Source organism: Mixophyes fleayi, chromosome 7 (assembly GCF_038048845.1).
Source record: "Mixophyes fleayi isolate aMixFle1 chromosome 7, aMixFle1.hap1, whole genome shotgun sequence".
Lineage (NCBI taxonomy): Eukaryota > Metazoa > Chordata > Amphibia > Anura > Limnodynastidae > Mixophyes > Mixophyes fleayi.
Genome location: NC_134408.1, coordinates 41943568 through 42087746, shown reverse-complemented (window position 1 = coordinate 42087746; position 144179 = coordinate 41943568). Strand labels below are relative to the sequence as shown.

The window sequence follows — 144179 nt, the reverse complement described above, 5'->3', positions numbered from 1 at the left end:
GCATAAAGGTTAAGTTGCAGATAGGAGAAGATAGAAAACACTTTAGCGAATGGATAACGGTGAAAGCTGTGAAGCTTTGTAACAAAGGTGAGCTTAGGTAGCATAAGATAGCGGTACCTAGTTGCTATAGGCAGTTAAGGTTAAATGCAAGCACTTCAATTCTCCTGTGAGTTTACATTATGTAAGTTAAGAAGAAATTTTATTTACTACTATTATTTGTTTCTAATTTCATTCATGTGATCATATTTTTTCCCTTTATCATCGATTCACTGAGTTTTTTTAATGATATTAGTTCTTCATCCAATTCCCAAATATTTTCCTTTATTAGAATAATACTTTCTGCAGTGAGATTTGATCATGGGGATGGGACAGTACTCACTATATCACAATGAACTGCTGACAAGCATTAAATAATTTTTACAGCCTATTTAAAGGACACATTTAACTAAGTCTGGCTAACGTGCAATCTGCTGCTTATGACGGAGAAACAATCCTATTATGCATCATTCCAGAGCAATCTAGCAGCCTCCGCCTGAAGTAACAAGCTTACAGGTGTTACTGGATGGTGGATCTAAACATAGGAGCATGACCAATAATGTAATTGGAATACTAAAGTGAAACAACTATCATACTGCACTATATTTTGTTATTTTATCTTTAATCTTATATTAGCTTCTAGCTCTTGGATGTATATATTTTGTGAGGGGGGAATAAACACTAGGTGGTAAATGTATTAACCTCCGGATTCTTGAACTCCCGCGAGTTCGGCGTCTTCAGCGCTTAAATTTAAAGAGGCGCTGCCTTGTAAAGGGAAGTTTCCCTTTACAAGGCAGCGCCGCTTTAAATTTAAGCGCTGAAGACGCCGAACTCGGGGGACTTCAAGAAACCGGAGGTTAATACATTTACCCCTAGGGGGGAAATCTATCAAGCTGCGGATTGTGAAAGTCTCTTGTTTTCTGCTATTTTTTCTGGAGCTTTGCAAACCGCAGATATATGAAAGGGCGAACTGATTCAAAACCGCTGGAAACCCGTCCATTTTATAAATTGCTGTACTGAATTTTATCTATTATATGAATACAAATGTAATTTCACTTAAGAGATTTAAAAGAAAATATTATTAAACAGAGAGTAATTTAACTTGTATAGAAATATATGCTGGTCATCTGGTGTTTGGCCTTGGACTGGATGTCTCCCGCTTTGGACTGCACACTGTGACTGGGTGGACCGCAGGGGCAGGCTAGGGGGCAGGGGGGCATCTGCCCCCTGGGCAGGTCCCATAGTGGGTTACTTTGGGCTGCGTCACTGGGCCACCTGCATTTTTTCCCTTTAAAATAGAATGCTGAGTCGAGTCTTACCACCTGGGCTGAAGTTTGCCAGCCCTCCCCTGATGGAGCGGTAGCTGCAGATGTAGCCGGTAAATTCACTAAACTATACTTTTGTCAAATTGCATGTTTTTGGCAATTTTATGTGCAGTTTGAATACTGTGAGATTTACTAAAGGCCGAACTGCACATAAAATAGTGGGGTGGAGTTATCTCATACTCGTGGCCCAGGACAGCAAGCCCTCCCGCCCATGCCCGAGTCCTGAGGCAAGTGTTCACTGACAGCTAAAGGTGCAGAGCCTCATGCTTTGGTACATATGGCCAAGGTATGCAGGGGCCAATCTAACGATGTAATGGGGAAGCCGGCCGGAGGTATGAGGAGCCAATTTCAGCACGGGCTCATGGCATGGTACGGGTGTTGGGTTTCAACCTTGCAGGTATGCTGGTACAACAGAGAGTGAAGGCTATGTTATGGTATGAGGGCTGTGGTTCTGCCTCGGAGGTATGATGAGCCAACTGCAGCAAGGGCTCGTGGTATGGTACGCGTTTTGGGGTTCAACCCTGAAGGTATGATGGTATAACAGAGAGTGAAGGCCATGTTATGGTATGAGGGCTGTGGTTCTGCCTCGGAGGTATGATGAACCAACTGCAGCACGGGCTCGTGGTATGGTACGCGTGTTGGGGTTCAACCCTGAAGGTATGACGGTATAAAAGGGAGTGAAGGCCATGGTATGGTACGAGGGCTGTGGTCCGGCCTCGGAGGTGTGAGGAGCCAATTGCAGCATGGGCTGGTGGTATGGTACAGGTGTTGTGGTTCAACCACGGAGATATTAATGGGCCAATGAAATCGGACAGTGGCATAGTACGGGCTGTGGTCCAGCTCTGGAGGTACTGGGGCTCACATGTGTGATGGCCTTGGCATGGTACAGGCTGTGGTTCGGCTCTGGATGTACCTGGTGCCTGGAGAAGGCCATGGTATGGTACGGGCTGTGGTTCAGCTCTGGATGTACTGGGTACAGCATATTAATGGTCCTTGGTATGGTACGGGTGTTGTGGTTCAAATCCGGAGCTAATACAGAGGTTCGGTCAGAATGAAAATGACATGGTTTGCTGTTCAGCGGCTGGGAAAACTTTAACGTGGCAGGTGAACACTGTACAGGATAAGCAAAGTGGTAAAGCACACATTTAAGTTAGTCAGGCTTTTGGAACTCGTGCCCTTTGAAGAGGCGTCTTAGGTTCAGTGCAAGTACAGCCCATCTGGACTGACTTGCGGTGCATTACGATTAGCCAAGAGGGGTACGGGTCCCCGGAGGGTACGGATGCCTGGGGACGGCTGTCCCCCCATTAAGTTTAACAAACAGTGTGCGCTTATGGGTGGACAAGGTCGAGTACAGTGTTCTCCCACCACCATTGCAGCTTCAGTTTAAGTTAAATAAACAAGAGTTATTTGCCAACAAGTTGGTGTGGTGTCTTTATTATATATTACTTAAGAGTTAAGGTTAAGACTAATGTTTATTGATTATGTTATCAAGCATAAGTATTTTATGAATTAATATGTCGATTTTTTTTTTTTTAAAAACAGACAGTATACAACCCATACGAATTATGAATGTGTGGCTTGCAAAATCACATATCTAACCACCAGATAAAGGCATGTCTTTCAAAGCAGAAGGGAGACAACATGGACTTATTATTTAAGGGGGCAATAATTATTTATTTATTTATGAGGCAAATATAATTTATACTTTTATTAAGAGGTCGATATTATTTTATCATTTCCTTAAGGGGGCAATATTAACATATATTATGGTTCAATAAGATTTGATTTATAACAGAGGCAATAATAATGTATTTATGAAGGTTGCAACATCTAACATTTCATGATGGGGGCACCAGTTATAGTGTACAGTGCCAGCATTCAGGAATTTGTCATGCAAATCTATGACAAATCTAAAATCTCACATTAGTTCAGAATGTACTTTTTTTAAAAACACCTTGGGCTTGATTCATTAAGGAAAGTAAAGCAAAACAAATGAGTAACTTTGCACCTTGCCAAAACCATGTTGTATTGGAGGAGGAGGTAAATTTAAAATGCGATGGCAGATTTATAGTTGGGGTAGGGCCTGTCCTAGATTATCTTTAAATGTCCGTGCACAAATAAAGCTATCAAGTATTTGTGCGCTACATGAAAAAGGAGCCAGTATTTAACTTATGAGCAAAGTAGTAAACTAATTTGCACCCCTTGATTGTAGCATGGTTTTATCCAGGAGCAAACTTACTTGTTTTTTTTCCTTACTTTCCTTAATGAATCAAGCCCCTAGATTTTAACAAGGCTGTAGGTTGGACGTGTCTAAAAATGATAATAAGGACTGGCTTTACTCTATAAACCCATATGAGGATATAACTGCTTTCTGATTTTAGGTCCTCACTTTATTTGGACATACTTAATTGACCTGCCACAGTAATATCCACTTGACCACTTTTGAACTTCATGATATCCTCATATATACTCATTTACCTTTTGGCCACAAACACCATAGTATTGCAGTTATTGTTGTATCTGACAGGTAATGCCCTTTAAAATTTGCAGTAAACTAGGAAGTACATTATAACCTCAATGGTTAGTTACACAATTTAGTGTTATCCGTAAACAGCATCTTGATGCAAAAGTCAGGGTCGGTGTGCAGGAACATTAGTTTTCATTTACCTGCACTGCGGATGTTATTAATTAAATGTGATAGGTCGCTCTATTGTACGATCTGGACTGTTCAAAAATCTCACATCTAGTGAACAGACACCGACTTGTTCCATATCACGAACAAGTAAATATGTAATCATCAGATCATTTCATGGCTGTCTTGCTGCTCATCTCCTCTGTTTTAAATTGGAATGGATTTATTTATTCTCCCTTCTTCCTATGCAAATGTAACATTCTTCAATTTACTACTGAGATGTCTTTTCATTCTCCACAAAATGTAATAAAGAATACCTAGGGGAGAGACTAGATTGAATTTCAAGTCAGAGGATGGATTTCATAAATGCTAGGTAGATTGGAAAAAGAATATGACATTTATTTAACTTTGGGTTTGTTTGCTTGCTTTGTTTTTCTAAATATAAAACAGATACACGCAGCAGACAAAGATACATGAGCTAATATCTGCCTGAGATTATTTACATTGCTTCTCTGTGTGGCACAGAGGGTATTTAAAGTGTATCTGTGACCTGCAGCTATTTTCTGGATTGAGCCAATTTTGCAGCCTATCAGTTCACTAGGATTAAGTGGCGTTACCAGAGAATGAGCCTCAGTGATGTCACTAGATGCCAATGAATTTATAGGCTGAATATTGGTTTAGACCTGAAAATGGCTGCTTCCATTATAGATTCATTTATGAAACTGCAAAAGTGCAGACCCCCAACAAACATACAGCTTTGTGACATAACAGGCTTATTTATGCGCAAATGTACAAATTTTTACAGGGAGGCTCACTGATTTGTGCACAAAGATAGTAATGTCTTCAGTGGTGCAATATCTTACATCTTCTGAAATGCTTGGTGGATTTTACCCCGAGACCAGTGGGTGGAAAAGCCACATTTTTGTGTAGAGAAATGAACTAGAATTTTAGGGGTTCTCAGGAGCTGCGGATAATCAGAATTTATCATATACTTTCAATGGGTCAAACATCCAAACAAAAAGAAGTGACCTATGTAATAAAATCAAGACCAATGGCAGAAAAGCTGAAAAGAAAAGGAAAATGAAGGTGAATGGGGTACAGTGGTAGGAGGATGAACTTCAATGTGAGGTCTTCACTGTTTCCACCCTGCAATCCCAAAAAAGTAGACACAGATTGATTTTCCAGAGGTTATTCTAAAAACCGGGAAGTGGGCATGCAACGATGAGTGTACAAGACAGACTAATAGAAAAAGAAAAGTTCTGCGCACCGTGGACATAGGAAAATATTTTCAGAACAATGAAAATATCTGAGCAAAGAATAGTTAGTTAATTTAACACAATTTACCACTGACAATAAGGTTTTTCTCCCGTTTTCTGCCATCAAGGCAGCGGTCCTGTCTCATTGTCATCCTGCTTTTGGCAGGCACACACTTCCATTAAAAGAGAAGCAGGATGAAAGAAGATCTCTGGTCTTTGCCATCCTTCATTGTACCCTCCACTTCCTGGCAGTCCAGAAGGAGCCCTAACTCCAGCCAGTTCTGTTTTCAATCCTCCAAAATCTTCCAACCAATTCTCTCCCTGGTCTCTAGGAGTTACTTTTTAACCTGGCTCTGGTTTTCGCAGGCATTTTTCCTGGCGATAAGGCTTGCCTTTTTTTATTTCGGCCTAAACATCAAAGGGTTACAGACCCTGTGCCTGGGGAAACCTATTTAACATTATTGCAACAGTACTTGCCAGGCGCGGGCTGGGAGAGAGATGGCCGGGGGGCACACAGACGGCCGCATCGCATGAAACGGGATCCCCTGTCATGTGATGCGGCCGCCTGTGCGCTGACGCAGCCGCATCTGATGTAATCAGAGGCGTCTGCCGGTGAAAATGTGCCATATTGCACCCGGGGGGCGGCCGGCCTACCCCCCAGCCCTAATAGCGGTCTAACCGAGCGGCCCCCCTGCCCCCCGGGCCAGCCACCTCTGGTACTTGCACCACCACAATACCTGTTCTGTTATTGCCATCTCAGGAGGGCGATAGCAGATTAGTTAATTACTTATTAAGCATTTCTAACATTTTTAAAATATAATTTAATCACCAAACTGGGGCAGTATTGTCAGGGTAGCTGCGCATCTCCCAGCCACCTCAGCAATATTGTTTTGTAAAATGTTGGTGATAACTGATTTATAAATAGTTTTTTTTTAAAACATTTATTTTTTTTTATTTAAAAAAAAACAAACACAGCCTTATTGCCACAATTGGTGCTTTCGTTGATAAATATGACCAATAGGGAGGTGGGAAAGTGGAGCTTGAATATATTACTAAACTGTTTTTTTTATTTAAAGGGCTGGTTTTATTAAAATATAAACTATAAAGGTGGTCATATACATCTAGCATGTCACAAAACGCATGCACATTTCCAAAATGATTTAAATCAGCATTATAAAAAACTAAGATTGATCCATTTTGAACAGCAAAGGAACAGGCCCACATGACCCTGCCCCAGCTGCATCATTTTTAGAACATCATTGGGGGTGTCCAACACCAGTGCTAATAGTTTTCACACTGGTTGTTTGAACTGGGTGTTGAAATCCAGTAATATTTGGGGGGGGGGGTGTAAATTGTGTAAACCTGTTCCTTACCTCTTAATTGCTCAAGTGGCTTTGGATACCATTTAAACAGTGAGTGAATAAATAATGAATAATAATAAATGTATTGATAACCAATGATTCATCAAGGTAAGATTTCTATGAAATGCTTAGAGGTTGATAACATAGCTTTAAACCATTAATCTTAACCTTAGCACTTATGCTATGTAATAAAGACACCACACCAACTTGTTACAATTGACTTGTTTATTGAGATAACTGTTCATTGATATGGTGGAGGGAGAACTCTGTACTCAGCCTTGGCTATTCAATGTTAATCCGGAAGTCCCATCACAGGTCCCCCACCCTCGGGACATCAGTATTTATCCACCAGTGCATCTTTGTAGTTTATCTTTAAACTGGGACAATAATCCCTCAGGCATTCCAGATCCCAAACCGTTTTGGGCTAATCTTAACGCACCGCAAGCCAGCCCCCAGGGGCTGTACTTGCACCAAACCTAAGCTGACTCTTCGAGGGGAACAGGTTCCAAAAGCCTCCCTACCATCAATGTGCACTTTACCAACTTTGCTTATTGCCTGTACAGTGTTCTCCTGCCACACTAAAGGCAGCACCAGCCTCTGGACCACAGTCTTGGCATCAAGTCCATGCACCAAGCAACTCCTAATCCCAATGGGGTTATACTAAGCACCCGTACCATATCACGAGCCCACACACCAAGTGGCCCATCATACCTCCGGAACTGCAGCAGCACCCATACCATACCACAATCCCGCACACCAAGTGGCCCATCATACCTCCGGGACTGCAGCAGCACCCATACCATACCACAATCCCGCGCACCAAGTGGCCCATCATACCTCTGGGGCTGTACCAGCACTCGAACCATACCACGAGCCCGTGCACTAAGTGACCTATCATACCACCAGACCTGTACCAGAACCCGTACCCGATATCAGAACTCGTGCAAGACACCAGTCACACAGCCTTGGGCCTGCACCAGAACCCAGGCAAAAACACAGGGAGTACATCCCCTATCTCAGAGCACATCGGCAGGGAGGCAACCACTGCAATCCAGCAGCCGGGCGGGAGGCTGTCCTGGATCCAAGAGAATTGGATGACTCCTCCTTGTGCCTTTATAGCCTGTTCCCTTGATCCTGCCCCCTATGACACTTACATAGGCCTCAACACACCTTCCCTGCTTTGTTAACTCTTAGTGAGGCCAAATAGTTATGTTCACAAACCTCAGAATTTAATCTCCCTCAGGCTTAATTCGTCGCTAAGTTCCACTTTCTATTTTACAAAAAGTGGATTTAGCTTTTAGTCCTTCTACTTATAGCTGTGATAAAATCTAAATAAAATGAAAGGACTGTTCTATTAAAAAATGCAGAAAATAACCACAAAATGGCTTCATGCTCTGCTTGGTAATAAGTGTTATCATTTAGAGCATTTAACCTTGAAGTCTCCTGACATCTGTCTATGATATCTTTAGAAGCAACATATTGAGTAAACACACACCTGCATCAATGTGCAGGGTGGGAGGGGGATACAATCTTTTTTACTTTCTGCTGTCAGGCAATTAATGTAACTCGGAGGAAATGAAGGTTAGGTACAATTGGGATTGCCATTAATAACCTGGGGTAGCTAGCCTGACTTATGTTTCAAAGGACTTGTGGAAATCAATATGGAGAAGAGAGAATGCAAGGGAGAGCTGGGGGCTTTGCTAGCAGTGATATGGCACTGGTATTATTTGTGGAGAAAACAAGATAAACACATTTATTGATTGTGTGTTTGGAGTGGCAGCAATGTGTGAACCTATGGTGACCTGGATGATCAAAGATAATCTATCTCTAATTCCTTTTTCAGATCTTTCTTCTTTTACGTTAACTGTTATATAACAGCCTGTTTAGTGCAAATGGAGCAACATAAATAAGGACTCGGAAGGGAGAGTGAATATATCTTTCCAGAGATTTTGTTTTTAAAGGGAGTCTAACCTGCATCTTTTCTTTTCTTAAGCTTCACACAGCCAGCATTGCTCTCTGTCTTTGGTGCACTTATTTTGAGCCGTGTTCAGCGGCTTGCTGAATGCAGCTAATGATGAATGTAGACTTGAACGAATTGTTCTCTGTGGATACAGTCCCATGGAAAGTTGTAACCACAATAAAATGCAAAGCAGTGAACTTTATTGTAGTCAATACTTGTTACAGCGTTTAATGGGTACATCTTCATAGAAGGCAATTAGGTGATGCAGAAACACACCTTGGATACATGCGAAAAATACAGACGACTTATGTACTTTAGCTTTAGTAGTTCATATTTCCAATAGAGCTGAGAGCGCTCACTGATACGCAGCACAGACTTTTAGGATATTACCCACAGGCTCCATGCAGGAAGATGGACACAAGGGGCCTCATTCATTAAGGATCTTAACTTGAGAAACTTTTTATTTCAGTCTCTTGGACAAAACCATGTTACTATGCAAGGGGTGCAAATTAGTATTCTGTTTTGCACTGACTGTTTTTTCATGTAGCACACAAATACTTGATAGCTTATTTGTACACTGAAAAAACAGTCAGTATTTAACTTATGTGCAAAACAGAATACTAATTTGCACCCCTTGCATTGTAACGTGGTTTTGTCCAAGAGACTGAAATAAGAAGTTTCTTAAGTTAAGATCCTTAATGAATCAGACCCAAGGCCAGGAACAGCAACACAATAGGGTACTGGAACCCATGAAGAACAAAAACATGGTAAAACTTGCTTTAAGTGAGGGAGTCAATTAGCCGCAAGGTGCTGCGATGTGTCTCCGGAACAGTCCGCTGAGACACATCATGAAGGAGTTTTTTCTCCAATCTCTGCTAATTTTCCCTGGTGTCCCATAGAGATAATGAGCAACAATTTTGTACCATACTGGCCTGCACTGTGCGCATCAAGGCAATGTCCTGCTGCATATCACTCCTAACTGAATTCCCCCTAAGCCTGTTCCACAGGAGCAATAGACTGGTACAGGGACCCATAGATTGACATAAACTGGAATTGTCTTGATAAAAAGTAGGGAAACCACTTTAGCACATGTGATCAAATGGTCTAATCTGCTCGAAAGTCAGATTCCAGCAAACTAAATACATTTTATTGTTTTGTAAAAGCTGCTAATTTAGAATGAACACATATTTCATGACTTAATAGATGCTAAGGCAGTAAAGAGATAGGTCTGTAGTTTGAAATAATGCTTCTGTCACATTTTTTTTGTATTGGGTTTAATCTAGTCTTTATCGATGCCTTTGACCAAAAGAGAAAGTATAGTTTAGTAAGTAAGCAATAGGTTTAAAAAAGAGGCACAGGAGCTTGCACTCAATCTAATCATCACATACTGGAGTAAATGTGGATTTTGATTGCATTTTGATGGTGTTGGTGCTTAGAATGCAAAACTAGGGAATCTGAATTCTGGTTACAGCTGGGTCTTGCTAAAAAGGAACAAGCATACTCGACCACATATATATTTATTGAAATGACCGTCAATAATAGTGTTGCCAGACAGCATTGTGTCATTTTTATTTATACTAGTGGGTTACGAATAGCAATAAATTATTAACCTTCCAGAATTGGGCAGGATTTAAAATGTTTTGAGGAAAATTGTTAGAGTGATATTGAGCAGTAAGGAGCACATACTGAGTTGGGCAAATGCCTGTTTTTCAGCATGAAATAAGATATTCTGTACAACACAAGCAAACAAAACAAGTTGCATATACTGATCTACTGATACTGATCTGCTCGCATCTGACACTTGTGCCTCCTTAATACTGGAGCAGAAGAATAGGTTAGGGAAGGGGCGGTCTAACTTAGTCCAACTACAGTGAGGGCGTGTCTGCATAATTGCGAGAAAGGCGGACCCACACAGAGACGCAGACACACCTGTCAGTAGTCGTATCACTTGCGAGTGCCTGAGGACTGGTGCACATACACACTGATAATGATGATGACTGCCAGAACTAGCTAGACGTAACTGATTGGCTGATTGCGGATGCTTTCTTCATTGATCGTGCCTATATTATATGATTTTGTGGTCAAATTTTATAATTCATTTTTTGCAATCTCCATTGGTACACAAGAAGAAATAGTATACCTGCTGTATTATAGAGGAGTCTTTATTTAAATAAAATCTAATAGTAAAATGTTGACATTTTTTTTATGCTTATGACCTGGTTTGTTGAAAATGACTGATGTGTGCCTGGCATAAACCTGGCGGACATGCTAATGGTACAGTCTTAAGATGACTCAAACTATGGCAGTAGAGGTACTGTTTTGACATGTTTTGACATGTGTCTTTTGTTAGCGCTTTCTTTCTGGACCTCTATGCATCTAACTCAGCATCAGCCCCTAAGTTATCAAACCTATTAATCTGAAATTCAGATAATCCTCTAAATAGAAGAAGTTGCCCTCTCTTCTCTTACAGGTACATCATACAGGATTGAAGTAAATAAATCTGATTTTATTATTAAGAATATTTGTATTTTCACATGTGTTAACAATTCACGTTGTATACACTGCATAGAGGAACACATAGATGACATATAGAGCATGTAAAGAAGGTTTATTATTGATTTGCCATTAAAACATCACTATTTCCATGTGCTTCACGTTTTGACAGTGCACCACGCGGGAGACATAAGAGACGATATAATAAATGTAAATATACACGCCCAGAAAGGCGTCGCTGTTGGAGGAACTATCGGCAGATTGTCGGGCAGAAGGTCGTTATTATGTACACACTGCAGAATTGGAACAACATTGTTTCATCGTTTACCAAGATTTTTAGTCCGTTTATAAAATCAAATCAAACGATACAATTGTCGAAGTCGTATAATTGGATGAACGAAAGTATATTGGTTAATATTGTTTTGCCGTGCGATTGCGATCCGTACGCCACGTAACACAGCGCGTGGTGCGATCGCACGGTAAAATACGCACGCACGCACACGCATTCTAACATTTAGTTTCATGTATATAAACAGATTCCATTCCATCGTGATTTATGAGCAGATAGTATTTGGTTTATTATTATTTATATAATATGATTATATGTACACTTCAGTGATATTTAAGGTTCAGGTTATAGGAAAGGTGTCATATCTAGTATCATATTAAACCCCTATTCATCAGCAGCTGTCCGGTTCCATCGCCGAAGAGATCGCATATTGCATACTCTAGTTATTGATGTTAGGGAATAAATAGCCAGATTGATATCAGAATGTGAAATGCTAATGAACTCATTGTAACTGGAGCACATCCCCTGGAGAGATGACCCCCACCTTTGAATTCCTTAGTCTGAACTAGCCTATGACCTGTTTACCCTGGACCCACCCAAAGTCTGGACCTATAGAAGCAAGCCACGTGTTTTCTATTGTTCACTCTGTAACACTAAATGTATATATGATCATAGCTGCGCTCCCAGTATTCAGTCTACTCTGACCACAGTATTCCATAGAGATATACAGTTCACTGGATCCCGTGGAAGCGCAGCGAGTGCATGCGATAGCAGCTGTATGTTTTGTTTTTTTTATATTGGCTGTACTGTACTGTATTATAATATAATCATGTATTGAACTGTTAAACTTTGCATCTGCTAAAATAAATCACTTTGTGCGTTAGAAACACAAAACAATCGCTTGGGCAATGCTTATTTGAAAACGATATAATTACTTTAATAATTTGGGGGTTTGGAGGTTACGTTGCCGGAAGGTATGCAACTCTGACGGAATTCGGTTCCTCAGCAAAGGGTGGATATTGACGGACGCGTCTCATACGGGAAAGAACGCAATGTGTTCAAAACCTGTTGTCCATTTTGTGTTGAGAAGCCGAATGTCCGCAGTTGCGTAATCTGAAGGAGCGCTAACTAGAATCTAGGGACAAGAAAGAAAAATGTTTCTTTTTATTGTCGTTTTGCGTTTTAAAAGGTATTGCATTGCCTAGTGTATGTGTACTTCCTGTTTAGCATGTATGAACTTCCGGTATTGTTACCACGTGTTTAAACAATCATGTGCACAGTCTGTTATATATGTATAGTATAAGCATTTGTTGAAACCTCTGTAAAACTACCATTGTTTGGAAAATCTATTTTATGTACAGAAAACAAAAGGTTGTGTGTGTGTGTGTGTATGCGAATGTTATGCATAAAGACAAAAGTATACTGAAAACGGAATATAGGGTTTTGCACGTGCGCCCAATACTAATCAAGATGTTCACTGATAACTAGTATCTCTAAACAGTGCGGTTGGACCTCATGGCAGGGCCGTGATAGAGTATTGGGAGGGCAGCGTGGAACTATTGAAAATAGATAGCGCTTTGGTTCAGGTGTGTCTGAAGGGGCACGGTAAAAAGGTGACCTGATAACAAAGGTTCTGTTCTAAGTGTGAGCAGGATATAAAGAAACCTTTGTGTGAGTGGTGTTCTGTTCTATCAAAGAACAGGGGAAAAAGAGACACCGCAAAGTATACATGGCAGGTATACTCGAAACGAAAATAACAGGTTTTTGCGGCATTCCCAAATATTAATCGCAAAGCTTATTGATAGTTAGTATCTATAAGCGGTGCGATTGGACCGCATGGTTGATTTAGTGCAGCCGTGATTGCGACTTGGGAGATGTGGGAGGAAATACGTTGCAACCACTGATATTCTTGATTGATATCAGTTGCTAACAGTGGTAAAGTACTCAAACTAGGAAAGGCATTGATATTTTTAAGGGGACGTTCCTGTTGAAATCGTCCAGGGCCAAGAAGTCATGGCTACTTGTGTGCTGCCTAATGAATGGCCGGTTGGTTCGGCAAAGTATGTTATGCAGAATAGATACGGTGCGTATGCAACGGCATACTGCGACAAGTGGGTCAAGATGACCCGGGAGTGTGTGAAACCTTTCCCAAACATAGGTAGTCTTGACTCAGGGGTGTTAAATAATGTTAGAGATAAAGTGCGGTTGATAAAATCAACAAAAAAACGAGAATGGAACATGATGACTGTTTAAAATTGTGGCAACAAGAAGGGTACACGTGGCAAGGGAGCGCTTGCTCAGCGGAAGTAGGCGTGGCGCAAATCGTGCGCATAACTGAAGTAAGCGTTGCAAAGCATGGAGAACTGAGCGCATGCGCGCCCTCGCAGCCAAATGCGATTGAGGTGATAGGTTGAGCCAATACCAAAAATGTTCAAAATGTAATGAGTAAGTTGTATGATGTCTTAAGTAATGTTTTAGAAGAAGATGTACCCACAGTCATTTCAGCCATTGCCCATGCCAGTAACATACACGGACAAGGAAAGGGAACGGTTCCACCAGCAGGGGCAGCGGCTGAAATTGGTGAGAATAATGTAAAGGTTATCAAAGGGGACATTCATTGTACTGCAACAGCGATTCCAGCAACTAGTTCAGAACATAGTGATTTGGTAGGCTTACATCCTGTCCGTAAAACAGCAGTTCCCAATGGGAAAGCAGACAGAGATGGTGTAGTGCCCATGAAACATGTAGCAATGCATTTTCCATGGACTAAGACAGAACTATTTACAATTATGTCTGATTTCCCTGATCCTAGAAAAGATTTGGCCAAGTGTCAGAAATTTATTAGACATTTAGGTAATGCACATGAGCCTACTAATAAAGATTGGCAAGTGGTGTTTAGAGCTTGTCTTCCTCTCGATACTGATATACAAAAGTTCATTAAGGATTGTAGGTTGGAGAAGGATAAACCCTTAACTGAGGATGTCAATCAGGGTAATATTGGACGTATAATCACACAGTTGGCCATATATTTTCCAGTGACAGTGGAATGGAAGAAAATATTCACTATCAAACAAAAAAGTAATGAGATTACAACTGATTATTTTTCTAGGGCTCTAGCGGCCATGATTAAGTACACAGGGATATCAGATATAAGGGAAAATCCACATCATAGGGAAGTAGCTGTTGCAGTACTAATGGAGGGCCTCCGGGAGGACCTAAGGACCTGGATACAAACCTCTTTTCCTAATTGGAGAGGTCGCACGGTAAATGAAATTAGAGAGAATGCTGTAGAACAGGCCTGTCCAACCTGCGGCCCTCCAGATGTTGTGAAACTACAAGTCCCAGCATGCCTTCCAGCTAGTAACAGGTTGCCTACTGGCAATGCATGCTGGGGCTTGTAGTTTCACAACACCTGGAGGGCCGCAGGTTGGACAGGCCTGCTGTAGAACATGATAAAAATATATGTAAAAAGGAAAAAGTGCAGAGTGATAGGTTAATGATGTTGGGTATCCAGGCGTTAGGAAAATTACATTCACAACCTCAGAATTATAAGAACCACTATAAGGGACGAAATAAACAGAAATCTTTGAAGTGTTTTAACTGTCTTAAGAAGGGACATTTGAGGAAAGATTGCAAAGAAAATATTAGAGCAAAAGCTAGGAAATTAGGACCAGGAAAGGCAAATAATAATCAATGGTAAGTATTAATGTGACGATTTAGAAAGAAACTGATTTAAAATTAATACGTTGTTGATTTTTGCTTGTTTGTTTTATGTATCACATGCTTGCTTTCCTAATCGCTGGCCGATGGTAAAAAAAAATGGAAATGTTTGTTTCGTTTGCTGTTTTAAGATAACAATCTTGTTTTTCTTCTCACAGATAAAGGGTACACAAAAGAAATATGGACTTAGTGTTTACAGGGGTGGGATAGAGAAATAGAAAAATCACTCTTGAAAGACTAATTAACAATGGCTCATTAAAATACTCTTTGTTTCAAGCTGCAGTGACTCATGATAATTTGTTTGGCTGAGAATACTTATCCAAAAATGAAGTATGTACATACTTTGCTCCAAAATATCGTTTTATGCATTTCAGAGAAAATATGAGTCACTAAGAGTAAATTTTTCATTCCTCTATCATAAGTTAGGAAAGTCCGCTGCAAAGGTATGTAGTTATGGTGATACCGAATTCTTAATGAACAAATGACGGACGACACTGGATTGCACGGTTGACCATACAGATATGCATCTCTGTGTAGAACATTGGAGTAGGGTTTTTACCACAAGATACGACATAATGTGAAACCCTAGAAAATGTAGAATTTTCGTGTTTTATATTTTTCACTGTTAGACAGACATGTACTGGGTACTGTTATATTTGAAGAAAGTGTTATAGAAATAGACCCCTTTGTCTTTCACACTTAGTCAAGTAGCTGAATGTGAGGTACTGAGAATGGCATGTGAGTTGGCAGAGGGAAAATTGATTTATATACATTGGTCTGAAGCATTTTTCTAGTCTAGGGGGCGATGTTGAGTTGACTGAAAATTCTTTTTATAGCAATACCAGCACATGAGTAGGACACTACATAGAGGACTTTACACAATGACACAGTTACCAACTGAAGTAGCTGCTAGTAAAGTCCACACACACATGCACGACCATACACGGCTGTCACACCAGGGCGAACATAGCTGTCAAATAGACAGCAGGGTTTTATGTGACAGCTGACAAATTTATGTTTTGTTTGTTTTTCGTTGTATTGTTATTGTTTAAAATGTGAACACACACACATAAACATGCACACATACACATATTAGTTAATATATGAAAATTTGGGTTACCTGAAGAATTTCTCCAGGTGAAACAAATCCACGTCATCCAATTGCCACCATGCAGGATCCTCAAGTATACACTGGTGTACCGATAAAATATGTCTAGGTAAAGGTGTATTGAAATGTGTCTAATAATGTATTACTATGTCATACTCAAAGCTTTTGTTATTCAATGGGATAGCCCTAGAGTTATAATAGGTGGTGGGGGTATTCATGATATTGATAATAAATGTATAATGTATGAGTAGTGGTAACAAATTACATACTTTTTGATTAGCCACAAACCAGTGTGAACATAAAGTAACGGTACTAATTAGAACGAATTGAATAGAATGAGAGTTGGAACTTGATTGAGGTGGCTGATAGCTCTGGCCAATAGTCCTTCCCCGCTATCAATGCCACTCCTGAGCTGCTTCTTAACCTGTTGGCTTTTGAAATGTTCTTGACCCCTCTGGGATGAATTTGTAACTGAGAGGCTAGTTTAGACCTTGAGAGAAGGAAAATAGTAAGACAGCAACCGAGAAAGTTTAAAACACTGTTTCCTGAAGGGTTACATTAACTGTCATGATGTTGGACCGAGAGAGTAAGTTGTGGAACAGTAAAGTTCTTAGGCTCAGGTTATTTGACAGACAGGTACCAGGTGTAAGCTACCAGCACCAAAAGTAGCAGAGACACTGGTACCCATTCCACCCACTGCAGAAGAGCCAACACTCAGAGAAGGGTCCAAGGGCACTCATGAATCTGTTCTGGAAGGCCTCAAATGAAGTCAGTAGCACCTGAGCCAAAGGCTAAGACAGTTGTCCAGCATGAAGTTATAGTTTTCCTGTTCAGTGTTTCTCTCATTTCATTCTCTTCTTAGGATGGTCAATTCTTTTAATTGTTGACAGGTGACAGAGGCTGGTTCAGGTAATGATATTGAGGAGTTGGGGATGAAGGAGAAGTTTGTAGCATAATCGGTCCAGCCAATTACTCTATTCAATTCAGGGGTAAAGGAAAATTTGGAAACCCTGAAGCTTGGAGAAAGTGCGAGGGGCTATTGTCTGAGTAGCATTACGTCCATAAGTACGTTGACCCCATAGTTAAAAAAAGAAGTACACCCAGCGATGCCAGTCCAGTAATATTCGGACTTGAGCAGGCATCCTTGAGAATGATTATCATTCTTGGGAGGGTAAGGTTTTAGACCAAACAAAGTGCTGGGCGTGCTCTCACGTGCCCCAGTGATTATATCAAGTAGGATTAATTCTCTTTCCACTAAATATTCTTGAGGTACCCGAATTATGGGTGGGAGGCCACTAGGGGAAAAGTACGACACCTAGATCCCTTAGTCTGGACTCTCCCAATATTTTGCAAGCCGATCACTGTTTCACGTACAAGGAAACCTGAGTATTGGGAGACTGGGAAGAACGAACAGACAATAGCCCGCCCACAAGTGTTAATGAAAAGAACTGATGACATTATTAGAAGTGTGTATATTAACGCAAGCTGAAGGAGATTGTATATGGCATTATTGATAGACATAGGATGATGCTATTGATGAACATGAAGTGTATAAATGTATTCTGAGCTTGAAGACATGCGTTGGACAGATTAACCTGTTAAACTTGAAGAACTGTAGTAGAGTATTCTGTATAACTGATACATGTTCTATTGTACTCTGTACCTTTCCGAATAATGTATTACGTGTTTTACTGCACCCTTGAAGGGCATACAAAATGTTATCTCCAAGCTCCAGAAGTGTACGGTCTATAGTAAAAGAAGAAACCGTTTTGAAGATTAAGATTCCCTCTTATGATAACTTGTTTAGAGCTACAAACAGCGTGGTCATACACCAAGGGGGACTTGCATTACATGGCAATAATACGTGGTACTGAGATCCTGCATATAACATCTTTAAGGTGATAGTTTATTATACTATCAAAGGGTGGAACTGTCGAAGTTGTATAATTGGATGAACGAAAGTATATTGGTTAATATTGTTTTGCCGTGCGATTGTGATCCATACGCCACGTAACACAGCGCGTGGTGCGATCGCACGGTAAAATACGCATGCACGCACACGCATTCTAACATTTAGTTTCATGTATATAAATAGATTCCATTCCATCGTGATTTATGAGCAGATAGTATTTGGTTTATTATTAGTTTATATAATATGATTATATGTACACTTCAGTGATTTTTAAGGTTCAGGTTATAGGAAAGGTGTCATATCTAGTATCATATTAAACCCCTATTCACCAGCAGCTGTTCGGTTCCATCGCCGAAGAGATCGCATATTGCATACTCTAGTTATTGATGTTAGGGAATAAATAGCCAGATTGATATCAGAATGTGAAATGCTAATGAACTCATTGTAACTGGAGCACATCCCCTGGAGAGATGACCCCCACCTTTGGATTCCTTAGTCTGAACTAGCCTATGACCTGTTTACCCTGGACCCACCCAAAGTCTGGACCTATAGAAGCAAGCCACGTGTTTTCTATTGTTCACTCTGTAACACTAAATGTATATATGATCATAGCTGCGCTCCCAGTATTCAGTCTACTCTGACCACAGTATTCCATAGAGATATACTGTCCACAGGGTCCCGTGGAAGCGCAGCGAGTGCATGCGATAGCAGCTGTATGTATTTATCTTTTGGTATTGGCTGTACTGTACTGTATTATAATATAATCATGTATTGAACTGTTAAACTTTGCATCTGCGAAACACAATACAATCGCTTGGGCAATGCTTATTTGAAAACTATATAATTACTTTAATACAATGTACCTTGGAATGATAATCGTTCAACGTTGGAGCGTGGACCCTAACGCGCTATCGGGCCGAACGGTCGTTAGTCGTGTGATTGGGCCGATAGCCAGGTTAAAATCTTGCATTGTGTATCCAACCTTAGTCATCTCTTTTTTTGCAAGAATGTCATGTTTTAGGGCTTAGCCATGTTTCTGTAAGTATTACAACTTTAGACTGATGCAAAAATCTTCAAGCTCGCTTGTGGAATATTGTGTCTTATTCATGAGTAATATTATCTGGTCCTAGTGATTTCATAGGCATAATATTAGTTTATCCCCCTCCCCCCCCACAAATAATTGGTACACTTTACAGCAGCCCTTGTTGGATTGCAATTTTAATACATTTGTTTGTATTATATCCGCCTTTTCATTTTCTGATTTTATGGTTTCTGAGAATTTTATTGAATTCTGTCTGTTGCCTGACAAACCGCCAGCTTAGAAGCTACAAAAATTTACAATCTTCCATTTTCCTGGTAATAGTTTTTGACTCACTAATGATAAAGAATCTTTTTTTTATCTCTCCTTTAATTCCTCTCATTATTAGAGAAATTAGTCACTCTGCCAAACAACTTGTCAATGGAGTTATCACTTCATGTACCTTTGGCAACAGTTCAACAGGCCTGTTGTCTGGGAAATACTAAGTGTCATCTTATCCTCTAGTGCCAAACAATCAAATTAAAGTCCCATTTTATAAGACACAGAGAGTTCACGACCTTCATCGTCTGCTTATTGTGTTCTTTATGATGGAACACTGATATCAAATATATCAAACATTATTAAAGTGACCTCTTCACCTCCTCTCTTCAGCTATTGCTTATCTGTGTCTTGTGCTTTGCATAATAATATTTCCAAGAATTATGTAGCCTGTGAATATGATACTTGTCAGCCGAAGTCTCCGGGGCACAAGCAGATGGTTTAGGAACAGCTTTAATATATATATATATATATATATATATATATATATATATATATATTTATTTATTTATTTTTGTAGAGGAAGGTAGCAGAAAAGTTAATAGCAATAGTTTGCAAATCATCTTATCATAAATTGAGGGATATGAATTCTCAATAAAAATATTGTTCGGAGATCTCATTTAATTATTTCATGTGTATATAATGAGATATGAAGAAACCCTAAAGCATACGTTATACACATACTATATGCTATCTCAAAGATGTTGTTAGTGGTGTTACACATGTGTCTAAAACATACTTGCCAACTCTCCCGGAATGTCCGGGAGACTCCCGAAATTCGGGTAGGTCTCCCTGACTACCGGGAGAGCAGGCAAGTATCCCGCAAACGGCAACTTGCTGTCAAAATGACGCGATTTGCAGTGAATTGCGTCATATTGGCCCCGCCCTGTGCGACAAAAACATTATTCGGCCCGCCCCTCCCACCCTCCAACCACGCTCCACCCTGCCCGGGATCTTCCGGAATAAAGTTTTAAAAGGTTGGCAAGTATGGTCTAAAAGGTAATATATTGCTATTGGATTAGATGTTTTGGTACCAAAGTGGTCTCACTAAAACAATGAGAAATGTTCAGGAGACTGCAACACTCCATAGATGCAGTCTGCTAATAAGCAACTACAAATGGAGAACATAATTGTGTATATTCCCATGCACATGGCAGCAATTCATATCAATGCCCCACACAGTGGGCACCCAAGTTCGAGATTGGTATTATTATTGTCCTTATAAAACACTAACATATTAAGTAGCGCTGTGAACATGATACAAATAAACAACATACAATAATACGAAACAGAAGGTAAAGATGGCCTTGCCGATATGCAGTGCTTTTGTCATAGAACTCACCGGCACCTTTTTTTGATGGATTTTCCAAGTTTTAAAAGTAATTTTTGAACATTTGATGTTTGATCCACGTGGACTTGAATCGCCCTGTCGAGCGTCGCAGGTCGGCAGCAAAATCATTAAAACGTGCGTGCTGCTTGTGTGTCCAGTCCGATGCATGCGTACTTCGTCTGCGCTGGTTGTGATGGCGCTGCTCGGCTTGTGGCGCTGCTCAGCTGCTCAGCTTTTGATTCGTCGTGTGGTTGCGCACTGAGGGCTTACTGCGGGCGGTGACCGTTATGTTTCGTTATACAACTGACGTGTGTGAGTGTGTATACAGTGATTGACTATGTGATGTGAGTTCTGGCATCTTTTTTCTTACAAAAAAAGCACTGCCCATATGAGCTTACAATCTAAAGGGTGTGAGGAACAATTGATAAGGTAGTAGATTGTAGCTGGTAGTGGTGAAAGTGTGTGTGGCTCCTATAAAGCAGAAACATTATCAGATACCAATTTTAAAGCCGCCATCAGTCGCTGGCACTTCTGTGTAGCTGATGATGGTGTGGAGTGAGGAGAGACAGTGAAATGTGGAGACATGAAAGAGGAATCCGTCACTGTAGAAGTGTCAAGACAGGCAGCTGCTGACAACCATGACTGTCCTTCTCTGATTTTCTCAACTGAATTTATTTTCCTCTTCTGGTTCTGGAAAAGGCTTTTGCTCTTGTGCTACATGGACACGTTCTGAAATAAATTTAATTTACTAAGAAATTACACAATGTTTTTGTTCTACCTCTTCCTACATAGATTCAGATCCAGCTATTAATATATTATCAAAATTACCCGGAATCAGTGGCGGAACTACCATCATTCTATGCAGCTGCCATGGAGCCCGATGGTAAGGGGGGCCCGGGGAAATAGTCCTTTTGCTCCAGAGACCCTTCTCTGCTCTTTCACATCATGCCCCTAGCCCATTGTTTAATGAGAACAGTTATTCCTATATACTCTGGGTAAGTTTATTTCATTAAATGTATTACAACTAAAGTAATGTTTCGATTAGGGATGTGCACCGGCGACTTTGAGGTCTCGTGTTTTGTGTTTTGGATCCGGATTTTCGTTATTTTTGGGGTTCGGATTTGTCTCGCAAAACACTTGACGAAAGGTCTCGGTTCGGATTTAAGGTTTTGGATTCGGATTTTTTTTGAAAAAAACATAAAAATTTTAAAAATCACGTTTTTGGGCTTATTTTCACTCCTACGCTATTATTAACCTCAATAACATTCAATAACAAGCATTTCCACTAATTTACAGTGTATTCTGAACACCTCACAATATAGTTATTAGTCCAAAACGTTGCAACAAGGTATCTTTCTGGACTGCGTAGAGGAGTGGGTCACCACAATATATATTAAAAACCCTGAACTTTTATGATTCGCACCAATAAATGTACCTGGACTGCGTAGAGGAGTGGGTCACCACAATATATATTAAAAACCCTGAACTTTTATGAATCGCACCAATAAATGTACCTGGACTGCGTAGAGGAGTGGGCACTGGGCACCACAATAAAATATATAAAAAACCTTCAACAGGTCTGCATTACACTACACATACGGCTGCTCCTCCATCCTCTCCATCATATACATGTTGGAGTTTTAGCGTGTGACAACCTCTTGTTTTTGATAATGTCAGTGCATTTTGAATATTTTTCAATTTGCCCCACACCACTGAATGTACTTTATCTATGATACGCATCTATCTATCTTGACTGCGTAGTGTGGTGGCCCCGGTACACAATTTGGTACCGAGGCCACAATAAAATAAATACACCCTCCACGTGTCAGAATTCCACCAAACAAGTATCTGGACTGCGTAGTGGGGTGGCCCCTGTACCCAATTTGATACCGGGGCCACAATAAAATAAATACACCCTCAACTGGTCTGAATTCTACCAAACAAGTATCTGGACTGCGTAGTGGGGTGGCCCCCGGTACCCAATTTGATACCGGGGCCACAATAAAATAAATACACCCTCAACTGGTCTGAATTCCACCAAACAAGTATCTGGACTGCGTAGTGGGGTGGCCCCGGTACCCAATTTGATACCGGGGCCACAATAAAATAAATACACCCTCAACTGGTCTGAATTCCACCAAACAAGTATCTGGACTGCGTAGTGGGGTGGCCCCGGTACCCAATTTGATACCGGGGCCACAATAAAATAAATACACCCTCAACTGGTCTGAATTCCACCAAACAAGTATCTGGACTGCGTAGTGGGGTGGCCCCGGTACCCAATTTGATACCGGGGCCACAATAAAATAAATACACCCTCAACTGGTCTGAATTCCACCAAACAAGTATCTGGACTGCGTAGTGGGGTGGCCCCGGTACCCAATTTGATACCGGGGCCACATTACCTCCTCCAATTTCCAAGTGTAGTGTTTATAACATCTTAACACTACACTAATTCTAGCACGTCAAAACCTCTTGTTTTAAATAATGACAGGGCATTTAACTTTTGATTTAATTTATTGAATTTGTTGGCATTTTCTTTTACTTTTTGAACATGGCAAACGACTGTTGAATGGTCACATAATGCCAAAAAAAAAGTTGCAAGATGGAATTGTCCTTGGGCCCTCCCACCCACCCTTATGTTGTTGAAATAGGACATGCACACTTTAACAAACCAATCATACCAAACAACTGTGGCTGAAATGATTGGTTTGTTTGGGCCCCCACACCAATAAAACAATTCATCTCTCCCTGTACAAACTAAACAGGCTCTACTGAGGAAAGATGTCGTCCTTATCCTCAACCTCTGATTCCTCTCCCCCTACAGTGTGTACTTCCTCCTCCTCACACATTATCAATTCGTCCCCGCTGGACTCCACAACCACAGTCCCTCTGTACTGTCTGGAGGGCAGTGCTGTACTTCATTGAGGAATTGATTATTCATTTTTATAAACATCATTTTTTCAACGTTGTGAGGAAGCAACCTCCTTCGCCGCTCACTGACCAGGTTCCCCGCTGCACTAAAAACTCTTTCCGAGTACACACTGGAGGGGGGACAACTCAGTTAAAAAATAGAGCCAGTTTGTACAGGGGCTTCCAAACTGCCTTTTGGAGTTCTACCACGTCACTACCTCTAGTTAATTTAGATTGCAAGGCTTGTAAATATAAATACTTTGAAGATAAAAAAAAGCAGGCTGCACAGACTGTGGAGCTAGAAAGTGAAATTAAATGGACCACGTTACTTTGGTGGCTATCTATGCCCCCCCGCCCTACACTTGTAGTTGAATATAAATAAAGCAGCCTGCATAGACTGTAGAACTAGCAATTCAAATATACAAAGAAATGGACAAAGGCAGTTTGGTATCTGTCTGCATCAGATCCCCTCTCCACTAGGAGTAAAACAGAAAACTTTTCAGCCGTTATATAATCTAGAATATAAATAGAAATTGAGAAATGCAATTTGGTATCTGTCTGCATCATAATCATCAACATCCTCCTCAGCACCAGCTACATCAATATCCTCCTCCCAGTGTACAACATTCACACCTTCATTAGCCAAATCTGTAACTGGACTGTGGGTGATCCTTCCAGCATATGCAGAGGGCGTGCTGCAAATGCTGGATGGAGTCACCTCTTCCCGTACAGTGATGGGAAGGTCAGGGTTCACAACCAACAACACCCTTGGACTCGCCTTGGGGATTTGTGATGTCATCTGTTTAGAAGGCAGAGTTCTTTGCTGTTTTGTTGTTGTTGCTGACAGCATAACTCTCTTAAATTTTTTGTAGGGGGGGGAGGAGGGCTTAGATCCTTGGGTGAAGCTGGACCACTAGTCATGAACACGGGACAGGGCCTAAGCCGTTCCTTGCCACTACTTGTCGTAATTGGCATATTGCCAACTTTACGTTTCTCCTCAGATGATTTTAAGTTTCTTTTTTTGCTGTTTTTTGAGAACTTGGGCTTTTTGGATTTTACATGCCCTGTACTAGGAGATTGGGCATCGTGCTTGCCAGACGACGTTGATGGCATTTCATCGTCTATGTCATGACTAGTGGCAGCAGCTTCAGCATTAGGAGGAAGTGGGTCTTGATCTTTCCCTACTTTATCCTCCAAATTTTTGGTCTCCATTATATGTAGCACAAGATACTGCAGAATGTGTGAACTTGGTAATATTGCAGTACCAATGGACTTATACTGCTGGATTGGTTTTGCAAATTTGGTTATAATTATATATATTTTTTTTAATTTTTTATTTTTTATTTTTTTTTACTTTTTTTTTATTTTTTAAAAACTTGGGAATAATGGGGAAATAACTATGCCCTTAGAAGCACAGAGCACAGGACACAGCACCACTGGACTGAACAGGACACGGCACAGGACCCAGCAGCACTACGGAACTCAGCAGGACAGAGCACAGGACACAGCACCAATGGACTGATACTGCAGAATGTGTGAACTTTGTAATATTGCAGTACCAATGGACTTATACTGCTGGATTGGTTTTGCAAATTTGGTTATAATTATATATATTTTTTTAAATTTTTAATTTTTTATTTTTTTTTACTTTTTTTTTATTTTTTAAAAACTTGGGAATAATGGGGAAATAACTATGCCCTTAGAAGCACAGAGCACAGGACACAGCACCACTGGACTGAACAGGACACGGCACAGGACCCAGCAGCACTACGGAACTCAGCAGGACAGAGCACAGGACACAGCACCACTGGACTGATACTGCAGAATGTGTGAACTTTGTAATATTGCAGTACCACTGGACTTTTACTGCTGAATGTGTGAACTTGGTAATATTGCAGTACCAATGGGCTTATACTGCAGGATTGGTTGTGCAAATTTTGTGGTAATTAAAAAAAATTAAATTAGTTTTTGGTATTTTTTTAAATAACTTTTTTTTATTTTTTTAAACACAGGGGAATATTGGGGAAATAACTATGCCCTTAGAAGCACAGAGCACAGGACACAGCACCACTGGACTGAACAGGACACAGCACAGGACCCAGCAGCACCACTGACCTCAGAAGGACAGAGCACAGCACACAGCACCACTGGACTGATACTGCAGAACACAGCACAGCACAGCACAGCACAGAACTAAACAGCACAGCACAGAACTAAACAGCACAGCACGAGATCTACCAGGACAGAGGACCACCTAACACACCCTCCCTCTACCCTGATCAATGCCCGAGTGAAGATGGCGGCGACTAGCGGGGAATTTATAGGATCCGAGTATCGCGAGATCCGACAACGGGATTATGAGTCAGAGCCTCAGTTTCAGATTTGAATTTGGCGCCAATACACGGATCTGTCTCGGATCCGACTCGGATCGGCAACGTTCGGGTGGGCTCGGATTTCATAAATCCGAGTGCGCTCATCCCTAGTTTCGATTTTCAACAGTGCGATAAAAACAAATGCATCTATTGCCTATATGTTTGTATTAGAGTAGAATGCAGAACTTTACATGTGTCCCCTGTGTCCCAGATCAGGTATTAAAAAGTCCTAAACATGCTTCATGAATCTTTCTACCACTTTCGTTCTTTTGCATGGAATCCATGTTGGAGGCAGGGGAGGGCTGGCAAATTTTAGCCCAGGGAGCAAGACTCAACTTTTAAAGGGAAAAAAATGCAGGTGCCCCAGTGATCCAGAACAAGGTAGCCCACTTTGGGACCAGATGCCCCCCTGACCCTCAGCCCAGCCTGCCCCTGGTTGGAGGTGCCACTGGGAGTGTGTTATAACTAGAACTTTGTAAGTACAAACATACGGGAATGCCCATCATACAAGCTCGACTGACATCTTAACACAGGTGGTCAAATTCTCTGCTATATTGTGTATTGTCAGTGCCTATTTGGCACCATACTATATGCAATCTAGTGAGATTCACGATACCTACAGTATAACTAAATGCCCATTTAAATCCAAATATAGCTCTTTGGTGGTAAATATCTGAGGATACTATTAACCAATGTGGTATGCAACTAAAAATAGCACTATACATTTTATTCTTCCATATTATACTCATAGTATCATGTCCATGTTTTCTGCATTTTCACTCAACAGTTAAAATGATGATGCAGTTCTCAAATATAATGATAACATTATTATAGGGAAAGGTCAATGCTTTTAGGATTCCTCTGGTGTTGTAATGGTCCCAGTAATTGCAAAAGGCTTTGTGATTGTTGCACAATTTGCTCTGATAATTTATGACACCAATATGATCTGTTCATGTAGAATAAGCATGTCCTACCATCTGCCCAGACTATATTTTATAGCCTAAAAATTGAACTTTAGTAATTGCCTCTGTATCTTTTTACAAATGAAAATCTGGCATCTATTTTCAGCCATTAAAACTTGTATGCTGGAAAAAACAATTGGTTCAACCAAGCGTTAAATATATTTATTGAGGAAAGGTGTCTAGCGGATGCGTGTTACAATGCACAGTCATGGAGTTAGTCTGACATGCATTTGTACTTATATTTGTCATTCTTTTGTTCCAGCAAATGATCAGGGTCCCAGAAGCATCTGTATAATGTGAATATGCTAAGAAATGTCAATTAAATTATTGTTAATGGCTGTCGACCAAAGAGCCCTGGAGAGACCTCTGTGATAGGTGAATTTTACACTGAAATAATCTTCCCTTTTGCTTGCAGACACCAGACATTTTTTTATTAGGGAAAGCATAAATTATAGACTTTACTTAGTACACGAATAAAACTGATTAATGTTTTATAAGACACTTTTTATGGAATTGAGAACAAATGTATTAGCCAGCTACTGAGCTCAATTCTCTTCTGTATGTATACCAGAGTATGGCTCAAAAGACAACTGCAGACACCCCAATGCCTTAGAAGAAAGTTGAATTATTCCCACATATGTAGTCAGCCAAATTTCTTTGTTTTAGACCATTTTTAGCCTGGAATGTTATATATAAAGTGGAAGAGGGAGGAATGTTGGTTGGAGGCCTCACTATTCAGTTTTATGTCTGCTTGCAGATATCTCGTTAGATGTGTCATTAAGGGAAAGGCTAGGGAAAGCAGACTTATAGTAGAAAGAGCATGTTGACTTTTATAGTAACTGCAAAAAAGGTAATATAAAATATTGTATTTAAGATATAAATCACTTACTAATAAACATATTACACAAGTATAAACAATGAAATCTGCAACCTCCTCCCTGTGTAACCCACCCCCAACAGAATATTGGGGATCTGAAAGCACTGCTAACTTCTGGATATCGCTTTCAATAGGTATCATAGATTGCCTCCATAAACTCCTGTTGATGTGATCACCATTGTTTCATTTATGAGACAGTTGAATAAATGTTTAGCTGTATAATATAGGTGTTACGATCTGTGGGAAAGGCCTGTAATATTCCTGATTAGTACTGGCAGTTCCCCAGTGTTCATCAAGAACCGCCGCAAGGCGGGATGAACGGCCCCCTGAACTGTCTCAGGAAGTAACACAGGTCTCAAGGAGTATAATCGCCCCAGAAGAGCAATACAGGAGTGGTAATAACGGTGGAGTCAAATGTATAAATGCACACGGAGAACAGGCTGACAAGATCTAGAACAATAAGTAAGCAAAGGTACTGACCAGTTAGGATCGGGTACTTCAGTAGTCAGACAATGCATAGTCAGGCGAGCCAGGTCCGGTACACAGGTGATCCAGCAAAGCGTAGTCAGACAAGCCAAGTTGGGTACACAGAAGATTCAATAAAGCATAGTCAGCCAGGCCAAGTTCGGTACACAAGTGTCAGTGCCGAGTTATATAGAGGAAATTCAAGGAGCCCGCCCTGGCAGCTGAGTCATGTGACCTGCTACCCGGAAGTGCCGATCGCGGCCAGGGCTGCCAAGAGGAATTCAGGGCCCCGGTGCAACAAATTAATGGGGCCCCCCTTATAGTCGAGTATGGTTAAAAAAAAAAAACAGGTCTGTGGTCATGCATTTGGGAGCGTAGCAAATGCGCCATTGGGGCGTGGCTAACACATCAAAATCAATAGGCTCTTTTTTTACCCCTCTTTGACAGACCCCCCCCCTTATTTTTTCAACCCCTCTATGACAGGCCCCCCCCTCGTTTTTTTAACCCCTCTATGACAGGCCCCCCTCGTTTTTTAACCCCTCTATGACAGGCTCCACCTCGTTTTTTAACCCATCTATGACAGGCCCCCCCCCTCATTTTTTAACCCCTCTATGACAGGCCCCCCTCATTTTTTTAACCCCTCTATGACAGCCCCCCTCGCTTTTTTAACCCCTCTATTACAGGCCCCCCCCCCTTGTTTTTTAACCGCTCTATGACAGGCCCCCCCTCATTTTTTTAACCCCTCTATGACAGCCCCCCCCCTCATTTTTTTAACCCCTCTATGACAGGCCCCCCCTCATTTTTAACCGCTCTATGACAGGCCCCTCCGCTCATTTTTTAACCCCTCTATGACAGGCCCCCCTCATTTTTTAACCGCTCTATGACAGCCCCCTTCTCGTTTTTTAACCCCTCTATGACAGGCCTCCCCATGTTTTTTAACCCCTCTATGACAGCCCCCCCCCCCATTTTCCTCCCTTTACTTACCTTTTCCTTTTCTTCTCTATTGGTCCTCTCTGCTGCTCTGTGCTCCATTGCTCCAGACTGACTAAATGCTGGGCGTGACATGATGATGTCACACCCGGCATTAAGACAGTCTGAATGGAGCACAGAGCAGCAGAGAGGAGGGACGCCGGCGCCGCGATCACGTGAGTATGAATATTTTTTACTACCCTGCTCCCCCCACCAATGACTGAGCCCCCCCCCCACCGCAAAAAAAAAACAACAAAAAAAAATAGTTTTGAAAAAAACAAAAACGTCGGTGCGAGGGCCCGGGCCGAGCCACCTGGCATGCCCGGGGCCAGGTAATTAGTACCCACTCCCTCCCCCTCTCGGCGGCCCTGATTGCGGCAGCGAGAGACAGCTGGAACGGGAAAACAGGTAAGAGTGTTACAATGGGTTTATGTTAAAAAATAAAGTATTAAGGAATTAAAAAACAAGTGAAAACTATAAAAAAAAATTGAGGGAAAATAAGATTAAGCTCATATTTTTAACACATAGTTTTAATGTATCAGGTTCTACCTAACAAGTGCAAATATAAATATAATGAAGGCACATATCTTTACCATATACTGTATATTCTGCTCTTATAACATTGTATGTATGAATTGCATGACTATTGTTAAGATTCTGTAACTTAGATATCATAGGTAAGTGAATGTTTGCAAATTCTTAAAGGATGCTCTATACATAAATTAAATAAGGTCACTTAGAAATAGACTATATATTTTAATTTGTTCTACTAGAATAAGATAAGCAAAATATCTTTATGCTATAAGTCTTAGTAGATATAGTGCTAATACTACCTAATAACATATTTTATATATTATATTATATATATATATATATATTACCGCCATCTACTTTCTAAAATTAATACTGGATTATAATTATTTCTGAGACTTGACAATGTATATAAGCAGATTCAGGGTTTAGAGATTCTTTGGAATGTGCAATTCAGCCAAGGACATGGTTAATCAAGGATTCCTGCGCCTATCAAGGCACGTTTGCTAACTTTATTAACCAAAGCTAAGTAAAATAATTTATTACATCTTTTGTGTCAGATGTCATTCTTACTTTTTGATAGTATTTCATGATTGTTATTTTGATAAACTGATATCAGCCCAAAACATTATTCAAACCTCCAATAGACTACACATAATTTGTATCTCTGTACACAGAATACAATAAGGGGTACATTTTATGGGTTGATGTAATTTTGCAAAAGTTGCCAACAGAGCATTTTTTTATATTCCCTTATTTTCCTCATATAATGCTAATGAATGGTATAAAAAAGTAAAAAAGAAAAAAGAAAACAAATAGAAAATTGCTTGCTTAGCGTAAATCAATAAAAAATGGAGGCAGTTCAAAAATGCATAAAAATTGAGATGCAAATGTGGCATAGACCCTCTGTCAGTAAAAGGGTTATATATTACAAAAATTTAGATTACAAATTACTGTCTTACGGGTAAGTAGTCCCAACCCAATTCAAAAAGCAAAAAAGTAAGCTGTTCAATGCTGTTGGTGGACAGCTTATTTCTTGGTAAATACTGACATCTTCCTGCTCTCATAGGCAAAGTATTCTTATTTCATTGATCAATATTATCTTTTTGCCCACTTTTTTCTAATTTATCCTTCCTGCTTAAATTTTCTATTTGGGCCCGTATGTCTTCAAAAACATAATAAGAACACAATATTCGCTATGTACGTTTAGATTTTGAATCACACATCTCTATGGATCACCTCTCAATTCAGGTGGTCTTTAAGTCTGATTAGTACAGAAAGAGGTGTTTGTGAAAAGAGGCAGAAATTTTGTTTAATTGGGTACCCCCCGTGTTTTTAACATGCGATGCGACAGTGGACCGTTAAAAAATGAATTAATTGTTCAAAGAGGTAGGATAGCTTATGGCTGAGATGCCTCTTCTGCTTGAGTAGCTGACAAAAATCAAATGCATATTGTCACGACCAGCACTCCCACTTGAAAACATTAGCACCACGCATATTTACTATCAAATATGCAAGATGACCATATTTGATATGCCTATTCGCATAATTTTCCATTTCCATACGGACTGCTGCAGGAAAGATGATTCACATTAACATTAATTTTTAAAGGAATGTACAGCAGATGTGGAGGTGTATTGTTGTTTATTTTTAAATATGGTAAATGCTACTTTCGCTTTTATTCTCTCGTATACACAACCTTATCATCCAATATGTACTCAGCATAATGTATTAAAACGTGTTTTTATTACATTGTTAGGTTACGTGCAAATAGGCTAATGTTACTTAAAGTACTAACATCTAATGCTTGTACATCCTATGCTTCCGTCAGGCGTACATGGACATACAGGTGTACACCTGGTGTAAGTACCACTCTTTTGTAGTTGTTTGCAAGGACAAGACGAGGTTGACTCTACACATGAATGTAGTTATACTTTGTCTTGTGTGTGTCTTTTACAATATATATATATATATATATATATATATATATATATATATATTTCCATCTGCGCCAAGGGATTCATTTTTGTTTGATCATTCTAATTGAAGGAGTGGAACTCCCCTTCATTATCCTTCAATCCCTACGGCAGCATAAGATTCATCCTTATTTATAGGGAGAGCAGATTCCCAATACTTTTTATTTTTATGCCAAAATATATGGTATATATGCAATTTATGTAAAAGAAGACAGAACAATTGAATTATTTTTTTTATTAATTTTTCTTTGCTTCTTAAATGACTGACACAGTTGGCTAGACAATTTTTTTATGTGCTTGGTTAGAAGTTTGGCTTAATTTGTGGTTTACCGGCCCACTTTTACTTTGATTTTTTTTTTTTTTACGTATTTATTTATTTTAATCATTTTATTTGTATCAGCAGAATACAATTAAATGCAGGTTGTAACAAAGAGAGTATACAAAATATGTAACAAGTAAACAAATTATCATAGTCACATATACATAGTAGAGCACATAAAATATTTAAAACCTCAAGGGTCATCTTACTGAGGTTAAAGTAAATAATGGAAATGAAAAATAAAATACTTTTTCCGCAAAATAGATCTGAAAATAAAAACTGGTACTTTGTTAGAGGAAAGCTTTTATAACACATGTATACTGAATTGCATGCTGCAGAAATACTATGTGATATTAGTTTGACAGGATCAGGTCACCATGGAAACAGCACAGAATGAGGCAAATCTATTCTGTATTATGAAGGGAATGCCTGATTATTGCCCCAATACCACCTGAGTCCACTTTGTTTGATTTTCTTTTATTTGGCCAATCAAAATGAAAGCTTGTCCTGTAAACATGTCATTTTTGGATGAGAACGCTTTTATTAACTAGAACTGTGTAAGAGCAAGATATACCAGATGCGCCAGCAAAATGAGTTCTGATCTTACCAGACAGGCAGACTATTGCTAATATATGCCAGCTTTCTGCAAACATCTGCCTCTATTAAATCACAGACACTTTGAAACATGATGTTCTTCCTTATATAATGGTTGTATAATGTGAACATGAAAGCGCCATAGATGAAATTACGGAGGTGGTTTTCAGATGGAGTTACAATATACGCCTGCGCTCTGAAATTGATGCAGAATGATATAAACTGCAACAGATGCAAGTAAATGTTTCCTTTTTACAAGCACTCGTGCCATCAGGAATCAGCCCCTCTGTGTGCCAACCTGAACCCTGCTGTGTGTGCACCTCACACCATTACCTGATGATGAGGCATGCTTGGGAGGCAGGCAGCATGATCCTGAGCATAGGAAAAAAAGCTAAGGCAGTGTTTCCCAAACTCAGTCCTCAGGGACCCCTAACAGTGCATGTTTTCCATATCTCCTTGCTGGACCACAGGTGTATCCATTACTGACTGACACATTGTAATTATACCACCTGTGGATCTGTTACAATGTGTCAGTCAGTAATGATTACATCTGTGATCCAGCAAGGAGATGTGGAAAACCTGCACTGTTAGGGGTCCCTGAGGACTGAGTTTGGGAAACACTGAGCTAAGGGTTTTATATATATATATATATATATATATATATATATATATATATATATATATATATATATATATATTATATATAAAATAATAATTGAGGATGACATACAGTAGTGCTTCCAAATACGTTGCCAGTCTCCTAAGCATGTGCAGTGGTTGAAGAGGGGGCTTCAGTGCGCAGACAGTCAAGTTCCAGAGTATCATCATCACCATTTATTTATATAGCGCCACTAATTCCGCAGCGCTGTATAGAGAACTCACTCACATCAGTCCCTACCCCATTGGGGCTTACAGTCAAAATTCCCTAACACACACACACAGATACAGAAACTAGGGTCAATTTTGTTAGCAGCCAATTAACCTACCAGTATGCTTTTGGAGTGTGGGAGGAAATCGGAGCACCCGGAGGAAACCCACGCAAACACGGGGAGAACATACAAACTCCTCACAGATAAGGCCTTGGTCGGGAATTTAACTCATGACCCCAGTGCTGTAAGGCAGAAGTGCTAACCACTTAGCCACCGTGCAGTCATGCAGTGGGGTGATATAACAGCTAAGAGTACACTCAAAAATATCCATTTGTATAGCAGAAACATTTTCTACCAAATAATATCTGTATTATATGATATAATATAGAGATGTATATTTAATGTTTGAACTATTTTTTTAAGATTTTTTAAAAATAAAAAAAATCCCAGGACATAAAGTCATGCCTTCTGTAATGCGTCCAATCAAAAACAATTTAAAAATCATTAAAATACACAATATGCTGCATATATTGCTGTTTACCAGCAATAAGCGAAGTTGTGGCAGAATTTGTAGTAAATCAAATTTCACAACTAATCAGGTAATTTTGCAGACATGCAACGTTCCCGTGATACAATTTTCAAGTGACGGTTTTCATTCACCATTATGACGATAGCAGTGGCAATTCAATCTGCTCTGTGGTGTGGCAGATGTAGGAGTATGGAATGCTTCACTTTGCATTGTGTGCTTTTCAGGAGCTGTCCATTTGTTTGTCCATTTGCGCCCATGTGCATGCTGGGGCTTGTAGTTCTACAAATGCCAGCATGCAGTAATTCTCATGGGCTGTCAATGCATGATGACATTTGTAGTGTCACAATAGGTTCCACTATATTTATAACATTTTTAACCCCAGCACCAGGATAGCGGAGCAGACAGGGCTGTTAGGGAACACAAAGTAGGGCTCATGTTTTTGTTCTTTCTCTTTTTTTTACAGCCATTATTACATGAAAGGTAGCTCAAACAACATGCAGTTTAAGCTATCCCTTCTGTCATAACGCCTTTTATTTTGTCCTATTTAGCGACGGTTCGCCATGTGGCTTGGTAAACCACCGTTTAACAAATGTGACAGTTTGTATCCCTTGATGTGCGGTTTTGCTTTTAGTAAACCGCAGAGTTTCCAAACTGCAGATCGAATTACATTAAATCCTGCTCTTTGGTCAAAATCTCCCCCTAGATGTGCATAATAGGTTTCTTTAATTGAAGATGTTCTGGTGTTCTGGTTACTAATTTAGCTGAGGTGGTTATCTCTAAGTAGAAATGATTAATTAATTAATTAATTAATTAATTAATTGGCTCTCCCACCCATCCTTATGTAAGATATTAAAAATGTGCAGTTTAACAAACCAAGCGCTACAGCGACATGGAGGGCCACTTTTGTGGCTGAAGTGCTTGGTTTGTTTGGGCCCCCACAAAACAAGCTACCAATAGTTTAACTGCCTGAAGCCCAATAGTGCTGCCAATGAACATGTCTGCTCATGCTGCATCTATAATCTCCTTCTCCTCTCTGGATACCCCTGAAGAACTGCCAAACTTATGTAGACACAGGAATGGATATTACAACTGGAGTGGCATTAGATCTGGTTCAGACAGACTGTGACACGGATCATGTGGGCAGCATGGAATCCGTCATGTTGGAATACGCTGCATTGAACAGAGGTTTAAAGCAATATATAGATGCAGTTGAGGAGACCGTACTTAAGTTAAAACGTGACCCAACAAATGAGATCCCAGATTTAAGAGATCTTCTACACGAGAGATACACTGTTATTCAGAAGAATAATACAAAGGAAGTCCTATTGCAGGACGATAAATATGTCCAGTTTAAAGAACAGCTAAGAGACCTGAGAAAATAAATGGGTGTGTCACTGGCCCCTGCAGTCTAAGCTTTGGAAGATGAAGACGAGGAGATCGCAGTCACCCAGAGCACTCCAATAACACAGTTGGAGATGGTGAACCCAGTGAAAAACAAAGTATGTGGTCACATGTATGAGAGAGAAGCAATTGAAAGGAAGATTGACAGCAATCTTCAGAAGTGTAAATCTGCCAGGTGTTCAAAAATTGGCTGCGATCACTCTGACATGAGTATATCGGATCTTGTTCCAGACAATGACCTAAAAAGAGCCATTGACATTCACAGCAAAATGCAAGGTCATCACTGAGCTTCAAATGGGCCCCAATCCCAAAAAAGTTAAAATATAACTAGCTACCTTTGACATAAAGTGCAGATACTGATGAAACAGCAGCAAAGTGGAAGGTTTGAGTAATACATATAGGGGCATATTCAATTGTTGGCGTTACAGCCAAAAGTAATGTGCCCCACACACTATTACCATCATTACAGTAATAGTGCGCGTAAATACCAGTATTGCGGTACTTTTCTCGCTGGATTTCAGCTCGCGGCTCAGGGAGCTGCGAGCTGAAATCCGGCTTACTATTACCGTAATACCGGTAATAGTTTTTCTGCTGCGGAAACCGCGGACAATTGAATATGCCCCATACACTTCTATTTAGACATCTATACTTCTGCAAGCAACTTTGTTCTTTGTTAATAAAACTGTTGTCTCTATACCGTTAAAAAAAAAAATAATAATCCTCCACCATTCTTTGGATGTTGATATCAGGAGGAGTTTTGGTCAACCTGTTTGAAAAACTAAGGGATGTCATTGCAACATGGCTTATCCATCTTTGACTCTCCTGAGGAGAGTCATTTGTGAAAACACCACCAATATTGGGAGAGCATTACAGCGCAGAGAATTCCATCACATTCCCTGTTTTGCTCACACAAACAGCTTGGTGCTACAGTGCTTTTTAAAATATGACAGTGACATGCAGGAGATGTTGTCTGTGTCCCGAAATAATTCGGGTCATTTTCGGAATTCTGCTACAACATGTAGGAGATTGAAGCTGCTGTAAGAAGAATAGAATTTGAGGGGGAATGTACTTTAGTCCAGCACAGTAGAGAATACTTTCCGTGTTGCGCAAGGTGCCGAAACCACTCTAAGTAGTCACCTATGAAGTGGCTCAGCTCGATACTCAGCTCAGCTCGGTACTCGGATTGGCTATGTTCGGGTAGGCTTGGTTTTCCCAAAACCGAGCCTGAGCATCTCTACAAATTACCAAATTAGCCTCTAAATTCCTTTCAGCGCCCTATCAGGACTTTTATGCAAAGGTGCACCATTTAATCATCTTAGCCTCCAAAAGTGACTACACATGAAAATCAGGGCTCATGGGAGGTAGCTTGAGTCAAGTCATTCCCCTAATTAGTTATATTAATATTTTGAGATATATAATATTGTTGTTTCATCTGATAAGAGGTTCGCTTACCTGATATTACATTTATGTAGATAAGAAATAAACCTCCCGGGCATGTGATCCGGAATACAGAAGATCGGGCAGCTTCCGAAATGACTGGTACGTTGTCGGACAGTCCCGAGTGATCAGCTGACGATCATCTGACGATCATGTGAGCATTTCCTATCCATTTAAATAAGCGCTGTTAGATCTTTCCACTTTACCTACCTCTGAAGAAACAGCTAAACGCCGAGAAACGCGTCAGTAGATACACTTAAGGAGTTATACTTACCAGTTGGTGGCCAGCTAACAACCCCAGGGTTCATTCGGATTGCTGAATAACACAGTACGCTTCAGGTTTAATACCTGCACTACATTGGAAGCACTATATCAGGACTGTTTATGACTGGTTTGAAATCCACGGCCTCACAAAAGAAGATAAGTACCTGCTTGTTTTTCATTGGTGCTAATTGCACCTATTGGTGTGTGTATAATCCGGACACCTATACAGTGGACACTTTCTATACTTATCAATTGAGCCTATTAAGGATTAGAATATCACTCATTAATATCTTCAGTCTGTGCTACGGACATTTACAACTGCAGTGTGCTTTTCCTGTATATGGTATACCATACTACATTTTTTGCCCTTAACTCCTGGTAAAATTGTTTTATTTATAAAAATTTGAGAATCCAACAGCTGTTGATTATCTTATCCTAATCTATTGATTATCAATTTTGGGATTTATTCCAGACTAATGGTTCATTTAATGTGTCATATCTACATTTGTTTTCATGATTGACTACACATGTATCTAATAAATAGTTTATTTTTATAATATACTTGATGCTTTGCGCTCTCCTTTTCTATATGGTTTTTATTCCCCTAATTAGACTTTTGGAAAAGCTGCTAGAGATATTGAAGGACAAGATTAAACTAAGCAATTCCGCTAACTATGCAGGACTTGTAGGTCAAGTACTTTATTCACTTTGCAGGATCCGAGAGTTATCAACATCTTGAAATCGAATCACTACATTTTGACAACTCTGCATGATCCGAGGTTTAAGAGCTATGTCTTCTCTTTCTTTCCAGCTGACCCAGATATCGAGAGATACAATGAGCTCCTGTTCAGCAAGCTGACAGCTCAAGTGGTACAAGACACAACAATGTTTCCTCCCTCAGTTTATTTGGCAACTACTGTTAGAAAAAAAAAAGCTCTCCCAAGACACCCAGTGGTGATGTAGATGAATCAGCATAACATTTTGACATTTGGTCTTGTCTAAAAGAATTGGCCAAAAATCGTGACAGGATTGTCATTAAATGAACTACAAATTCCACGAGGAAGTCCATTACTGGCAATTACATCAAAGTACAGAGACTTCTGTAATGGTGGATTCCAGTGGGGATGAATTATTATTGTGTGAGGATGATGTACACACTTGAGGGTGAGGATGATGACAGTGTAGATTGCAGATGCTGGGACCTAGCTGAGAGAAGGGAGCTAGCTGATGCTGGTATGCTTGGTAAGACTGGAAAGTGACAAGAACAATGCTACCCCTGTTTCTGTGTGACCAATGGCACATAGCAATGTGACTATAAAGTTTTAAGAATACTGCCAGCCCTATTATTTGAATTTCTGTTTCAGCACTGTACACTGCCACCTCTCCTGTTTCTGGGTGAGCTACGGCACAGTAGAATGTCACTGGAGACTTTTAATAACACTGCCAGCCCTATTATTTGGATTTCTTTTTCAGCACTGAGCACTGCCACCTCTCCTTTTCCTGTGTGAGCTATAACTCTTTAGAATGTCACTAGAGACTTTGAAGAACACTGCCACCCCTCCTTCTTCTGTTTTAGCTATGACACTGCCCAATTGCACTGCAGACTGCCAGCAACCCTGCTACCCCTTCAGTGTCTCTCTGTGAAATGGTACCGGATCTCCGTGGATGGCGGTATTTATAGAATCCAAAACTCGTGAGATCTGACGACGTGACAATGACGTTTTGCGTTGTTTTCAGTTCCGAGGGCTCGCAAAAGTAACGAGCCAGCTCAGCTCGGTACTTGGATTGACTATGTTTGGATGGGCTTGGTTTTCCGAAAACCGAGCACGAGCATCTCTACAAACTACCAAATCAGCCTCTAAATTCTGTCAGCGCTCCATCAGGACTTTTATGCAAAGGTGCAGCATTTAATCATCTTAGCCTCCAAAAGTGACTATACATGAAAATCAGGGCTCATGGGAGGTAGATAAAAGAGTTATGGTTAATGAGACTCTTAGGGTACCAAATGCTTAATGATTACAGACTTCAAGCAGCAATCCCATGACAACAATGAGGTGTGTTTGACAACATAAATCATTGAGGCAGGATATAAGAAACAGCTTGGTAATTACCATTTCTCTTAGTTTGTTCCTTCAGACTACTAATAGTGATTAATATTTCTGCAGATTTTCCACTTTGTTATGTGATTACCATGGCAACAACAGTTACATGGCATATGATGTAGTGAGCAGAGAGGCTTTGGCATGTTTCTCTGAGCTCTGTTTTCACTGTGACTTCCTCCCTACTTCTACCTTCCTCTGTCATTACATGACATGCTGAGAGCTGTATCTGTGTAGCAGACTGACTCTTTCTGTGTCCAGACAGAGTCTGCTGGACACAGACTGTGTTTTGAATCTGTGCACTGTGACATCATCCCCCTCCTTCTTCCCCCTCTGCCATCACAGGATATGTTGAGAGCCATGACCTCTTGGCAGCCATTATTGTTAAACCCAATTGCTCAATGCTTCGAGTTGCGGCAAAATGTCACAATGAATTGCGTCAAAAAGCCCCACCCCACCCATTTCACTAGAGAAGTGGGTAGGGTGCAAGAGTTTGCAGTGCTCTCCAGGGAATCTGGGAAACTCCTAAAAATTCAGGAATCTCCCAAAAATTTAGCGAGAAAAGGTCAATATGTCAAACGTTCAAATAAAATTTGAAATGTTCAATTATCATTTTTTTTTATGCAACCACTTTTAATATTGTGAACAGTTTTTAATGAGTTGACAAATTGATACATTGTGCCTTTGAGTACCAGGCCAAAATTATTTCCAATAGTTGCTACCTTACAGACCATATCCACACAGCATTTTCACCTCCACACAATAATCTCACCTACACACATTACCTTATCTCCAGAAAGCAGTTTTACCTCAACAAACTCACCTTCTCTGGAAAATGTCCAGATATTTTACGGGCCACAGACAGCATCTCCTGCACGTTGCTGTCATTTTTAAAAAGCTCTGCACCACCAACATTATTGTGTGAGCAAAACAGGGAATGTGATGGAATTCAACCAGCTGTAATGCTCTCACAATATTGGTGGCGTTATCAGAAATTACATATCCTGAGGAGAGTCCAAGCGGGAAAAGTCATGTTGCACTGACATTCCTTAGTTTCTGTAACAGATTGTCAGCTGTATGCCTCTTAGTGAAGCCAGTGATACACAGCGTAGCCTGCCTCTGAAAAATGTGACGTACTTGTGTACATGCTGCTGCTGTTCCTGCTGCTGAAGGCGAATCACCAACCCAGTGGGCTTTCACACTGATATAATCTTTAGTTTGCCCAGTTCCGCTTGTCTACATATCTATGGTTAAGTGTACAGTGGGTAGAATGGCATTTTGTAGTCCATTAATTATATTTTTTCGAACCTTCTGGTTGAGGTGAGGAATAACTTTTCTAGTAAAATGGTGTTGTGATGGAATTTGGTAACGGGGACACAAGACCTCAAGTAACTTTCTAAAACCAGCTGCATTATTAGTGGATATTGGTCGCAGATCAAGTACTGGCATATTCACCATGGCATCTGTGATCTGCTTTGCGACTGGGTGACAGTTTTCATACTTGCTTTCTCTTGCAAAGGATTAACTGTCAATTGTTGTAAACTACTGGAAGTCTTCTTCTTGGTCTACTTCTGTGATGAAGATTCATCAGCAGCAGCAGCAGTGGGACTAACGCTCAAGAACTCTTCTGAGGAGTCCAGGATAGTGGAGGAGTCATCTAGCCTTAGCAACTTGGATGAAGGACTAACTCCGATCGCTACTGAGGATATTTATGAGGATGGTGTTGTGGGTGTAGATTGCAGGTGTCGTGATCTAGCTGAGAGAAGGGACCTAATTGATGAAGGACTGTTTAATGTTATTTTTTTAGCATATGTTTCCAATTTTCCCAACAGCTTGCCATGAACTTGCTTCAAATGGCGTAACATGGATGAGGTTCTAGATGGTTAAGGTCCCTACGTCTACTAACTGTGGCTTTACAAACGCTAAAAATGGCTAGACAACTGTTGTCAGAATTTGCGTAAAAATAATTCTACACATAAGAGGTGGATTACAATGACCTTCTTCTTATCACGTGCAAGAACTGCTTCCACTAATGCAGGACTTACACAAACAACATCATCCTCATCAACATCCTCATTAGCGCCTTTGTCAGCTACACAAATATCCCTCTTATTCTGTTGCAATTCCAAAGTGGCATCCTCAATTTGTGTATCACCGGCTACACTTAGGCTGTTCATGCACACATCTGCAAAAATGCTGAAAGATGCCTTCTTTATGGGTACACTATCAGAAAGGTCAGGATTACACATAGCACTCATGGATAGACTCTCCTCAGGGATTTGTGTCATTTCTGAATCTGAACATACAGTTTCCTCTAATGCCTTACTGTTTTCTTCCAGCTCTGCTTTTACACGTAAAAGTATTTGGACACGACTTTTGGAGTCCGAATGACAAGGTCTTGCTTGGTCATGACTGACCTTACAAGAAGATGCCTCAGGGAGAGTTGCAGAACTAGCACTCACAGAGAATGGCGAAAGCCTCAATCTTTCCTTGCCACTGCGTTTGTAGAATGGCTTAATTTTTTTCTGCAGATAACTTTGCCTGGAACACCGGGCTTTTTCTTGACCAAAGTGAAAGGTGTTTTTTTACACTTTTGTTTCCCTGACTTAAAAACACTATGCACTTTAACATAGGCTTTAGCAGATGACGTAGAGGGATCACTATCATCATGACTGTGCCAGCAGCTGCTTGATGCTCCTGGTCTTCTGTCTACTGCTGTGAATCCATTTTGATAACACAGTAAAATGTGATTGCAGATTAAGAACAACACTGCCAGCCCTATTATTTGTATTTCAGCAATGACAATTAGCAATGGAGCAATGGACCTCTCCTGTTTGTGTGTTACCTATATAACACAGTAGAATGTGACTGCAGATTTAGAAGACCAAGCCTGCCAGACCTATTATTTGTATTTCAGCAATGACAATTAGCAATGGACCTCTCCTTTTTGTCGGTTACCTATATAACACAATACAATGTGACTGCAGATTTAGAAGACCAAGGCCGCCAGCCCTATTATTTCTATTTCAGCAATGACAATTAGCAATAGAGCAATGGAGCTCTCCTGTTTGTGTGTTACCTATGTAACACAGTACAATGTACCCGCAGATATAGAAGACCAAGCCTGCCAGACCTATTATTTCTATTTCAGCAATGACAATTAGCAATGGAGCTCTCCTGAATGTCACTGGAGACTTTGAAGAACACTGCTACCCCTCCTCTTTCTTTTCTATCTATGACGCTGCCCAACTGCACTACAGACTGCCAAGAACTGTGCTACCCCTTCTGTGTCCCTCTGTGAAATGGGGCTGGATCGTCGTGGAGAGCGGTACTTATAGAATCCAACACTCTCGAGATCCGATTATGTAACAATGATGTTTTGCCTCATTTTCAATTCCGAGGGAAAGTACCGAGCCGGCTCGGCTTGGTACTCAGATCTGCTAAGTTTGGGTGTGTTCGGTTCCTTTACAAGCGCCCAGAACCTGACTAATTTTATACGTATCCTGGGGGAACCGAGTCTGAGCATCTCTACGTGATACAGTCACATTTTAAATTCCCATGTGGTAATACTTCTTCTGGATTCCCTTTGGTATCAAATTCACCAACAGTAGAAATAGTGAAGGCCAGAGGAACTGAGATTTAACACTCATAGATCTTAAATATAATCCCGGGATGAAGGGTTGCTGCAGGATGAGACTAGCACTTTACTCTTACCAAGAATACCATTCTGGATCTGATTGATTACCGCAGCAACCCTTCAGTTTTAAATTTGACTGTATTACGCTATTGTGGTTATTTTTATTTCATTTTATGTACAACTGGTACACCGTTGCTATTAATAAGAAGAATTGAATGTACACAGAACGAGTATAAGTATACGCTTGTTTTACATTATCCTTACTAAGGGTTCTGTCTGGTCTCTTTGGGAGATATTTGGAGCGCTGGATTCACTTCTATCTTCTTTTTTATATTCCTTTCACAACTGGTGTATGGTTGGCAGCAGTTTATTATGCAGCACTGGAATATAGAGCACTGGTGGGTCTTCTTATCTATTCATACATAAGCACATAGGACATAACCAGCTCACTAAAATATGTGTGCATTCTTTCACTATGTCTGCGTTTCGTAAATGACCCTCAATGTGTCTCTCCTATCGTGCATGTCCATGTTTATGTGGTATATTAAAATGGATATTTGTACTTTTGCAATATTTTGTTTTTATGTTGTGTTTTTTGATCATTCAGATGTGTCTCTCTTTTTAACTCAACCCCAAGAATAAAAGAATAACCTTCTCTAGTTTAATGTATATCTTACATGACAGATATACCATAATGCGATACTGTAGAGTATATATACTTGCGTAAGGCTAATATAAACAGTAGTAAGGCAGTTTACCTTATTTGATCTTCAGATAGATTATTACTTCAGTGGAAAAGATTTTATTAAGCCGAGGTCTGCTCTGCGTGCTATTTTGAATGTCATATAGAGAAGTATATCTGATACAGTATCAGATAAAGCCCATAACACATTAAAGCACATATTTAATTTCTGCTTTAGCTATTAGTATATATATTAGTAAATGAGGATTTTATTTTGTCACCCATCTGCTGTGTTTAACTCTTGTTTCCAACCCAATCTCTTTATTGGTGTGATATTTTTAAAGATAAATAGTGGTCTTAAAGAAGATGGTTCTTTACATTGTATTTCACAGATAAAATTCTAACCTGTGGCAATGATGGCAGCTCATTTTGAGAACAAACATCTACAAGTCAGTGTCTGCAGATACTGCTGGCGCTCACAGATAAGATTTTCTCCCTTATTAAGGCAAACACGGAACCATTACATCTAATCCTAAAAAAAGCCTTCAATTTGCAGGTTTGAAAATGAAAAATAATTTCTTAAAGAGGACCTATCAATAAAAAGTACACTTATAGTTTAATAGATTGTATAAAATGACAGAGAAATAAACCTTGCATATTCACACCCAAAAATAAATAGCATTGTTTATATTTTCTATTGCGCGATTCAAATGCACCTGGTTTTAAGCAACGTGCATAGATTTTTCCCATGAGAATATCAGAATATGCAGACCTGCAAAATTGTGATGGGAGAAGCTTGTAGACTTGCTTGCTGAACACAGATTGGGTAGATGATTGCTTGAATATACTATATCATAGTTCCAACAACTGTGGTAAACAGCCAGATTGAAAAATGAGTAGTCAGCATCGGTGGAAATCACTTCCACGGTGACGAAAAATCCGACACCCAGAAGACCTGCAAGAAAAGAACAATTTAATGAAAAAACGACAGCAATATTGACAGATCTACCTGAAAAACGGCTCTGCAGATATCCAATGGCAGCAGTAGGATGACAGGACCGCCTTCCGACTGGCCAGCTCTCCGGCAGTAGTGTCTGATGTCAGTGCGACCTGAAGGAATTAAAATGTAAAGCGGCAATGTGGGGACCACGCAGGTTAACTGTTTAAACAGTTAACCTGCATGGTCCCGCTTTAACTTTTAATTCATTCAGGTCGTACTGACGTAAAATCTTTAGACAAATACACAGGCAATACTGTGCACCCTACTGTAAGGTGCATTCAGCTCTGCCTTCAGGAGTAGTACAGTGTGAAGTGGGATATACCTCCCAGCTCTCCTTGCAGCTGTATCAAATCCTGACTAAGCGAGACAGTCACCCAAATTAGGGACTGTCTTGCTCTCTCCTGCCTGTTCTTGGTGCTTTCACTACTTGTGGCTGCTGGTGTCTTTAGCTCAGTTGCTGCTTATGGCCCCCAACATTCAAATCCTGGAATGTTAGGAGCCCTATTTGCAAAAAAAATTGGGTATTATGGGTATATGAATAAAACTCCAACCAGCCCCAGTATTAAATCAATAGCACCCACATAGGCCTCCCTCCAGCCCCAACTTTAAATTCTAGTATTTACATTTGATAAGTAGATCTATTTCTCTCCAATCAGCCACAACATTAAAATACTAGTGTTCCCATTTAATAAATAAATCTATTTCTCACAACCATCCCGGCATTAAATAATTCATATTTATATTTAATAAATAGCCCTCCCCCACAAATTTAGCCACACATTCAATTATTAGCCCCGACCCACCTCAGCATTCAATTAAAGGTCCCGTCACCTCACTTTAAATTATTAGGCCCTATTATTAAATAAATAGCCCCATCATTCCCACACAATAAAATTAACAGCACCCACCATTAAATAATTAGATCTGACACACAGTCCACCATTAAATTAACAGCCTAGCTAACACCCAATTAAAGTAGCGATCCCCCCACCTCGGCAATAAATTAACAGGTCTATTTATTAAATGTAAATGCTATTTTCCTCAAACCATCACTACCAATAAATAATTCATATTCACATTTAATGAATAGGCCTCATCCTCCCCAAACAGCCCCACATTCAATAGCTCTAAAACAACCCCATCATTAAATTAAAGGTCCTGTCACCTCACCTTAAATTAATAGGCCCACTATTAAATAAATAGCTCCACCATTGCCCCACAAATATATTAATAGCACCAACCATTAAATAATTAGCTCCCACCCACAGTCCACCATTAAATTAATAGCCTATCTACCACCCATATTACAGTAAAGACCCCCACACCTCGGCAAAAAATGAATAGCATTTCAGTTTAATAAATATGCCTATTTCCTGCAACCATCACTGCTATTAAATAATTCATATTCACATTAATAAATAAACTCATTCTCTCCAAACTCAGCCCTACACTCAAGTAATATCCCCAAAACCACCCAAGCATTAAATTAAAGGTCCCATCATCCCACCTTAAATTAAACCCCACCATTAAAAAAAATAGCCCCACCATCACTCCACAAAGAAAATAGCACCCATTAAATTAATTTAAATTAGTCTCCATCCACACTCCACCATTAAATGAAGACTCCCCTCCCTTTCTTCATACATTATAGTAAGATAACCCCTCTTCCTTCCCTCACACATTATATTAAAAATAGACTGATGTGAGTGAGTTCTTTGTACAGCGCTGCGGAATTAGTGGCGCTATATAAATAAATGATGATGATGATTAATATACCCTCCTCCCTTCCCTCACACATTATACCATTATACTCTCCTCCTTCCCTCACACATTATATCATTATACTCCCCCCTCCCTTCTCTCACACATTGTATCGTTTCATTTGATTTTAGAACTAGACTAAAAATCTTTATAAAATCTCTATGAACGTTGGACCGATGTTGGGCAAATTCTGCAGTGTGTATGTACTCACGACCAGCAGTGTAGGCCGTTCTCTATAGAGTTTACACAATCACAGCCTTTTAGGCAGATGGTTATGACAGATGAAGAGCACAGACCTGAACGTAAAGCAAGTAAAATTGCATTACTGTGTAAGTATGAATTAGCATGCTGATCAGGACTTTCAGTCGTTGGTAAAATCGTTAAAGTTATCGCATCGGGAGACATTTTCTATAGTATGTACCCAGAATTACTCTGGTAGTAAAGCAATTTGACACATACTCACTGAATTATATATATTAGATGTGATGTTTTTGAGAACTGGTACTTTACTGACAATTATTCTGTAGTCAGGACAGTCAGGGCATGGAGACATTAAAAAATTGCAAAGAGAAAAATAACTTGTTATTATGGGCATGATTCACATACAAGGTGGTCCATAAATGTGGAAACAACCTATTAAAACGGAAATAAGCACGGCAATATGAATCCAGTGTCTACACATATGATCTGAGTGTGGTGGAAAACTTTTTAGAGTATGTGGCCAGTACAGCCAGATCATATGTGTAGACACTGGATTCATTTTTTCTTACTCATTTCCATTTTAGAAGGTTGTTTCCACACTTATGGACATATGCATTTAACAAAAAGAGTTTAATGCCTATGCAGATGTCATAGTTCCAGTTATACTATACCTGTACTCCATAACCCCCCGCAATAATTGTCTTTGTTGCACATAGATGGGCTGGCACTTGAAACATATACATTTTTCAAGATGACTACTGAATTCATAAACTTTTGCACGCCCTCGGAATTGAAAGCGAGGCAAAACATCATAGTTGCGCCATCGTCTTGGATCTCGCGAGCTTTGGATTCTATAAGTACCGCCTTCCACGGCGATCCAGTGCCATTTCACAGAGGGACACAGAAGGGGTAGTACAGTTCTTGCCAGTCTCTAGTGTAGCTGGGCAGCATCATAGGTAGAAAAGAAAGAGGAGGGGTAGCAGTGTTCTTCAAAGTCTCCAGTGACATTCAGGAGAGCTCCATTGCTCGCTGAAATACAAATAATAGATCTGGTAGGCTTGGTCTTCTAAATCTGCAGTCACATTGTACTGTGTTATATAAGTAACATACAAAGAGGAGAGCTCCATTGCTCCATTGCTAATTGCCATTGCTGAAATATAAATAATAAGTCTGGCAGGCTTGGTCTTCTAAATCTGCAGTCACATTTTACTGTGTTACATAGGTAACATACAAAGAGGAGAGCTCCATTGCTCCATTGCTAATTGTCATTGCTGAAATAGAAATAATAGGACTGGCAGTCTTGGTCTAAATCTGCAGTTACATTTTACTATACCATAGCTCACTCAGAAACGGGAGAGGTGGCAGGGTTCAGTGCTGAAATAGAAATTGTAATAATAGGGCTATCAGTGTTATTAAAATTATCCAGTGACATTCTATTGTGCCATAGCTCATACAAAAACAGGAGGGGTGGCATTGTTTAGGTCACTCTCCCGTCTCAGTCATGATGATACTAATCCCTCTACTTCATGTGCTAAAGTCTATGTGCAAGTGCATAGTGGTTTTAAGTCAGGAAACAAAAATGTAAATAAAAAGCTTGTATCTTTTGTAAAGAAATAAACACCTCTCTAATAAAGGTGAAAGTTTACTGTAGAAAAACATAAAATTGCCAACATGCCATTCTACCCAAAATATTACCAAGCATATCAGCATCAGCTAGCTCCCTTCTCTCAGCTAGATCTCAGCACCTGCAATCTACACTGTCATCATATTCACCCTCATCAGTGTGTACATCATACTAATTCATCCCCGCTGGAATCCACCATAACAGAAGTTTGTGTACATTAATGTAATTGCTGGTACTAGCCTTCCTCATGAAACTTGTAGTTCATTTTACGGAAGAGCTGTCACGATTTTTGGGCAATTCTTTTAGACCAGACCAAATGTCAAAATGTTGTGCAGACTCATCTACATCACCACTGTGTGTCTTGGGAAAGCTAAGTTTTTTCCTAGCAGCAATTTCCAAAGAAACTGAAGGAGAAGACATTATTGTCTCATGTACCACTTGAGCTGTCAGCGCTGATCAGGATCTCTTGAGATCTGGGTCAGATGGAAAGAAAGAAAAAACATAGCTTTTGAACCTAGGATCAAGCACAGTTGCCAAAATGTAATGATCCAATTTCAAGATGTTGATAACTCTTGGATCCTGGCGAAGCGAATAAAGTACTTAATCTACAAGTCCAACATAATTAGGGGAATTGCTTTGTTTCATTTCCTTCTTCAATTTCTCTGGCTGCTTTTCAAAAAGTCTAATTAGGGGAATCACTTGACTCAAGCTACCAGGGTCTGCACTCTCTCCACAGGTGACTACTTTGAGTGGTTTTAGCACCTTGCACAACACAGAGAGTATTCTAAACTTGACTGGATTAAAGCACGTTCCCCCTAAGTTCTATTCATCTTGCAGCTACTGCATTCTCCTACATACTGTTGCAGAATCCCGAAAATGACCCTATTATTATTATATTTCAGGACACAGACAGCATATCCTGCATGTCATTGTCATTTTTTAAAAAGTTCTGCACCACCAAGTTGATTGTGTTTGCAAAACAGGTGAATGTCATGGAATTCCCCCCACTGTCATGCTCTAACAATATTGGTGGCGCTATCAGAAATCACATATACTCAGGAAAGTCCAAGCAGGATAAGCCATGTTGCAATGACATCCTTTAGTTTTTCAAACAGATTGTCAGCGGTACTTCTCCCGTGCTGCCTCCCGCTTATGGAATTCCCTACCATGTTCAATCAGACTTTCCCACAGCCTTCAAATCTTTAGATGCTCTTTGAAAACCCATCTCTGTTTTAGAGGTGACCTTATCATTGATAACACTATTCACACTAATGCATCCTCACAACTATCCCAATCTCCACTCTGAGCCACACTCGCTCCTCTTATTTCAGCTGTGCCCTCTTCCCTTTAGAATGTAAGCTCTCTAATGAGCAGGGTCCTCCATACCCTTTGTTTTCATGTCTCCATTCATTTTGTCTGCCTTGTCTGTTGTTGGTTTACGTATGTCTTGTTTTATGTATGTCCTTGTATTCCCTACTGTACGGCACTCTGGAGCACTGTGGTGCCTTACAAATCTACGATAATAATAATAATATGCCTCTTAGTGAAGTAGATGATACACAGAGTAGCCTGCCTCTGAAAAGTGCAACGTTCTTGGGTACATGCTGCTGCTGTCTCTGCTGGTGAAGGCGAATCACAATCCCAATGGGCGGGAATAACTTTTAGTGAGGAATAGCTTTTCTAGTAAAATGGTGTTGTGATGGAATTTGGTAACAGGGACAGAAGACCTCAAGTAACTGTCTAAAACGAGCTGCATTAATAGTGGATATTGGACGCAGATCTAATACTAGCATAGTCGCCATGGTGTCTGTGACCCGCTTTGCGACTGTGTGACAGCTTTCATACTTGCCTACTCTTGCAAAGGATTGTTTAACAGTCAATTGTTGTAAACTACGAGTAGTCTTCTTCTTGGTCTGCTTCTGGGTTAAAGATCCACCCCCAGCAGCAGGAGCAGCAGCAGCAGGCCTAACGCTCAAGGATTCTTCTAAGGAGTCCTGGAAATGGGAGGAGTCATTTCGCTTTAGAAACTTGCAGGACTACTTGTGATCACTTGTGAGGATATTGATGATGAAGGTGTTGGGGGTGTAGATTTCAAGTGCTGGGATTTAGCTGAGAGAAGGGAGGAAGCGGATGATGAACTACTTGTTGTTATTTTCTAGCATAAGTTTCTGATTTTTACAAAAGCTTTCCATGAACTCGCTTCAAATGGCGTAACATGGATGAGGTTCCTAGATGGTTAAGGTCTCTACGTCTACTGACTGTGGCTTTACAATGCTACAAATGGCTAAACAACTGTTGTCAGGATTTGGGTAAAAATAATTCCACACATAAGAGTTGGATTTTTTGGTCTTATGCCCAGGCATGACAATGGCCTTCTTCTTATCACTGGCACGAACTGCTACAGCCTTTGTTTGAAAGTGTATGTAAATAATAGTGTGATCTGTGAGGTGGTCAAAACTGACCATAAAATACTTGGAATTAGTGTTGAGGTTAATAATAATGTAGGGGGGAAAAAAGCAAAAATATGTGATTTTAGAAAAAAAATTGGGATCCAAAACCAAAACCAAAACACAAAAGGGCAGTTTTGCCAAAACCAAAACATGAAGTTAATCCAGATCCAAAACCAAAACCAGAACACGGGGGTCAGTGAACATCCCTACATATAATTATCTCAACAATTTGGTGCCTCTGCAAAAAAACCCTCTTTTTCTTATACAGTCTGACTACAGAAGAGATTACAAGATGCAGGTGTAACATTCTTTCAATGGTCACGCGACATTTTTATCTCATTAATGCTGGTGCTACAAAACAATGGAAAGTGTAAAAATCTATACCCCTGAGGCAAATATAATTTAAATAGCAAGCAACTAAATTCACGAAGATTTCAATTTACCAGTTAAGTAGGCTATTAATAGCACCAGCCTTTTAGTAAAACACTTAAAGTTCAAGGGTTACCAAAACTAATTACACGTTATTAAAATGAGCATATGCATCCATTAAAATAAAACAACCTTACACAATGTATTAAAAATACCAAAACACCTCAATTTGCTCAAAGTGAAATAATAAAATTTGGGTAAGGTTACACAGACCATGCTACATGTCTGCATGGTAAAGTTTGCGGGAATGCATACAAGTTGCAATGAAGTTCTGCAGCATGTATAATTTATATCATATTGCTCATCTGCATACCTAGAAACCTGTCTCCTGCAGGATTTAATTGTGGATTGCACTGATCAACTTTTCACAACATACCTAATACATACTTGCCTACACTCCTGGAATTTCCGGAAGGCTCACGAATTTAGGTGAGTCCTCCCGGACTCCCAGAAGAGTATTCTAACCTTCCGGACCCTGTAAAATGCCAAAATTCACGGCATTGAGTAGCGGGGGGCAAGGATTAATTGCATCATTAAGCCCCGACCCCAGCTTTTCAATACCTTGAATTCTGTATTTTATGGTAGGGGCAGAACTATAGTGATGCAATGATGTCGTCATGCCCCCTCCTACCCTCTGTCACATGATCTGTACTCCCGGAGTACAGATTTAAAAAGTAGGCAAGCAAGTATTACCTAATACTTGACACAACAAGACTCACCTTCTCCAGTAATATGCTCTGTCACAATATATGAGATAAATTACATCTGCTGATATTTATCACAGCTAAATAGACTGAAATTCATTGCCAATTTCTCCATGAGAAAAGTTCCTACATATGCTGAGCTTAAATTGAATTATTGCTATGGATGCATACCCACAATGATCCCAGTTTTTGGTGTGACAGTGCTTATCTGTGGCACCCAAAAAGGATGGAGCTTCCCAATTTGGGGGTGTGATATATTGTAAGTGAGTGTGGTTAACTGAAGTGGTAGGGCGACCAGGAATAGGAACATGGCCAAATTATGTCCCGATTTTGCTTTCTGAAATATATGGAGGTATGTACAGGAGTGGATTATACAAACAATTAAGCCCGGAGAGTGCTACACAAGCGGCTCCATATTGGTTGGAGGATCACACCCTCCTGTAGCTGACATACAAACACTTTTAACCCCTTGTACAGTATATGCCTGGTTCTATAGCTCTGGTATACTGCTATCCCCAGAAAAATTGTTTAATGTGAAGTTCCCAGGGCAGAGGTCCACAGTACATCGGTCCACCCGGCATACCCTAGCCCCTGAAAATGTATATTATAATACATTTACATAAAGAAAATGGAAACAATCGCAGGGCAAATGCAGGATTTTCATTTAACATTTTTTAACACGCTATTGCTTCCTGAAAGCACAGATGGTAGATCTCTAAAACATAGTCTTTAAAGGGCACAGTTTTAGTAGGACAGCCCCAATTTTGTATTCAGGATGTAGCAATGCTAAAAAGGACAGAGTGTTGGTGTGATCCGTGTGAATGACCAATCTGTTTCATCTTGATATTTCAGTTCAAAATGTTGGGAGCTATACTATGCAACATGCAAGGTGATTATTTATTTTATAATTTAAAAGTCAAAACAGAAGTCAATATTGGAAACTCACTACACAAATATATACATCAGAACTAAATAGGGTATCTGTGGGAGGAAATATGGACATTGAAGATTCCAAAGTAGTGTGTTTATCTTCATAAGAGGGCAAATAGCTACTCGATTCAAAGTCAAGGGGGGAAATTTATCAAGTTGCTGGTTTGAAAAAGTGGAGATGTTGCCTATAGCAACCAATCAGATTCTAGTTATCATTTATTTAGTACATTCTACAAAATGATAGCTAGAATCTGAATGGTTGCTATCGGCAACATCTTCTCTTTTTCAAACCATCAGCTTGACAATTTACCCCAAGATCTTTCTTTTTTCAAGAATAAACAGGGGTCTACTTATGCATGCCAGTTTAGACTCATGATTTCATAAAACTTCATAATAAATTAGCTGATGGCTCTGAAAATGCCCAGGGGCTACAATCACCAGTTACTAGTAAAATTCACACAATTCTTAAAACGTTGAAAGTCTTACACATTACTTATGAGAAAGACCAAATTAAAATTACATCTATTGGTTTTGGAAAGATGAAGAGTGATGTGACCTTTGTGTGATTTGAACTTATTAACACTCATGTGTTGTAAATGTGATAAGGTGTTGCCTGTGAGATCTCAGTCACACATCTGACATGAAGAGATAGAGAAGCTCTTATAATGTTGTATGATGTAAAAACAAAACCTTTGTATTGCATAATAATCTGATTAAAATATTATTTAATTGAGCTCGGGTTTCACCAATATGTAAATGAAAAACATGTATGGTGTTGCATGTTGTGCTCAGAGGTGATTCTTACGGGGCCATGCTCATTCCAGCTAATACATAACTACATGTGTCGTACATTCTATTTCTTTTTCTACTGTCAGATGTGTGGCCAAACATTGGGTTCACGCCCACTGACATACAGCAGGTAGCTGACTTATTAGGATGGCTCAGTCACACTCTGGCGCCTGAGATACATGTATTTATACTACTCTATACCATACTTGCCTACTCTCCTGGAATATCTGGAAAACTCCCGAATTTCTGGGAGTTCTCCCAGACTCCCGGGAGAGCAGAGCAACCTCCCGGTTCCTGGCCTGCTTGGCAAGTTGAAGGGAGGGGCGGGGTTTAGTGATGTGAATCTCACCTCGTCGGGGCCCCACCCACTGCTGTTATAGGCCAAACATGGCGATGACAGTTTAGGGGGTGGGTTCAATGACACGTTTCTCCGAGCCCCACACGCCCACCTGCCCCACGGACCACCCGGATAAGAGGTTGACAAAGTTGGCAAGTATGATCTATACCTCTGTCTCTGTGCTTATATGTTACTAGCTTGTCCCTTGTGTCAGTTTACAGTTGGGATCAGATATTACCCATAGTTTCCTCGGACAGACTTCCGGGAGAGCAGGGCAACCTCCCCTGTTCCACGTACATAGTCAGGTCTGTCTAGCCACTTCAAATTCTAAATGTAGTTTAAAAACAAGCTTTTAGATTACAAAGTGTGGCATTTTACAGCATAGTTAAGTTGCATTCATTGTGAAATTAAACATTTTTACATCTCCTTGGAAATAAATTCCTTTACCCAGTGGAAGATTGAAGACAAATTATTTTTTTCATAAAACGTCCCATAGGAAGCGTTACCATACATTCAGGATATATTAATGTGTACTGAATCTCTCAATAAATGTTTCATTTCTTCTTCTCAATATTGCTCAATATTATTACTGAGCAACCAGCCCCTTGTGATTCAGACTCAAAAGTTTGATACGTGACATAAAGGAGGAGGTACTGGGGTCGCCATAGCAACGGTGCTAGTTTCCTGTTGTCACTGTGTAAGATTTAAAGAAATAATTTAGTTGGTACAAAAATTGACCAAATAGCTGGATAAAAATAAGCTTTTCCCAGTGCAGTATTATTGAATTTACATGCTTCTTCACTCAATTATTTCCTTTATAAATACATCAATTTTACCTAACTTTTTTTGAATTATCATATCCCTACACTGAGATGAGATTTCTATATTCACACTAATGGAGAGGATATTGTCACTTTGTGATTACAGGCCACAGGTCATTTCAGACATAGAGGGAGGGGAACACACTTGACCGCCTCCGTTTAGGCTAATACCCGTATGCGCACAGCACTCCTTCGCTGCCGGTAAGCAGTAAATAAATTTCGCTCCAGAGGGGTCACTTCGACGGGGCTCCCAGATTAGCCCCGGCATAATGCATCTTAGCGGTACATAAATATGCATCACTGTTAAGTGCAGCGATGCATATTTAGTTGTACCGCATCAAATTGATCCATAGACCCCTAAGTATACAAACATTAAACATTTCTGTGCTATTTAGTTAAGTACATAACCATTGGTATACAATATTTGTTTTGAAACCAAAGCAACAATGTTGTTTGAGCCATTATCAGATGTCACAATTTAAATATTATTCACGTGATCGCGGCGCCAGCGTCCCTCCTCTCTGCTCAGTTCACAGGAGCGGCACAGAGAGGACCCAGCAAGAAGCAAGAAGAGAGAAGACAAAAAGAGAGAAAAGAAAAGAGTTGAAAGAAGCCAATACAAAGGTAAGTTAAAGGAACGGAGGCAAGGGGAGGAAAAAGGGGGGAGAAAGGGACAATGTCATTGAAAAAAGGAGGGGAAGGCACAGTGTGATTGAGAGGGGGGGGGGAAGAAAGGCACAGTGTGATTAAAAAAAGGAAGGGAACAGTATGAGTAAAAAAAGGGGGGAGAAAGGGACAATGTGATTGAAAAAAGGAGGGGAAGGCATAGTGTGATTGAAAAGGAGGGAGGGGAGAAAGGGGCACAGTGTGATTGCAAAAGGGGGGGAGAAAGTCACAGTGTGATTGAAAAGGGGGGGAGAAAAGCACAGTGTGATTGAAAAAGGGGGGCGAGAAAGGTACAGTGTGATTGAAAAAGGGGGGTGAAAGGCACAGTGTGATTGAAAAAGAGGGGGAGAAAGTCACAATGTGATTGAAAAAGGGGGGGGAGAAAAGCACAGTGTGATTCAAAAGGACGGGGGAAAGGCACAGTGTGATTCAAAAGGGGGGGAGAAAAGCACAGTGTGATTGAAAAAGGGGGGGCACAGTGTGATTGAAAAGGGGGGAGGGGAGAAAGGCACAGTGTGATTGAAAAAAGGGGGAGAAAAGCACAGTGTGATTGAAAAAGGGGAGGCTCAGTGTGAATGAAAAAGGGAGGGGGAAGGCACAGTGTGATTGAAAAAGGGGGGACACAGTATGATTGAAAAAGGGGAGGAGAAAGGCATAGTGTGATTGAAAAAAGGGGGGAAAAGGCACATTGTGATTGAAAAAGGGGTGGCAGCATGGCACAGTGTGATTGAAAAAGGGGGGGGGGAAGCAGCATGGCACAGTGTGATTGAAAAGAGGGGGGAGAAAGGCACAGTGTGATTGAAAAAGAAGGGGGGGAGAAAGGCATAGCTTGATTGAAAATGGGAGGGAAGAAAGGCACAGTGTGATTAAAAAGGGGGAGAGCAGCATGGCACAGTGTGATTGAAAAAGGGGGGGAGCAGCATGACACAATGTGATGAAGGTGGGCCAGGTGAAGGGGGGAAAAGCAGCATGGAGGGCGCAGTGTGATCATAAAGGGGCGCAGTGTGGTTGTGATGAAGGGGCGCAGTAATGTGTGTGTGATGGCACAGGGGTTATGTGGCAATGTAGTGTGTGTGAGGTAGGTGGTGGCTAATTAATGGGTGCTATTTTGTTTGTGGGGCGATGGTGGGGCAATTTAATAGTGGGGACTATTAATTTAAGATGGAGTGGTTTGGGGACTATTGAATGTGGGAGTGAGTTTGGAGAGAATGAGGTATATTTATTAAATGTTACTATGAATTATTTAATGGCAGTGATGGTTGTGGGGAATAGGTATATTTTTGAAATGTAAATACTATTATTTTAATGTTGCGCTGGAGGAAGGCCTAATTATTACTCTTGGGTGCTATTGATTTAACACCTGGGCTGGTTGTAATTTTCTAAATGTACCCCTTTTTTTTCCAAATAGGGATTTCAGGATCCAGACAAGCCACAACTAAAGAAAGCAGCAGCCACAGGTGGTGAAAGTGACAAGAACAGTTAGGAGAGAGCAGGACAGTGTGTGAACTGTTTTGATTCTAGTGGGACAATCCCAATTTTTGTTGACTGTTAAGCCAAATGTAAGGGGCAGGCAAAGAGTGTTAACTCTTTATATACACACTGCATTCTTTATATACTACACTATGGTGCTAGATGTCCTGAAAGTCAGAAGTGCACAACAATGCAGTTTTTTTCTCTGTAGGAGGGTGGCCTAGCGTTTTTTCACCTGATAGCCACACCCCCAATCGTATGAACACACCCACAGATAGTTTTGCTAATTTTTTTACCATGCTCAACTATAAGGGAGGCCCCATAAAGTTGTTGTACCGGGGCCCTGAATTAATCTTGGCAGCCCTGTATGGGAGTACGCGCATGCAAGTTATGTGCAAATTTTTTAAATTCGCATTCACATTGACGATGAATCAAGCCCAGAGTGGATGAGGTCATGTTAAGCCTACAGGCATACACATTTCATGCATTACAATCTATATTAAATAATAAACAAAGGAAAGTATTGGAGGAAAGATGCACAGGGGGCTAGAGACCAAAATAAAGACAGTTTGGAGTTATGAATAGGTCTCACACAACACACATAATGAAATGCATAACAAATACATACAAAAAAATAAAGAACCTATAAAAGGATGTGTGTACTATAAAATGTATGCATAGTTTGATGTAAAACATATTTTGCATCCATTAAATTTAAGTTGTGCACTGATGCTCAAAGCAGTTTTGTCCATTTCAAGCCATTAGGACAGAAATGTCTGTTTCACATCTGTGGAGATCTCTCTAACTTTGGAGAGAAGCCATTCAAATTCCCGTAGGAACACCAAACATCAGAGATTATATTTTGCTTAACAAAGGTACATGGACAGAGATTGATAGCAGACACAGAGGTAAAATTGGCATGAACTAAAGTGGATCACATTCTTCATCGGACTGATGAATGCAATGTGAATATAAAAGTCAGCCAAGGAGCCTGTGATAATTATTTCAGCATAGCCATTCTTGTGCTAGCAATCATTCCTTTGGCCGCATACAGTGACACTAATAGCCTTGGAAAATCAGCTGATGGCTTTGAAAATACCCACTGATCAGGATCACCAATTAGTTATATCCATGCAATTCCTCCAGCATTTTACATATGCAAAGTTACATATTAGAGTGACCTAATTATAGTCTCTTTCATTGTTATCGCAGAGGGATGAAAGGTGGAGCTAATGATTGTTGGGCTCGACCTGTTAACACTGGTGTGTCATTGTGATAAGACTCTGAGTTCCACAGCTAAGCCACATCGTCTAAATGTAGAAATAACTGGTGACATTCCGGCAGCTTTCTACACCTCTAACAAATATGGGAAGCTATTGCTTAAAATAAAGTCGCTCAATTCTAAAGCCTTAAGAAATATAAATGTAGAACGACAAACAATATATATCTAGAGCTAACTCTACATGACAAAACCTTTTACAAAAGAATGTCTCTACAAATCTATCTTTATTACAATAGAATCTCTAGACAAATAAAAAAAATATATATGTTAAAAGTAGAAGGTTAGCCATTATAGCCAGGCCAGTCTTTTGGGGGTAAATTTATCAAGCTGCAGGTTTGAAAAAGTGGAGATGTTGCCTCTTTCAGATTCTAGCTGTCATTTATTTAGTACATTCTACAAAATGAAAGCCGGGGGCCTGATTCATTAAGGATCTTAAATGAAGAGGAATCTTATTTCAGTCTCCTGGGCAAAACCATGTTACAATGCAAGGGGTGCAAACTAGTTTTCTGTTTTGCACATAAGTTAAATATTGACTGTTTTTTCATGTAGCACACAAATATCAACTTTAAATTTCAGTGTACAAATAAGCTATCAAGTATTTGTGTGCTAAATGAAAAAACAGTTAGTATTTAACTTATGTGCAAGACAGAAAACTAGTTGGCCCCCCTTGCCTTGTAACATGGTTTTGTCCAGGAGACAGAAATAAGATACCTCTTCATTTAAGATCCTTAATGAATCAGACCCCAGAATCTGATTGGTTGCTATAGGCAACATCTCCACTTTTTTAAACCTGCAGCTTGATAAATTTACACCTTGGTCTTCACCATTAGCAGCCGCTTATTCCGTAGAGCTGAGTGTGTTGATCTGTACTCAGTTGTCCCCAGGTCTTGTGCCCACAACAGATTTGTCTTTTGGATTAGCCAAAAATATGGTTTTGTTACATCCTTACTAGAGACTAGCCAATCTCAAGTCAATGCTATATTTGAAACTAACGTAGACTTATGCCAGACTTATGTCAGACAAGTATTTATGAGCATAGCATTTTCTAACCAATAAAAGGTGATGATCACAGCTGTTTAGAATCAAATAAATGCCAACGGGGTTAGCTGATTACATGTCATATTAAAACATTTATGAGATTGTAGTAAGCGGTGAATGCTCTTTCTTGTCACTGATATTCATAATTTTACATCACGTAGGAAGAACACAAAGGTCTAACCAGGTTTTGAGCACTACATTTCCCTGGCTGAAATAATACATCACCACCTGACACCAGCCTTAAACTTCTAATTTACTGTGTTTGTTCCCAATTGCAAAGCAATATATTAATTTATTTTAATACCGTTACCTTCCTAGACTTTAGTTCACCTTTCATCCATTAATTGCAATGACCATGGCACAACGCATTAAATCATACTTGCCAACTATTCCTCGTTGGCTTCAGGGAGATCCCGGGGGAGGTAGGCGTGCGGGGGCTTGAGGAATCGCATCTATGGTGACGCAATATTTTCGTCATTAAGACCCCCCCCCCCCGCCACTTATTTATTGCGTTGGCGAGAACCGGAGATTGCCCTGCTCTCCCAGAAGCCCGGGAGGTCTCCCAGAAATGCAGGAGTCTGACGGATATTCCGGGAGAGTAGGCAACTATGCGTTAAAGAAAAGCAGCTAATGAATCTCTAGAGGCTGAAGTGTCTTTTACATTTCTGTCTCCATTACTGAATGTTGTCTTACCTGTCAGTCTTTGATTAAATCTTGGTCTCCATGAAAATGGCCACCTCCATAGGCATCAGTACATGGACATAGGACACAATTTGTGAACAGTGTCATCATGTCACAGATTGCGAAGCCAACCATGTCTTGTACTGGCTCAGCATCATGGAGAATGCCAGACTCTTCAGGGAGTAAGTGAGATCACCCCTATTTCAGGGAGTCTCCCTGACATTCAGGGAGAGTTGGCAAGTATGCATTAAATACATCCTTGATAGTGCTGATATTTCATATAAAGCAGACTATCTATTCTCTGAATCGCTGGTAGATAATATTCCTGTCAGAGTCGGATACCGCAGATATATCCATTTTGGTCTATAAAGAGTAAATCCTACAATCTGATTACATTTGTAGAAAAAAGACAATCTCACTGTAGTTTTTATTTTACTTTATTTCTTTACTAACTATGGGAGATTGCAGCTTTAAATGACAAAGGTTTAATTTTCTGTTTTTCTATTGCAGAAAGAATCATGTCTGTGCAATCTCATGCTGAAGCTGAACCCGAGTGATAATCTAAACCAGCATCACAGTTCTTTATCCTGTTGCGACTATTGAAGCCACAAATGAAATTCAAAACCTAGTGCTTTTTCTACATAATAATGTGCCAAAAAAGGAGATCTTATACCGTACTACTGTGTTCATCCAAGACAAAGGAGATATTCTGAATTAAGATGCTGATTAACTCACAGTACTTGTAGAGTAAGATTAATTGTTGTTATTAACATATTTGTGTTACATCTGTCTGATATACAGCAATAATTTGTCATTGCAGAGGAAATACTATTATGAAATGCATTGACACATGGATCAATGACATCTAAATGAATCTGGTATGATCAATATGAACCTCATTTAGAGTGGGACGCAATTTACAATGAGATAGCAAGTGTAAATTGCATGCCGTAAAGTACACAGTATTTTGAGTGGCACGGATCCGTGCGACTTAGAATACTGTGCAAATTGCACAAACACGCCCCTTTATCTGCCTCATGGGCCTGAGTGCAAGTGTATCATGCACAGCGCCCTGTTAAACAGATAATTAAATTTTAAAAAAAAATGTAAACAAAAAAAAAATTCTCCCAATGGTTGGTTATGTTGTTTGGGAGAGGGTGTACAACTTATTTTACAGTGCAAACTGAGACGGATCTTTGCACCAAACAAAAGGACTTGCGTCCAACTCTAAATCGGGCCCTATGTACCAACAGTATAACTCTTGTTAAACTATATTACCAGGGCCGGATTAACCCGAGGTCTAACTGGGTTACAGCCCAGGGGCCTCGGGCATCCAGGGGGCCCTTGACAGTGCTCAGCGGCATTATTGGTCAGTGCGGGGGCGTGGGCAGGGGCACGGCTCAGAGGGGAATGGAGGCCCCCTTAGCCCAGGGGCCTCTGTTCCTTTAATCTGGCCCTGTATATTACCCAACACCAGTGGTCTAAGTGGAAATTTAGGAGTGGAGGTATGGAAAATGTAAGTGAATGGAATTTGAAAGTTGGAATTTGACAGCATACTGTCCAAACAACCATGAAATTGAGACCAGTACCTCTTACTCGCATATTAATACAGGAACTTGGATCCATACTTTGTGTTCGGAGACCAGGGGGTTAATGTATCAAGCAGAGAGTTTTTTGGCGGGTTTGAAAAACCAATCAGATTCTAGCTATCATTTGTTTAGTACATTCTACAAAATGATAGATAGAATCTGATTGGTTGCTTAAGGCAACATCTCCCCTTTTCAAACCCGTCGGGAAAACTCTCAGCTTGATACATTTACCCCCAGGAGGGTAACGTTACATGTGCAAGATCTCAAAAAGTTGTAGTTGCACTGAAATTAAAATTGTGTTCCCTGCTTTTCCAGTATCACTATTTCACACATGATGATCCAAACCACTGAACAAAACGCTTCTCTTTAATATGTTAATAGACTTTGCTCCCACAAACTTAAGTGAATGCAAAGATGTGAATAATTTGTATATGACATCCTGAAGCTAGGAAAATGCTCATAGGTCATGTTATTGTTATTTTGGTTAGTTTAAAGCAGACTGCAGCTGGGGACCTCTAGTGGTTGCAGAGTTTAATGTACTGATAAACAGTGACTAGAACACAGGCAGTTGAAGATCTCCAGAAAGCCATCTTTTATAACTACAAGCTAAAAGACAGTTTTGATTTACTGTTATATGCATATGTTACAATTATTACTGAATACAGGTTAAATGAAAAGACTACAGGAGGAAGTACTGGTGATCGGTGTCACAGTGATCTCCCTCCTGCAAACAGTGAATGTGGTAAACAGTGAAGGGAGCAGGGGTAGGAGTCAAACTGAGACGGTTATTTATTCACTGCAATAGCTTCCAAGTCAGTTTCTGCAACAACCGTATGATTTATGAGGGAACATATTTTAACATAATGCAATACAGGAGAGCTAAAGCATAAAGTTAGGCATCCCTTGTATAAGCATGTTTTAAAATTTATACCATGTATAAGTAGTAAGTAGTAAATAAAGAACAAAAAATACTTTACTCTTGAGCTCTCCAAAATCTGTCACATGCATTTCACAGGACACAGGAGGCACTCGATGGATGTGTAACAAAAAATGCCCTGTGGCTAAATATATGGTGTCCCAATGTTTCTGTGAGACACAGCCCACCTTTATCAAGAACAACATACCACACAAGTAGTTGCTATTTATACTCACACTCTTATGAAGGCGACCAACTGTAATTGGCAAAACCCAAGATGCCCACAGCACGTGATAAAATAATGTGATTTGTAACCAGAGCGATCAGTTACATAAACATAGAGTGAGCTGGTGGATGTTACCAAGCATAAAAATGAAAATCAGTGCAGTGAATTTAAAAATAATAACTGAGTAAAATCAGCGAGAGGCATACTCCCCAGGCGAAATAGCTGATCATGTAAACAGCAGTATCACAGATCAACAGTAAGGCATGGCCATGCGGGGGCACCATTAGGCTCCGCCCCTGTCAATCTCAGGCAATTCTAGCCAATTGCAGCAGGGGGCGGGGCCATGATGACGCATTTAGCCTCACCCCCGCCATCTACAACAATGCTGACATCTGGATCCGGGATTTTTGCCTGCTCTCTCGGGAGTCCGGGAGAACGCCTAAAAATTCGGGAGTCTCCCGGATATTACGGGAGAGTAGGCAACTATGCAGTAAGGGCCCGAGTCATTAAGGAAAGTACGGCAAAAAAAAGGAGTAAATATGGTCCTGGACAAACCATGTTACAATGCAAGGGGTGCAAGTTAGCTTATTATTTTGCGCATAAGTTAAATACTGGCAGTTTTTTCATGTAGCAGACAAATACTTAATAGCTTTATATTTACACTGAAATTTAAAGTTGATCTAGGACATGTCCTATCTCAACTATAAATCTGTCCCCACATTTTAAATTTATCTCCCCCTCCAATGCAACATGGTTTTGCCCAGGTACAAAGTTACTCCTTTTTTTATGCATTGCTCCCTTTAATGACTCAGGCCCTAAGAGCTGTAGAGTTGTAGTCCTTGCTCACAAAAGCACAGCAATAAATTACCTTCGCATGTGGCCACTGAACATAACAGGCGTCATATCAAACTGCCAGCTAGACGTTTTTGCTAGTGTCACCGACAAAGCAGGTTAAAACTCCTCAATGGCAGGTATTTCTGTAGTAGGGGCAAATTAGCCCGACTTCAGCAGAGATGTTTATTAAGAAATAGTTGTCGTCTTTTACCCATAGCAGAAAGGGACAAAGCACCTTTGAGCACACCGCTTAGTGTAGACACCATATTAATTTAAGATGAAAGCATACTCTTTAATTCTGAACAGGGATAACTTGATAATAACTTGCAGGTACCATATTGAAACTAGGAAATGCGATTATAGGCACTAAACACCAGCATTCTATCCAGAAAGTACAAAACTCACATCAGTTTACAGCCAAAGAGTAGGAAAAGCCCTAGCAGTAAATGCAGGGCTAGGACCCACAACATGGGAATCAACAGGCAGACATATAGGGTATAGAGTCATGGTAAGTTTCATTGGAGAGCCATTAGGGCATGTAAATGCCGATACGTGCCCTATTTTGTGTAAAAGTTTTCTGCGCAAGCCCATCATTATCATCATTTATTTATATAGCACCACTGATTCCACAGTGCTGTACAGAGAACTCATTCACATCAGTCCCTGTCCCATTGGAGCTTACATTCTAAATTCCCTAACATACATACACAGACGACAGGGAGAGAGAGACTAGGGTCAATTTTGATAGCAGCCAATTAACCTACCAGTATGTTTTTGGAGTGTGGGAGGAAACCGGAGTCCCCGGAGTAAACCCACGCAAACACGGGGAGAACATACAAACTCCACACAGATAAGGCCATGGTCAGGAATTGAACTCATGACTCCAGTGCTGTGAGGCAGAAGTGCTAACAACTAGGCCACCATGCTGCCCCAGAAATAAACCATATGCCAGAGAACACAGCAATGTCCAATTCATCTTCGAACGCAAAGGAGCCGTACTACAGCCTGCGATTTTCATCAGTGGAACAGGGAGGGGACTCGCTTTTGAAGTATAATAATTGGATGAAGGTGGTAAGCGATATTTTCTGTACACTAATATCAGTTGCGATGCAGTTAGTAGGCAATCAAATTATTAAAATTGCAAATAACAACAAGCATATAAGTGCAATTTATTTATTCTAGTTAATATAAAATATAAAGTGATATCATTTTGTTCCCAATTGCATGATTACGTCTCCGGTGTTATTTATGTAGAGTTCGCACCTTTCGAACGCTAGTTCTAAATAATATCACTTTTTCATTCACCAAATAGCCAATACAGAGGGATCATAAAAAACTGTTTATACAGGTCTAGAGGCAGTAGCCAGAGGAAAAGACACCTGGCAATCTCAATGAACAATGACCAGAGGAATCCACCAATGCCACGTCAAGTTCTTTGCAGGTCAAAACCCTTTGACCTTTGAATGAAGACCCCTTAATACTGTAACTGTGTATCTTTGTGATTTCACTGCTTTTTACAACTCTACTGGGTATAAATTGTTCACCTCTGGCTTTGGAACGCTGGTAAAAGCTTGTGTTAGTGCTAACAAGTGAATGTGTATGCATACCAAACTTTGCCTTGTAATATATTTTGCAAATAAAACCTATGTGCTTTGGAACCAGAGAATCTTTATTGGTGATGATAGTGTCAGATCTAAAATCTATTCAGAGTTTGCTAGTGGTGTCAAGTATATCTGGAAGCGCTTCAATAACAGCTGGAGAGAATAGGCACAGAACTATTCTTTGTTTAATATCTCAAAGTTACAAGTTTTTAGAGCATTCTGAATATATGTGAATCCTATGTCATAAGCATACAATAGTCTATGGGATGCGCTGTGGATTAACTATCTCTCGTATTCTTGAAATTTCTAGCTTCCTCCTCCTTCTCAGGCCAGATGTGCCAATTATTCTTATCTATGTCTTGTTAGCTACACCTCAAGACCATGGGCTCAAATCTTGCAAAACTGCATTTCAGCAGAAAATTAATACTTCTTTTAAGCAATTAAAATATCTATGCAAGTTACAAAAATGGCTGAACAAAGGCTTTATGAGGCCTTAACAAAAATCATATTTAACATTTCCCATATTTTATATAATATTCTGCCCTATCTCCTCTTGTCTATCCTGCTTATCTCCAGAAGCACATTCTTATTGTCGGTCCTGCGGGTGCTTATACACATGTATCCTGCTTCAGGCCACATGTGTATGGTTGTTCCCCTTACAGAGTTGTCAACCTATCCCCCGCTAGTAATAAGCTTGTGATCCTTCTTGTTCTAACTTGATTTGCGCGGAGCTGCAGTTGCAGTGAACATTTATCTAGGAAAAAGTCTCTTAATAAGTAGTCAATGAATTTATGGCAGTTCTGCAAGCTTTGCATGTTTTTCGTTCAGTCTTTAGTAGTTTTTTGTTGCAAACTGTGCAGTTCTTTGGTTTGGTAGTGGGAATGACTCATGACATTCATCGTCAGGTCTGGTTTCAACGATAATTTCTGTGATCATCAGAGGTTCAGTAGTTCCCTTTTTGTAGAGACAACAGTCAAGTGTCAGTAACTTCTTAATCAGCCATATAATTAGTTTTATTATCCCATATACAATCAACAGGCGTGCCAAACCCCTTGTTACTAATGCCAATATTCCTGATATCCAACATGTATCATTACTGACAACTTTGCCGATGAGGTTATGCATCTGCACAAAGGCATTTCCAGAGTTTACTCCCCTATGAGTGCAAATTGCTGAGCACTTATTTCCCTTCTGCTTCTCAATTGCATAGGCAATTTGTCACTTCATTGTCTGTTTCACACTGGGTTAGTGAGGCCTTGACCCCTACTTCAGTCACAACTATTCTGGCAAGACATATCAATACCATAACACAGTACATTTCTAATTATCAGAACAAGACCCCCCCTGATTTGAAGACTTTCCACTGCCATGAAAGTCGTCAACAGGACTTGATAAGGAACCACGTATCTGGGTTCAAGAGTTCTCCTGATGTGCTTTCTCATGACCACCCAGTCCCCTGGTTGTAGTCTGTGGGTACCTGTATCAAAATCAGGGTCTGGAATGGAACATTTGACCATATATTTCAGTAAGTTGTTTCAGTAATAAGGCAACATACCGTATTTCCCCATGTATATGACGCTCCACTGTATAAGACGCACCTGTATAAATCATGTGAAAAAATTGAGGATAATGTTTATAGTCTTTTGCAGAGTAATTGGTGACTGCAAGAAACATTATCCTCAATTTTTTCACAGAGTAATTGTACAGCGGGTACAGAGAGGAGAGACGGAGTTCTAACCCTATTGCTAATTCTGCCTTACCCTGTCAGATACTTCCAATCAGGACTTTGACAAAGTCCTGATTGGATAAAACGCCAAATGCAGAATATCCAGTCATCGCGAAGAGGACGGTAAGCGACTTTCCAGCATCAGGATCAGAACGGACAGAAGAAAGAAGACCAGACAGAGGAAGCATCTGACAGGGTAAACGCTACTACCCCTGTATAAGACGCACCCAGTTTTTAGACCCCAAATTTTGGGGAAAAAGGTGCATCTTATACATGGGGAAATACGGTAGTTCAACAAATCACCATGAACATGCTGTAGTTGCTGTGGAAAAGCAGCCTGTTCTGTTTGCTGTGCCAAACAGAATCTTATATGGTGTTAAACCTGTCTTTTCTAGTAGTGTTTCTTACTGAGTGCCGGGCCATAGATAAACATGAGATCCATGGCAGGCCTGTTTCAGCCATTATTTTATGCATTTTTAATTTCAGAGTACCATTAAGGCGCTCCACACATCCCGAACTTTGCTTTCCTACAGGCCAACGCCTCCAGCCAGTGACTAAAGAGGTGGACACATACAAGCATATTCTCAAAGCCCGAGCATTTGGGAAGTTGTACAAAGTCTATCTGTATCCTCTTAAAGGGATACTGTATCTGGGGTGTGCTTTTCCACGGAGTTGGGACAGACTTACCCGGGTTATTCTGTGCACAGATTAGGCATCCTGCCACTAACGCCTGTGCTGCTTGGGTGATTCCTGGTGCTATCCATAACCTGTTAGTGAGTGCAACCATAGCATCTTTCACTAGATGCACTTTTCCTTGTGCTATACTGGCCATAATGGGATAGAGTGTTTTTGGCAGATGCAAACGCTGACCTTTACACTACTCTCCTTGAACTTCTAGTGCTCCATGTTTTGCCATTCTCTGTTGCTTGTCTCTGCATAATTTCGAGTGTGGTACAGTTAAACTTGGGGTCAGGGGTCACCATGTATATAGACACCCCTTGGGGTACTGGGGTTATGGCGGCTTCTCATGAGGCCTGGTCTACTACTCTATTTCCCTCAGTTTCGGGGGTAGTGTCTCTTGTGTGTGCCTTCACCTTCATCACTGAGAGTTTGGAAGTCAGCTGGAATGCAGTGAACAGTGCCCTGATATGTTCAGCTTCTTCTGCTGACATGTGACTCTGTAGTCTCTATTGAATTACTATTTCTGTATATGTGGCTACAGCACATCCTGTATGAGGAACACAATCTATGTAATAGCATGAACCATCTAAAAAAAAGGGTGATGTCTGCATCTGGTAATGGTGTATCTTTAATATCAGATAAAACCAGAGATTTTTGTCTCATTAGTTCTACAGAATCATGTTCAGAAACATTTTGTGTGTATATTTTTTTCTTCTTGTTTAAACTGGAATTCCCCCAGATCCCTAGGGGAACCCTGATGTGTCCTCCCAACTTTTGAAATATGCAAAAATAATGCCAGTTTCAAATTTGTGCACCTTTTAAGTGTAACATTACTAGGAGTTAGTAGTGCTACTTCATATTTAGTAGGTCTGGCTGCTGACAGAAATTTTAAACCAAGCACAAACAAAATATCTGTTACTGCATGTGGTACCATTAAGGTAACTAGGTGTCCTAGCACAATATCTATACTCTTTTTGAGCACTACAGCAGCTGCAGCTACTGCTTTTACACAGGTGGGTGCTGCTTGTATAACGGGGTCTAATTGTGCAGAGTAATATGCAAGTGGCCTCTGTTTGCGACCATGTATCTGTGTCAGTACCCCTTGTGCATGTGCACTGACGTCATGACAAAATAATGTCAAAGGCTTGTCATAATCTGGCAAAGCCAGTGCTGGCGCTGAAATTTCTTCAGCTTTAAATTGGTTAAACATTTGGTTATGCTCAGACGAGAGTGTAAATGGCTTGTTATCATCCAGAAGTGCTAATGCAGGAGCACGGATAATAGCTGATAAAGTCTTAATTTATTTTTTTTTCATTTATGCACAGACACTGAATTCCCAACAATGCATTACCATACCCAAGATACAAAGAGGTATTTACAGTATATGACGATTACAGTACAGTAAATAAGGGCAGTGAATGTGTTTACAACACTGATTGACTCAAAACTATTATGAGGATAAATATAAAACCTTTTTTGTTATCTACCATAGTTTGATATTATATTGCATTACTTTCTTTCAAACCATTTAATATAAAATTTGTTTAAAAAACAAACAAACTGTCACGGGCACTAGGAGTCTTTACCCAGGGATCACCAGGTGATAGGCTTACCAGAGCAGTATAGGTGGTAATATGGTACTCTGGTAGCAGGGTGATCACGGAACAGGAAATAGCAGATGATGAGATGCTCAGGAAAGTCTATGACTAGCAGCACTGGCAATATGGAGGTAGTAATACACGAGGAACTGTATGGACAAAGGACACGTGAAGGTAGTCAGTGGTCTGCGGTAGCAAGTTGTACCACTGCTATAGTGAGGAGGAATGTCCAACAGAAACGAGGAGGTGATGAGTGTCAGCGGTCTGCGGATAGCAAGTTGTACCGCTGTCTGAGTGAAGGAATGGAATCCAAGTGGAGGTATCCGGGGAGTCAGTGGTCTGCGTTAGCAAGTTGTACCACTGCTATGTGAGAGGATACTGGGACAGGTGAAACTGTAAACAGGAGTCAGTGGTCTGCCACTAGCAAGTTGTACCACTGAATATATATGTGAGGAGGTGCACGGGGAGAGACTGCAACACAATATATACACGGGCACCTTGACTTTGATCCACAGTAATATGCACAATATAAATGTATAAATGACTGAACAACACTGCCAATATAGAAAGTCTCTTGAAGTAATCCGGCATAAGATAACACAGTCAATGATGGCAATAGACTCAGCGGATAGTACACTCCAGAGGAGAACCAACACAGTCCAGCAAGGTATGCAATACACAGCACAGTCAATGGGAAGTATGCATACCGTGGTTCAGGAGAAGGCAGTCAGACAGGAGTGCAGAGATACCTGAAGGGCAGGAGGCCAGCAGGATACAAGTCCCTGGATGGGTGAAGCGGGGGTCTAGCAGGTGCAGCGCACAGGTAGGTAGACCAGCAGGGAACACAGGAAGGCGTGGAGAGCGGATCAGCAGTAGATGGAAGAGTAGCGCTGAGAAGTAACAGCAGCGGGTCTCTGCGGGAACACGGAGGTAACCAATAGCAACCAGCAGGTGCAGTAACGATGGGACACCGGAGCAGAGTTGAACTGGAACAGATGATCACGGAGAGTAGCGGGTAGCAATAGTGGCAGCAGACTCAAGGAAACACGGTAGAGTTGACAAGGACTGAAGACTGAAGCGCACAGAGGCAGCGGATAGGAATCAGCTAAACAGTCACGATGAAACACAGACGGGTTGCAGGTTGAAGACTGTAGTGCACGGAGGCAGCGGATAGGAAACAGCTAGCAGTCACGATGATGAAACACAGACGAGTTGCAGGTTGAAGACTGTAGTGCACGGAGGCAGCGGATAGGAATCAGCCAAACAGTCACGATGATGAAACACAGACGAGTTGCAGGTTGAAGCCTGTAGTGCACGGAGGCAGCGGATAGGAATCAGCTGGCAGTCACAATCATGAACAGGTGAGTGGATGTGGTTGAAGCCTGTAGTGCACGGAGGCAGCGGATAGGCATCAGCTAACAGTCCCAATGATACATGGTAGAGTTGAAGTGATTAGAAGACTGTAGTGCACGGAGGCAGCGGATAGGAATCAGCTCACAGTCACGATGATACAGTAGATGGTAGAAGTGGTATGGGAACCACAGTAGTAGAAGTGGTTTGGAAACCACAGAGGTAGAAGTGGTTTGGAAACCACAGGAATCAGCTGGGCTGAATAAACAAGGAAACACAGGAACACCTTCAGAGACTCATGGGGAATGAGACTCCAAGATCAGGCAACGTGGTGTTGACCACAGGTGCTTAATATAGGGAGGTTGCCTGATCTGCCAATTTAGTTAAAGGAACATACACTGGAGGTATGGAAAGGGCTGCGCATGCGCAGTCCCTCAGGATGGAGGACGGCCACGGTTCCTAAATGTCCGGGAAGAAGCACTCACAGTCCGGTGAGTGACAGTACCCCCCCTTTTAAAGGTGGGCACAGAACGCCTGGAACCGGGCTTGTCCGGATTTTTGGAATAAAACTTCTTCAGAAGGGCAGGAGCATTAAGATCTTCAGCTTTGATCCATGAACGCTCTTCAGGACCAAAGCCCTTCCAATGAACGAGGAAACGGAGGACTCCTCGCGAAATTTTTGCATCCAATACCTCAGTAATCTCGAAATCCTCCTCCTGATGAACTTGAACTGGCTGCGGTGCTGAGGAAGGAGTCGAGAAACGGTTGATGATGAGAGGTTTGAGCAAGGACACATGGAAGGCATTGGAAATCCGAAGATTCTTAGGAAGAAGAAGTTTAACACATACTGGATTGATAACTTGAATGATCCTATATGGACCAATAAAACGAGGGGCGAATTTCATAGATGGAACCTTCAAACGAATATTTTTGGTGGATAACCAGACACGATCTCCAATTTTTAGTGGTGGAATAGCCCGCCTCTTCTTATCTGCGAAAGACTTATATTTGTTAGATGTCTTCTTTAAACAGGTTTTGACCTGAGACCAGATATTTTTGAAGGTCTGACAAGCAGTCTCCACAGCAGGAACTTGGGTGGGCGGGAGGGCAGGAAATTCCGGAAAAGACGGATGGTGACCGTAGACCACAAAGAATGGAGTTTTGGATGATGACTCATGGTACATGTTGTTATGGGCGAATTCAGCCCAAGGAAGCAATTCTACCCAGTTGTCTTGGTTGGCTGAAGAGAACATCCTAATAAAGGTCTCAAGATCTTGATTGACTCGTTCCGTTTGTCCGTTAGATTGCGGATGGTAAGAAGATGAGAGTGCTAATCGTATGCCCAAGGTTTTACAAAGGGCCCGCCAGAATCTGGAAACGAATTGTACTCCTCTATCCGACACAATCTCAGACGGACATCCATGGATACGGAAGATTTCTTTAATGAAATGTTCAGCCAGAGTAGACGAGGAAGGTAAACCGGACAGAGGGACGAAATGGGCCATCTTCGAAAATCTGTCTACCACTACCCAAATAGTATTGTGATTCTTACTTGGTGGCAAATCAGTAACGAAATCCATACTAATATGGGTCCAAGGCTTGGACGGAATGGGTAGTGGTCGCAGCAACCCTGCTGGAGTTCTGCGGGAGGATTTGAACTGAGAACATAAATCACAGGAAGCAACAAACTCTTTGACGTCTCTCCTCATTGAAGGCCACCAGTAACTACGAGAAAGAATCTCAAAGGTCTTGTGTTCACCGGCGTGTCCAGAAAAACGAGAGGCATGGAACCACGAAAGGATTTTCCTCCTCAGAGTAGGAGGCACAAGGGTCTTCCCAAATGGTAGCATTTTGGTGGATGAAGCAGCCAGAGAAATACATTTGGGGTCTAGTATAGCATGGTTGGGAACCTCTTCTACATCAGAGGACGTCACAAAAGCTCGAGATAGAGCGTCAGCTTTCTTGTTCTTAGCAGCTGGTTTGAAGGTTATAATTAATTCAAAACGGGAAAAGAAAAGAGACCATCTTGCTTGACGAGGGTTCAAGCATTGAGCAGATTGCAAATATGACAAGTTCTTATGATCCGTGAAGATCGTCACCGGATGGCGAGCTCCTTCCAACAAGTATCTCCATTCCTCTAATGCAGCTTTGATGGCCAGCAACTCCTTGTCCCCGATAGTATAGTTTTTCTCTGCGGGCAGAAGACCCCGAGAGTAGAAGGCACAAGGATGTAATTTTTGTTGCTCCGAGCGTTGGGAGAGAATAGCTCCTAAGCCCACATTAGAGGCATCTACTTCTAGGAAGAAGGGGAGTGTCACATCAGGTTGTCGCAGAATGGGAGCAGACGAGAAGGACTCTTTGAGGATTTGAAAGGCTTGGAGAGCCTCAGATGACCATTGCTTAGTATTAGCCCCTTTCCGAGTTAAGGCCACAATGGGAGATGCAATGGATGAAAAGTCTTGAATGAAGCGTCTATAGTAATTGGCAAAACCTAAAAAACGCTGGATGGCACGAAGAGTAGTTGGCTGAGGCCAATGTAGTACAGCATTTACTTTGTCTGGATCCATCTTCAGGCCAACTCCGGAAACTATATACCCCAAGAATGGAATCTGGGGTAACTCGAATGAACATTTTTCCAATTTACAGAACAACGAGTTTTTCCGTAGTCTGGAGAGGACCTCTGCCACATGTTGGTGATGAGAAGGCAGGTCCTGTGAGAAGATCAATATGTCGTCCAGGTAGACAACGACACATACATATAATAAGTCCCGAAAGATCTCATTGATGAAACCCTGGAAAACCGCGGGGGCATTACACAGCCCGAAGGGCATTACTAAATATTCGTAATGCCCATCTCTGGTGTTAAACGCGGTCTTCCATTCGTCACCGGAACGGATTCTAATTAAATTGTAGGCACCACGAAGATCCAACTTAGTAAATATCCGAGCTCCCTTGATGCGATCAAATAGCTCAGTGATCAGCGGAATGGGATACCGATTCTTGATAGTAATGGCGTTGAGTCCACGAAAATCTATACAAGGGCGTAATGATCCATCCTTCTTTTTGACGAAGAAGAACCCAGCTCCAGCGGGAGAGGTGGAAGGTCGAATGAACCCACGCTGGAGATTCTCCTGTATGTACTCAGATGTGGCTTGAGTTTCAGGTAACGAGAGAGGATAGACCCGACCCCTGGGAGGAGTCTTGCCAGGTAGAAGGTCGATCGGACAATCCCAAGAACGATGAGGAGGAAGACGTTCAGACTGAGCTTTATCAAACACATCGGCAAATGAAGCATACTGAGGAGGGAGTCCCGGGGAGGAAGATGAGATGGACGATTGCTGTACTTTAAGAGGAATGACTTGAGAGAGACAACGATGGTAAACATTCAGACCCCCAAGACGTAACTTGAGGGGTGCGCCAGTCAATCTGGGGAGAGTGACATTGAAGCCATGGAAGGCCTAAGACAATCGGACTTGTCGTAACTGGAAGAATTAAAAACGAAATTTCTTCATGGTGTAGTACACCAATCTGAAGGGTTACTGGAGACGTACTCTTGGTGATGAGACCATTGATGAGACGTGATCCATCTATAGCCGTCACAGTAATGGGTGTTTTTAAAGTGATCACTGGTAGGGACCATTGATTCACTAGTGATTTAGAAATGAAATTTCCTGCTGCTCCGGAATCAATCAATGCCTGTGACTCAAAGGATTTGGTAGCAAAGGAAATCGTAACATCGAAAGCGCAGACTTTAGATTTCATAGACAATGGAGAGGACTCCAGGGACCCTAACTTCACCTCTCCAGAACTAGTTAGGGCCTGGCATTTCCCGATTTCTTAGGGCAAGAACTGAGCATATGTGTGGAATCAGCACAATAGATACAGAGTCTATTCTTTACTCTTCGTTTCCTCTCTTCTAAAGATAATTTGGAACGTCCTATCTCCATGGGAATCACAGAAGGTGAAACTGGACGAAATTGAGGGTTTAAACGAAGAGGTGCTTTAGCAGAAGTTGTTTTCTCAGATTCTTTTTCACGAAATCTCATGTCTACACGATGGCAAAGAGAGATCAAATCTTCTAGTGACGAAGGAAGCTCTTGGGTAGTCAGTGCATCTTTAATTTTATCGGAGAGCCCCTGCCAGAAGGCGGCAACTAATGCTTCAGTGTTCCACTGAAGTTCAGAGGCTAAGATCCTAAATTGAATGACATACTGTCCTACTGTATGGGAGCCTTGTCGCAAACGAAGAATGCTGGAAGCAGCGGAGGTCACACGACCTGGTTCATCGAACACACTTCGGAACGTGGAAATGAATTTGGCACTATCTTGTAGAATTGGATCGTTTCTTTCCCACAGAGGGGAGGCCCAAGCCAGGGCTTGTCCAGAAAACAATGAGATAAGATAGGCCACTCTGGAACGATGGGTAGAAAAATTTTGAGGTTGGAGTTCAAAATGGACTGAACATTGGTTAAGGAAACCTCTACAAGTTTTGGGGTCCCCGTCATATTTTGACGGAGTAGGCAGGTGAAGCATAGGAGCTGTAGACACCTGGGATGGCACTGGGGAAACGGAGGAAAGCACAGGAGCTTCAATATTAGCTGTAACAGTCTGTCCAGATGTTCCTTGGGAGGTTAACGATTGGTAACATTGAAGTAACAGCTGTTGGCGAGCATCCTGTTGCTCCACAGGGCTGACCAGATGCTGCAGCATCTCTTTAGCAGTAGGTTCCGTATCTGGGTCTGTCATGGCCTGATCTTACTGTCACGGGCACTAGGAGTCTTTACCCAGGGATCACCAGGTGATAGGCTTACCAGAGCAGTATAGGTGGTAATATGGTACTCTGGTAGCAGGGTGATCACGGAACAGGAAATAGCAGATGATGAGATGCTCAGGAAAGTCTATGACTAGCAGCACTGGCAATATGGAGGTAGTAATACACGAGGAACTGTATGGACAAAGGACACGTGAAGGTAGTCAGTGGTCTGCGGTAGCAAGTTGTACCACTGCTATAGTGAGGAGGAATGTCCAACAGAAACGAGGAGGTGATGAGTGTCAGCGGTCTGCGGATAGCAAGTTGTACCGCTGTCTGAGTGAAGGAATGGAATCCAAGTGGAGGTATCCGGGGAGTCAGTGGTCTGCGTTAGCAAGTTGTACCACTGCTATGTGAGAGGATACTGGGACAGGTGAAACTGTAAACAGGAGTCAGTGGTCTGCCACTAGCAAGTTGTACCACTGAATATATATGTGAGGAGGTGCACGGGGAGAGACTGCAACACAATATATACACGGGCACCTTGACTTTGATCCACAGTAATATGCACAATATAAATGTATAAATGACTGAACAACACTGCCAATATAGAAAGTCTCTTGAAGTAATCCGGCATAAGATAACACAGTCAATGATGGCAATAGACTCAGCGGATAGTACACTCCAGAGGAGAACCAACACAGTCCAGCAAGGTATGCAATACACAGCACAGTCAATGGGAAGTATGCATACCGTGGTTCAGGAGAAGGCAGTCAGACAGGAGTGCAGAGATACCTGAAGGGCAGGAGGCCAGCAGGATACAAGTCCCTGGATGGGTGAAGCGGGGGTCTAGCAGGTGCAGCGCACAGGTAGGTAGACCAGCAGGGAACACAGGAAGGCGTGGAGAGCGGATCAGCAGTAGATGGAAGAGTAGCGCTGAGAAGTAACAGCAGCGGGTCTCTGCGGGAACACGGAGGTAACCAATAGCAACCAGCAGGTGCAGTAACGATGGGACACCGGAGCAGAGTTGAACTGGAACAGATGATCACGGAGAGTAGCGGGTAGCAATAGTGGCAGCAGACTCAAGGAAACACGGTAGAGTTGACAAGGACTGAAGACTGAAGCGCACAGAGGCAGCGGATAGGAATCAGCTAAACAGTCACGATGAAACACAGACGGTTGCAGGTTGAAGACTGTAGTGCACGGAGGCAGCGGATAGGAAACAGCTAGCAGTCACGATGATGAAACACAGACGAGTTGCAGGTTGAAGACTGTAGTGCACGGAGGCAGCGGATAGGAATCAGCCAAACAGTCACGATGATGAAACACAGACGAGTTGCAGGTTGAAGCCTGTAGTGCACGGAGGCAGCGGATAGGAATCAGCTGGCAGTCACAATCATGAACAGGTGAGTGGATGTGGTTGAAGCCTGTAGTGCACGGAGGCAGCGGATAGGCATCAGCTAACAGTCCCAATGATACATGGTAGAGTTGAAGTGATTAGAAGACTGTAGTGCACGGAGGCAGCGGATAGGAATCAGCTCACAGTCACGATGATACAGTAGATGGTAGAAGTGGTATGGGAACCACAGTAGTAGAAGTGGTTTGGAAACCACAGAGGTAGAAGTGGTTTGGAAACCACAGGAATCAGCTGGGCTGAATAAACAAGGAAACACAGGAACACCTTCAGAGACTCATGGGGAATGAGACTCCAAGATCAGGCAACGTGGTGTTGACCACAGGTGCTTAATATAGGGAGGTTGCCTGATCTGCCAATTTAGTTAAAGGAACATACACTGGAGGTATGGAAAGGGCTGCGCATGCGCAGTCCCTCAGGATGGAGGACGGCCACGGTTCCTAAATGTCCGGGAAGAAGCACTCACAGTCCGGTGAGTGACACAAACCAAAACTCCATTTCATATTCAACTATGTTAGTCCATTTCTCCTTCTCTCTTCAAAAACATACCTTCTACGACATACAGAAAAACCACCCAGTTCATGCATTTGCTATGCAAATAGCCCATAAAGTCTAATATCTATTTCCAAAACACAGTAGTCATTACTCAGCAGAGTTTGCATAATGTAAATCCTTCATTAGTGTCTGCTTATGTTTGTTGTGGCTATGGACCAAAACATATTGCAAACTTCTATTCATTGGGAGTTGGATTTATGCAATCTGCGAAGAAAAAAAACTTTTGCATAGAGCTTAACATTTATTCATTAGGGATTCCAGCAACTGTCAATAATTCACATTTCCCACTCACTGTGTGTTGCTGCATGTAACATGCTTGTCAGTATCAGTACACCATTATCAGGTAACCAGTGAACATTTTTGTGCAGTGAAGAGCTGGTAATAAGACACTTGTTTACGCGTTTTTTCTGCGTAGCTTAACTGTGACGCAATGCATTCCATGTAATGAAAATATGATTTCCTCAAAGGGGCAGTCTCCAATCTCACAAACAGGGAATGTCTAAGTGACTTAACCTGGGTGAGTGTTCAAAGCCACTCCTTTCTCATCATCACCTAGTACAGTCCCCTTGAATGACTCTGATGTGTCTTCCTAGTTTTCAATGATTTCATCACACAGCTCTCAAAAGGTTCCAGACATTCACCCATTTTGAAAGCAAAACTGCTCCTCTCATAAATCAGAGTACTTTTGTTAGACACCTCGCATTATGTCTGCAAATCACTCAGCATTTTCTCAACAGAATCTCCCATCACCAAATATTCACACATGTTTTCAGATTCTTTGATTTCTGTGCCGAAAGTACAAATATATTCATTTAAACAAGTCTCGCTCACAGACAGCATTTTATCCCTAACATTTCTTTATGGGCATAGCAAACCCCTCCCCCCCCCCCTCATTTCTGAGAACATTCATAAGCGCCATTTTCACACAGATTCAAACGGCTTATAATATCTGAATGTAAAAGCTTACTCCCACTTTTAACTTAACTTTTAACTTAAAGAGAAAGCTATTTTTCTCAACTTCACAGACAAAATTATTTTGTTCAAATACAGAAATGGCTTGTTGGACCCCAGCCAGCTGTTGGTCAGTGTTTTCTCCTGACACTATCTGTACATTACTTACATTTTTCTCAGTTCGCTGATTCGGGCAGCAACGGACCAAAGATTTTGAAACTTTTTTGCATCTCTTCAAAAGCTTACAATTAAACACCGCAGCCATTACATTTACAAATGTACAACTTTTTCTACCTTGAAACATGTCTCTTGTAAAATGGACAAGACAGACAAACAGTGTGATTTAAACCAAATCACACATCTCCCTTACAGAGCACTGAAAAAGAGAACAACAGCGTAACTTTTTTTTCAACTTATCACAGATCTCCCTCTCATGCAGTAAGACGGAGATAAAAAGTAACTTATATAGGAAGAAAAATTAACTGATATCTTCCAGCCTACTGCTGTGGATCTACAAGTCCCAGCATTAAACTAAATGCTAATCAGCATAATAAAAACATCTTGGAGTCCTTCTCCAAGATTTCTTTCACACGAAAGTCTTTTACACAAAATATCTACATCTTACCTGTATCATTTGGATCAGTTTTTGAACAGTTGATTCATCATTCATCATTCAGCTTCTGATGCATTTAGCATATCCACATATATTGCGACTTTCCAGATCTCTTAACTTTCCTGTGCTACCTCAAACAATCTCTTGGTGTTTGGTCTCAATACCCCTTTTGTTTTTGTCACATTACCACTTGCAACGCCCTTGTTTCTCCATCCACACACAGCAATTCCTTCTTTGGCTATCCCCGCTTTCTTGAAAAATTCCGGCAGACCTTCTACTTTCCCATTTTCTAAAATCTTTGCGCATCATGTCTATGGGGGAGCTGTTGCCATTTATCTGTTTACTATCTATATTTCCCATATTGACAATATTCTGTTGAGTCCAAATAGAGACTTTTTTCTAGTTTCTGTGGGTTGTCCTTGTAGTGGATGTCCCGTTCTGTGGACTCCTTGTAGTAGGTAATCTTGCGAGCACGGCCTTCTCACCTCTTTGTCTGTTTTACGCAGTTTATTTTGTCCGTGCAAAATAGCTTCTTTGACCGGGTTGGGCATGCTTGAACGATGACCACAAATCCAACAATGACAAGCCCTACAAATAAAATCCGACTGTATCAAAAAAACAATTGCAAAATAAACAGACTTACCTTAAACCCGACGCTGCAGATCTCGGATGACATTTTACCCGACATTGCCACTTTAAATTAACATTGACAGAGATTGCGATGACGTCAAGCTGTTGTGTCGAAGACCTGTCCATAAGGAATAACTTGCTGTCAGCATGCTGGTGCCATTGGTGATTTGCAGCGTCGGGTTTCAGGTAAGTCTGTTTATCGGTTTTTGATACATTTGGTTTTTATTTGTAGGGCTCCGGCCTCTGACGCCCGTATCACGAGTACCAATGAGAAAACGCAAAGGACCCTGACCAGACTCAACACTTCTACCGTGTTTTATTAGCCGTCACTTAATTCAGCCTTGTATGAGCTAGGAAGTCTTAAGACCCAGTGATCATAGTTCGCAAAGGACAAGTACAAGCCTCTGTTGCGGTCACGAACTGTGGTCTTTGATCAACGTCTTATTTGACGTTTTATCCTTTATACATCATATAATAGGCACTAACACCTACACTCAAAATTCACTCATCTTTCAAAAATCTAATTAACAATACAATTACAGTAAACAAGTATTGGGTTAGTACTGTATTATATTAATCGGATGATACTTGAGGCTCACAAATTCGTGTCTGTCAGGTGCCTCAGACAGACATGAGGTGGTCCAGAATAGGAAGATCAAAGAGTAGAAATCTCTACTCACCACGTGTTGTTGGGGTTCAATGTCTAGGGAAACCTTGTAGCCTGCTAGACAGCAAATCTCGGTGGGACTTCCAAGTTGTCAGATCTAAAATCTGTTAAAAGTTTGCCTAGTGGTGTCAAGTATACCTGTAAGCGCTTCAATAACAGCTGGAGAGAATAGACACAGACCAAGATTCTGTATGCATGAAATATTCTCTTAGTAATATCTCAAAGTTACAAGTTTTTATAGCATTCTGAATATTTGTGAATCCTACATAAGCATACAATAGTCTATGGGATGTGCTATCTCACGCATTCTTGAAGTTTCTAGCTTCCTCCCCCTTCTCAATTATTCTTCTGTATGTCTTGTTTACTACACCTCAAGGCCGTGGACTTACATCTTGCAAAACTGCATTTCAGCAGTAAATGAATAACCTCTTTTAAGCAACTAAAATATCTATGTTACAAAAATGGCTCAACAAAGGCTTCATGGGACCTTAACAAAAAATCCTATTTAACAATAGTAATGTACAGTAAGGGCGTGCCAATCTCAAGCACAGATCAACGTCCAATTCAAGCTTCCGACATCTCAAGGTACGTATCACTTGCACAGCTACAGGTCTGGTGTAAGTGCTGATTGCTAGTGATGGCAGTCGCTTAATCAAGCAATAACATGTGTTTGCAATCATGAGCAACTGTAAAAATGCATTTTCATGTACAGTAGACATTATCGCATATAATAAAACATACTAATAAATGTATTTTCTGGGAAAAATATGTAAAACAATAACCTTTTTAATGTTTTGTCATTAATGACTATATTATTAACAGGTGACACTAAATGAATATTTGTTTTTCCTCTGCATTTTTTTGTGACTTGTATACCACATACGTATTGAACAGATCCTGCAGCGTCTTGTCTGTTAAAACAGAGTGACCCGTATTCATCAACAGATTTATCTTCAGATCTGCTCCTTGTTGAACACGGACACGCAGATTTTTAATCCATACCATGTATGAGAACATATAAACTGGGTTCCATATGCATGTTATATTTCCTTTTACATGTTGCATCATATAATACACAATTGAGGTTATTATATGTATAAACTCCTGTAAATAATATATGGACAAAAAATATGTCATGCTGTTATTGCTTATAATAAGTTCTGATGTCATCAGTGTTCATTAGGTAAACATATACATTATAAGGAATATTCCATCACCTGCTGTAAGTTTCTGCAGATACTAGGTCACCTTATATTTCTGTGATCTTCTAGACAACTCTTAGTGATTTGTAATATACATATATAATTTACAGTAGGGTGTGCATTATCCCATATATTAAACATACTGTATAATGATTTATTATGTTTTGTATTACTTTGAAGGGTTACAAACATGTATTCTAAAGCTCATTTTTACATTCCCCAAAAATGCTATTTTTTTCATGACCTCAATGACAAGCCAGTCCTCTATTTCCACAGGATTGCAGTATGTTTTAACTCCCCAGTGCTCAGTGAGATCAATATTGAATGGACACAGAGTTCACACACATTCTGTTTGTGAGGTTTGTAATGAGTAAAGTCTGCTTTCAATGGTATAAAGCATTTAGCTGTAAACACAGTGTGCCTCCTGGGTTCATCTGTCTATGCTTTTAGCCACAAACACCTACAAAATCAGCTCAATAATCCAGCTGTTTTGTACATGGCTAAAAGAGCTTTTATAACAGTCTGACTTAACTTATAGTTATCTCTCCATAGGCAAGTGTAGGTGATGAGAAGATCTTGCAGGTTTCTAGCCCATACATATAGGACATTTATATTGTTGTGCAGCTGGTACCATGTATAATATGTGATGTAATATGTGACTGAGCTGCCATGTGATGCTGGACTTAGGAGAGGGTAGGCTGCGATATGTAGGGGGATAATATGTGAAACTTGAGTGTGCATACCACGCATGGGTCGAGGAAGCTCAAAGGGGTTGTTGACCACCATGATCTGCCCCCTATAGTGCCAGCTTATAATAGGCCTATAGGGGACAGACCCTGGGATTGGGGTCCTTCCAGGTGGATGGCCCCTCTTCAAGGACTAGCTACCCTTTTAAATGTCCTGCTGCTTGCATCAGATATCAGCTCCTTGTCTGTCAGCCTAGGTCGGGATGCCTGGAGGTGAAGGTGGCTTATTTATTAAGTATGGAGGTTACGGATTTAAAGTCGGGACTGGTTGGAAGGAGCGAGGCTTAGTGTGTTCACTTGTTGCTCAGATGAATAGTACCTATCCCTTTTCCAAACAGGTCCCCAACATACAAGGATCCGGCCAAGCAGACAGCAGAACAGATAGAAGAGAGCAGCACAATATTTCACTGCTCTCCGAATCCTCCCAACCAGCAGCTCTGGTGGAGGAGAAGTTAGGATGTCACTCTGCATTACATAGATGCTCAGTGATGTCTGCGCAGGTTGCCGGTGACATCATCAGTGGGAGTCCCTGGTACTCTGTATGGAGTTCCTTCCCATGTGGTACAGCAGATGTGGGAGCTGCTGTGCAGACCAGAGCCCTCTTCAGCTAGACACTGCAGCAGGTAGCTTTGAAGGAACATTTCAGGCACAAGAGACAGGTATAGAATATGTCACAAAAGCCCTCCCCTTGCACCTCATATGTTCCCCCACCATACTCTCCTGGTCACATAAGAAGGGTGGGAGGCAGACACTACTCCTGCACGCAGGCTTACTAAATTCATAAAACACACCTGATGCAGTTAGATGACATGTTATACTAGAGATTATAAATCTTTATGATAAACACGTTCTCAGTATACTGATTTACTAGACACCCAAATATATTACAGGCTACGCTCGTAGCACTTGTAAACAGATTCATTCAGACTGTATTCACCATGCAGTTTCAAGCACCAGAGGTAAAATACTTTTTTCCTAGCAAGTGTCAGATCTCAGGTTAGCCAAAAGAGCATAGGTTTGTTTCATATTACTTCAATACAGTGATTCAATGTTCACTACATTTAACATTTTATTAAAACAATCAGATACCAGTTCATAGGTAAATGTGATGTTATTATAGAATTAAATTAAATGCTTTGGTTGGCTGCAGTAGAGTTATTTGTTCAATTGATGCAGGTATCCGCTTTTATTAAATGTACTAAATAAACCACAGTTTAAATGCTTGCAACTTGCTCGTTGCTGAAATATTGTCTTTTACTGCCACACGTTGGTGGCTTTTGGTATAACAGCAAATGAAAACATTTTAAATAAAATGAGTACTACTTTCAGATAATATCTGTTATCTATTAAATAAAATATATAGGGAAATATTTTGCTGTATGTTTGCAATAATGCTTATATACAGAATATGGTTTGGATCATGTGAAAAAGTATTTTACCATTTGCTAACTATTGTTATTTTTATATTTATTAGTATACATACCCCTTGACAGGTTTATATAAACATGCAATCTAAATGGCGGTTCCCTAACATATGTTGTCTTTGATATACTCTGGTTCTAGTACTCTGACCAGAAACTGTTAGATCTCCTTCCTGGTCACACAATTGATAAAACCATACTTGCCAACTCTCCCGGGATGTCCAGGAGACTCCCAAAATCTGGGTCGGTCTCCCGCACTCCCGGGAGAGCAGGCAAGTCTCCCGCATCCTGCAATTCCCTGGCCAAAATAACGCAATTCGCTGTGAATCGCGTCATTTGGCCCCGCCCCCTGCGACATAAAGACGGTACATTGCGGGGGCGGGGCAAATGATGCGATTGGTCGTGCCCCGCCCTTTAGTCATGCCCCTCTCCCGGACTGCACTGCCTGAAAGAAGGCAAGTATGGATAAAACACATTGCTGGAGGGAAGTTATGGGGGATAAACGCTTTACACTAAAATGGTTGCATTTTGTTCTTGGTAATTCACACTTGCCCACTCTGCCGGAATGTCCGAGAGACACCAGAATTCTGGGTAAACCTCCTGGACTCCTGGCAGAGTAGGCCTTATTCCCGCTTTCTTTCTGGACAGGGGCCTCATTGATGCAATTTGCAGTGAATCACGTCATGTTGGCCCTATCCCCTGCGGCAAAATGATGCTATTGCGACACCTTAATTTTATCTCCCTTACGGGATCTCCTGGAGGGGACAAAAATAAAATTGACAAGTATGCTGTAACTACTACCACAGACATTAAATAAGTACACATATGTTGTATCTCTGTGGAGAACTGGATAATTAAATTGTGGGGCTGCAATAATTACATTTGAGTAGGCGAAAAATAATGTCAAACCTTTATTTCACATGTTTCCATAGGTAGTGCTTCTAAACCAAAAATATATTTGTTTGAATCTGGTACCAAAAGAAACCTCTATCTGTCCAAAAAAAATAAAACTAATATTGCAAACTGAGATTCATCCAATAGAGTGAAATTTTTACCTGGTCAAGAATAGAGATGAGCGGGCTCGGATATCTGAAATCCGAGCCCTCCCGAACGTTGCCGATCCGAGCCGGATCCGAGACAGATCCGGGTATTCCCGCCAATTGCAAAACTGAAACCGAGGCTCTAAGTCATAATTCCGCTGTCGGATCTCGCGATACTTGTATTCTATAAATTCCCCGCTAGCCGCCGCCATCTTCACTCGGGCATTGATCAGATTAGAGGGAGGTTGTGTTAGGTGGTCCTCTTTCCTGCTATATCTCGTGCTGTGCTGTGCTGTGCTGTTCAGTTCTGTGCTGTTCAGTTCTGTGCTGTGTTCTGCTCAGTCCAGTGGTGCTGTGTCCTGTGCTCTGTCCTTCTGAGTTCAGTGGTGCTGCTGGGTCCTGTGCTGTGTCCTGTTCAGTCCAGTGGTGCTGTGTCCTGTGCTCTGTCCTTCTAAGGGCATTGTTATTTCCCCATTATTCCCAAGTTATAAAAAAATGTAAAAAAAGTTATAAAAAAAATAAATAAATAATTATAAAAAAAATAAATTAATAAAAAATATCCAAAAACAATCCTGCAGTATAAGTCCATTGGTACTGCAATATTACAAAGTTCACTGATTCAGCAGTATAAGTCCAGTGGTACTCTCCTGTGCCGCATATAATTTTTAAAGGCTTTGCCGAGTGTGTGTGGCTTAGGGGTACGCTCTCTTGTGCTACATATAATGGAAAACAAAAATTTGGAGGATAAAGTAGGGAAAGATCAAGACCCACTTCCTCCTAATGCTGAAGCTGCTGCCACTAGTCATGACATAGACGATGAAATGCCATCAACGTCGTCTGGCAAGCCCGATGCCCAATCTCCTAGTACAGGGCATGTAAAATCCAAAAAGCCCAAGTTCTCAAAAAGTAGCAAAAAGAGAAACTTAAAATCATCTGAGGAGAAACATAAAGTTGGCAATATGCCATTTACGACACGTAGTGGCAAGGAACGGCTTAGGCCCTGGCCCGTGTTCATGACTAGTGGTCCAGCTTCACCCAAGGATCTAAGCCCTCCTCCTCCCTCCCCTTACAAAAAATTTAAGAGAGTTATGCTGTCAGCAACAACAACAAAACAGCAAAGAACTCTGCCTTCTAAACAGATGACATCACAAATCCCCAAGGCGAGTCCAAGGGTGTTGGTGGTTGTGAAGCCTGACCTTCCCATCACTGTACGGGAAGAGGTGACTCCATCCAGCATTTGCAGCACACCCTCTGCATATGTTGAAAGGATCACCCACAGTGTAGATCCAGATTTGGATAATCAAGGTGTCAATGTTGTACACCGGGAGGAGGCTATTGATGTAGCTGGCGCTGTGGAGGAACTTGATGATGAGGATGGTGATGTGGTTTTTGTAAATGAGGCACCAGGGGAGGAAACAGCTGATGTCCATGGGATGAAAAAGCCCATCGTCATGCCTGGTCAGAAGACAAAAAAATGCACCTCTTCGGTCTGGAGTTATTTTTATCCAAATCCAGACAACCAATGTATGGCCATATGTAGCTTATGTAAAGCTCAAATAAGCAGGGGTAAGGATCTTGCCCACCTAGGGACATCCTCCCTTATACGTCACCTGAATAACCTTCATAGTTCAGTGGTTAGTTCAGGAACTGGGCCTAGGACCATCATCAGTACAGGGACACCTAAATTCCTTGGTCCTGTTGGATACACACCACCAACACCCTCCTCGTCAACTTCCTCCACGATCTCCATCAGATTTAGTACTGCAGGCCATGTCACCAGCCAGACTGAGTCCTCTTCTATACGGGATTCATCCGAGGAATCCTGCAGCGGTACGCCTACTACTGCCAGTGCTGCTGTTGCTGCTGTTAGTCGATCATCTTCCCAGAGGGGAAGTCGTAAGACCGCTATGTCTTTCAAAAAACAATTGACCGTCCAACAGTCGTTTGCCATGACCACAAAATACGATAGTAGTCACCCTATTGCAAAGCGTATAACTGCGGCTGTAACTGCTATGTTGGTGTTAGACGTGCGCCCGGTGTGCGCCATCAGTGGAGTGGGATTTAGAGGGTTGATGGAGGTATTGTGTCCCCGGTACCAAATCCCGTCAAGATTCCACTTCACTAGGCAGGCGATACCAAAGATGTACAGAGAAGTACGAGCAAGTGGCCTCAGTGCTCTTAAAAATGCGGTTGTACCCACTGTCCACTTAACCACGGACATGTGGACAAGTGGTTCTGGGCAAAACGAAAGACTATATGACTGTGACAGCCCACTGAGTAGATGCATCCCCTTCCGCAGCAACAACAGCAGCTGCATCAGTAGCAGCATCTACACAACGTCTGCTCGTGCCAAGGCAGGCAACATTGTGTATTACAGGCTTTAATAAGAGGCACAATGCTGACAACCTATTAGAGAAAATGAGGGAAATTATTTCGCAGTGGCTTACCCCACTTAGACTGTCCTGGGGATTTGTGGTGTCAGACAATGCCAGTAACATTGTGCGGGCATTGCATATGGGCAATTTCCAGCACGTCCCATGTTTTGCCCACACCGTTAATTTGGTGGTGCAGCATTACCTCAAGAGTGACAGGGGTGTGCAGGAGATGCTTGCGGTGGCCCACAAAATTGCTGGACACCTTCGGCATTCTGCCAGTGCCTACCGCAGGCTCGAGGCACATCAAAAAAGCCTGAACCTGCCCTGCCATCACCTCAAACAAGAGGTTGTGACGCGCTGGAACTCCACCCTCTATATGCTGCAGAGGATGGAGGAGCAGCAAAAGGCCATTCAGGTCTACACCACCACCTACGACATAGGCAAAGGAGTGGGGATGCGCCTGAGTCAAGCGCAGTGGAGACTGATTTCCGTGTTGTGCAAGGTTCTCCAGCCGTTTGAACTTGCCACACGAGAAGTCAGTTCCGACACTGCCAGCTTGAGTCAGGTGATTCCCCTGATCAGGCTGTTGCAGAAGCAGCTGGAGAAAGTGAGGGAGGAGCTGGTAAACCATTGCGATTCCACCAAGCATGTAGCTCTTGTGGATGAAGCCCTTCGTACGCTTTGCCAGGATCCGAGGGTGGTCACTATTTTAAAGTCAGAGGAATACATTCTGGCCACCGTTCTCAATCCTCGGTTTAAAGCGTATGTTTTGTCTCTGTTTCCGGCGGACACAAGTCTGCAGCGGTGCAAAGACCTGCTGGTCAGGAGATTGTCCTCTGAAGAGGACCATGACATGCCAACAGCTCCACCCTCATTTTGTTCCACATCTGTGGCTGCGAGGAAAAAGCTCAGTTTTCCTAAAAGAGCCGCTGGCGGGGATGCTGATAACATCTGGTCCGGACTGTAGGACCTGCCAACCATTGCAGACATGTCTACTGTTGCTGCATTGGATGCTGTCACAATAGAAAAAATGGTGGAGGATTATTTTGCTGACACCATCCAAATAGACATGTCAGACAGTCCATATTGTTACTGGCAGGAAAAAAAGGCAGTTTGGAAGCCCCTGTACAAACTGGCTCTATTTTACCTGAGTTGTCCTCCCTCCAGTGTGTACTCGGAAAGAGTTTTTAGTGCAGCGGGGAACCTGGTCAGTGAGCGGCGAAGGAGGTTGCTTCCTCACAACGTTGAAAAAATGATGTTCATAGAAATGAATTATCAATTCCTCAATCAAGTACAGCACTGCCCTCCAGATAGTACAGAGGGACCTGTGGTTGTGGAGTCCAGCGGGGATGTATTGATAATGTGTGAGGAGGAGGAAGCACACACTGTAGGGAGAGAGGAATCAGAGGTTGAGGATGAGGACGACATCTTGCCTCAGTAGAGCCTGTTTAGTTTGTACAGGGAGAGATGAATAGCTTTTTTGGTGTGGGGGCTCAAACAAACCAATCATTTCAGCCACAGTTGTTTGGTAGGCCCTGTCGCTGAAATGATTGGTTTGTTAAAGTGTGCATGTCCTATTTCAACAACATAAGGGTGGGTGGGAGGTCCCAAGGACAATTCTATCTTGCAACTCTTTTATTTCTTTGCCAGCTCTTTTTGTGGGGGTCCAAACAAACCAATCATTTCAGGCACAGTTTGGTAGGCCCTTTCGCTGAAATGATTGGTTTGTTAAAGTGTGCATGTCCTATTTCAACAACATAAGGGTGGGTGGGAGGGCCCAAGGACAATTCCATCTTGCAGCTCTTTTTTTGCCATTATGTGACCATTCAACAGTCGTTTGCCATGAGCACAAAGTAAAACAAAATTAAAACAAATTCAACAAATTAAACCAAAAGTAAAATGCCCTGTCATAATCAAAAACAAGAGGTATTGACGTGCTAGAACTACTGTAGTGTTTATAAGTTATAAACACTACACTTGAAAGCTTGAGCCTTTAAATGAAAAAGTCACTCTTCATTGCACGAATATTTGCAACAGGGACAGTTTTTTTGTTAACAAAGTCAACAAATAACACTTCGACCCTGTCTGTCTTTCACATACTTGATGGGATCTCAATGATGAATGCTCTGTACCATGGTCGTCTAAAACAAGAGGTATTGACGTGCTTGAACTACTGTAGTGTTTATAAGTTATAAACACTACACATGAAAGCTTGAGCCTTTAAATGAAAAAGTCACTCTTCATTGCATGAATATTTGCAACAGGGACAGTTTTTTTGTTAACAAAGTCAACAAATAACACTTCGACGCTGTCTGTCTTTCACATACTTGATGGGATCTCAATGATGAATGCTCTGTACCATGGTCGTCTAAAACAAGAGTTATTGACGTGCTATAACTACTGTAGTTTTTATAAATTATAAACACTACACTTGAAAGTTGGAGGAGGTATTGTGGCCCCGGTACCAAATTGGGTACCGGGGCCACTCCACTATGCAGTCCAGATAGAGGCGTATCAGATATTAAACAACGTTGACTGTTGCTGCCAAATCATAAATTAATGAAAATGACCTGTCATCGTCAAAAACAAGAGGTATTGACACGCTCGAATTACACCCTGTATATGCTGCAGAGGATGTAGGAGCAGGCAGCTGTACAGTGGAATTCAGACCATTTGAAGGCGGAGGTATTGTGGCCCCGGTACCAAATTGTGTACCGGGACCACTGCACTATGCAGTCCAGAAAGCGACCTCGGTGAAACGTTTGGACTAAAAACAATATTGTGAGGTGTGAGGTGTTCAGAATAGACTGGGAATTAGTGGAAATGATTGTTATTGAATGTTATTGAGGTTAATAATAGCGTAGAAGTGAAAATAAACCAAAAAACTTGTTTTTAACACTTTTTATGTTTTTTTCAAAATAAATCCGAATCCAAAACCTTAAATCCGAACCAAAACCTTTCGTCAGGTGTTTTGCGAAACAAATCCGAACCCAAAACCTCAAGCAAATCCGAATCCAAAACACAAAACACGAGACACCAAAAGTGGAAGGTGCACATCCCTAGTCAAGAAGGAGTGAAGCCAGTCAGGTCATCCAGTGATAAAGTATATCTGTATACCAGTGAACCAGTCGCCTGCACACTCTGGAGACAGCCATTTTGTTGGCTGAACCAATATTTATGAGAATTTAACCTATCAATATTACTGAGGCACCAACATAGGTTTCCATAATGTAAACTGTATATTATTTAATAGCATAAAGCGAGATTCCTATAGATTGTAAGCTTGTGAGCAGGGCTCTCTTACCTCTCTGTCTGTATTACCCAGTATTGTTTTATTACTGTGTTTGTCCCCAATTTTAAAGCTCTACGAAATTTGCTGGCTCTATATAAATACATGATAAGGATGATAATTCATACCCTATAGCAGTGGTTCCCAAACTTTTGCAGTTCGTGGCACCCTTAGAGTCTCCATAATTTTTTCAAGGCACCCCTCCAAAATAATTACTGAGCAGTCCTGTTGTAGAAGTAGTTGGGGCAAAAAAATTTAATAAGTATTTAGGTCAGAAATACTTATTTAGTTGTATGCAGAAATGCCCCCTCTACATTCAGACACACTGCCCCCTCTGCATCCAGTCACTCTGCCCCCTCTCACGCTGCCCCCCTCCTCTGCCCTCTGTCACGCTCCCTCTCACTCTGCTCTCTGTCCCCTCCTCTGGCCTCTGTCCCCCTCCTCTCCCTCTGTCACGCTGTCCCCTCCACTGGCCTCTGTCCCCCTCCTCTCCCTCTGTCACGCTGTCCCCTCCTCTGGCCTCTGTTACGCTGCCCCCTCTCCTCTGTCACGCTGTCCCCTCCTCTGGCCTTTGTCACGCTGTCCCGTCTCTGTCACGATGTCCCCTCCTCTGGCCTCTGTCACGCTGTCCCCTCTCCTTTGTCACGCTGTCCCCTCCTCTTGCCTCTGTCACGCTGTCCCCTCTCCTCTCCTCTGTCATGCTGTCCCCTCTCCTCTGCCATGCTCCCTCTCACTCGGTCCCCTCTGCCGCGGGAAAGCCATAAGAAAACAAAACAAACTCACCAATCCGCGCGGCGCCAGGACTCAGCATTCTCCCTCTCTCTCACGCAGCTTGTCGCTATAGTGACAAGCTGCATGAGAGAGGAGTTTGCTGGGTCCCGGCACCGCACGGATTGGTGAGTTTATGTGTTGTTTATCCTGACTTTTCCGTGGCACTCCTGTGACTGCGCTGCGGCACCCCTGGGAGCCGCGGTGCACACTTTGGGAACTGCTGCCCTATAGTAAAGTTTGACCTGGTCAAGAGCGAGAAAAGATCCTCCAGTCATCAAATGGTAAAATGCACCCGTTACTTGCAGGGGAAGTGTGGAATTAACCAAAACTCATAATCTGTATATCAAGGGACATAATCCACATATCAGGGGTTATAATCCATATATCAGAGGACATAATCCACATATCAGGGGATATAATCCATTTATCAGAGGACATAATCCATATATCAGAGGACATAATCCATGTATCAACATTTTTCATGGACAATTGTTTGATTCTCTGCAAACATTTGATGCAAACTCAATATGGTAAATTAGGTGGTTATTTTTATCTTCTTAAAGTGAATCTTTCACCTACAAAGTGTGGACTGAACCAATATTACATTATGGAAACATAGGTTTCCATAATGTAAACTGTATATTATAGTAAATATACAATATATCACTGGGATTGCATTATCACACTCTACTGATGGCTGGAGTTGTCCCTTAGGTATGGAGGAACCCCCCTCTCTTCTGTACCCTAGAACCTTACAATTTCCTCCAAAGCTAGCCAGAAGTTGCCTTTTCTACCTGGGAAATCTCTTGGACCTTTCTAGAACTTCAGGGGAACAAATGAATTGATGTAGAAGCTACCAATCACCTTTTTTTAATTACATTTTATACACTTTCAATTAAAAAGTTAAACATTCCTGACTATACAAGGGAGGATTTTTATACAACAACGTTTACTGTTAACAGACTGTAAGGTGAAAAGGGTGTTAGCATAATGCTAATTCTTATACTTATAACAACAACTACTGTACTGTATTTGTTAATAAAGTTTCAAAAATAAAAAAGGACACAGGACAAGAGTTAGGGCAGGGGCCGCGAGACACTATGCAGTGATTTTTTTTTTAGTAAAACATCCGCTCACTTTTGCTCAGGAAGCTTAAGGACTTAAGGAGTCAGAAGATTAAGGTAAAATGGCTGTTAATAGCAACTCATTGACGTTCGCATTGTATTTAATCAGAAAACAATACAATGTAGATTAAAGGCCACCATTGGACTACATAAGTAATACCTATGCAGGGGCGCACGCAGGATTGTCAGGGGGGGGGTCCCCCCCCCCTGACCCGGAAAAAAAAAACACGTTTTGGCAGCGCTGTCCTATACAGCAGCCGCGGCACTGTCAAAGAAGCGTCCGCGGCGGTGCTGTATTGTATACAGCACCGCCGCGGACGCTTCTTTGACAGCGCCGCGGCTGCTGTATAGGACATTGCCGCTATGGTGGGCACTAAGTAAGCGCAGGGGGGGTTTCTGGAGACTCAGAAAACCCCCCCTGCGTGCGCCACTGCTATGAAACATTAGAACACCTACAACCAATGATTCAGTTGACATAGCAAATTAATCAACAGCCAAAAGTGCTGGAAAACTTCATGACAGAAACATCAGGAATTGAGGCTACCTTTAACACCAGTGTGAAATGGTCTTCAAAACATGCATGGTGTATTGACTCCAGAGCCACAAGTCATGTGACTAATGATAAAAGCATCCTCTCTCACCTTGAATAAAATAATAAAGCTAACATTATATTACCTCAGAAGGAATAAGGGTCTGTCACCTTCACTTGCCAGTCCCTACATTCAGCAGAAAGATATCAGCAATTAATGTAGTTTTTCCCAAATTCACTAGTTGGTGGAGTTGTTGAAATTTCCTGGTACTGGCTTGGTCCTTTCATCATCAGGGTGCTTTGGGAGATACGGTAAAGGGGTTGCCACTCTAACACTTAGGGTTAGATTTACTAACGGGCGGTTTGCTCAACCCGACGCTTTTCGGCTAGTTTGCCGCCGGTTTTGCCATCAGCGGATTTACTAAAGGCAAAACCGCCATCCAAACGGCCAGAAATTACATTTTTCAAAACCACCACTTTACTGTCTTTTGGATGGCGGTTTTGATGGCGGCTTCATCCAAACCGCCGGCGGTTTAGCTTTTTCCATCCGCCTTACATCGCCAGTCATTTTATTTTGAACCCTCAAGCCGCCCTATAGTAAATGCGGCGGTTTGAGACACTAAACCGCCAGCGAAGGGTGGCGATTTCAAACCGCCACCAAACACGATTCTTAGTAAATCTAGCCCTTGGTCTCTGGCTTCTGTACTACCAGGGTCACTTCACCACCATGCTCTGACACCTCTACAGAGTATCTTACTTTGGTTTCCTGCCATATTTGGTACTTTTTGGTGGATAGATACAGTTCGTACACCAAAACTGAAAGCCTCTCTAAGCAAACATCCATCATGACACTCGTCTTCATGTCAACCATTACAACACCTGACTTGGCTGCACCTCACAGACTCTCCCCACAACTCACAGAAGCATGTTTGACTCCTTTTGCTATCACTGGGTTCTCAAGCCTCTTTTTTGGTTGTTTTTGACACTTGAAATATGGCTATAAGCATGCCATGACTTTGGTACAAAAGGAACAATGACACACGTCATAAAGTAAGCCTCTTGTCACCAAAAGGTAGAGTTTTTTCTTTTCCAAAAGAAGAGCCTCTGAGAAAGAAGTGGGTTTTTTCCAGTGAATCAGGCCAGGTATTTATATACTCTGGTTACGCCATTATACTCAGCCACATCCCAGAGGTGGAACACTCACTGATATGTCACTCAGGGACGTCACTCCTACATGTGGACACAATATGGTATTACATGTACTACATATACAGAGGTGGCACACTCAGGGTGGTGACTCCTACATGTGGACATAATATGGCATTACATGTACTATATACATAGAGGTGGTACACTCAGGGTGGTCACTCCTACATATGGACACAAAAAAACATACTGGTAGGTCAATTGGCTGCTAACAAAATTGACCCTAGTCTGTGTGTATGTGTGTGTCTGTCTGTGTCTGTGTGTGCGTCTGTCTCTGTCTGTCCGTCTCTGTCCGTCTGTCTGTCTGAGAATTTAGACTGTAAGCTCCAATGGGGCAGGGACTGATGTGAGTGAGTTCTCTGTACAGTGCTGCGAAATTAGTGGTGCTATATAAATAAATGGTAATAATAATAATAAATTCCATTTACTATATATACAAGAAGGTGGCACACTCAGGGTGGTCACTTCTACATGAGGACACAATATGGCATTACATGTACTATATATACACAGAGGTGGCACACTCAGGGTGATCACTCCTACATGAGGACACAATATGGCATTACATGTACTATATATACACAGAGGTGGCACACTCAGGGTGATCACTCCTACATGAGGACACAATATGGCATTACATGTACTATGTATACACAGAGGTGGCACACTCAGGGTGGTCACTCCTACATGAGGACACAATATGGCATTACATGTACTATGTATACACAGAGGTGGCACACTCAGTGTGGTCACTCCTACATGAGGACACAATATGGCATTACATGTACTATGTATACACAGAGGTGGCACACTCAGGGTGATCACTCCTACATGAGGACACAATATGGCATTACATGTACTATGTATACACAGAGGTGGCACACTCAGGGTGATCACTCCTACATGAGGACACAATATGGCATTACATGTACTATGTATACACAGAGGTGGCACACTCAGGGTGGTCACTCCTACATGAGGACACAATATGGCATTACATGTACTATGTATACACAGAGGTGGCACACTCAGGGTGATCACTCCTACATGAGGACACAATATGGCATTACATGTACTATGTATACACAGAGGTGGCACACTCAGGGTGATCACTCCTACATGAGGACACAATATGTTATTACATGTACTATATATACACAGAGGTGACACACTCAGGGTGATCACTCCTACATGAGGACACAATATGTCATTACATGTACTATATATACACAGAGGTGACACACTCAGGGTGATCACTCCTACATGAGGACACAATATGGCATTACATGTACTATGTATACACAGAGGTGGCACACTCAGGGTGATCACTCCTACATGAGGACACAATATGGCATTACATGTACTATGTATACACAGAGGTGGCACACTCAGGGTGATCACTCCTACATGAGGACACAATATGGCATTACATGTACTATATATACACAGAGGTGGCACACTCAGGGTGATCACTCCTACATATGGACACAATATGGCATTACATGTACTATGTATACACAGAGGTGACACACTCAGGGTGATCACTCCTCCATATGGACACAATATGGCATTACATGTACTATGTATACACAGAGGTGACACACTCAGGGTGATCACTCCTACATGTGGACACAATATGGCATTACATGTACTATGTATACACAAAGGTAGCACACTCAGGGTGGTCACTCCTACATGTGGACACAATATGGCATTACATGTATTATATGTACCATGTACCTAGTATTGAATGGAACTTGATGTCAGCTCAGAAACCCACAAAACAAGACAATATTGTGATATTCAAGGATGATAGCTGCATCATCGGAAACATTAAATATCACTTATAATAGCTGAAGTGTAAAGAAGTGTTGAACACCACCAAGCCAGACAAACATATGAACTGCATACATATTTGGCAGCAACATCTAGGACATAGGAACCCAGAAGCAATAAAGAAGCATATAAATAAATTGATGATGATGATGAAGCTAAGGGCATCAAGACTGACCAGATGATGAAATACACTAGCTGCTTTAAAACGCTAGTTGATTGGCAAGGAACTATTTTTCTTTTAAAAATGCAGGAGCAAAACTGAACAGCATCTAGATTTGATACACATGGATGTGTGTGGAGTAGACTGATGAACATTAAGACCCAAGGAGGAAGTATTTACACAGAATCATCTATTATCAGTAAAGAGACACAATAGTCTACCTGCTTCACAGAAAGGGTGAAGTACCAGAGAAATAATATCTTAGTAAAGTATAAAGTTTTTCAGCATGCTAAAGACATAGGGCCTGATTCATTAAGGAAGATAAATGCTGATACGTGCCGTATTGTGTATAAAATTGCACTGCGCATACTCAGAAAAGGACTATACGACAGTGAACGCAAGTGCATCCAATTCATATTCGAATGCAAAAGACACTTCTGTTGGCCTACAATTGGAAGGGTGTAAAGGGGGATGAAGGGGTGTATGCACGTAGTCAATGTACGGTCAGAGCAAGCCAAAGTTGAGCGCACACACATCCGTTCAATTCAAGCTTCTATCAGGTAGGTGATTTTCACCCGTAACACTTGCACCAGCTGCAGGGCAGATGTAAGTGATGAGTGATAGTGATGACAGTCGCATATACATGCTAGAACATGTGTTTACAAACAAGATCAACTTCATTTTATGTACAGTAAACATTAACAACATCCTGATTAATGTATTTCATGGGCGAGGGGTTTTAATCTCTGCATTCTGATGGTACTTTATATATATATATATATATATGCATTGTGCACTGTTGTGTCTGTCTGCATACAGCAAGTGCCGTATATGCAGAGCGTACTTAGACTCATATTCAACTAGAAAAGTTATTTCAGATCCGCTCCTTGTGGAATATACTTCTCCTTGTTGAATATACTTCTCCTTGTTGAATATACCTCTCCTTGTTGAACATACCTCTCCTTGTGGAATATACCTCTCCTTGTGGAATATACCTCTCCTTGTTGAATATACCTCTCCTTGTTGAATATACCTCTCCTTGTGGAATATACCTCTCCTTGTGGAATATACCTCTCCTTGTGGAATATACCTCTCCTTGTGGAATATACCTCTCCTTGTTGAATATACGGGCATACCTGCTTGCATTTTCCATCCATTTAAAAGACGGAAATTGCATTCACTTTGGATTGCTTAATGAATCAGGTCTGCAATGTACAGTTAATAAGACTTAATATATACAAGTGGTAAGACACAAGACATCATGAGAAAGAACAGAATAGTAAAAAGTAAGTATGCTCTTTCACACCAATGACATATTAAGTGGAAGCAATCAGACCAGGGTGTTATCGCCAAAATAATTTATCTAGGAAAGCAAAGTCCTTATGAACAGTGGAACATTGAGCTACAGTGTTAGAATATTTGGAAGCAATACCTGTGTTTGTTTGTTCCAAAAGAAAAAGTATCAAGTGGGAAGCTCATGCAAGGGAAGACTACAGCGAGAACCAGATACAGAATTCTGCACTAAAATACCAACAAGGAGACACGTAGTGATTGTCAAATACTCTGTGTCACTTAAATTTTGTTAATTAATTCCAGTAGATCAGCATAAGCAACCTCTCTTTAATGCCTCGGCAAGATTGATCTTCCTCTTTCGCCACTCTGCTTCTGACTCCCCCCTCTGCCAATCCCCACCCTTGCTCCCTATCCCCTCACTCTCACCTACAAAGCCCTTGCCCACCAATCCACCTCCAACTTCATCTCCCTCCATACTCCCTATCGCCTTCTTCATCCGAACAAATGACATCCTCTGGTAACTACATCGCACTCGCACCTGCAAGATTTCTCCTCTGCTGCTGCCCATCTCTGGAACATTCTACTTCATTCTATCAGACTCTCTTCCAGCTTCTAATGCCTGAGACCCTCCATAAACACACCTGTTCATCAAAGCTTACCAGTTTACTACTTAATCCCTCCCAACCAGCACCCCTCCCTTGCTCACTTCCTCACCCCATGTCTCCCTCCCAAGTATCACTTCCAATCTCTCCCCTTTAGAATGTAAGTTCTCCTTCCTCTTCTACCCTCCCATCCCCCCCATTTTAGTCTTGTTTCCTAGCCTTCCTGTGCAGAAATATCTATATTCTTCATGTCTTTTTTGATCTTTATCTTGTTATGCCTCTTTTATGCCCTCCGCTATGTCCATACCCAACTAAGCTACCTGCATTCTGCTACTCCTGTTGTCTTTTTAAATTGCCTTTTGCAATGTTACTGGTGCTACGTCACCCTTGTTATATCTTTGTCATTCATGTTACACACTGATACTTGTGGGTATTTTTACTCTTGTTCTTTTATGCTGCTTGTGTTATATTTTACCCTTGTTATTTTATGTCATGTTATGCTACTTGTGTTAACATGACCCTTGTTCTACTGCCACTCTGTATGGCACTGTGCATGCACCAACCAAACTTGCACTCACAGGAGCAATCGGCCTGCTTTTTCCATGTTAGGCCCAAAGGTCACTGTGGTAGCTTCCAGCTACACAACTTCCAATTCCTTACCAAAACTCCAAGCTTACAAAAGATTCATTCCTATTAGGATAGTAAATGGGTTTTGTGGCTCTAATGTCCGAAATGGGCGGATAGAGGCTTAATATGTTTTGCGGCACCAGTATAAGGTTGAGGAGCTCTTGAATTTGAAGCATTATATGAATTATATTTTAATCCTTGTTTTTGCAGATATATAACATTTTACTTTACTTTAACATTCTGTTTGCGTTGCACCATATCACACTTCAATGTTTAAAATATGAAAAAAGATTAAAATGCAAAACAAGAAAAACAAAACAAACATTTGGTGCAAAGTGCCAAGCCTGCATTTCTTCCATCATTGGTTCATGCCAATGTGACCTTAAAAAAACAGGTCTATAGACACCTGAAAAAATCTATAAGTCACACTGTGCGCGATGAGGATGCAGTGGAAGTGTCCGTGCAGTGCTAGAAATAGTTGTGTAACAGCTTGTATTTATATTTTAAACAGGAGTTTTGGTCTATAGAGCAGACTGCAGATACCTGTAACCCACAATCTGTGACAGATTGGATGAAGTAATTGTGAGGTACATTCAGAGCCGGATTAACAATAGGGCTAAAGGGGCTACAGCCCAGGGGCCTCGGGCAGCTGGGGGGCCCGCCGACATTTATCGAGTCTCTTACTGTCACTTGTTCAAGAAAAATGGTAGGCAGCTAACAGCAAATGTTATGCTGTTAACTGCCTGCTGTCACTGTAGGACTTACAGCGTAATTGCTACAGGGAGTGGAACAACAGAAGGAGGTAAGTTTACGGGGGGGCCTCATAGTATCCTTAGCCCGGGGGCCTCCCTTCCCTTAATCCGGCCCTGGGTACATTAAATGGCTCATTGCAGTTGCAGTAGCGTCTAACTCAACAAGCAACACTAACAAGTGCATAAATATGATGAGCAATAACATCCAGGATGAAAAGCAAAATTGTGATTTAAAGTCTATTACAGGAGGATCTATAGGAGAAAATGACTTGCCACCAACACTGCCCAAAGCTCCATATTCACAACCTGAGAGAATAAAATAGCTCGAACTCTGTTCATTAAAGAAAAAAATTGCAATCACAACCTGTCTGATAGCTGGAAAAACACAAATACAATAAGAGGCCATATTGTCAAATGACTTTTCCAGAATAGTGCTCGCCACTGAGGGAAAACAGTTTTGATGGGGTGACCTTTGTTTGGAGCCGCGTTCTGACAGAAAATTGTATCGCACACCAGAAAAAAAAAAAGCTGTGATTCTGACAGAGAATTTTGCATATGAATAACATTTCAAGGGAAGTTATATTAGGAACAGTCGGCCGCAAAATTCACTTCCAAAGTTCACTTTTTCCCCTTTGTGCTGCTGAAAAATAAAATGTCATGACGAGTGTATTGAATGCTCCTTAAGTAGAAAGGAAACCAGGAGCAGCATGTTGGTCTGTTAATTAGCACACAGCAGTAAGTGTACTGATATGACTAAAGCATGTTACTACCTGGGGGCCCGGGAAGTACTAATAATCCCAGCAAGTACATTTTTATATGCATACAGTAGTATGAAAATTCATGTATCATAATTTTGACCTCTTTTCCAGAACAGCTCTTGTTAAAAAGTAGTAAGTGTCCATTACCAAACACCCCTTCAACCGTCACAAACAACACCTTGCTTTGCAGTGGCAAAATGATTGCTGACATTTGTCAAAAAGTTCAAATAGCAAACCAGAGCCTTCTTACATTTTAAGATGCTCATTTGCAGACCTCCCTGATCATGTGCCTCGAATACACCAATATGTAGGAGTTTGGGCTACCTAGATGTCTACAAGCCAGTGACTCTGATATATGTTGCTTTAGGTTTAAAATAGACAAAAGACACTTAGGGCTAGATTTACTAAACTGCGGGTTTGAAAAAGTGGAGATGTTGCCTATAGCAACCAATCAAATTCTAGCTGTCATTTTGTAGAATGTACTAAACAAATGACAGCTAGAATCTGATTGGTTGCTATAGGCAACATCTCCACTTTTTCAAACCCGCAGTTTAGTAAATATACCCCTTAGGCGCTATATAGAAATATGTATTAATTGCACAGATGTTTCTTAAAAACCAGGGATTGTGTTAGTGCTTTTGAGTGCAGCCATTATTTTTATTCTATTGCTCTAGGCTTCAGTTTACTACCCCTCATCTTTCTGCATTCCACAATAACGCAGAATAGGTTCAATTGCAAACCGCAGATAATGCGGATCCAAACAGATACATTTTTCTATGCCTATATGTCTGGCTAATGCATTTCAAAGTGCACACCTACTTCCTGTCCCTTGGAACTGCTTCCGGGCAATCAGTCTACACCTAGCTTTGCGAGTTTACAGATGCACATAAACATGCTCAGGGACGGCCTGATTCCTGTCCGAACGTAACTTGCATATAATTTATATTTTTAAAAAGAGCACAGAACTTGTGCGTAGTTCGGCCCTGTATTCAAATTCAAGCAATCTCAAGATACGTTTCGATTTAAATCTGGGTGAAAGTACATTCTGCTTACACGGTGCTTGACGTACATATAAAGACATAACAGACTGCAGTATATGCAATAAACGTGTACTAAAAAATAACAACTGTTGACATTATAATCATGTATATAAATATTTATTTACAAATATAAATGTATTTTTTTATATTTTTTAATGTTAATTACATAAATAAAGAATTTTTCAATATGTACTGTACATGCAATACATTTTTATAGAATATCTTAGTTGCATATAATAGTTATGTGTATGTGATAGCTGCTGACACACATTTGTGTACTTTGTAAAACAATCATATATTATCCGTGTCAGTCATCACTATCAGTCAGCATTTACACCTGACCTGTAGTGGGTGCAAAACATACGGCTGAATACAAGCGTACTTACGCCAAACACAGGCCTGGAGTCAGTCACATCTGCATTGGAACGCCCTTACTGTAAATGGCCTACGTTAGTCCGCTCCGTCCCTCCACTGTTCTGCCTCTCAAGTCATAGGGGGGAATTCAATTCCCCCCGAAGTACCGCCGCGCTAAAACTAGTGCGCGTAATTACCGTTATTACAGTAGTTCTAACGCCGGATTTTTTCTCACAGCTCCATGAACTGCGAGCAGAAAGCCGGGTTAATATTAGCGTAATAACGGTAATATCTATAACACAGTGGTACTTCGGGGGGAATTGATTTCCCCCTATAGAGTGTTGTAACTGTGATTTGTGTTTGGACATGAATTGTGTGTAATTATGTTCATTGGCATATTGTCCGTTTCTGGGCATTTCATAAAGCTATTTCACGCACGATACGCTACACAAATGGACGTACGTCCGTACATGAATCATGCCAGCAGTGTTCATGATATATAGCTTTGAACTGTGTCTCTATTGCTTTTAGCAGAAATAAAATTCATCAAGCTCCCTGGTCATTTTGATAGCATTAGTTTAGACTAGCAGTATCCAAATTACGTTACTATAAAAACACAATTAATCAAAAAATTATTTCTTAAATTGGTTTAGCAAGGCAAGAGTTCCAAAATACTGTCCCTAGCTTATACAGGACTGTTATACTGTGCTGAACTGGAAAAACTCAAAAACTCCAGGAAAGACTATACATAGCCTGTAAAATGGACTTTACATAGCCTTTAAAATAGACTATACATAGCCTGCATTTGCCAGATGGCCAATCTGGTCTTGGTGCTAGCCCAGGTTTACCATAGGAACAGCACATCTGTTTATTGTTTCATCATCACTGCTAATGGAAAGTAATCCCAAAGAATCTCAAAGGCTTCTACAAACAGGCTGGGATCATGGGATCATGGGATCATGGGATCATGGGATCATGGGATCATGGGATCATGGGATCATGGGATCCACCCCCCCCCCCCCTCCTTGCAATTAGCAGTGATGATGAAACACTAGGCGGATGCAGTGCTTCTATAATTTCAACAGCATATTTTGATATCATTGTATGGATGGAGTACTACAATACATCGCTTATTTCGGAGCGGAAGTGTACAAAGATACTTTTCAAATCTCTCAACACCACAAGGGGCATGTTAATGAATGGACAAAAGGGCCTATTGTTGAGGAAAATGGGAGTTTTTGCCAACAATAAGGCTACTTTTCAATTCAACTAGTCATGAAAGGGCTTTTGCCGGTGGTAAGCTTCCATGGAGAAGCCTATTTAACTAATATTTTAGCGTTACTACATTGATGCATGTTCTGTTATTGCCATCTCAGGATGTTCGCCCAGCAAGTCAGCTTACAGCTCTGGACCAGTACAGCTCAGTGCCTCAGTGATATTTCTCTGATAAATTACAGCGCTAAAGGAATTTTTAATCACTGTGATAAGTGGCAATAAAAAAAATCTTACATATTGCCACACAGGGGCTCCTAATAATAAACAGGCTTTCAGGTGTCAGCAGCGCTGAAATTCAGAATTGTAACAACTGCAAAAACCTCTCTGTGTTCTGCTGAATGGAGCATGCAGGGTTTTGCTCCATGTGTGGTACTAGTGGTCCAATGTGGGCTCCAGCTCCACAGCCATTAAAAAATCTCTAGAATCTATTTTTTTTTTAAATCCTCTTCATTTATAGGACAAAGCAAAAAAAAAAGCCCTATCGCCAGTGAACACAAACATTGTAAGGATGGTAAGCGACAGAGCAATGACTCAAACACATGGCAGTTCCTAGCACATCTAGGACACACTGGCACACAGCAGTGTCATAAAAAAAAGTCCGCCCTCCCTTCCACCCACCCCTCGCTATGTCGGATCTTAAAAAGGAATTCAAAACTCGCGAGATCCAAAATCCGACAACGTCACAACGACGTTTTACCTCGTTTTCGATTCCGAGGGTGCACGACAGTACCGAGCCGCGGTACTCGGATCCCCTAAGTTCGGGTGTTCGGTTTCCGAGGAACCGAGCCTGAGCATCTCTACAAATAATAAACTAATTAGCACCCCTTGCATTGTAACATTGTTTTGTCCAGGAGAAAACTAAATTTTGTTGCCTTACTTACCTTAATGAAGCAGGCCCAATGAGCAGTAAGTTGAGCCTGCATATGGACACAAGCATACACATTTTTTGTGTGCATGTGCAGTACGGAAATGTGTATTTTGCCAGAAAAAAGAAATATGCGTCCAACTTTACATGAGCTCTTAGTCATACTGGGCCTGATTCATTAATAAATGCAAAATGAACGTAATGGGCTTTTTTAAACAAAAACCAGCACGTACCTCAGGTATACCCACATCCGAACAACGAGCAGATCTGACGATACGTCTGTTGATGAATCCATGTCTAGGCCTGCTCTGCTCTAACAGACAGTACACCGAGGGATGTGCAATACATATGTGGAATCAAGTCACAAAAAAGAACACGCAGAAATTTTTTGAATTAATGTCACCTATTAATAATTTAGTCATGAATGGCAAAACATTAAAAAATAAAAAAAAGTTGTTTTTACATTAATTAGGATGTTATTAATGTCTACTGTACATAAAATTAATTTTTCCAGTTGCTCCTGCTTGCAGACACATGTTCTAGCACGCTCGTCCGTCATCACTAATAATCAGCACTTACACCAGACCTGTAGCTGGTGCAAGAAATACGACAGAAAATCACTACAGAGGTGTCCAAAACTTGAATCTGAGGCTGCTGCGTGTGCTTCAACTTGGCACACAATAACTCATACTTGCCAACCTTATGTTGGCCGGGTCCGGGAGATCCTGGAGGGCACGAGGGGTGTATGGTCGGAGGGGGTGGGGCTTCGTGAATTGCGTCATTTTGGCCTCGCCCCCGGTGACATAATGCCAGTTTAGGGTCTTTTTGCAGTGGTAAAAAGACCCCAAACAAGCATTACATCACCGGGGGTGGGGCCAAAATGGTGCGAATTGCGAAGCCCTGCCCCCTCCGACTGTACATGCCTGCTGTTAGTGATGCGGGAGAATCGCCAGCTCTCCCGGGTTTTCGGGAGACCTACCTGAAATTCGTGAGTCTCCCAGACATTTCGGGAGAGTTGGCATGTATTGTACATTACTGTACTTTGAAAATTTAGATCTCCCTATTCCTCTCCCCATTCCGCCCCATATATCATAAGCTGTCGTAAGTGTCCTCTGCACTCGAAGATGAATTGGAAGCTGCTGTGTTTCTGTGGCGTATAACCTAGTTCTGGGCATGCACAGAGTACTTGTGCGCATTATACGCAACATATCGCCTTAATGAATCAGGCCCACTATGTATCCTATGCCTATGCGTTTCTCCTGGACTTTCATCCAGCTAAATTGCCTTTTTTTCTTGTGTGTTGTATCCTATTATTCGTGAGCTTGCTGCAATTGATTTTCCTTTTACTTAGATTCATTCTCATTCCCCAGTATCTATTATTTTTTTTTTCCTTTGGTTTTCTTGGTTATTTTTCTCCATCAATTTATGTCCCACGCCTCCCCAGGCAGTAAGCAGGAGACCAGAGAGGTTATTTATGGTGTCTTGTAAAGTAATTCAGTCTGGAAGGGGCTCAATGTGCATACAACCATATATTTCTCTTATGACACTTCAGAAGCTTTCTCCAACTTTGTAGGTTGTAACTCAAAGAGTTGTAAGATGAGTATCTAAAAAAATCAATAAGTATGGAACATGTCCTGATCTCTAATCTCCACACAGCTCAACTAGGAGACGTGTACGGTTAGTGAAAAACTGCACAATATTGTTTTGCTTTTCTGTCAAAATAATGAGTTTTCATAAAAATAAATCTATTTAATGTTGAATACAAAATGAAAAGTTTCAAATGTGCAGACTTTTTCTTATATGTGGCAAGGGCATCAATGACTTATATCTAGGTAGGTTTAGCCTTCAGTACAGTCAATGGTGAAGTGCTAATGTGCCCTTAGTAGTGCTAATTCAGCTTCCGTCTGGCTGTGCACCTCGGTTTGCACAAGAGCACATATATTTCCATCAGCGTGCCTAGGTTTGTGAGGCAAGGAGGAGAAGGCCGAGGGGGGGAGCTAGGGAGAGTGAAGGCGATTTGCGCTAAGTATGCAGTAGACACACTGATGTGTGTAGTGTTGCAGAGTGGTACAGAAACAACATTTCAATTTGCATAGGGAGATTATTGAAATGAGAGTGTAAAAGGCACATTTAAACAGGAAAGCCTTGCTGTGCAGAACTGTGCACGGATATTGTCACTTCACAGAAGGACTTGAATTTTGCACCAGGTTATAGCTGTCGGTCTTTATGTTTTGTCCTAGAATTTTAATGGGACCCATATTCATGTCTATGCTGCTCTTCAGCAAAGAACAATAATAATAGTAATCGCACATTGGCATATGTAATACTTACCCGCTCTCCCGGAATGTTTGGGAGACTCCTGAATTCTGGGTAGGTCTCCTGCACTCCCGGGAGAGCAGGCCATCCTCCCGCATTCTTCCCACTTCCTACTGAAATGGGAAGGCCCATCCATCACAGTGAACCGTGTCATTTGGTCCTGCTCCCTGTGGAAAAGTGAAGCTTATGTGTCATTGCATGGTTGGGGCGGGGCCAAAATGACACCATTTGCTGCACCCCACCTCCTCCATCCTCACCTTCCACCTCTCCTCCGGGATCTTCTGTAGGGGAACAGTAAAAAGTTTATAAGTATGAATAAACAGTCCCATCACTCTGATGATTAACTTAAGCCACAAATGAGGCTCATACTAGGAGTATTTGGGAGAAAAAATTTAATATACAGCAGTCGAGACTGTACAATAAATGAAGGTATCTTTCTATGCCACCTTCCCAAATATTCATCCTTTTCCACGACAGCCCATAGACTGGGAATCTCCCCCGTTATGCACAATGCATTCCAACGAGAGGTCTGTGATAGTTACTCACGTGGCTCCCTTTTTCACTTGGCCCAAACCACCCAGGTATCACACATCTCTTAACAAATCGTCAAGTAACCCCCCATTACGTGTCAATCACTGTTTGAATATAGCAGAATAAGTTCAGTATTCCCATAGATTTCAGCACATTGATTTCTTATATTGCACATTACATTATATCAATACAACAAGAGAGGAAGAGTCCCATCATACTCTGTATACACCATACTTGCCAACTCTCCCGGAACGTCCGGGAGACTCCCGCATTTTGCGTGAGTCTCCCGGACTCCTGAGAGAGTCTGGCAATCTCCCTGATCTGCCCAGAAGTGGGCACAATACGGTTCAAACGCCGCGATTCACCGGGAATCGCGGCATTTGGCCCCGCCCCCACTGTAAAATGACGCGATTTTCGGGGCCCCGCCCCCTACACGCCTACCTCCTACTAGCAGCTCCCGGAAAAAAAAAATGAAATGTTGGCAAGTATGGTATACACATGGCCACATACATCACACCTCATTGCTGACTGCAGACCACCGACATTGGCCCACAGGAGAAGAGGCAGGCGGATAGTGTGGTCACACTGCCCTCCCTTTCTCTGAAGACATCCTTGTGTTACTGCAAGTATCAGTGGAGTGTGTACCATGGTGGGTGAGGATATAACTGCTAGCTTCCTAACTTCCCAGTTGGGAAAACATGTAGACTGTTATTACTGTGAGACAGCACCCTGGAATCTGGACTGTCCCGCTAAATTGTGATAAAGTTGGGAAGTATGCCAGTGGCAGGTACAAAGTGTGAGTATTTTTAGGGAAGAGAAGCGTTATGCATGCCCTGTGGCTCAACCCTGACCACTCTCTGGCAACGCAAACGCACACCTGATTTACACATTTACAATGTTTGGAGGCATGCTCTAATCCAGTGTTTCCCAAACCCAGTCCTCAGAGACGCCTAACAGTGCATGTTTTCCATATTTCTCTGCTGGAGCACAGGTGTTTTCATTACTGACTGAGACATTTTGGAAGATCCACACATGGTATAATTATATCACTGGTGACCGAAGAAACAAGCACTGTTAGGGGTCCCTGAGGACTGGGTTTGGGAAACACTGCTCTAATCTGACAAGTTTGCCTAAAGATGACTAAAAGAGGCTGCCTGCAGTGTCTCAAAGAGATTAGTGACAGGAAGGCTCCGTTTATATTAAATTATACTACTGTGGCATAGTTTGACTCCCTAATCAAAACAAGAGATGTGTCAATATCATTGCTTGTTGCACATTCTTTATTAAAAGTATGAAACAGCTACATAAACCAATATTGAGAATGTCACTACAAACAGAGGAGATTTTTGATGTAATCAATAATTATATATCTGATCATGGATGTCTTCTTCTCCGGAAAACTATTATGACAAGTCAAATATTCATGCACCAAAATTTGTTATTGCTAGTATAGGTTTCCACCAGTCCCTTTCCCTTAACAGTAGTTTGGAAATCATTTTACATTATTGTTATATTTATTGTGTTGATTTTGGATTTTAATGAAATATTATTTAATGAAGATGTGCCATTTCTGAGACGGATCATGGGAAACAATTGTAGCAGAACAGTCAACGAAAAGTCACAATGGATTTTAAATGCTGAAATAAGTTAAATATGTCCTTTGTGTGTTGTGTTTTTCAACTCATGAGGGTATTAAAATAACAATTACATGATGCTAATAAAAAAGGATACTCTAATTAAAGAAAATTCAAATAAAAATTTACTACAGATAGTTCTTGGTGCCTACACGACATCAAATTATATAGTTTGGCCTCTCCTTTGTGCTGATGAAGTTGTGTAAATGCTGGCATGTTTTTCAGCATTTGGTGGACATATCTTAAGATTTCGGTCTTCTGGGAGGAAGTTTCCCGACTCCTAACCAAAATAATGAAGTGTCCTATCACAGAAGAACTGTGGTCCTCTTTCTTGGTCCTTCCAAAACATACCCCCCAACTGTCCAATTTGAGAAAACTGCCCTGCTGTCCCGTGTCCTGATTTAGGTACGGTAACTGTTAGAAGATAGGCAAATCAAGGTCACGACTAGAAGATAAACTGACTTCCCAGATTCTAAATGTGGCTAAATATTTAGCTGAGAAGATTACTGTCTATCTAAATAACAAGACTCATACGTTTGGCCAGGATTGGAGTTTCTGTATAACAGAAATGTCTCCACGTTTGACCCCTCTCCATATAATTCATAATATGCAGATTATAGCTTTCAAATCATGCTTATGTTTGACCACCAATGACAACACCCCCCCCCCCTCCGCTGAGACACGACCTTCCATCTTTTGTTTGCTTCCCAGCCCCCCCTCTCCCCCCCCATAAACTTACAAAGATCTATACCATACAATCTGCTCTTGGCTCATTCACACCGTTATTTGAATATAACCATCCATTTTTGTATGGTTCCAAAGTCTTGGTATAAATATATGATTCTTTTGCATTCAAATTTACTTGTTTGTACCCTTGAACTGGAATAAGCTACTCTTTGAAAAAAAATATTTTTAATAAAAATACTTGAAAAGAATAAAGGTCCCAATATTTTGTTTGTGCGTTATCTACAACCTCTGTAACCAAAGCCTTTGTGAATGACATTAAGAAAGTGCATTTTGGGTCTGATTTAGGAGTGGGAGCAAAACATGTTGTGCATCAAGAGGGAAAATGTAAAATACACAAGTTAATTTACAATTGTGAGGGGGTCACGGCTTATCTCAACTCTAAGATGCAGTGTAAAATAACGTATGCGGTATTTGCATGCAAAACATGATTGCACTTCCACTTATTGGAGTTCATCATGGTTTACTCAGCTGTACGTTCTACACCTAACACCTAAATTAGATTTTTTTTATGTCGTACCTACATGAAGTGTACCTGATTCACATCCAGGGCCGGATTAAGGGAATGGAGGCCCCTGGGCTAAGGGGCCCTCCATTCCCCGCGAGGCCCCCAATGTGAGCCGTCCGCCACCCCCCGCGAGGACCCCCCCAAGCACTTACCTGTCAGTGCAGTCCTCCGTCCCGGCGCGCTGTAAGCTCCTTACTGAGGAGATCTCGCAAGAGTTGATGAACTCTCGCGAGATATCCTCAGTAAGCAGACTACAGCGCGCCGGGACGGAGGACTGCACTGACAGTGCTCAGCAGCATTAATCGGGCCGGGGGCGCCCCCGCCCCCGACCGATCAATAATGCTGCTGAGGAGTTTGAAGGGCCCCCTGGATGCCCGAGGCCCCTGGGCTATAGCCCAGTTAGACCTCGGGTTAATCCGGCCCTGTTCACAGCACAAATCAGTTTGGTTTTGCACTGGAATATCTAGATGGTCCCATAAACTTGCACTGTTTTGTTTTTATGCTTTCATTCTGTAGCTTCTCCTACCTTCATTAGTATATTTCTAGAGGGCTAAATAAGACTACTAACCTAAAAAATATTAAGCAATAACACATTAGCTCACAAACTCTTTATTTGTTAAGGCTCATAGGTATTGATATAAGCTTGCAGAACAGGAGACAGAGGTCTTCGCCTATAGCAGCCACCTTTCCAATAGTGCTTTATATGCTCACAGGTACTTCGGTACCCCCAGGTCTTAAGCTCTTGCGTAGTGTAAGCTTATGTGCAATACCACAGCTGGAAGGTAGGAGGCAGTTGCAAGAATGGAGCGGATAGTCAAAACAGGCTAGGTTAGGGGTCCTTAGCAAACAGAATAATAGGGACAGACCAAAGATCAGGGCTGGCAGTGAGCAGGAGTATCCAAATAACAAAGCCATAGAATAGGGCAACAAGAGTTCGAGTCCAAAAACACAGTCAAGGGTCACAATGGAGAATCAAGTCAGACAGAAGTTTATCAGAGTATCCACAAGGATAGTGACAGAGCAGGTCAGCCACACGTGCAGGGCATAGAACGCTATAACCAGCAGGGAGGCTAAGCCTTCCTTGCCTTAAATACCAGAAGTGATCAATCCTACTTGCCCTCTCTTTGCGCACGAGCCGGGCTGGCCCAGGTGCCGAGATGTGGCCTGGATCACAGAGGAGTCCTAGCCGTTGCCTTGGTAATGCCCGGGAGCGCGATACCAGAAGTGATGTCCTGGCTGTTGTCATGACAGCTGGGATGACAGCAAAGGAAGCGAACCACGAACAGCCACGGCTCGTTACATGATCATAGGTTTTTTTAACAAAAAAAAAAAAAAAACTCCTGCAAACCATGGCGTTAGGAAGCAGGGGAAAAAAAACATTGATCTATGTATCTGAAGGACAGTTCATACATATGCATAGGAAACTGCATGAAAACTAACATGTGCTTTAGAGATTTGTTTTTAGTACATTTTACATGTATTTTAGATTTATTGCTCTTTTACCAGTACAACCTATTGCATTAACACAAGAGAAATTGCTTGGACAGTGCTGTAAAATTTTAAGACACAACGGTAGAAACAAGCTCATAAAAACTACTAATCGTATTAGAAATGGGGTTTCAGTGGCTGAAAGTCGCATTAACATCATATAGCTGTGCATGAGCCCTAAAACTTTTCTGTATTTTACAGAGATGTCAAAGTTATCAGCATCACTACCATACTGTGATATTTTGCTCCTTGTTTAGACAAGTAAACTGAAATCTAATTATATTCTAGAAGTTACAAGATAAAACTTTGTAGTTCTGTTTTTCTGCATTAACAGATGAATATTAATAAACTTTCCAAGAGAAGATCACATTGGTTGCTTCTTTCCTAACAATAAAATCTTTATTTGTAAACATTATTCAGAAGTCAGAGACACATCACTTGTCAAACTTTTGCACTGTGATTCACTGCGGCGAACCAAATCTGTCAAGCACGAACCAATAAACGCCACTCATTCTGGTATTTAATTTAAACACGTTGTTCACACTGACATGTTGAGTCATTTTATCTGCATAGCAAAAATTAAGATTATGAATATTAAGCAGATCTCTGTAACAAGAAAAGCAGAAAATATAAAAACTCATCTATTTTGACTTTTTTGGCACATTCATTACCTTCAAATACCTTCAAGGAGTGTTAGCTTTTTGCATACATGATGATCTGCTGCTGACTGAATTCTAATGGTAAAAATAGTCCCTATGTCATATATTGCGATGTCTCTCATGAGAGGTGATTCATGTAAGACATTGCAATGTGTGGAACTGTTAACAAACTTAAACATGTCATATAAATCCAATTAGTTTAGTTACCCACTGACTTATAAACGCTGAGCCTTACTTTTTATGATTTTAACATAAGTGCAAATCATGCATATAAAAATAAAACTCATTCTATTCTACAGGGGGAGATTCAATTTAAATACCATCGGAGCCTTGTGCGGTGAAACTCTGTGGTGATATCGGGAGTGAAATCTATCTTAGTTTTGCTTGTACGTCATAGAGGGTAATTGAATTCTCTGTCTACATCCATATATGTTCATACTTGCGTCTGTGTTCAAATGTGGTGTTTTTTTGGACACTTGTTCCATTTCATTGCATTCAAAGCATGTCACTGCACTTGAAACATCCACTGATTCCTATAGAAGCCCATTGTGTACATACACAATAGGAGTTATCAACTGCAGATTAACCAGCATTGTGCTGTGTTTTTTTCCATTTATGGAGTTGTGTGCTAGATGTAGAAACCCTAGTGAAATGAATGGACTATAGAAATAAATGGCCTATAGACATGAATGGAGCTGCGCAGCACTGGTAATTATTGCTTTCCTCACATCAATAGAGATTCAATTATTCCTTATTGATCTGTGATCCAAGTAACCAGTTCCAAGGGCTCCCTATCAATGTGTTCACACACAACCATTAGCAGGAGAGAACGCCTCTGCGGGCACTATATAAAACTCAAGAGGCAATCATTGTGCATTGCCATTTTGTGATCCAAGCTCTGTACTACTGTACTATTAATAATGGTATTGGTAATGCTATTGACTTGGAAAACATGACTTCTGAAGAGGAGACGGCTGGTCAGGGCTCCCATTCAATGCCAGCAAATCATATCTTGGTTAGCATGGAAACCCACTTGATTAGCTAAGTGGCTAGTCAATCTTTTTTAGGCAATGCTCCTTTGGTTTTTATATTTATTTCCAGTGCGCTACAAGAAGAAGATTTTATCTATAGATTACAAAAAATAATATTTCAATTTGGATTCCAATAATACAAAAAAAAACCACATTGGATAACAAGAAGATTTTCCTTTTGGTTTACAAACAGAACATTTCCATTTGGATTACAAGAAGATTTTCCCTTTTGAAGAAAATAATCCAATTGGATTCCAAGAAGAATTGACATTGAATTACAAGAAAAAGATCACCTTAGAAAAAGGTTGTATTTTTTTAATAGATTGGTGAATGAGGGTTGGTAGAGTTTCAATAAAAGTTTATTAAATAATCATGCCTGTGTTTTAATTACATTTTATTACTTTTTAAAATTATGCAACAATGTCTTATGGACCCCTTACTACACTAATAGAGACTGCAACCCCCACTCCTGACCAGTCTGGGCTGGTTTTGCTCTTAAAGGGAGACCCCTACCCTGCAGTTTTCCCTGTCCAACCTGGAGTCAAATTCCTCTAGCAGAGGGACCCCACACTCGCTGTAACCCAGTTTAGTGGTAAATAGCCCAGGTTATCTAGCTCTGGCTGGTTGAGGAATTTGGGTTACTACGCTGCCCAATTGTATTTATCTTAATATTTTAAGCTATCCAGAGCTTCTTCCATTCATTTAAAAAAATCTATACATTTTCAGTGGGGCTTCTAGATGTAGCGCACAAAATAATTGGACTATTGAAATAAATGGGAAAGGCTCTGTTTAGTTTTGTGTTCTGTAAATGATTAAATTGAGTCCAGATAACCCAGGTTTTATAGAAGAAAGCAAAAGAGTTATTCAATATGCTTGTCATAGGCTCTATCTCATATATGTTCCTTTTGTCCAAGGGCTTCTATGGTTGACAAGTTCTGTTTTTCCAAAAAAATATGTCACATCATCATCATCAGCTATTTATATAGCGCCACTAATTCTGCAGAACTGCACAGAGAACTCACTCACATCAGTCCCTGCCCCATTGGAGCTTACAGTCCAAATACCCTAATATACAGAGAAAGAATAAGGTCAATTTAATAGCAGCCAAATAACCTACTAGTATGTTTTTGGAGTGTGGGTGGAAACCGGGGCACCCGGAGGAAACCCTCGCAAACAAGGGGAGAATTTACAAACTCCACACAGATAAGGCCATGGTAGGGAATATAACTCATGACCCCAGTGCTGGAATATATGTAGCTGTTATGCATACAATAACGTTTCAGACTCCTGACCAAAAGTTCTGTATGATAGAACATATCCACCATATGCAGAGAAATGAGCCTGGTTCTTCTAAGTTTTTTTTATAAATGGCGAATGTCCTATGTCAACTTCTTCATATTTTGTTTTGAGCCGTGGGTAAGGTTTTTCAATATGTAGTACTGCATTTTCATTATATGCATTGATATGACTCTTCAGTCAGTATTGTGTATTTAATGATGTCACTGTCAAATATTGGCACTTTCTCCAAATGTATATTACATTGATGTGCCATTTGAATAATATTTAATAAATCCCTTTTGCATGTAATCAAAAACATGTAGTTGTCTTCTTTTAATAACTGTGATTAAGCTAATACTTTTTCCAGCAAAGTCTTCAATGTACCTGTATATTAGTAGATGAACAGTGTTAGGTATTAGGCTACGGGCAATATGGGGTTATTTTGACATTCCTTTTAATGTTTATAAACAATAGAGCTTAGCCCAGTGTTTAAATGCACTGACCAACAATGGTGTTGGCAGACAGGTTTGGACTGTAGGAGTCCCTGCTTCAAATCCTTATGTTAGTTTCCATATACTGGTGAGGATATGTTACTTTATCTACTGTATGCCGGCACCAAAAATAGATTGTAACTTCAATTGATCAAAAAATGTTCCTGAAATACTGTGTGTGCATCATTCAAAATCTATGTGCTCCAAACAATGTAGGATAATACAAATGTGTTTAGTAAGTCTGTCCATGCTACACCCGGTTGGAATTCTGAGATGTTTTCATAACCAATAAAAATAATGTAATATGACTTGGTCCTAAGGAACTTTCTAATGTTGCCATTAGCTTAATGACAGACATTATTCATAAGAGGCATAGTTCTTATCATGGACAGAATAATGTATATAAACAAATACAGTGCACACAATTAACTTTACACATCAGAGATTCTTTATCTAAATGATCTGTGCTGTGTGTTTGCTGAAATTAGACTAACACTGCATCACATTTATTTATTTTAACAGTGCAATCAGCTGACACCTTCTACTGTCAGTTTTTAGTTCCTTCTATTGGAATATTCAACGCATTCTTCCGGTTATGACGCTGTCACATGGAGCCGCACCAGGGTAGCGGCACAACACATGGCATGCCTGGAGATAGGGACTGGGTAGATGTTGTACCAGGAAAGCAAGGTAGCTACAGAAGTGAAATAATGTACAGAGTTGCATGACAAACATAGTCTGATGGTCCACAACCGGGACATTTCAGAGTGAAATCAATCCAATCAGCCACAACAGATCAATAGCAAAATATGATGACCAGCACCAGTGGACAACCTCCAGGATCACAAATGGTGGTCAGGAAAACATTTAAGCTTGCAACCATGCTTCTAGAATTCATCTTGTTCAAAAGAGGAAGGTTATTCTGGCTCTTGGAGATCCTGAAAAATAATATAAAATCCACGACAACAGGGTGGATAATAGTGTATAATGTAAAGCACTCACCCAGTGTTGATGATATATACAATTTGGACAATATTGCACCGATGTCCTCCGGTGGAAATTAGATGTAGTAGAACTGGATGCCGTGTATAGTTTGTCAGGTATCCGTCCACTTGGTTTTCCCAAGTTTTCATCTCTTCAATTGGTTACTTGTGTTCTGTGCTCCTGTAAAACTTTCTGTGATGTTTTAGCCCCTTAAAATATCTTAGGCATTATTCAAATACCTGTAGAATCAATATGCTGAAAGCTAGCAGACTCCATGGTGTGATATTCCAGAAGGTTTCACAGGAGCACAGAACACAAGTAACCATCAAAGTGGACGAACTGTACACTGCATCCAGTTCTACTGCATCTAACATCCACCGGTAGACATTGGTAAAATATTGTCCAAAGTGTTTATATCACCAACACTGGATGAATACATTATTATCCCCCCTTTATTGTTGATTTTATATTAGAGTTTTGAGGATCCCCATGTGCCGGAATAACCTTCCCCTTTTAAACAGAAGATCAATGATACAGGAATCAGAATGCAACTACAAAAAAAAACAAAAACACTCAGGTCAGGACCGGGGATCGGGATCTAGAATAAGCAAGAACATTTCGTCATAGACCAGGTCAGAGATAACAGTGAACTGGCATTGGAGAGCACGTAGGAATTAATATATATCGACCAACAGGAAGCTTGTCAAAAAGTAGTTGTTAATGCAACTCTTAAGTCCTAGTCGTCAGAGAAATAATAATTAGAGCTGCATGATGTTCTTATAGTAAATGCAAGAACCCATGTTCAAATGTCAACAGCTGTCAGGAACAACAGTAATAATATTTTTTTACTTCCAAAATTTCACATATATATGCGGCACCTTAGCTTGTTCACATCAACACAATATGCAGAACTGTACTATGCCCAGCACGTTATCCATCAAATGTGCTCTGAGGCTGGATGGTTCTGTGACTGCCTGCTATGTGTAGCCTGTACAGGGTAAATCTTAATGATGGCCTTCCCACATTCACACACACAACACTTAGCCATCATGTGGAGCGGTTTTCTTCATTTTAACTCTTTATGACAGAAATATTATATCTCTGCTTGCATTTTTAAGTACAAAACCATTGTTATTTTAAAGGTAACCATTCAGAAATGCTAAAAAAAAATATTTTGCCCAGTTAAAAAAAAATTCCTGGGTACCACAACACTCCAGAATAACTTTTGATATTTGAAACTGCACTTAAAGGCATATATATTACTGCCATTTGTCATAGATGTTGTTTATATATATGACCTTCATTGGCAACATAAATCGCCAAGATAAACAAACTGTGGACTGCAGTGACTGTTTCTATGGCTACAGATGTTGCTAAGAGTTTCAGATATCACACACAAAATTTTGTCAACTGACAGCATCAAATATGTCTGAGTCTTTCAACCGTGGATTAAGGGTAGAATCCTATTTCAAATACTAGGAATTATTGCAGTAAATTTTGGTACACAAAATTAACGATTTCATCTGTCAAAACATTTTTTTTTAGTATTTTTGATGTAAGATATCCTTAAAGCCCCATTATAGCTCAGGTCACACCCTACCTGCCTCCCAAGATATTTCCAGTTATTACCAAATCCCCATACATGCAGAGAAGCTGAGAGCATGACTTATAAAGTGCTGCATTCTAAAGCTGGACCTGCCATACTCCTACCATTCTTCATCAAATAAACTATAAAGCTGAGCCTTGTCTGACCTACTTCTTCCAACAATACCTTAGGCATTATTTAAATGAGCTGCTGGAGTGGACTCCAAGTCCTGTGACGCTAATCCCATGTAAATATTCAGAACTAATCAGGAGCCTGTCTTGAAGGCTGGAATATTTGATGGTCCCACAGAAATGTTCTCTGCGGCGCAGTGAGCATGTTTCTGCTGGTAAATAGGATGTTCACACTCATTAATACTCATGAAGATTTATTCCTGCCAAGAGGATGGTTAACTTCATGAAGACAGACAAAGGTGAATTTTGAAAATCCATACAGGTATATTCAGTATATAAGCTCTCACATGAGCGGGGCCCTCCCTTCCCTTTGTTTTCATGTCTGCATTCATGTTGTCTACCTTTTACGTCCCTGTTTTATGTATGTACTGTTTTCCCTGCTGCAGATCAATGTGGTGCCTTACAAATTCATGATAATATTACAAATATCTATATATATATATATATATATATATATATATATATATATATATATATATGCCTAGTGGCGTGTGTTAGTCTGTCTGTGTGTGGAAAAAATAAAACCAAGCTGCAGCGCCACCTGCTGGGCAGAGTTATACACTGACCTACTAAATTCTTAGTGTATGTGGGGAAAAAAAATCAGAAAGGGCTGAAATTTGGTATACTAAGATGTTTTTAATTTGTTAATTTAATTTGTGAATTGTTAAAAGTGTTTATAAAGATTTAAAAAATATATATATATATTTCTTGAAGGAGAAGTGACAGTGGGGAGTGGTTGGTGGTTGCCGGGGGTGACAGTGGGGAGTGGTTGGTGGTTGAGGCCTGGGCTATGGCCCAAATGCATGACAAGAACCTTTTTAACACCTTAAGTAGCTTGATTTGACTAGAATGCATGAGTATCATGCACGGGTTAACTTGTATGTTTAATAGGTAGTTGTGGGTAGCCGATAGGTTAGTTTTAATAGCAAATCTGGCCCTGGTTCTGATTAAATAATCATTACAGTTCTGTACACCAAACAGTCTGGATCTTTCTGACTCTTCTGGCTAAGGTAACCATCAGTATTAAAACCATTTAAAAATCATCAGGAAAGTCTCCAATTGCTCCTGCATTCAAGCTTTTAAGATCAGAAGATGTTACCCAGGTGTAAGTGTAAATCTTATTTGGTGATAGATGTGGATGAAGACCTGAATAAACCTTCTGATCAGCTGTCTAACTCACTTCAGTTAAAGTGAGTAAAGTACCTGAACCTTAACTGTTATAGTTATTATTATAAATTATTATAGTTATAATTACATTGTTATTAAGCATATTTAACAAGGATGTGATACATATGTTCAACAATGACATGATCACACTGATGTGGTCGAAACCATAATATAGACAGGGTTGGAAAGTCGACAATATCAACATTGACAGTATTATTAGGTCGACAATTAAAATGTAGACAGTATTATTATGTTGACAATTCTAACGTAGACAGTATTATTTGTTCAAAATTCAAATGTAAATAGTATTATTAGGATGACAATAATGTCCCTAACCATATTATTCTGCCTACAATTGAATTGTCGACTTAATAAGTCTATAGACATTTGAATTGTTCATCTAATAATACTGTATACATTAGAATTGTCAACATAATGTTGTCAACTTTTTGAATGTTGACCAAATGAATGTCTAGACATCGGCTGCATACTGTTTAACAATGTTTAAGTGGATTGATGTACTTTGTGATGGGAATACACCAGTTCAGTCTCTTTACTAAACATACAAGTTAGTTTGATGTTCTGCATCACATAAGACTAAAGATCTCTCTACTGTATTCACAATACTAATTTGTGGTGCATAATTTTTATAACAGTTCCTTTGCTGTCAATGAAAGTGAACACAAAGAGAGGCCATGTGTTGGTCATAAGAGTCTCCAGGAACACTTCAGATTATCAGATTATCAAAGATAAATATCTATTGGTGCAGTAAAACAGGACAGTGGGTCTACCAGTAACCGATATCATTTTGCAACAAGAAAGTGCTGGGCAATGATCATGGGCCTGATTCGTTAGTGATCTTATCTTGTGCAAAAGTTAAGATGCTTATTTTAAGAAGAAACGGGGAGATAAGAGTGAAGTTAAGATGGATTTTCATCTTAACTTAAGAAATTCTTCACTTACGCAGTGGATTTTGCTTCTTATCTCCCTTTTCTGAGCATGCACAGAGTGGATTTGCTTAAGATAAGCAAAAAACGTCAGATAAGATCACTAATGAATCAGGTCCATATGATTATCAATGGTTCCTTCTTGAAATGTCTGACATGAAAGAATCTAATGAGCCGTCTCAAATCAAAGATCACTTGGGAATTCCCTAATGATTTCTTAAGCAAGAATAGAGTGATGTCCATGGGAAGTTCTTCAACGCATATGTTATGCTTGAGAACCCAGTTGTATCTAGTGGTGTGTCAGCCTACACAACCGTTAGTCTCAGTCCCACTTATGGAGTGTCACAATAAATATTGGTGTTTGGAATCGTGGGAAATCTTTTGTGCTCGCTGCTTAGTAATGTCGCTTCTCACTTTTGTTATTTCCCTGAAAGGGTCCTCCCACATTAAACTTTGGATGTAAGAGAGAAACCACATAGAACAAAAATAAACTATTGTATTATAGAGTCAGACCACCACAGAGTCAGACCACATATCTTGCTAACACAGAAAAGCTTATTGACTTGGACTAAATCTGTAGAGCATTCAGAGAAGTTTCCGCTATAGTGTTAGCAGTTTAAAATAGCAGTTTTCACAATCCACAGTGCCTATGTAATACCCTTACTTCTGGTATTTTTATTAAGTCGCCTATTTCTAATAAGTCAATTTGTACCATTGTATGCATTGTAACATGGTTTGTCCAGTGCAAAGTTCTCCATTTCTTTGCTTTGCTCCCAACTCAAAATCAGGCCCTATATCTTTTTCTTCCTGGATATCATGTGTACATGGCAGGTTTCTTTTTGTTGCTGCACTTAGTTTATAACACAAAACTGCTCTTTGAATAATGAAAGTGTGTCTCAAGCACAGAGCACAAGAAACCTGTTTTTTATCCCAGGGCAATGGAAAAAAAAAAGAAACTCTGATGATATAAATACTTGGCTAAATATCACAGAAGCAGCCCAAAAGGAAAAAGCAATGTAGCTGCTAAATAGGATGCAAGAGGTCGTGTACAAATCAATGCCATCTAAAGGTGGGCAACCCATTGAAGCCTTTAATTACTCTGATATTAGCATTTTGCTGATTCATGACACAGATATAGCAGCAACAAAGTGTGTTAGTTCTGTCTGGTTTGTATTCTATCACACGCATCAGCGAATATCTCCAAGGTGTTAGTTTTACATATCATCTCTTAACCACAAGCGTCCAGCTTTAAACCATCCTTATTTAACACATCACTTCACATGACAGCAAAGAATGATAAAAGTTACGCTTGATCAACTAAGTAAATTATAATAGCAGTAAAATTCTGGTTAGCACAATTACTGTGACTAATATATGATCATATCCGAAATATCATCTTGGCTTAATACAATGTAATTTTATTAGTAATTAAACACCTGGGCACCTATTCCAAGTTATTCTCGTCCTGCCTTAGAAAGCGGGGCATGGAGAAAATAAATCTGCCTATCTATTTTTGACTGTTTTAATTATGGAATCTTTGAATCTTCGATACATGCTGCGGTATGCAAAATGAACTTGCCATCTGCTTTCATTAAACCTAACACATTTCTTACAAACAAGAGCTGCCGAAAGTCTTGCTGTTCCAAGTAATCCCTAATGCCTAATATGTGAAAGGGTTTCTTTTCAATTATAAAAATAAAGCTCTTAAGATAAAATATTAAAAATCGTAAGTGTTAATGTCTAATAAACAAAAACTTTACCAACACAGCACTTAATGATTTTGCCTGTAGTAAGCAAACTCTGGGCAGATTTACCTAAACACTGTGATTTAGAGTTGTGTCCCACTCCCAACTCTAATTCTGTAGGCACATTTTAATTTTTTTTTTTAAAAAAAAATCCATATGGGTTAGGTTGGATGAAAAAAATAAGAAGATTCCAAGGAAGTCTTTATTAGGGAATGTACACTGAAAAAATAATTATGGGGCCAAAAATATTATATTCATTAACAATATTAACACTATACTATAATACTATATTAAGTAACCAATATTAATGATTCATTTATATTAAAGGGCCATTAATTTTTTAATATTTATAGGGCTAAAGCCATTAGTAGTTTATTATTTATAGGAATTTGTAACTATTGATTTGTTACATATAAGAATAGACAACAATATTTATTATAATTATTAATGGCTAACAGCTTATAGTGCAAACTTGCAAATACCTCCCTCCCCTTCTCTAAGAACCCATGCTATTCAGCATCAGGCACGGTCTTCCAGGGGGTCTTCAAAACAATTGGGCCCCTGTGCACCTAGAGAGGATCAGCCCAATGTTGACGAGCCCTGGGTCTCTCCTCATACTAGGCCAGTGGGTGTCAGGGCAGTCATGTGAAAATACAGTGCGCATTCACTTGTGGCACTACAAGCGCCAGCATGCAAGACCAGTCATGATCTGTGAGTGCATGTTCAGTGTTTAAATATATTATATTTATTTTTTACTGTTAAAAAATTAGCCTTTCAGCTTAAGATTATTAAAAAAATATGTAACTTATATAAAATGGTGTTTTGTTTTAAACTTTTTCAACTTAAACTTATTTAAATGAATAAAGTGTATTTTTTTCATTTTGGTTCTTGCTAATTATACGGATGCTTGAACTGCTGATTTCAAATCTTCTGCTTGTGAACTACAGTGGTGCTATGTTTTAATAAATCAATACAAAGTAATGTAAACAGTACTGAATTAGGAAAAAATGCTTTATTCCAAGAATGAAGCATTTTAGTGCTTCTGTTCTTATAAAAAATAGTTGATGACGGCATCAACAGAACAGGGAGTACCGCCTTCATGCTTTATGAATGGATTAATGCTGGTGGTAACCCTATTAATACATAGGGTGCAGTAAAAACAATCCCTTTAGCTGTCTCAAACACCTGTTTTCTCCAGTGAAAGGACTTTTCACACTTTGATAAATCAGCATGTGTTTTATAACTAAATCTACTTTTAAAGGATGGGCCGCTGCTCATGGGTCAGTGCTGTTTTCTTTCCCCCCTTCCAGGCTACAATTTTTCAGCCAGAACCTGTCTATTACAGTCTATCCTGCTTTGAGAGTATTGATGGTCAGACTATTATCAGATTGTCTTGCTTGCATTTCTATATTGTCTCCTTACAGACCTCATCCTAAGGTGAAACAGCCCATGTTTCCTGCATTGGTTTCTGCCCCACATAATGTCTTCAGAGTTGGAAAGTTGAAAAGTTTAACTATTTCTTCCACAAAAAATAGAACTAAAATAAAGCCATTTTTTAAAAAAATAGTTATTGTCATGTCACCATCCCCGTCGTGAATAATAATGAGGACGGAGGGGACAGCTTCCCAGAGCCCAAGCACAAGTTACACATGAGTTTAATTTTAGGGTTACATAGATCTGTAATTTATTTCTTCTTATTATTATTAACTTTTTATTTATATAGCACCTACATAGATCTATAAAATGGAGAAGCAGAGGTACAAAGCGTAAATAAGGACAAAACTCATGTAGTAGGAAAAGGAAGTGAACAGCACATGCATCTTCCATCTACCACCAGTGCCAGTCTGGTTACTCCTGGCTTCTGTCTAAAGCTGGGTACACACTGATGCAATTATCATGCAGATCACACTATTAAAGATTGTTTGGACAGATTTTGCAAGAATGTGTACGCACCCACTATCATGTTTTATTGTACCAAAACACATGGCATCTGTTGATTTGGTTTCCTAAACTGACTAAAAATCAGAATCAGAGATGGAGTGATGTTGGGCACATGTGGAAGTGTGTACACACTCACGACCAGCAGCATAGACAGATATCTGTACAGTGTGTACACTCACAATCTTTTGAGCAGATGGTTATAAGAGAACAAGATCACAGATCTGAAGGTAAATCGTGTAGGTGTGTACACATGAATCGACATACTCATCAGGACTTTCAGTCATTGGTAAAATTGGTACAGAAATAGCATGTGAAGTAAAACACAATAGTGTGTACCTTAAGTCATTTGTATCCTTCCCCTTTCAATAGCGCTTTCAGAAAATCCATCAGTGTCAGTGTCTGTGAATGGCCCTGGCCCCTTCAGGAAGTCTGTTAATATCCTCCTGCAGTGTATATGTCCGACCTACCTTCCACATACTTGCCAACTAGAGGGGTGGGCAAGTGCAGGCGGTACAAATTAGGTCATCACATATACATGCCCAGAAACTAGATTACCAAGGTTCTGCTATTTGGGGATACTGTTGTGTTACACTACAGTTTTAGCAACTGGTAGAGTTTTTTAATAATAATACAAAATGTGTAGAGCCTGTATTGGTAACAAAAATTTAAAGGTGCATAGTTAAAAAAAAAAAAAAAAGGACAAAAAGCCCCTCCCCCTTTAGTAGCCCAGCTAACCAGACCTACCTTTAATAGGGTAACATATTTGATTGTCCAGACATGCCGGTATTACACTGGACAATCTGATAGTGATGTAGTAGATTGCACAGATCCAGATGTGCTGGTATTACACTGGACAATCTGATAGTGATGTAATATATTGCACAGATACAGACATGCCGGTATTACACTGGACAATCTGATAGTGATGTAGTAGATTGCACAGATCCAGATGTGCTGGTATTACATTGGACAATCTGATAGTGACGTAATAGATTGCACAGATACAGACATGCCGGTATTACACTGGACAATCTGATAGTGATGTAATATATTGCACAGATACAGACATGCCAGTATTACACTGGACAATCTGATAGTGATGTAGTAGATTGCACAGATCCAGACAATGCGATATTACATTGGACAATCAGATAGTGATGTAGTAGATTGCACAGATCCAGATGTGTTGGTATTACATTGGACAATCTGATAGTGATGTAATAGATTGCACAGATCCAGACATTCTGGTACTACATTGGACAATCTGATAGTGATGTAATAGATTGCACAGATCCAGACATTCTGGTATTACACTGGACAATTTGATAGTGATGTAATATATTGCACAGATCCAGACATGCTGTTATTACATTGGACAATCTGATAATGATGTAATAGATTGCACAGATACAGACATGCCAGTATTACACTGGACAATCTGATAGTGATGTAGTAGATTGCACAGATCCAGATGTGCTGGTATTACATTGGACAATCTGATAGTGATGTAATATATTGCACAGATCCAGACATGCCGGTATTACATTGGACAATCTGATAGTGACGTAATAGATTGCAGATAGAGACATGCCGGTATTACACTGGACAATCTGATAGTGATGTAATAGATTGCACAGATCCAGACATTCTAGTACTACATTGGACAATCTGATAGTGATGTAATAGATTGCACAGATCCAGACATTCTGGTATTACACTGGACAATCTGATAGTGATGTAATATATTGCACAGACCCAGACATGCTGTTATTACATTGGATAATCTGATAGTGATGTAATAGATTGCACAGATCCAGACATTCTGGTATTACACTGGACAATCTGATAGTGATACAATAGATTGCACAGATCCAGACATGCTGGGCAAGCTGATAGTGATACAATAGATTGCACAGATCCAGACATTCTAGTATTACACTGGACAAGCTGATAGTGATACAATAGATTGCACATGCACGTTTCCAGGTTAACCAGTGTCCCAACATACTTGTCATTCGGGGTCATAAGCTGCCCTAGTTTATCATTGCCTCTGACCAAATCCTGTCAGATCCTGATCGTAAAGAAAAAGCCATACGTATGAAAACAACCAATTTGCTTTACCAAATCTACATGTGACTGAACAGCATAACAGTCTGTATTTCTCCTAATCCTTAAGGTTAAATATGATAGATCTATGTAAGTTTCAATGCAAACTAAAAAAAGAGAAAATAAAATCTGACTGTCACCAGATACAGAACCTATTTGCTATTTTAACTCTCACACAAGAATTTCAACATATCATTGTAAAATATTAAACCTTGCTGCCATCTGTTGGTGACTATAAAATACTTTATTGTTTTAAAAGCCTAAATGAAGCACAATTTAAAGAATATTAGCAAGGGCAAATGCAGGATTTGATAAGGGGAGTTTCCATGCCACGCAGCCAGTGGACATGATCAGCATGCAAGTAGGCATGGTTCATTTTAGATGTGCTAAGCTGCTCTCCAACTCTTCAAATCCCTTGAAATATATGGGCAATGCTGCGTGCACTACTGATAGGTGCACGCAGCTCTCCTTCATGAGCACAGCAGTGTGAAGCAGGACAGACTGGCCTGCACTCTCCTACCTGTTCTTGCTGCTTTCACTGCTTGTTGCTGTTGCTCGTGTCCTAAGCTCAGTTGTTGCTTGTCTGGATCCTGGAATGTTGGGTCCCTGTTTGGAAAAAGGACAGGTATATGAGATATAGAAAGCTCAGCAATGAGTGAACACTGTAGGGCTCCCTCCTTCTATGCAGTCCGACATTAAATCAAAATGACCCATGTATTATTATTAGTCATCCCTCTTTGCAACCAGTCCGACTGTAAATCCATTTCATTCACCTTTAATAAAAAGACCTATTTCCCCCAAACAAACCCAACATTAAATTAATAATATTCACATTTAATAAATAAACCTATTTCCTCACAAACATTAAATAATTATCATTCACTTTTAAGCAATAGCAATCATTCTCCCCAAACTCAACATCACATTCAATTATTAGCACCCAAACCACCCTTGCATTAAAATAATAGGCCCATCAAATTACCTTAAATTAAGTCTGCACCAACCCTACTATTAAATTAAATAGTCTCCATCATCAAATAAATATCCCCCATCAATAAATGAAATGCTCCCACCCACCATTAAATTATTAGCCCCCACTCTCACTCTACTATAAAATTAATATCTCACCATCTACAGTAGAATAATTCTGTAGCCATAGCTTTTAAATGAAACATACATACATACATACATACATACATACATACATACATAAAGTATAATTATTACCTGTTTTATTGTTTTATGGAGAGTACAATAAATCCAAATGCTGCAAGCTATATTTGCAAAGGAACTAATTAAACTTCTACATTAAAGCCCCCCCCCCCTTACATTAAAAGCTCCTTCAGCTCATTGTGACACACTTACATGAAAAAGCCCCCACACACATTTCCCACACTTACCTTTTTCATCTGGTGCTGTATCTTATTTGTATCTTATCTCCTGCTGTCTGCACCACACATGAGACACAGACATGCTAGCAGTGTGGTAGAAAGCTGCGGGGACACACAGCAGGGGAGGAAGAGGCGGGGACACACAGCAGGGGAGGAAGAGGCGGGGACACACAGCAGGGGAGGAAGGGGCGGGACACACAGCAGGGGAGGAAGGGGCGGGGACACACAGCAGGGGAGGAAGGGGCGGGGACACACAGCAGGGGAGGAAGGGGCGGTCACACACAGCAGGGGAGGAAGGGGCGGTCACACACAGCAGGGGAGGAAGGGGCAGGACACACAGCAGGGGAGGAAGGGGCGGTCACACACAGCAGGGGAGGAAGGGGCAGGACACACAGCAGGGGAGGAAGGGGCAGGACACACAGCAGGGGAGGAAGGGGCAGGACACACAGCAGGGGAGGAAGGGGCAGGACACACAGCAGGGGAGGAAGGGGCGGGCACTCACAGCAGGGGAGAAAGGGGCGGGCACACACAGCAGGGGAGGAAGGGGCGGGCACACACAGCAGGGGAGAAAGGGGCGGGGACACACAGCAGGGGAGAAAGGGGCGGGGACACACAGCAGGGGAGGAAGGGGCAGAACACACAGCAGGAGAGAAAGGGGCGGGGACACACAGCAGGGGAGGAAGGGGTGGGGACACACAGCAGGGGAGGAAGGGGCAGGACACACAGCAGGGGAGGAAGGGACAGGGACACACAGTAGGGGAGAAAGGGGCGGGGATGCACAGCAGGGGGGGAAGGGGCGGGGACACGCAGCAGAGGAGGAAGGGGCGGGGACACACAGCAGAGGAGACACGGCCACAAGCTGTAAAGTGTCTGGTCCCTGGGGAGGGTCCAGCAATGCAAGCATAGAATGAGATTTCCCAGTTTTAAGGCGGCAATGGGTAGACCCGCCACTTGTATGCATTATACAGTCGGCTGGTTGTAACATTGCTGCTTTAAAATTGTCATTCCCACTCTGACCATTGTAAATTACAAGATTACTAGTCGTCGCCCATTTCTCCACTCACAATTTATACCTAGCGGCTACAACAAGTGTCGGACATACTGTGTATCTAAATTATGGTATGTCTATATTTAATCAATGTCGCATTTATACTAATCGTCCTTTTTAAGTTGGTGTAACTATTGTCGGGATTACTGTGTTCGGAAATACCTACCCCACCCCCCTCCAGAACCCACAAGAGCTACGCCTCTAAAAGGCACCTGTGATCCACCTCCATAATTATTTGTTTTTGGCTTTATTTGAGGTAGAATACTGCTGGATAAAATGTACAAGCTACCACATTCATTTCCCTATCGACATTGTGGACCACTTTAATAAAACCATCCAAATAGAATCCATTTGAACAATTTGGGACATTTTGGATAATAACAAAGTACCAGGAACTTTTTCTTTTACATCTATTTCACATCATGATCAAAGACATTGACATTTATAAGGACAATATTTCAGGACTGGACAATTACACACAATAGCTGTAGCGCTGATCAACATTTTTGTTTAAATTTGTACTTTGAACACTCTAGCTGTCAGCTGCTGCTAAGCTATTTAATCACATTTACAGTAATACTAGAGCACAATTATTCTTTATATTTATATAGTCTTTCTGCCCAACCAGAGTGATATGTATTCCAAAAATCAAGCATTAAAACGAATGGCAATTAATAAAATACATACTGGAATCAAGGGGATTACTATAATGAACTGCTTTTAAGGTGTGAGACACTTTTGACTTATATCATAATACAACTCTTTTGTTTCATTGTTTTCTAAATGCTAAATACAAAATATTTATATCCATATTATAAACAGGCATGAATCTAAAAGCCATGAGAATATAATAACTGAATGTCTATGTAAACTATGTCATCTACATAAAGCATGTAGATGACACAGAAACACATAAAAGCGGATGAGGCGTGTAGATGACACACAAATGGCAAACCGAAGATTCACATTTGCTTTGTTGGCTCATTTTCAGAATAATAACTCTATTTCCCCGACGTTAGGAAGCCACCAGGGAACTGGGGTCGGCATTTTATCACCAACAGAGATTAATGAGGCTTCTGTTATTTTATAGAGGTGACTAGTATGGAGTTGGTCAGAACGAGGGCGTTCTTGGTGAATACAGATTATGCCCAGCGCTGCACCTTGTTTGCAGAGATTTAGTTATTCAGAGGGAGATTATAAATTACTGAGATATGATAATGGGATGGAGCAGGTGCATTATTAAGAGCATTGCTTGCTTTGTGGAGGGGATCAGAGATATTTCCATCCCACAAATAAAAATGTATTTTGCATTAGTTCTGAGCTAGTAGAGAGTGGGTCATCTTGTTCTTTTAATGTGACATTTTTTTAAACTTCTAGATGCTTTGTCAGAAATGCGCTTTTTTGGATATACTTTGCCAAATATTGAAAAAGCAGTTGTGTAACTTGCTATTCCTGGTGTTTAACCTTACTCAAGAGGTAACCCCTATTCACACACCGCCCTTTCCCTCTCTTCATATCCAATCCCTCCTTTTTTTTTTTCACACAAAAAAAAGCACCACATTTTTTTTTTCCTTTGCTTTTTATTGCACATTTGCACCACATGGGCAGCACAGTGGCTTAGTGGTTAGCACTTCTGCCTCACAGCACTGGGGGTCATGAATTCAATTCCCAACCATGGCCTTAGCTGTGTGGAGTTTGTATGTTCTCCCCGTGTTTACGTGGGTTTCCTCCGGGTGCTCCGGTTTCCTCCCACACTCCAAAAACATACTGTTAGGTTAATTGGCTGCTATCAAATTGACCCTAGTCTCAGTCTGTGTGTGAATGTGTGTTAGGGACTTTAGAGTGTAAGCTCCAATAGGGCAGGGACTGGTGTGAGTGTGCTCTCTGTACAGCGCTGCGGCATTAGAGGTGCTATATAAATAGGTGATGATGATGAATGTGCAAAAACTATTACACATTTTGAATGTATACATCCTCTGCGCAGGATGTTTCATGTATGTATTTAATTGATACACCAACATACCTGAATACAGTGAAAACAACACCTAAGACATTATACCACCAGTCTTGACCTTGGAATGAATATAGGGCTTGGACATAAACGGAGCAGGTCAACCTAGTTACAAGTGTACCCCTATATGTTTCAGACCCGTATCTCTTATGAGCTATCTAGGAACACTGTTCTTGCCTATCAGAAAACCTGCTCCAAAATGTGTATCAAAAGAGTGACATTACTAGGTTGAACTGCTCCATTCATTCCAATGCTCTACATTCATGGAGGCTCGTAGGTGCAAACATTTATTTGATTAATAAAAAGTTCAACCTCATAAGATCCATATTTGGCTTTACTTTTCAGAGCTCATTATAAAACACATCATTTATTAGCCAATGTGGTGATGATTACCAGGTAGCAACCCCTTAACAGAGATGCAGCTGAGCTCATTTATCAGTTGTGAACCTGTAATTAACAGCACTTTACTCTCACTGCCTATGGGACTTTTTAACTGAATTTCCCATATGTTTATTGATGTATGCATTGTTAAGATCTTTACATGAGATAGCGGACTATGGCTGTTTATCTCTCCACCCACCACCTTTACAAGCTCTCACTTCAGGGCTGCTGTAAAACAATTACTATAAGACCGCTCTGCTGCTTACTTTACATTATAACTGTGCTGAAGCTGTCAGTGGTAAGGACAGGCAGCAGACATGCATGAAATGTTTGAAGGACACAGGAAAAATAAATGAATAAAATTTACATCCCTATAAAAATAAAAATGAGCATATTTTCATTTTAAAAGATGCCTTATCTAAATAAGTTATTAATGTATTGTGATGGGATGGGCTTACAATCAGGGCCGTCTTTCCAACTAGGCACGATGGGCAGGTGCCCGGGGGCCCTACCGGACAAGGGGGCCCGAGGCAGGGACTCTTGTAAAGAAAAAAAACAAACAAAAAAAACGTACCTTTTGCAGTCACCTGATCGTTCAGGTCAGGTGGCGATCCGGCTCCCTCCCTGGTCCCCTCTTCCGTGCTGCGCTCTCAGTGAGTGTCGGGCGTGATGACCTGACAATCACTGTGAGCACAGCACAGAGCAGCGCAGGACAGCCACAGCAATGAAGAAAAGAAGGCAACTGAAAGGTAAGTTAAGGGGGATTTTAAAAAAGTGATATATATATATATATATATATATATAGGCCCCGGTGAACTGCTTTGCCCAGAGACCCATGATGTGGTTAAGATGGCCCTGCTTACAATACCATTTTTGCAGTTTATGGGGTTTCACTAAAATCAGTAATTTACCATTCACCAACCATACCAACTGGTGCCACTTGGCCAGACCAGCTTCTCACTGACTGAAAGTGTCAAATGAGCTTCTCCTTGGTGTCCGCAACTATAGGAGGGTACCACTCTTCAAGGCACCTGAAACAGATAACAATTCTGGGTGGTGCGTGTAACTGTTTCCACCACCTCTTTGATCGTTACCCCGATTATTCTCCCGATAGCTTACTTTGGATCAGGATTGTTGGCAGGGCATTGAGGCAGGATGATGTGCTCAATACAGTACAGCCAATAAATGGGTTAGTGTTGGCTCGTCTGCAGATCACAGAAATGCATAAGGTATTGGCACCTCACAGGAACAGAGCAGGATCTTTGTTAGTGGTGGTGTTTATTGCTAAGAAATAGCGCTTAAAAGAGCTGCAACACACACACACACACACACACACACACCTGAAAGTAGTGAATATGTTAAACAGACATAGGGCCTTATTTAGAGCAAACAACAGGACTTCCCTCTATTGAGTGAAGTATAAAACAGAATTGACAACAGCAGCTGATACGGGGGGCTGTAACCTCCAGTGCAACAATTATGCCCAAAAAAATATATGGAAAAACAGAGCGCTGATTGGTCAACTCAAGAACACACTCATAGACCAAAGTAAAATGGAATGAATATACAGAAACAAAACATTTTTATTCACATTAAAAACAATTAGGTATATAATCAGATGATCATTATGGAAAATGTATTGTACCAGTCATACATACAAGTTCTAAAATCAATATGCAATCATTGAATGCTGGCAATGCAGATTAACTAAAGTGATAATCTCTCATCATATTTGCTTAGCAATTTCAAAAGGATAGTGCATCCACTAGCTGACATAGGGCAGGAATCACCCAGGGTCTAATTAGGAATACAGCATCCCAAGATGTCGACACTCCATAATGCAGTATAGTAACTAACAAAGCCAAAATCATAAAGAGATAAAGAAATAAATATAAAAAATAATAAAATATATTTGCTGGTATTGTCCAGTTTCTTCAATACTTTTTCAAAGTGAAGCCATCTGGCTCCAGACTAGTTTTAACCTTGTGCTCCAATGGGTTAGGTGCATAGATCCTCACTTTTATTGCAAATTAATTAATTGTCAGAGTGTTCTCCAAATCATTAACCAGCCCTCAGAAGTGATCTCTAGAGCTCAAATATACTGCCAGCAATCATCACATATACTACTTAGCAAACCTAACGCATTTCATCATTCAAGACAATTTCATCAGAGGAGTAAAGTGTATGGGCAGTTCATTATATATATATATATATATATATATATATATATATATATATATATATATATATATATATTATATATCTATAATATAAATGTCTAGTGGCGTGCGTGTAAAAAATAAAACCAAGCTGCAGCGCCACCTGCTGGGTGGAGTTATATACTGACCTACTAAATTCTTAGTGTGTGTGGAAAAAAAAATTCAGAAAGGGCTGAAATTTGGTATACTAAGATGTTTTTAATTTGTTAATTTAATTTGTTAATTGTTAAAAGTGTTTATAAAGATTTAAAAAAAATATATATATATTTCTTGAAGGAGAAGTGACAGTTGGGAGTGGTTGGTGGTTGCCGGGGGTGACAGTGGGGAGTGGTTGGTGGTTGCCGGGGGTGACAGTGGGGAGTGGTTGGTGGTTGAGGCCTGGGCTATGGCCCAAATGCATGACAAGAACCCTTTTAACACCTTAAGTAGCTTGATTTGACTAGAATGCATGAGTATCATGCACGGGTTAACTTGTGTATGTATATGTATATGTATATGTATATATATATATATATATATATATATATATATATATATATATATATATATTTAGCAGCATCTAATTCATATCTCTAACACCTGTGTAAGCATGACAATTAAATCCATGGAAACAGTATGAAATATAGATGTGTTATTCTGTACATAAGTTTCAAAGAGAGTATTAAAACAAGAAAGGCACATTTGAAAAATAAACTAATAGTCGACAAATTAACTAACGCATGTAACAATGGAGTCAATCAGGTCCGCTGCTGCAGTGATCACTTGATCGCAAGTTTCCATTCATAAAAACTATAGGGGGGGGGTGGGGGGTCGATGAAGTCTCGTTAGAATATTCATTGAAGCAAAAGAGTAATCTTAAATCAATTAGAGCAATCACATGATTGCATTTCATTACAAGAGATGTAAAACATAACACATATATTATTAAGGCAACATTGCAATCCTGAGTCTGCCACAACAATATCAAACGCACAAAACTGATCACATATGTATTAGAGAGCCTATAGGGTATATGTAATAAACTGCGGTTTTGAAAAAGTGAAGATGTTTCCTATAGCAACCAGATTCTCCCTGTCATTTTGTAGAATGCACTAAATAAATGACAGCTAGAATCTCATTTGTTGCTATGGGCAACATCTCCACTTTTTCAAACCCGCACTAAATATACCCCCAAGGCAACTGTGTGTGGAATACCTAATTAGAAGAGGTACAAGATGTACCCACTGAACATTATGTACCTTGTAACAACATAATATAACATTTTCTTATACTTTTAGTAATTTTACATCCCTAGTTACAATAACTACTATTGCATTATATCCTTGAAAGACTCCATAGCAGCCATAGCGTATGGGTTAACTTCTTAGTCACCTGAGTAAAGACAGGAAAACGAAACCCTGGAAGGTATTTAATGTGTCTCCTCCTACCCTTGGGTGTCTGTTTTTTAGGACAGCTTGGTTAGATTCTCAAACAGACAACATGGATAGGGATATCCGGCTGCCATGGAGTCTTTCAAGGAACTAAAATTAATGGTAATAATTATTCTACTTACTTTCCAAAACGTCCTGGCAACCATAATGAATGGGATGTCCCGAAACAATATATGACATGTGTGGGTTATCATAATCAATAGTAGTAGAGTATTACAATACATTTATTTATTATTAGTCGGTTTGAAGGAATTTCCTTTCAAATTGAGCTTAAGTAGATATCATCTTTGGGGTGGGATGAAGAATTGGTCCCACATGTGGAAGGTCTGGCTGGGCTGGTAAAGGCCAAGTTTGTTCCAGAATCATTCCCAAGGCTACTGCAAACCGCAAGTAGCATGGCTGAAATGGAAACATTGCAAAGTAGACTTCTGAGGAACTGATGAAGTTTAGATAAAATAGGTGTGGAGATACGCATCTGTAGATCTTTTGATATAAGAAAGTCTTTCTTCTCTATAGCTTGGGTGAAGGTTATTCTTATTTATTTTTAAAACATGAAATACATTTTTACATTAATACTCAGATGGACTGCACTAATAATACATCACAAGGACAACATTAAATAAAACATTTCCACCACATGTGGATTTGTGGAAACTGAGGCCTACCTCACATGTGTTGGAGACGGTGCTTTTTTTTGTCATAGACCTCACTGGAACTGAGTTCCGGCAACTTTTTTTCAATGGATTTTCCAAGTTTTAAAAGTAACTTTTGAACATTTGATGTTTGGTCCATGTGGACTTGAGTCACACTGTCTTTGATCACACAGTGTAGAAGGTCGACGGCAAAATCTTTAAAACAGTGCATGCAGGCTGCTTGTGTGTCCAGTCCGATGCATGCGTACTTAGTCCGCGCTGGTTGTGATGGCACTGCTCGGCTTGTGGCGCTGCTCAGCTTGTGATTGGTCATGTGGTCACCAGGGCTGCCAAGAGGAATTCAGGGCCCCGGTACATCAAATTAATGGGGTCCCCCTTATAGTCGAGTATGGTAAAAAAAAAAAAATCGGATGTGTATCCATGCATTTGGGGGCTAATGCGCCATTGGGGCGTGGCTAACACATCAAATTCAATAGGCTCTTTTTTAACCCCTTTTTGACAGACCCCCCCCCCCCTCATTTTTTAACCCCTCTATGACAGCCCCCCCCCCTCCCTTTTGAACTCCTCCTTGGTGTTTTTACTGTGAGTGACTGTGATGTGAGTTCCGGCACCTTTTTTCTTACAAAAAAAAAAGCACTGGTTTGAGAATATTTCAACATTAACTACTACTGCATTAATATAATCTTCACATAAGAAAGAAGCTTGAGAACGTAGTTTATCCAGATTGGGACACTAACTGTAATATATAAATCACACTGCATTATACAAACTGTGTCAATTACTTTCATTATATATGACATGTATTAGTCTGGAAATAAAACTGAAGCAAATGTGTCATACAATCACATTTTACAATAGCTGTAGATCAATAAATCTTATATATTTATTATTCCAAAAGATATCAGTTGAGTGTATTTACCATGTATTTATGTTTATATTTATGGGGTCTGTCAAAAGTTCCCAAGATACAAAGTGCCATACTTCAACCTGGCAACAATGTTGTACCATCAGCAATTCCCATAATGCTCTGCCAACCTGGGAGAACAAAGTTATAGGAGGCTGCAGAAGGCTGTCTCAGCTTATTTGATAAGTCACCTGGGACTGTGCTGACCCTTGATAAACCTAGTGCTAACCACACAAAATTACAACACAAATTCCACTAAAGTTGCGCTAAAAAGCATTCAAATTTTATTACACAAAATCCCTCAAAGGAGTTCTTTTGAGCAGAGAAATGCTTCCGTAAACACGACTTTGGCTTAAGCCAGGGTTTCCCAAACCCAGTCCTCAGGGCTCCCCAACAGTGCAGGTTTTCCATATCTCCTTGCTGGAGCACAGGTGTATTCATTACTGACTGACACATTGTAACAGATTCACAAGTGGTCCTAATTATGTCACATGATCTGGAAAACCTGCACTGTTGGGGAGCCCTGAGGACTGGGTTTGGGAAACCCTGGCCTAAGCAATGATGACATATTCCAGTGTTGGCTAACCTGTGACACTCCACGTGTTGTGAAACTACAAGTCCCAGCATGCTTTGCCTATACATAGCAGCTTATTGTTGGAAGGGTATGCTGGGACTTGTAGTTTCACAATACCTGGAGTGTCATAGGTTAGCCAACACTGACATATTCAAAGAAACTTTATAAATCCTTTCAAAGATGGAGGCGGCAGGACCGCACATGAGATTAGACATGAGTAACACAAAGGATAGAGATAAAGTGACACCAAGGCAGCATACTCATAAGCAAATTATATATTTGAGTTATATTATATTAGAGCTTTTTCCTTGAAGACTCCATGAGTCAAATAATGTTAACTCCTTGATCAGCTATGCCGACAGGAACATGATACACCTCCAGCGTAGTAACAGCAAGGCCTTATACAAACTCAACCTTTTCACTGGAAACAAAGAACTTGGGGAATGATGACAGCGGACGGATTATCCACCAATTCCCTCATTGTTTCAGGGTACACTTGCATATCGACTGGGTAGAAGCCACCATACAGAAGGAAACGTACACGCAAGTGTTTAGACACCTGGGAAAGTTTTACTAATATCTCCTCAAATCCGACAAAAAGAACGAGATGGTTTAGTTACAGTATAGTATGAAACTTGCATATGTACTAAACCTACCAATCAATTTCTGATCCAAACTGGGGATGTTTAGAGACCATGGGGCTGCTCCCGCAGACTCCGCAACTAGTGATAACACTTATGGACATACCTCTGGCTATACTTGCCAATATTGGAAAGAATGATTGAAATTTATCCCATACACTTGTTGCCCCTGGATGACTGCCAGCTGTGGTGAAACGCACACCACACGTTTCCAAAGCTGGCTTCACTGCCAATACATGCATCTCCTGATGCGGAAGTGACATTGGTACAGCGCTTCCCAATGACGCCAAGGTCCCCACTTCATCCATAATACTTTGTCTAAATTCTGGCATTTTCCGGACAAGCGGCATAGGGAGACACCACTGTACAGGTTAGCATTCCACCAAGGTGACACACAGGGACCCTTTTATCTATCTGAACCACAAAAATACCTCTGAACACTGCTTGAAAGATTTAAGGGGAAAAAGACTCAAAGTTAGGAAGTTCTGTATTGGAATTAATAAAATGATCTTTAGCGTGTTACAGGCATTACCATTTTGTCAAATTTCTCACAGCATCACCTATTTTCACACATGCTGGAGCACTTACTATATTGAGCAATAATGCATTATTTGTGTTCATGAGGCAGCACGGTGGTTAGCACTTCTGCCTCACAGCACTGGGGTCATGAGTTCAATTCCCGACCATGGCCTTATCTGTGTGGAGTTTGTATATTCTCCCCATGTTTGCGTGGGTTTCCTCCCACACTCCAAAAACATACTGGTAGGTTAATTGGCTGCTATCAAAATTGACCCTAGTCTCTGCGTGTGCATGTTAGGGAATTTAGACTATAAACTCCAATGGGGCAGGGACTGATGTGAGTTCTCTGTACAGCGCTGCGGAATTAGTGGCGCTATATAAATAATGATGATGAATGCCCCTTTTGGTCCCAGGTGTTTTTAGTCATTTACATTAAAGAAACAGCAGTCACTTGTCTGCTGTGAATCTGGAGAACTATGCCACTTCCTGCTGGCTGAAACACCAGCACATACTCCAGAGGACACCCAATGCTGTTGGAGCAGTTGGATGGCACTAGCACTCTGGAGATGTTGACTTAATGATAACATAAGACCCCTGGTTCAGGCAAGATATTAAAGGTTATATGTCCCAGACTGGAAAACTCATATCCCTGCCAATGAAAGCAAAGTAAATTTAAGAATAGGAGCCTGATTCTCATTATATATAATTAGAGAATCAGTTGAGACTGGTTAAAAAGCACAAGGAGGCTGGATTACCCCTACTAACATGTGGATAAAGGTAAAAAGAAAAAAAAGCCACATATAAAAAGGTTTATAACATTTATCTTCAGGAGGGCGTAATATCTCTTGTAAGCTATGTCTGAGCATCTAATCATTCTACCAAGTCTGTGATATGCCTTTACCTTCTGTATTCTACTAATAAGAGCCAACACTAACCCATCTCCTGGTTATTCCATGTTGAACGCAGTTTACCACATTAATGCTTTGCCCATTAATCTACTAGTCCTGATCCAATGTGTGCAGGTGGATCCAGCTCGTAATCCGCAAAAAGGTTCTGCACCAGTTACACCAAAAATAAGTTACTCCAGGTGCCAGAGCCCAACAGACTGAGTGATACTAGTCAATTGTGTATGCATGTCTAATGTTTATGCGTTCACAAAGAACAGTTTATTTGCAAATGTGCACCTAAAGGTTTTTAAACCAATGAAGAAAAGTGAGGTGTAGGGAAATGGTTAACACCTCCACTTTGTTCACTACAGCAATAATGTATTTAACATTTGTGTGATTTTTTTTTTTTTAATACAACTTTTGTTGCCTTGTCTGTTTTAAAGACACCGATTACAAAAACTAGCATGAAAGAAAATATGTACTAGACATACCTATGAGCAAGTGTCATCAGGTCCTTGTGGCCAAGCAAGAGAGACTATACACTGCAGTACTGAGAGCTTTGGTAAGGGGGGAGAGGTGTAAATAATGGGTGCAAGGTGAATTCTGCAAGCAGAGCTAGAAATACTGTAATGGAGCACATGTGGAAAATGTGGTCAGAAGAGGAACGCTAATTGCACAGTGTGTGGACCACACTAACAGGCTGCAAAGCCGCAAATGATCCAGCCATAGTGACAGATTTGCTCATTCACATGTGGCAAATAATCCTGTAGCTCCAATTACAATTGTGGCCTTTTGAACAGGCACCTACAGAGCACTGCCCTTCTAAACACCTTTTACCCAGACATTAAACCTTCTCTATTCCAAGCACTAAGCCCATTGTAGTACTTGCACTACTCATTTAGATTATTTCGAAGAGCAGCCAGTGTGCTAAATCAAGTGCCGTTAAGGTCCAGAGTGCATTCTTAACAAACAGGAAAGTGACAAATATGGTTTCTGATAAATTTATTGTCCTGCGTGTTCTACACATTTAGAAAAAGAATCCCAGGATTTTGCCTCCTGTATGTTTTCGCCTCGCTTCTTCATGGTCCATGATGCCAGCTGAAGTTGTAAGCACAATATACCTGTAACAGACAAAAATGGTCAGACTAAAGTCTAGAGAAACATTCCACTGAACTATATGGAGAATACACAAATCACACGAGACTCATCTAATAATCTCCATCAACCAGGATATACAGATGCTTGCTTTAAGGATTAACTCCACTCAAAATAACACTTTACCCAAGAAAAAATTATGCTGGATACTGCAAGAAAAGTCAGATACTCAAAACATGTCCAGAGAGATTCTGGACAGAAGATAAACTTCAGGTTTCAGAGTTATCCCAGGAAGTTATCATTTTGAGTGCGGTTACCATTTAATATCAGCCGTGCGTTACAGCATGATTATCAAGCATTAAAATCTATGGTTTAAAGTAGATCTGAGCATTACAAACAAACTAGAAAGTTTTCTGCTTACATTCACACGTTTTAATGGACAGCAGACTAAAGTCACTCTTATAAAAGTTAATAATGTCCACATATATGTAAGTAAAGACTTCAGGTGCTAACCATAAGTCATGAGTGAGGATAGTCTCATTCTGTCAGTAATCCTGTGAACAGACTCTGCAGTCAGCCTCTTTATGCCACATTGTGCAGCAAATCACTGACTGCTGAATAACTTGCAGTCTACTACATAGATGGAAACAATGTCAAGAATACAAGGTTATGCTATCAGCATATGGGAATTCCTACATTTGTTATTACCAGTTTTTACACAAGGCAATCAGGTTTTAGCAGATTATTAAAAGCCCATTATATCGAATCACAAAGAATATTTACTCAACTTTAGAATGTAACATTTGATATGACTGTCCTGCTTATTATTTTAGTAATTCCATGTTGATATTCTAAAATTTTAGCCACAAATAGATATGCAGAGAACTATGATGGTATGCATGACATATGGATCCACGCAGTTTTAAGGTCTGCAACCTCCAGTTTGGTTTCTAGCTGCATGGAATTTGTATAGTATACACAAGTTCATGTGAAGTTCATCCCACTGCCCCAAAGATAATCATTCTGGCTGCTAACTTCATTGACCCTGCAATAGGAAAACTAGACAACGCACCATTGGTTAAGCAACTGGTGTGCCAAAATACAATTCCTATTTTACAGCACTGAAACTATTTGGACATTTTTAGAAATGTAACCTGGGTGCACATTTCTGTAACCACTTTTACAGCTCTTTCCACACTGCACCCACCCGTTACCAGTTTACAGCAATTAACACTGGAAGGAGCAGAGCCCTCACACTGTGGCAGCCACATTTGGGTGGTTAATCAGTTGCACACCTCCTGTCCACAACACAGAATACTATAAAAAGCCCTTCAACTAAAGCTCCTCCATATGTGACAGGCAACTGCAGGAACTTGTGTCCCATGTGGGAGACTCTCCACCAGAACAGTAATCGAAGACATCACAATATTAGGGTGGATCTTCACCATGATTCTTACCAGTTACTCAGTGGTGTTTACAACAACCAGCTAGTTTACTAGAGAGATCATGCAGTTTTGATAGCATTACAGAACTACCCCACCTGTATGCACAAAGTAGTAAGTGAAGATAGCCCCTGGATTGGGAGAGGAAAAGATGGCACCTGTGTGTGACTGGGACCACATACATTCTGAAGGACATGCATTTGGAATGAGTCCCATATCGAGGCAAAATGCAAGTGACAAAGTATGTTTAGATGGTGGAAGCTGCTAGGGCCACTTTTCAACCACAAAATATTCCTTAATTTTGGTTTCTTTAAAGAAATTGAACAGGTTTTTTTTTTTTGTTTTTTTTAAACAATATTCTAGGAGGGTCAATGTTGAGCTTGAATGGGTGGGTGGTGGGTGTGGGGGCTTCATTCATGTCTCAAGCAGCTCAGCAATATTTACTTATACACCCGTGATATACTGCTGCCAAGACACAGGAGACCAGGATCAGATTAATCATCTTACACAAGTATCCTATTTTATGCAACCAAAACTGTATGGAAGAAGTATGGTGCCCATTAAAGAAAACAGTCTTTAATAAAACCATAACTATTAAAGTTTGCAAACAAACCAAGTACAAGTAGTCCTCTAGAAGTGCATGCCACAAGAACTTATACAATTAAAAAATTGACCTTTCAGTGTGGAGTTGTGCATATTATATCTAATAACCTGGTAAAAGCAAAGCTAGCTTGTCCTGCAGAAATGTGAACGCACTGCAGCATGAAAAATTGACTCCCAGTCACTAGAGGCCCTAGGCTAGAGTTGGAAAGCATTGGGCACAATACTAGCACTGATACAGTTAAGCATTCTTGCTGCTTTAGGAGTTTATGCTGTGTTAGCCAAATAAGTAGGTTCCATTGGGTCAGACAATAGCCAACAGGATCATCACAGAACTGCAGCACTGATTTCACTAGCATTTCAATAAAGGTCACTGCTACATTTAACGGTTTGAAGACAAAAACGTTTTTTCCCAGTCATGACTAATGCACGTGTTTTGCAACAAGTTTCGTTAAATGAGGTTATTTTTGTGTACGCACATTACGGCTCTATGTACTATATTAGTGCAAATGAATTTTGTAGCCGTGTGGTTTATGGTATAACATACACTTTAGGAGCTTTCATGGGAAGGTAATCAACGTTTGATAGACTTACCCAAACTGACGTGAAGGCAGGAGGTTGTTCTGCCACTTCTCCAGATCCTTCAGCTGCACATCAAATCTGGGGCTGATGACGCCACACTGCAAGAGCAATTATATACATCAAGCAATGTTTATGTACACAATGATTTTACATTCCAAGCTTAGTTTTTTAAGCAAATTAGATATGCACTCTAGGTTAGATACGTGTGCAACCACATGAATCAATTGAAGTCTCAAACTCTAGAGATTCGCACAACAAACCCCTCCAGCAGCATTATACAGCACCAGTTTTCACCACGGCTGGGAGGCAGACGCCAGAACCAGGCGATTTTCATCCAACCCATGAACGTAACTTTAAAGTTTATTTTGCGAAAACATGCAACATAAGATTCCGAATATATAGTATATGGCATTATTGCACCATGCCTGACATGTCTTTCCTTGTTCAGTACACTTGCCTTTGAAGTATATCAGTCGGTATGTGACAGCTATGGAGGACATAAGACAAAACACCTTGCAAAGAAGTCAAAATAACTATCTGTTGGCCATGTTCATAAATCAGACACTGAAATTAACACATTCAACTGACACTGGAAATACTTGGTGTGATCACACTCACTACTTGTGTGAGCATTACACAGATCACTGATATGCACAAGTTTTGTAAACACTTCAAGTATTTTATAAACTGAAATAAATGGTACAAAACACTGTTTGGGAAAGTCCTTGTATTTGTAAACTTGAACAAACATTGTCTATGCTGAACAACTTTCATCCTCTGACTTACTGGTCCTGGAATGGAGAAATGTATGAAAATCGCTATTACCAAGAGCAGTAATCTGTGGCCAGTTCCCATAAATATCACCCAAAGGCTTGTTTATCAATTCTCAAACTTTAAATAGAGATTGGGCCCATCTACTAATTCTTGTCTGCATATTTTTTTATTTTATTTAGCCCTTGCAAATGAAATTAGCTTTGCTTAGGATTCATATCAATGTCAAATGTGAAAATGTTAAACGCTCACCTTGTTAAGTCTGCCTGTAAGATTGACAACTATTTTTCCTGCCCTGTGATCATCAATTATTTCAAATTCTCCAATGTAGCCTGCAAAAAAAAAGTTAGATACATTATAAAGAGGAACCCTGCAATAAACAGATGTGTATAAAAATAAAATGAAAGCAACTAACAGCATTGAGATCACTCAGTTTTATCAAAGCCAATTACAGTTACCAAATGAACAGTTAACTAAAAAGTACAAAAGGGCCCTCTGGGGTATGGAATAAGCTGCATCAATATAAACAGCTAGGTGTTCAGAAATGGCAGTATAAAAAAGGTGTATAAACACTTTAGATTTGGCAGGTTTATTAGAAGTTTCTTACCATGCTTCATCATCACTGTAAGGAATCGCACGATCACTTTTGAGCACGGTCTGATGAGAACCTGGCGCTTACCACGTTTCTCTGCATTGTTGATGCTTTTCAGAGCATCTGCAAGGACATTCATGCGCACCATGGTGCCTGGAAGAAAACAACCTTAGGTCAATAGCCATTTACTAAACTCATTTTGAACAGATCACACTAGCAGCACTTCAATATTTCTGCATTATTGTATACTAGAATCTGCCATCTAATTTGGGACCATTGTCAGGCACAATGATATCACCACAACTTGTGTTTTGCCAATTCACCAGGAGCAATGTACTGATCGCCACACAAAAGATTTGGTGGGTATGAACAGAATGTTATCCCTTCCACTTCAAGTGAAATTAAGCACAATACGTTAAACTAAAATCAAGTACATGCAGACTGGACAATCTTTCTATATAATGCCAAAATCTAGAAACCAAGGTTATATGGTGTGTTACATCTCAGTTATATCTGGCATGCCAGATTTTCACAACATGTAGTAGTACTAGTAATTAGACAACTCTATAGCTAAGTAAGATGTTGAATGCAAGACACTGAATGACTGAAAATGAATAGCTCTGTACATTTTACACAAGTATCCAAAACAATAAGACAGGGCAATAGAAGCCAATTAGCTTAACACAACAGCAATGCTACATAAGTACCAGGACAGCCAGGCCCAATGAACAATCAATGAAACATAGCAAAACACCCATAGGACACACAGCCAGAGAAGGAAAGCTTGTACAGACACATGACATGGGTACAAGTATGCCTGGAAGCAGCAGTGTATGTGTTAGAGCAGGGAGAGGGGAGCAGCACCGACACTGCACATTACCAGTGGTCACCCAGGGTGTAGTATGTACACATCAGCCCATTGTCCACACCAAGGTCTGCACATTACCAGTGGTCACAAAGGGTGTAGTATGCACACATCAGCCCATTGTCCACACCAAGGTCTGCACATTACCAGTGGTCACACAGGGGGTAGTATGCACTGCACATTACCAGTGGTCACACAGGGGGTACTATGCACACATCAGCCCATTGTCCACACACATTACCAGTGGTCACCCAGGGTGTAGTATGCACATAGCCCATTGTCCACACTAAGCTCTGCCTATCTGCCATGTAACACTGTATCCAGCACTGCCAGGGACTCCGCGCTCCGGGAAGCCCCCAGGAAGCTCAGTGCTCGGTCCCGGTAAGTACTACACACTCCCTGGTCCCATACTCAGGCGGGAGGCAGCAAGGAACCAGCCCAGGCTTTATGGACAATATTAGCACCAGGAGATGTTACACCGTCCCCATACCGAACAGTCCCGAGAGCGCCGGTTCTCTACTACAAGATGACCATGCCGGAGTGACGGCCGGGGTCGGGATGGCCGCGGTATAAAACGGATTCTAGTCAGGCCCGGACTCTGACTTACTCACCGGGTCTGCAGTATGGCGGAAAGAGGGAGGGGAAAGAGCTCGCGGGGCGATATGGGAACTTTACAGCTCTCGCGAGATTTCTTCCCCCTTCTTGTAGCAGGGATACAGTTCTAGTAAGACATTAACAATGTATTGCCGATGCTATCCAACTATGCGAACTTCAGTGACGTCGCTCGTTTATCGATTATTCAAACCTACGTATGACAATGATGTTGTGCGAGGCGTGCTATAGAGCTGTGTCAGTGGGACCTGGCTCTGTGCACACCTGTAACCCCAGTTATATCATTACTCATTAGGACCAGGGGCCTGATTCATTAAGGTTCTTAAATGAAGAGGATTCTCATTTCAGTCTCCTGGACAAAACCATGTTACAATGCAAGGGGTGCAAATAAGT

General features: G+C 40.8%; 1 protein-coding gene and 1 long non-coding RNA gene across 2 annotated transcripts; both read right to left on the bottom strand.

Annotated features, from left to right (window-relative positions):
• Window positions 1–44266: 44266 nt before the first annotated feature.
• On the bottom strand, window positions 44267–126089 carry LOC142098686 (uncharacterized). Its single transcript, XR_012678391.1, has 3 exons — window positions 125970–126089; window positions 125090–125175; window positions 44267–44630 (listed from the first exon to the last, which is right to left on the bottom strand). It is a non-coding gene; the product is annotated as an uncharacterized LOC142098686 (long non-coding RNA).
• A 12125-nt stretch (window positions 126090–138214) lies between these two features.
• Window positions 138215–143886, bottom strand: RPS15A (ribosomal protein S15a). Its single transcript, XM_075179750.1, has 5 exons — window positions 143786–143886; window positions 142325–142462; window positions 141970–142049; window positions 140959–141044; window positions 138215–138348 (listed from the first exon to the last, which is right to left on the bottom strand). Exons 2-5 carry the CDS (start codon window positions 142455–142457, stop codon window positions 138255–138257), a joined length of 393 nt encoding a protein of 130 aa, XP_075035851.1. The 5' UTR covers window positions 142458–142462; window positions 143786–143886; the 3' UTR covers window positions 138215–138254.
• Window positions 143887–144179: the final 293 nt, after the last annotated feature.

Coding starts and splice junctions, on each gene's coding strand:
- RPS15A (XM_075179750.1), bottom strand. CDS start 142,457: ATGGTGCGCATGAATGTCCTTGCAGATGCTCTGAAAAGCATCAACAAT. Junction 142,050..142,324: donor TACAGTGATGATGAAGCATG/GTAAGAAACTTC, acceptor TTTTTTTTGCAG/GCTACATTGGAGAATTTGAA. Junction 141,045..141,969: donor TTACAGGCAGACTTAACAAG/GTGAGCGTTTAA, acceptor TTGCTCTTGCAG/TGTGGCGTCATCAGCCCCAG.